Source organism: Abrus precatorius, unplaced genomic scaffold (genome assembly GCF_003935025.1).
Source record: "Abrus precatorius isolate BTA unplaced genomic scaffold, Abrus_2018 Scaffold2, whole genome shotgun sequence".
Taxonomy (NCBI): domain Eukaryota; kingdom Viridiplantae; phylum Streptophyta; class Magnoliopsida; order Fabales; family Fabaceae; genus Abrus; species Abrus precatorius.
Genome location: NW_020874362.1, coordinates 36,472,275 through 36,581,109, shown reverse-complemented (window position 1 = coordinate 36,581,109; position 108,835 = coordinate 36,472,275). Strand labels below are relative to the sequence as shown.

At 30.5% G+C, this 108,835-nt stretch overlaps 12 protein-coding genes across 19 annotated transcripts; 3 read left to right on the top strand and 9 right to left on the bottom strand.

Moving 5' to 3' along the window:
* Positions 1–472: 472 nt before the first annotated feature.
* LOC113859964 (polygalacturonase inhibitor 2-like) lies at positions 473–1,495 on the bottom strand. Its single transcript, XM_027492611.1, has one exon. It carries the CDS (start codon positions 1,493–1,495, stop codon positions 473–475), a length of 1,023 nt encoding a protein of 340 aa, XP_027348412.1.
* Positions 1,496–4,427: 2,932 nt separating this feature from the next.
* LOC113859963 (probable WRKY transcription factor 35) lies at positions 4,428–7,744 on the bottom strand. Its single transcript, XM_027492610.1, has 3 exons — positions 7,191–7,744; positions 6,342–6,482; positions 4,428–5,324 (listed from the first exon to the last, which is right to left on the bottom strand). Exons 1-3 carry the CDS (start codon positions 7,742–7,744, stop codon positions 4,820–4,822), a joined length of 1,200 nt encoding a protein of 399 aa, XP_027348411.1. The 3' UTR covers positions 4,428–4,819.
* A 17,225-nt stretch (positions 7,745–24,969) lies between these two features.
* On the top strand, positions 24,970–31,924 carry LOC113857542 (cell division control protein 2 homolog). The gene is made up of 9 exons (XM_027489542.1): positions 24,970–25,079; positions 25,176–25,208; positions 25,309–25,493; positions 26,387–26,507; positions 27,371–27,544; positions 28,373–28,536; positions 30,468–30,555; positions 30,644–30,697; positions 31,518–31,924. Exons 2-9 carry the CDS (start codon positions 25,200–25,202, stop codon positions 31,605–31,607), a joined length of 885 nt encoding a protein of 294 aa, XP_027345343.1. The 5' UTR covers positions 24,970–25,079; positions 25,176–25,199; the 3' UTR covers positions 31,608–31,924.
* A 3,947-nt stretch (positions 31,925–35,871) lies between these two features.
* Positions 35,872–37,169, bottom strand: LOC113857543 (protein G1-like5). Its single transcript, XM_027489543.1, has 2 exons — positions 36,590–37,169; positions 35,872–36,487 (listed from the first exon to the last, which is right to left on the bottom strand). Exons 1-2 carry the CDS (start codon positions 36,643–36,645, stop codon positions 35,929–35,931), a joined length of 615 nt encoding a protein of 204 aa, XP_027345344.1. The 5' UTR covers positions 36,646–37,169; the 3' UTR covers positions 35,872–35,928.
* Positions 37,170–43,287: 6,118 nt separating this feature from the next.
* On the bottom strand, positions 43,288–47,764 carry LOC113857728. 5 transcript variants are annotated; one of them, XM_027489888.1, is made up of 3 exons: positions 47,541–47,764; positions 46,936–46,991; positions 43,288–44,671 (listed from the first exon to the last, which is right to left on the bottom strand). In XM_027489888.1, exon 3 carries the CDS (start codon positions 44,637–44,639, stop codon positions 43,563–43,565), a length of 1,077 nt encoding a protein of 358 aa, XP_027345689.1. In that variant the 5' UTR covers positions 44,640–44,671; positions 46,936–46,991; positions 47,541–47,764; the 3' UTR covers positions 43,288–43,562. The 5 variants fall into 5 exon arrangements, with proteins under 5 accessions (XP_027345689.1, XP_027345688.1, XP_027345691.1 ...); XM_027489887.1 differs by having other exon boundaries at positions 43,288–44,659; XM_027489890.1 differs by having other exon boundaries at positions 43,288–44,659; positions 46,936–47,764.
* A 504-nt stretch (positions 47,765–48,268) lies between these two features.
* On the bottom strand, positions 48,269–55,443 carry LOC113857573 (mitogen-activated protein kinase kinase kinase 1-like). Its single transcript, XM_027489607.1, has 8 exons — positions 54,523–55,443; positions 53,263–53,347; positions 53,103–53,165; positions 52,205–52,362; positions 50,603–50,675; positions 50,429–50,488; positions 49,974–50,084; positions 48,269–49,714 (listed from the first exon to the last, which is right to left on the bottom strand). The coding sequence occupies exons 1-8, from the start codon at positions 55,317–55,319 to the stop codon at positions 49,502–49,504; spliced, it is 1,560 nt and encodes a 519-aa protein (XP_027345408.1). The 5' UTR covers positions 55,320–55,443; the 3' UTR covers positions 48,269–49,501.
* Positions 55,444–61,479: 6,036 nt separating this feature from the next.
* Positions 61,480–63,880, bottom strand: LOC113859983 (probable WRKY transcription factor 9). The gene is made up of 5 exons (XM_027492624.1): positions 63,656–63,880; positions 63,243–63,380; positions 62,803–63,156; positions 62,559–62,672; positions 61,480–62,082 (listed from the first exon to the last, which is right to left on the bottom strand). Exons 1-5 carry the CDS (start codon positions 63,878–63,880, stop codon positions 61,480–61,482), a joined length of 1,434 nt encoding a protein of 477 aa, XP_027348425.1.
* Positions 63,881–75,807: 11,927 nt separating this feature from the next.
* Positions 75,808–78,051, top strand: LOC113859962. Its single transcript, XM_027492609.1, has 2 exons — positions 75,808–76,398; positions 77,388–78,051. The coding sequence occupies exons 1-2, from the start codon at positions 75,808–75,810 to the stop codon at positions 77,472–77,474; spliced, it is 678 nt and encodes a 225-aa protein (XP_027348410.1). The 3' UTR covers positions 77,475–78,051.
* A 1,463-nt stretch (positions 78,052–79,514) lies between these two features.
* Positions 79,515–83,235, top strand: LOC113857925 (SEC1 family transport protein SLY1). The gene is made up of 2 exons (XM_027490236.1): positions 79,515–79,677; positions 79,756–83,235. Exons 1-2 carry the CDS (start codon positions 79,515–79,517, stop codon positions 81,585–81,587), a joined length of 1,995 nt encoding a protein of 664 aa, XP_027346037.1. The 3' UTR covers positions 81,588–83,235.
* A 752-nt stretch (positions 83,236–83,987) lies between these two features.
* LOC113858371 (pentatricopeptide repeat-containing protein At1g62260, mitochondrial) lies at positions 83,988–88,356 on the bottom strand. Of its 2 annotated transcripts, XM_027490996.1 has the most exons (6): positions 88,295–88,332; positions 85,846–88,078; positions 85,664–85,750; positions 85,300–85,396; positions 84,770–84,968; positions 84,123–84,479 (listed from the first exon to the last, which is right to left on the bottom strand). In XM_027490996.1, the coding sequence occupies exon 2, from the start codon at positions 88,024–88,026 to the stop codon at positions 86,065–86,067; it is 1,962 nt and encodes a 653-aa protein (XP_027346797.1). In that variant the 5' UTR covers positions 88,027–88,078; positions 88,295–88,332; the 3' UTR covers positions 84,123–84,479; positions 84,770–84,968; positions 85,300–85,396; positions 85,664–85,750; positions 85,846–86,064. The 2 variants fall into 2 exon arrangements, with proteins under 2 accessions (XP_027346796.1, XP_027346797.1); XM_027490995.1 differs by having other exon boundaries at positions 83,988–84,479; positions 84,657–84,968; positions 85,846–88,356.
* LOC113859961 (60S ribosomal protein L3-1-like) lies at positions 84,171–85,888 on the bottom strand. The gene is made up of 5 exons (XM_027492608.1): positions 85,838–85,888; positions 85,664–85,750; positions 85,422–85,496; positions 84,657–84,968; positions 84,171–84,479 (listed from the first exon to the last, which is right to left on the bottom strand). Exons 1-5 carry the CDS (start codon positions 85,886–85,888, stop codon positions 84,171–84,173), a joined length of 834 nt encoding a protein of 277 aa, XP_027348409.1.
* Positions 88,357–89,866: 1,510 nt separating the features above from the next.
* LOC113857534 (60S ribosomal protein L3) lies at positions 89,867–94,097 on the bottom strand. Of its 3 annotated transcripts, none has more exons than XM_027489533.1 (6): positions 94,066–94,097; positions 93,813–93,902; positions 92,071–92,181; positions 91,249–91,553; positions 90,672–91,081; positions 89,867–90,457 (listed from the first exon to the last, which is right to left on the bottom strand). In XM_027489533.1, exons 2-6 carry the CDS (start codon positions 93,895–93,897, stop codon positions 90,199–90,201), a joined length of 1,170 nt encoding a protein of 389 aa, XP_027345334.1. In that variant the 5' UTR covers positions 93,898–93,902; positions 94,066–94,097; the 3' UTR covers positions 89,867–90,198. The 3 variants fall into 3 exon arrangements, with proteins under 3 accessions (XP_027345334.1, XP_027345333.1, XP_027345335.1); XM_027489532.1 differs by having other exon boundaries at positions 89,929–90,457; positions 93,813–93,906; positions 94,066–94,093; XM_027489534.1 differs by having other exon boundaries at positions 89,930–90,457; positions 93,813–94,076.
* Between the last annotated feature and the right edge of the window lie 14,738 nt (positions 94,098–108,835).

Below are 108,835 nucleotides of genomic sequence, written 5' to 3'. Positions count from 1 at the left end.
ATAAAAATAGTTTGTGATTAGATGATGATATAAAAAATATTTGATCCTATCAAATAAAATTTAATTAAATTTATCAGTTAAAGATTTTTTTTTACAAATTATTTGCAATAACATTTATATTTTTATAAATAAAATTAAAACTAGTTATTATTATTTATTTAATTGTGCCCTTAGTCTTTTAGTTTAAATTATCTATAATTTTAGTTTTTCATGTGTTTTTTAATTAATTAAGTCTCAAAAATTGAAAACAGAAAAAGTGAAACAACGTGTATATAAAAAGACATAAAAATTAATAAAACGAAACATTTATAAAGATACAAACCCAACTTCCAATTGAAATTGAACAGTTATAATAATAAGCATTGAAATCAAACGGAACCGAAACACAGATCAAAAGGCAATAATTGCCAATAAAACCATGCAAGTGGGACTTGGTTCTTGCATGGTTTTACACAGAAGCGTAAATTAGATATTAGGTTCCCTTCTTGCAGCTAGGAAGCGGAGAGCCACACAAGCCCTTGTTATGAGCATAGCAAGACACATCAAATCCCTGCAAAGTGCCACCCTGTGGAATCTCACCATAAAGACTATTGTGACTCACATTAAGCTTCGTCAAAAACTGGAGCGCCGTTAATCCTCGAGGAAGCCTCCCAAAGATGCGATTGTTGTTTATATCCAGCGTCCACAAGTTCGAAGGCAATCCCACTTTTCCAATATCAAAAGACAGCGAATTGCTCGACAGCGTTATCTCATTAGTCCTTTTGTTAGACCCGAAAAGCATGGAAGCATCGCCTTGTAGCATATTCCAAGAGAAGTCAACACCGAGAAGGTTCAGTCTCCCCAAGGACGCAGGGATTGTCCCAGAGAGTTGGTTACGCGAGAGAGTGAGATATCTCATTTGGTAGGAGAAGTAACCAAAGGAGGGAGGGATTGAGCCGGTGAGGGTGTTGCCGTCTAAGCTGATTCCCTCGAGCTTGCTAAGGCGTGAGAGAGAGGAAGGGATTTGGCCAGAAAGTTTGTTGTAGGAGAGGTCGATGTTGAAAAGGTTCTTTAACTGGGACAAAAACTCTGGAATTTCGCCGTAGACGTTGGTTTGGGAGATGGTGAGGAACTGAAGTTTTGTGAGCTTGGAGAGGGCTTGAGGGATTGGACCAGTGAGGTTGGGGACTTGGTTTATTTGAAGCATGTCGAGGTAAGGAAGGTCACCTATTGCGGAAGGAATGGGATAGGGTTTGGACAGGTTGAGCTCGGTGAAGAAAAGGTAGTCCACACGGTGGTTGTTTTTGGGATCGCACGCCACGCCGTACCAGATGCCGCAGCAGTCCGTGTTTGGGTCCCATGTATCGTACGTGTTTGGGTCGCCCAACTCTTTCTTGATTTGGAGGAGTGCTTTTTTGTCTTGTGGGTTGCATTTTTCTGAGAGTGAAGAGGCTAAAATGGTTGTGCAGAGGACTACAACTAGGAAGCATGTGCGGGAAATGGTCACCGATGTCATTGGTGAAAGATGATGATGGTATTGGCGGGGGTGAAATTTGATTTGATTTGAGTCTGTTGTTGTTGAGGAGGTGCGGAGAATGAAAGGATAGTTAAGGGGTTGTCTTTATAGGAATGGGATATGTCGCATGGTTACTGAATTTTAGTTTCAATAGTACAATACCATGTCTATTGCCGGAAAGCTGCTAGTTGTTATATATTACGGTGGATTCACCTGGTCTTAGTTCAGTACTACAATACCATGTCTAATGTCTATTGGCTGAATACTAAATTCATATTTTAATCTACATATATTATGTACTACTTTCTCGTCGTGAAACTTGAGTCCAACATGCCCACAAAAGTTACAAATAAAGATGAGACATGTCGTGCTACGAAAGTTGACTTAGCATGTCACCAGAGTTTATCTTTAACACCGCTACTTTTTTTGGTTTATTTTATTTTATTTTCTTTGTCGGAAAAATAAATTATACAAAAATGCCATAAAAGTATAGTTTTTAAATAATTTATTAGAGTAAGCAAAAGTGTCACTATGGCTGAAGAGGTGCCACATGAGAGAAGTGTATCTTACGTAAAAATTAAGTAGAGGAAATTTATTATTATATATAGACATAGATACTTTTCTACAATTATGATTAGCCTTTTATATTATAAAACGGTGCAATTTTTTAATGACTTAAATAAATGTAAATCGTGTTTTCTCTTCTCTTACAGTTTCCTTTTTCTTCTTCTCATTCTTTTGCATTTTTTTTTTCATTTTTCTTCTATTACTTAAAAGTCAGTCAACATTCTCATCCTTTACCTCCAATGGTTTAGGACTATCTCCAATGTTTTTAATGATCTTTTTGGCTATTCAGCTAATGCAAGGTCATAATATTGATAAAACCAGTCACACCAGCATAGAGTAGAAAAGGAAAACATATAGCAAAAGAAGAATAAGTAAAAGAAGGAGTTTTGTCTAGCTAAAGCTCTACTCTGGTGATAACAAACAAGTGGAAAATATTTGATTTGCTTGAAGTTGACAAAGTCCTTTGTGTTTTTATTTCTATGCATTTTGAGTGAATATGGTACGTATTTTGATGATCATGTTTTAAATTATTGTTATATCACTCTTGCTAGAGATTACTATTTCCCATGTCCCAGGTAAGTTTCAATTTCCAATACTTGATTTAAGTATTTGTTGCCCTAATATTTCGAAACTTTAATCTTATTATTATTTTAAAAAAAGTTATGAAAATTTTGCACAATTTTTTTTGTTTCATAATTTTTTATATTATTTTTTAATATATAATTTTGGAATATATTAAAAATTATTTTAAAATTCAATTTTCAAAAGTGATCATCGTGTTTGAAAACTAATTTTTAAGTAATTTATAAATCATCTTTCAAAAATAAAGTTTTGAAAGAATGGTTTATATACTCTGCAATTAAAACTCTGGAAGGATTTTTAAACACTTCTATAATTATAATTTTAGAATATATTAAGTATTATTTTAAAATTCAATATCTTAAAAGTGATGAAAAAAATAGTGTGACTAATATAAGAAATTACAAAAAGTAATTTGGCAAAGTTACCTGTGACAGCGTAGGCCTTGGACTTCAGTCCATTTACTAAATGGGCCTTTTGGATCCTTTCCATTCAGGTTCAAGAGCTAAACGACGGACTAGATTTCAAAGCGGGCCGTGGTGTTATTATCACTAAAAAACCATTGCTCTGATGGTATACATGTTTATTTTGCCAAAGATTATTATAAGTTATTCTTGAATTTAGTGTTGCAAAGTGCAAGTTTCACATAACACATCATTAAGTCCACTAAAAAAAGTGTCAGTTTGGATCATTCATTTATAAATAAATTCATATTATATCTATAAATAGACAAGGAAGGTGCAATTAGCAATTTAGATTCTTAGCCGTCACAATATATTTAGCTCTACATTTTACTTCCTTGGAAATGTTGCCAAGCCCAAAATATATATAGTTATTTGAGTTTTGTCATATATTTTTTTATAATCTTCTTAATAGTTATTTTACTATTTTATTAAATATTCTCTTCAATATTTTTATATAAAAATTAACAATAAATATTTTTTAGTTGTAATTTAAAAAATATAAACATATTGATTATTAAATTCATTGTATACCTTATGAAATTTGAGTTAACGAGACATTCATTTAGTACTTATATAAGTAAATAATTTAATTACTTAATTTATCAGTCATTAATTTGACTATTTAATATCATACATATTTTTAGAATATAATATAAAATTATAACATGTAATCATTTTTTATTCATCTTGATGATTTTCTTAAAACTTTTTGTAAAAAGGATTGAACATAATAAATATTAAATAACAAAGTGTATATATTATTATTTTAAAAATATTTAATATTTACAAAATTTATAAATGTAAAAAGTAAGAAGATTTAAATTATTTTTATGTTTTATATGTTACCTATTCAACCGATAGATGTAATATAAATAGAAAGCTACATGCATAGGTTGTGGAGCGCATGGAAAAATGTACGCAATACTGTCATTTTATTTGCGGAGTAAAAAAAAACAGCACTAAATTGTCACACAGACACATAAAGAACACAAGGTAGCGGATAATAAGAGAAACATAAGCAACAAAGCTTGCATTGCATTGCATTGCGTTTTCCCCTCATGTTATATAAGTAAGAGAACAAGAACCAATCTTTATATTGTTCTACCCTATTTATTCTTCATCATCTAACGTCAATTTCATATCGGCGAGGGAAATCTCAAATCTCGGAACCTTTCTTTTTTCATTCTAAGAATAATCCAACACGGCAAGGAGAGGCTTAAAATAACTTTACAATTCCCACTTGAAAAGACGAATGGGCTAGCCTCATCCTTTTATTATCAATCTACTCACTGAGGGTTTGAATATCATGTGTCTCTAGGAATTAATTGTTCTAACTGTTGAAATCTTCTGTTCCTTAGCTTTCTGTCCCATCCACCAATATTCCAAAAGGAGTGTGAGACTCATTGGGTGTGCTTCCAATCAAGCAGCACTGCCATAGAGCCCCATTTTTATTCCACTAATCTATCTCCCAGACTGTTGTGGTGCTAAATGACATGGAATAAAAAAAAAAGTAGAAACAATTAAGAAAAGTGGTTTTTTGATCTCAAATTAATCTCCCCCACAAGACATATTTTAAATCAAATCCCATGATGACCATCAACTTCAAAAGAAAAAAGGTTTTTGTGAGGGAGGTGTTGCTTTTCATTCAAGGTCTTATATTACATGACGTTCTTCTTCAAATGAGGTGGCACTTAATTAGTTGGTGCTGTTAACATTAGGTCCAATCAAAGAGATTGTATGAATCTAAAGCTTTGGATTCCCTTTGCTGATCATCAAATAGGTTCAGCGAGTGTGCTTCAATTTCTCCCAATTCTGCAAACAGGTCCTGATCAAGTTGGTTGCACTTCACCTTAGATATTGGCTTGTAAGAGAGTGCTCCTTTACTGAATTCTCCATCTTCCATCTCAAGGTGTTTCTCTTCCTTCACACATGCACTGTTATTTGGTGGAGACACATTGCTGTCACTGTTGCTCTCCTCTTGTTGATCTTCCTCATTTCGGGGCTGAGAAATAGTTGTTCGTGAAATCTTTGAAGCGGGAACGTTATTGTTCTTGGAAAGTTGTGAACGGGTTGAACCAGCAAGAGAATTTCTGTGAGTTGGCCATGGATGGTTGTGCTCTGAAGTGTAAGTAATGACCAACATGTTTGGGTCAGTTCTACTCCTCTCTACTTGTTTCCTTGCAGGGCAACCTTTTGAGCTGCTGCATCTATAATAACCCCTACATGTGGTGGTAACAAGATAGAAAGATGAGAAAAGATATAACAATACCCAAATCATAACGAGAAAGAAAAGAAATTTTATCACCTGCAGCAATGACATAAATGTTACGGACCAAAATAATTGCATGACGTGAGAACAGTAAATTTATTTGTACACGAAAATGAGAAATTGTAAATGTTCAATTACTCATAATTTTTTTTAACAATAAAAAGAGAAGAAAAAGAGGATATACATGATAACATAATTGATGTGATTACAAAATGATGTTATATATAAGAAAGATTATACAAATAATACAATTCTTTAAAAATTGGTCAAAGAAAACTTCATGAGGACATATATGCTAACATAGTCGTACTTTAGCTAGATGTTTTTTAAACTTCAATGTACGAGACCACATATTAGGTGCGAAGAAATAATGGAGGAATACAAATATGAATAGCAATCTCTAGAGATATGATATAACTTTTTCCCCTTTTCTTATAGTTACTGGTCTTCAGACATCGGATTAGAGTTAGGTGTAACAATTATGAGCAGTAAAATTCTCTTTACTAGACTAAAATTTCTCTTTGTTAGTTATTTTGTGTTTGGTGGAAATAACTCAAAGTTGAAAATTTCTGTTTTTTTTTTTGTTGAAGTATTTTTTTATTGAAAAATAGAAAAGAAAACACGTATAATGGATGAATATTTTAGATTTTACTAAGAAGGTTACACTATTTACTTGTAATATTGCCCATAGTTTTTTCTAAAATGATTTGGCTAATTGTTATCATGTATTGCACTTAAAACTTGTTTTTTCTTGAATTCTTATACATTAACTTATCTAAAGTGCAAAAAAAAAAAAAAGATAAAGATTATTCATCTTTGATTTAAAATGAATTACTTCAATTTAAATCATGAATATGTATACAATATCATTAGTTTTTTCGTTTTACATACTTTATTTCCCTAATTAAATTAGTTTGACAGTATAACTATGATATTTCCTAGAAAGATCACCCTATACCAAACTTACCTTGGATAAGGAGAACCTTTAATGGGTTTCTGACCATATTTTCTCCAAGCCCACAGATCAGAAGGAACTACCTCTCCACTTTGTTTGCTGTTTGGAGCCGCTGGTGCAGGAACACAAATGGACTTCTTTGCCTGGCTCTTCCTGCAAGTAGAGAAGAGTATCGGTTACACAGTTCACTCTTCAACTTTTAACTAAGCAACGCATATTACACACGCGCGCATAATTTATAAGATATAGAATGTTTAAAAGTAACTCCATATACCATATTAACCCAGGGTGTTTAAACATTTTGGTTTGGTTTAATTCCACTGAAATAACTAGTGGAAGTTTTGTGGCCAACATAGGGGATACGGTTTTATTTGATGATCCAAAGAATAGGACTCATCAGGTGGGTTTGCAAGAAAAGTAGTTTACCATAAACTTTCTTGAAAGCTCAGTATGTGACTGTTATGGTGACACCTATATAGCTAGCTCTACTTTTCAGGTGGATTAAACCTATAAAGGCTTCGTGCACCATGTTTAGTCCTAATCACAATGAACTGTTTTCAACCATGATACTAATTACAATCACCTTAGTTCTAAGGACCAGAGGCAGTTAACCAACATATTTGGAAAGCAAAAACAAAAGAATTATCTCACTCATGCCAAACCCTACTCACCATGATTTCATGAAAATTCAAGTTCCCAAGGATGCATGTGATTAATTCCATCTGCCAATTTATTTATGATGCCTATGTAAAATTAATCAAAAAATGTGAATTCAACTCTTAATTTAATTAACTCAAATCTTGGAACCTGTTCTCCATTTAATTCAGTAATTAATTAAATATTAATTAATTAATATCTCACCTTCGCTTAAAACCTGGATACCGTGGAGATGAGATCTGCACTTGTGTGTTGTCCCCCAAGCAATGATCTTTAGAGGTCTTTGCACTGTTCATCTTACCTGAAGCCACAGTAGAAGGCTTGACTACCCTTGACAAAGTATCCATCACTGGCGAGATGGGTAACTCAGCATTGGAAGAGATCTGAATCATATCATCCTTCATAATCTTTTGTGCCAAGACACAAGTATTACCACTACCAACACCACCAAAACAAGCTACTTCTTCCAATCCCCCAGAACTGCTAATTTCCACAGAACTTGCGCTGTTAAAGTGGGCAGAGCCAAGCATGTCATCAAACTCATATAGAAAGGGATCTCTCATGTTTGAGAATGGATCACCGAAGTTACCACAAGGGTCTTCCAAAATGGAAGAGAAATTCATGGAATCAGAAGAAAACTGCCAGTGATCAATAGAAAAAGGAGCAGCTTCAGATGAAGAAGTGCCTGTGCTGCAGCTGCGATATGATGCACCACTGGCACGGATTATGTCAGTTAAATCACCTTGATAGCTATCCATAATTGAGACAAAGATATTGCACATGCTTTTCCTCAGTGAAAAAGATTTATGTTGGAGGAAAGCAGTGTCATGTTTTGAAACATAGATTGCTTGGAGAGTCTAATTTACAGACTTTAACAGACGTACAAGAGACATGCAAATCTAGAAATTTAGTTGTATGCGTATATATATGGGTTGTAAGTTTGGTTACGTCTTATGAGAATGAAAACTTTGTCATGAGGAAATGGGATTTATTCTGGTTTACTGAGAGGCAAGAAAAAGCAAGTGAACAGGTTTTTGGAGGTTGAAAACTGACTGTTACTTTTTCCAAGTACACACACAGAAGAGAATTGAGAGACACGGACGCTGACTTTTAACACAAAAGGGCTCCATTGCTTCATTTCATACGCAACAATTTTAAATAACATAAAAACAAAACATGGTAGGACTAATGAAACAATCGACGATGTGGGATATGGCAAAAAAAAAAGGATTATTTCTACATCTCTTTTTTTTTTGTACGGGTGAAAAGAAAAAAAGAAACGAATTAAAGAGAGGTAAAATGAAAGATGAAATTAATATATAATGTGACATAACATAAAAATAGAAATAAAAATGAGATAAAAGAGAAGTGAAAATATTATATATGTAGATGTATAGTAAATATCATCGTTGTATAATGCCACTCGTATATCAAATTTACATAGTTTTATAATTTAGAAGAAAAATAAGAAGAGAAAAGAGTAAAGTGTTGAATAAGTTGTTATATAAGGATAACAATTGGACTCGTGTATCCATAAAAATGAGTAGGGTATTTACCTATCGAATGAGTCAAGATCGAAGTACAGTAATTAGTCAAAAATTTATTAACATCTATTTTTATTTATCTATTTAAAGAGAAAAATTATTCATATTTATTTATTTAGGCAGAAGTTTAAGATAATATTAATTATTATTTTTTATTAATGTTATGTGTTTCATATAGAGTATTTATAATATTTAAGCAGTTCAATAATAAAAAAATCTTAATAAACAATAAATTTATAATTAAGTTTAAAAAATAATTTTAACAAAATTATTAGATTTCTTAACATGCGTATTTGTTTTTGTTTTTGTTTTTGAACAGATAAATAATAACGACAGTATTTTGTAACTATAAAATTCAAACTTTTAAAATTTTTTAATTAATTTAATGAATTTTATTTATAAAACCCTAGGCCTTGTAAGTGTATAGAAATATGGATTGAATTAAAAGCATCCAACGACTTGCATTTGTTCTGGATTTGAAAATGTAATGGATGGCTCAGATTGTTGTTTGAGAGAAATGGAGACAACTCTTGCCGGAGAGGATCCGATCCCTAGAAGAGATTCAATGCTTTGAAGGGTTAATCAAAACCTCAATACTAATTGATTTTCCTTTAATAAGGTGGCAGTATATGTGGAATCATATAGTTTGGTCATTAACGAGCAATTTGGATATGTTATAATAATAAAAGATTGGTTCCATACATGACAAAATTTGTCATAATAAGGATTAGAGGACGGGTGGTGTTCCAAATTATTATGCTGTTTTACTTAAAGATAAAAAAAAAAAGGTAATTAGTGCTAAAATCATTTCATATGCTTAATTATATAATGGAGAGGAGTAGGGAGGGCGCTACTTAAAATTCATTGTAGAGTAATGGATGAATATAAAGATTGATAAAAGGGTAACTGTAATTAAAAATTTGGAATCGGAATCACTTATATATTTTTGATGAGAATCAAGGAAGACCCATTGAAGACAAAGACTTGAAGGCATTAGAAGAGTTTCAAGGACCAATTACAAGGGTAAGGACAAAAAGAATAAATAAAAACTTAGAAAAGATTATTGCTATCTTATTTGAAAGAGAGCTCAATTTAGAGTTAGAAAAGCCCAAGATAATCAACTATATATGCTTGGAAGATTTGAACTCTAACGAGTTTTATTAGGATTTAATTATTATGTTTAGTTTATTTATTTTAATATTAGTCATTACTTATTTTGAGTTATTATTTAGGATAAAATCTTATTATTTTATTTAGTTTATTTAAATTTAGGCTTGTTGGTACAAGAAGCCCATTAGGGTTTAGGTTAGTATTAGTTTACAAGCATTAGACATATATAAGCTCTTTTAAACACACTTTTAATTAGTTTTGAATACAATTTGAGATTGAATACTCTTGTGAGAGCGTGTGACTCTAGGTTCTTAAGTGAGCCAATTTTATTTGATTTTATCAAGAAGTTAAGACTCTTGTGGCGATCGTTCCTTGGCTTATCAATCTTGCGATTGTGGCGCCATTTTTCATCTCTATTCTATTTTTACTTTTTATTAATTTTCTTCTTATTTCAATTCTTATTTGTGCCTTAATAATTTCGTTTTTATTGTGTGAAATCTAATTCAAGATCGTTTAATTCGGTGATACTGTGGTTGTCATCAATTTTAAACTTTTTTTTTTGTCATTGTGTAGTTTGGATTTGAAGATTACAGAAGCAAATAAAGAAGCATTAGAAATGGGGCTTAAAGGGGGAAAAATGGACCATTATCAATATATAAAGAGGAGAAAGGGTGATAATCAATAACTTAAGTTTGGTTACATCCAAGGATAGTCTTTTATTGCCAAAGTCGAGACTGACATGGTTGAGGGATGGAGCTCCAATTTAAAAAAATTTTCATTGTTGTGTTAATTATTAAAAGGAAAAAGGCGAATGAAATACTAGCTTTAAAACTTGAAGGAAGAAGATTAGAGTTGAAATGATTCATATAATGGTGCAATCAAAGGGTAATGTGAAAAACACTTTGAGAATCAAGAATGGGAAGACCATTTTTTGGAGAATATGGAGTTCAAGAAGTTAGATGAAGTAGAAATAATATACTAACAAAACCTTTCACGGAGAAGAAGATTATGACAGCAATTTAGGAATGCGAGAGTTCAGAGAGTTTAAGTTCAAATTGATAGTGTGAAGTTCAATTTCATTTTTAAAAAAAAATTGGAAGATAGAAAGGGAAGATTTCACTAATTTCTTAAAGGAGTTACATGTCAATGAAAAGCTTGTTGAAGGGTCTTATAGTTCTTTCATTGTTTTGATTTATAAAATAGACACCCTTCAAAACAACTAATGATAGACCTATTTCTTTAATTGGTTATATTTATAAGTAGATCGCTAGATTGCTATCAAATAAGTTGAGAAAAATTATGGATTGGTTCAAGATTTGAAATTTTTTTGTTAACTCAATCTCACTCAAAGTTAATTTTAACAGGTTTGTGTTTTAAAGTTTTGATTAAACATATTTTAATAAATTTAACTTATATTTCGGGTTGATCCAATTTAATCGGATGTCTAATATTTTAACAAATAATATAAAATAAACAACTTAAAAAAATAAGATATTTATTTGATAATAATTTGAATATTTAAATTTTTTGATATTAAATAAATTCTTCAACGACATTAAAAGAGTCATTGTGTTAAGTGATATATTAAATAAAAATATTTAAATATATCACATATTATATTTTTTATAAATTTAGTATTATATAAAAATTAAATTAATTTAAGGTAAATATTTTTATATTATTATTTTTTTATTAATAAAATTTAAAATTTTAATTGAATAAAACATTTTATCATAACTAATTTTTTTATATTCACTTATCACTATTATTTAACTCATAAAATAGTCATTTTATTATTGAAATATAAAAAATTAAATTATACAAATTTTTTAATATTATTTTTAATAGAATTTATTAAAAAAATATCAAAGTAAAAATATTCGATAGGTATTATGATTAATATATTATTCTTCCATAATAATATATTATATAAAAAAATAATTTGATTAGTAGAAGTATTATTATATACTATCAAATCATCAAATGTTAGTGTAATACATTATTTATTAATACAAATCAGTATAATTTATACTAACAATTTATTTTTGACAAAAATTATATTAATAAAGACTATAATTTGAACACTTAGCTGTTCTTGTTGGTATATTCTTACGTGCTCCTGTTCAATTTTATAAGTAAAAATTTTAATAAAGTAATGATTTTTAATAAATAAATATAGTTAATTGTCAATGATTAATCTAATTTTATATTAAATGAATGATTAAGATTTAATAATTTTAAAGTAAATATTTTGAATAATAAATTAATAATAAGTTGATGAAGAGCAAACCAGTAAATTGCTGCTTCTATTATTTTTATTTTTATTTTTCAATTTCTCTACAACTTCTCTTTTTTTTTTTTATCTCTCCTCTTAACTTCTATTTCCAACTAGTTTGTTTTCAAAACAAGTAAAGTTGAATAATTATTATTTGTTACCTATATCTATGTTTGACCCACTCCAACTAAAGAAAAGTATTTATTATTACTTGGTCAGAACTCCATTTAGGTTGGATAAAATTCTAATTTGTTGATGTCATCGAGGACAAGTTGGAGTTTTGCAATGAATGAGTTGATTCAGGCGAGTTGAACATGACAAGAGATTGCAATGAATGAGTTGACTCAGGCGAGTCGAACATGACAAGAGATTGACTATTTTCTACCCCATTTTTTTAAATAAACTGATGTAGTAAGTGTTACTTTCTACATTGGTTGCTTTGAAGAACTGATGTAGAAAGTAATGAAAAATTTTATATTTTATTGCTTTTGATATTGTAAACTTTGAAGTAGGATAATTTTTAGTATAAAACTTCTATCTATAGGAATTATATACTTATTTCATATGACTTTTTGAAGTGGGTTTAGACAAACTTTTATTTTTTAAAATTCTAATATTTTCTACTTTTTAGTGTGTACATATATAGTAGAAAAAGTTTTGCCATTTGCAAATTTTCAATAGTATGAATCTAATTTATAGTCATAGAGCAAAATGAAAAGTGACAGTGATTAACTTGTAGTCGCTGGTAAAAGGTAGAGAATAAACAAATTTATGTTTTGTGAATAAGAATAAAAGAAGAGAAGAAAACTAAATGCATCAAATTATCAATATGTCATTCAATAAATTTAATACTTATTACCAATTTCTGTCTTGTATTTTTAAACATTTAGTCTCAATCAATGATGCACAATGCTTGCAAAACTTTTCTAAAAGATATTTTATCTTATTTTTTTTAAATTTATAGGAAGACATAAGAATTCATCATTCTTATTTTCTAGTAATTGACATTTTTTAAATTTTTTTTGCATTATCTATCTTACAAAGTTAGAAATGAAGACCGCTAACTTCTATAAAAGATTATTTTACAAGTTCCATGAATAAGAAGAGAAAAAAAAGAGTTTAGATAAATTTTGATTGATTTAATCATTTGAAAGTGAAATATATAATGGTTAAAAGAAAATAAAAAGTACATTTATTGTTGATTATAGTAAAAGAAGTTCTAATAATTATTTCAAAAATACTTTCTTTAGTTTTTTCTATAAAAATAAAAATAATATTTTTTATTCTAATTATAAAAAATATATGATATATTTGAAATATATTAATTATTAAATTTCTTTTATATTTTTTTATTAAATATATGTTTACGAGACAATAATTATACCAACTATATCATTTAATGTTATAAGTATTTTTAAAATAAAAAATATATAAATTAATTGTTTTTCTTATCTGGTAATTTAGTTTTTTTTCTTATAAATAAAAACCAATGGAATAATATTTACATTGATTCTTAATTGGTTGTACGGAAGAGAAATGTGGACAAGGAAAACTTGGTCCACCTTTCGGCATGACATTATTCAGCGCTCACCAAACACTTTTCTATAGCTCTCTGTAAAGATTTTAGATACATTATCTATATGAATGGTTATATATTAAGCAAATCTTGTAGCAACAACTAGCTAGTATATCTCCATTATTACTAAATGACTATGGAATGATGCAACTAATATTAATTGAAGACAAATTAGTGTATTATTATTCTTATTACGAAAGAAAATTGTGCGTGGTTGAGAACAACCCGGTCCACTTACTCAATTTGAAAGTCAAAATGAATCGACCTCACCAGCCAAATGGTATATATGCATTTTCTCGTGGTTGAGAGTAGTTCTTTATTTGCATATCAACTATTTCAGAAGCCACTTTTAATGGGAATCAGGCTCATTTTCATCATTTTCAGAGGTCATAATTCAGAACTATAAAGTATGAAAGATCTAACTAGACGGGTTTATTAGGAACATAATTAAGAGCCAAAGAATGCTTGAGATGCCTAAGACGGCTTTCTCACTTTTAAGGATAGTTGAACTTCTAAAAGTAATTATGATTAGATTGCGGGATGCAATAAACTGGGCACTAATATAGTATATTTGTCGGAATTATAAAGGACAATGATAAAAGAAAATAGAAAACCTAATCTACCCTTTCATAAATATAATGAACTGGCTTCAATTTTTATATATATCTTCCTTAAAGGGTAATCTCTGCCAGTTATTTGGGCTAGTCTACTGAAGACGTTCGAAGTTGATACTTAAATTATCTTGTTAAATAATATAGGGACACATGCACAAGAAGACACTTTTCAGGGCTTTGATTGTTATTTCACAATGAGATTTTGAAACGTTTTCCTCCCTTTGTTTTACCTTTACTTTGGGGGGATATGTGGCTTTAATCTTGTTTACAATTAGAAAAATTCAAGCTTAATTTTCTAGGACCAATGATCAGGAAGAGAAATCACCGACCAATATTATGTTCGATGAGACATTTTGAGAATCTATTATATGCATAGTTAACACAACACGATCACCCCTAACTTTCTTTCTCTTATCAAAACCTTCTGTCATGCTGGATTTTGATTTTGACATCATATGCTCCAAAAGAACTACTATTTGACCAACTACAACTGTTACTGTTTATTTCCTATTCAAATTATATATTATAGGCTACAAATCAAGCTGTGTACTGCTGATCAAGTCCACGTGATAATCGTATGATATATAGTCATTCACTCCCCGTTAACATTTGTTATAGTAAACTAATCATGGCTTGTGAATTTGAACAGTATTTCTACCCATTTGGCTTTATTTTATTGCTTCGATCATATTATATGTTTTAACACATCTCATATTTCATAAGATTAATTGGACGATTTCAAATGGTTGTCTTTGCAGCAATGTTGCCGAATGATAGGATTGGATATTTTTCGTTATCTTCTTTACATCCAGATCGTATATCCAAGTTCAAATCCGTGTAGGTCAAGCTTTTATCACCTCGATCTCAGTCTTCCAACACCACAGTTTATGCTAGGTTTGTAAACTTTTAAAATTAAATTTCCCCTTTGTTGGCTGCTACTTGCCAGATATATAACCTAACTGGAACAAGCTTCAAATTATATTAAATTAAATTTTCCCATGTTGCCATTCAATTAAATTTATGACTTGTCTGTGCAGTATCCCTTTAATAAATACCTGCTACTAGAGCCTCAAGTTGTCCGATTAGAAATGTACGTTTAATAAGTATGTGAAATAGTATAAAATTTTAAGCAAGATATAGTAATTGTGTTGTTTATTTTGTTTTATGTTTTGTGAGCATGAATTATCTATAATGTGGTTGTTCATCTCTCAAAATAAGGCGAATATTTGATGAGAAAGATGAGATACCTGGTCTAGTTGATACCATATTTTAGATATAAAACTATATGAAACAAGATTTTTTAAATATAAATTAAATGAAGAACTCAGATCAAATATTTTTAAATTTATTTTATATGAGGCAAAAATTTGAATCTAATATCTTTCTATTTCACGGCATGTAGACCTGCATATGTTATGATCAAATGATATAGATGTTAAATTTAATAAAATAATTTTTAAAATAATTTTTTTATTAAAATAGATGTTATTATTTAATTAGAATCCTGATATTTTGCAAGTAAAATAAAATAAAATAATAATTGTTGTTGTTTTTACCGTGAATATTATTCAGTATCAAAAAGTTCGGATATGATACTGTTACATGATTATAAGGCTCAAATATAACACGGACCTTAGCTATTAATTGATGATATTGTTAGTTTATTTCATTTATTATTTGTCAAAATGGTTGGCTTTCAACTTATTTTTAGCGGGCGGATCGGAATATAAAAAGGAGTTGCTTCTAGCTAGAAAATCTTCAGGTTTCATACTTTTTTTTTTGTTTACAAAAACTAATTTATAATTTTAATATTAATTTATGAAATATTTAAAATATAAAATATAAAAATCATAGTTAACATAAATAAAAATATAAGCAATTAGCTTCGATTTAGGTAAATTTTTTAAAATATAAATAATTGAGATTTAAAATGAAACTAAAAAAAATTGAAGTTTTTTAAATGATAAAGAATAATAAAATCACATTTATAAAGAAAGATAATATGATAAGAACGTAAAGTGCACTAAATGAATTAATGAAATAGGAACTCATGAATCTTTATTTTAAAGGTCACCTCAATTAAAATCAAATAAAGGCTCATGTTAATAAAATTGAAAATCTAACATTCAACCTCAGTAACTTGTGTGTGAAGTACCTTTTCTATGGGGATTCTGAAGATCAGGACCCAGTTAGCGTGGTATAGAAACACTTGCTTCACGTTTGGGCACGACATGCCCATCACAAACGAACAAATTTGAACTGGGATTCTTCTCCTTCTAGTCCCACAAATACTCTATCTAACAAGGATTTTCTATTCCCAATGAGAATCCTCAGCAAACTAACATGTGAAGCAAGCCCTCTGATTTAGTCATACTCTTATACAATAACTATATCATACAAATATATATTAAATTGTGACTAATTGTAGCAGTTCTTAATTTGTAATTCAAATGCCAACTGTTAAACAGTTGCTGAGCACTGCCAGTTTTGATTAAATTAACTAATCAAACATATAAACTAAAATAATCTTTCAAGGACATAACGTGTGGAGATGTCATCGTTTCACCGCCAGCTTCACCGTTACACCCAAACTTTATTTCCTTTAATCATAATAATAACATTTCATGGTATTATATAAAACTAAGCTTAAAAACGTTTTGGTTAAAAAAGAAAATACTCATCTAATAATAGAAGTGGATAGTATATGAGATAGATTGAACGGCTATGATAATAATATATGCGACCTGTTAATTTGTTGTCTTTTTCACGAAATGATTAACGCACTCTGATGACCCAATTAACATAAGGCAGGTGAACATAAACTAATTAAGTGATAGATCATCCAAAATTGCACTCCAGATTCCAGAATCGGTAAGTTGCATTATTTTTAAAGGAAATAAAGCAATTGCAACTTGCAACCTGATAAGGTGATTTTGTGTGTATCATTAATTAGTTTGCTTGGTTTGCGGTTTTCTTGAGTCCGTTCATGGGTGTTGACGTGAGGTATGTATATATGGGTATAATTATTGATAGTAATTCCAACAACAATTGAAATCATTAAGTAAAATGTGATCAGAAGAACTGTCACAGTAGTAATATTATGACAATAAATATTACTATAGCTTTTCAAAACTATTGTTCTATTTGCATGTCACGAGATGGAGGATATGCATTTGATACGCATAGTTAAGAAATATCTTGTGGCATGTAAGTGAAAGTCCAGACCCACCATAAAATTCTACAGCTAAGCCTACTGGGTAGCAACTGTATCTGGCTGTCGGAAATAAGAACCCCACCACTTCCCTTAGAGATCATCCAGATATAACTTCTAATGGATAAATCTAGCAAATACAATAAAATAAAAATTAAAAGTTAAAAATGTATAATTAAAGCAAAAATTAATATGTTAGGTTATAAATTCACACAATATATAAAATAATGTTTTTAAAAACATTATATACTATTACCATAATTTTTTAAACCAAACATATTTAATTTAGTCAAAACAAATTTAAAAACTAATTAAAAAAAGTTAGAAATTAATTTACCAAACACATTCATTCAGAGTGTGTTTTTTTTAATATTTATTCAAAATTTAATTTATTAAGTATATAAAAAAAAGTATGCAATGTTCATTAATACCATGTACTAATTAGTTAATAAAAAAATATAAAATAAAGTAAGATAAAATTATTGATATACTTAGTAAAAATATTCGTCAACTGCATAACTAACAATGCTATTTTTGAGAATATAAATAAAAATTTACATTTATCAGTGATATAATAAAAAATACTAATATAATTTTGAGCAGGTAAATAAAATTTTATGTTCATTATTTTTAAATTATGTTAACGTGCACCTCTAAAATATTATATTTTGAATTTATTTATTTTTATTTTAATTAAAAAAATTAATCTAAAAAGTGACATTTTACATCAATTTTAGAAACAATCTATGTAAAAAATTATATTTAAATTGTGTTTTATATTAATTTTAAAAATAACCAATGTACAAATTACTTATTTATATTAATTATTTAGAAATCGGTCTAAAATGTTTTGTAAATTTTTATTTTTATAATTATAAACTCTAATGGAATATAACTTTTAGTACAAATTTTAATTTATGTAATTTATTTATTTATTTTTCAATTCAACTAAATTTTAAAAAAAAATTTCTAAAATTTCAATCTTTTTCTTATTTTTTTTATTTTTTACTTGTTTGCTTCATTATTTTTTAGAAAGTTTAAAGATATTTTTTACATTATTTATTTTAACAATCGGTACCAAAAAATTTGTTATTTTAAAAATGTTATTGCACTTTTATTATATCAATTAATTAATTATAACTAATGTAAAAACACAACATAAAAAACTTTTTTGTAAGCGTGTGGGAGCTGTAAATTAAGATATGTTGAAGGTGGGTTAGTGTGTCTATATTTAAGCAGTCAAAAATATCAGAAGAAGAGTTAAAATAAAACATGTGACATACAAGTGACCTGATAAAAAGATGAGGTGAACGGAAATTAAAAAAATATTATGCAAATATTAAATACCATGATTCTGAATATACATGTCGTCTTTGCTGGAACTTCTTAGGTAAATTAACTGAATAAATGTAGTAAGCCCTTGGATTTGGGATGTGTGGTCCTTTCCCATGCTGTAAACGACTTTATTACTTTATTTCCAAGGGCTAGAAGATTTTAGAGAATGGGAGGATTATTTATGGATCCTATGCAAATAACCTTTAAGTGCATTTCAAGTTCAAGAAAAGCCATATATCAGTGTGTTCATATTCCTTTTTGGCATTTGTCTTTTTCATTTTCACACTCTACATGAAAGAAATAAAGATTTCAGACGTAATCATATATAGTTAAACTCATATCTTATCATTCAAACACATTTCAAAAAGACACTTGCCATAACTTCTCTGCAATTTTTTGAAAGTCCATTTAGTCGATTTAAATATAAAATAAAAGTTATATCTTATCAGTTAATATATTGTATTTTGATATAAAATTTGTTTAAAACTTATTAAGATAAATTATAAATTATTTATTAAATAAGTTATACTAATAAACTTATTAAAATAAAGTAAAAAAATCTGAGATTTAGAAGTTATTTTTCATAAATTATTCATAATTTTTAAAAAATAAAGCTTATGATTTTTTAAAAAAGGACTTATGATTTATATCATAATTTTCTGCTTAATTTTTTATTTAATAAATTAATTTTAAAATAATAATTTATTTAATAATTAAAAATATTAAAAATAATTAATTTTTAAATAATTATACTTAAAAAATATTAAAATAAACTATTGGAATTAGGTTAATTTATATATATATATAAGGACAAGATCTTTGTCTAAGTCTAAAAACTCTTACTTGATTTGAGACTTTCATTTAACTTACATACAATATATTATAATAAATTACTTTATTAACCATTAGATATAAATTAAATAAAAGGCTCAGTTGTATAAGAAGTTTTAAATTTATACCAATATAAAAAGATTATTTCTCATATATATATATATATATATTTATAGATTGATATATTAACAAAAATTATTTATTATTATAATAATTAATATAAAAACTATATCTATAGTATATTAATTGGTTAACTGTTTAAAAATGTTGTTAGTCAAAAAATACTTTAGATACAATATAATAATTAAAAGCTTTTAGAGGTTTAAAAAAACTCTCAAAATCTTCTGTTTCTAATTAAACAACTCTCAAAATTAAACTTCTTCTTTTCTCTTCCTTTTTCTTCTAAACTTAACCCCTAAATATAGTCTAAAATTAATTTTTTTTATAATTCTCTAATTAAAACCAAGCATAATACGATTAAGCAATATTTGTTACCTACTCAGTTGGTCCTTACAAAAACTTCATGATTATGCCATTCTCTTTCTTTGTCTTTCGCTTTTTATTTGCTTGATACCTTGACCCAGGGCCAACTTTCATTTATTATGTGATGTGTGTTAAGAGTTTTCGCAAACCTACCAAATAAAAAATAAACTGCAAAAACACAAACAAAAAGTTAAAATTGAATTAATTAAAAACTGCATAAATTGATTTTTTTTATTGAAAAGGATCAATTTTGGATTTCACTTCTAAAATTGATCCAATCTAATTTAAATGAAACTTTATGTACATAATTTTATTTATAAAATTAACATCTCATTCATCCATATATATATATATATATATATATATATATATAATTCTAATGTATTTATATGTATGTCTGATTTATATTAATTTAAAATTATTTTTATGTATCATATTTTTATATAAATGTTATGTTAATTTTTTTAATTAAAAAAAAAAACCAAATCATCAAATCAAGTCGAAACCAGTTTTAATTGGATATAGACTTAAATTTAAATTAATTCAAACTAAACGGTAATATATTTTTCTGATGATATATATATATATCTTCTTAGATGTCCTCAGAAACTTTTTTTTTGGGTCAGCAATGTCTTAATTAATTTTGAAATAATTGGAAACCACATGAACTGTATACATACCAAATACTCACTTAGCCCAACCTGGTGCAGTTTGGATAATCATGCCAGTCCAGTTATGGGAATATTTAAAATACTTCACCAGTTGCACAATAAATCGCTACTGGTTATTATAATCTATGCTATTCTAACTCTTTCATATTAGGATTATACGCTTAAATTATATTTTGGAGACCACTCTATCAATCATCTACCAGTTCCTAATGGATGCAGTTCCATCTAATTCACTAACAAATAGTTTTCTAAAGTGACACTCCAGCATAATTGTGACTATGTTCATGCATCTTCTACATTTTGCATTTGCTCCATGTTGTAGACTCTAATACCCCTACAAGTTAGAGACCATAGATTGTAGGCACCCATATCAACTTGGGATGAAGTGATGCTTGTAATGGGATCTTCGCTTTGCTTTACAGTAGCAGTAGCATGAAAATGACTACCAATAGTAATTGAACCGAAGTTTGAAGACCACTCTATCAATACATGTATCTGTCACAAAACAATGAGAACCAATTCAAATTGGCCACTTGTTTCTTCAACCACTTCCTTTGCAAATTGCATTTTCCCTTCATCACCTTCTACAGCAAGAAAAATTTGAAAGCATTACACATGTATGCAAGCATAAATATTATAGGAATAAATCCTTAAATTAATCATGTATATTAGTTATTTATTTGTTTAATTTGTCTTATTAATTCCTTCTATATCAGTTCATTTAAATCTTTGTTATTAACGAAAATTGAAAATTATTAAATTTTACCATTAAATGATATGTGAAAGTTAAAAGACATCATTTCACACTTCTACTCATATTCATGTAGTTTACGTCTGCTGCCACCTCTCTTTATACTCTCTTCTTGTCCATTTAAGAATTATATCTAATATAGTTCGGTGACAATTTAGTTACTGGGGTGACAATTTAAACAAAGGAAATATTTTAGTTACTAATCATCTATCAACTATACTATAGGTATCCATCTTCCTAATATAATCGTAATTACACATGTTTTCTTCAATGGCAAGTTAGTATTTTTTGTGATAAACAAAAACATAATGCCCAGATGGGGGTATTACTCTTGGAAGCATGCCTCCATTTTTTAAGTCCATATTGAAAGAAGGAGGTAACATCTAGGCATTTAAGCTTGTTGGAAAAGATGTCTTTCAAGAAAAAGGTATCATTAAACTTCTTTAATTCCTTAGCTCTTCTAGTCTACTTTCCTTGGTGTACGGTGCTATAAAGTTTTCATTTATTTTTGAGATGATATCAGCAAATAACTCTTACTACTCACTTAACTAAATTTGGAAGTGCATGGTGTAACTCCAAAGAGAAGGAGAGAGAAAGAAAAGTGGTGGTAGAACACCGTGAATAATGTGGATATAAGGAAGAAGAAGAGAGAAAATAGATGAGAGATGTGAAATTATATTATTTTAACTTTTACATGTCATTTAACCGTAAAAGTGAATATTTTTAAAATGTCTTAACGGCAAAAACTTAAATTCATAACAAATTAATATGTAAGAGATACAAGATAATTTAAAATTAATATATACAATTGTTACTAATTTGAAATTTTATTTAATATTATAAAGATAAAAGTCAAAAAGAGGGTTCATATAAATATTCATTATTTTTTGAATAAAATGAGTATGAAGTAATAAAAAAGCTTCTTTTTTTTTTTTGGTATAAGAGAGAACATGTTAGAAGAATCTAACATTCACTAACAGGCAATAGCTCCTAATTAAGAGAGTTCAACCCAATTCACTAGAAAAAAAAACAATTATCAACTAATCTAAAGTGACAACTCTCTTTGTCGTTCTGCATTTTGCATATGCTCCATGATGTGATTCTAATAATTTTTTTTTCTTTCATTCTTTACCAAAATAATTATTAAAATTTGAGGTGTCAAAATTATAATAAAACAATGTGATCTGGTTTGTTAGTCAAACTAAGGTAACCATCTATATATATTTGAAATTACCACAGAAGTGAAGTCAATTAATCACGTTAAAAGCCTTACAAAAATTTCACCGTAAGATAGTTCAATTGTTACAAATGTATATCATATTTTGATATTTCTGACAAATATCAATTTTTTCAGACACACTACAACCATTTTTACAACAAGGAACACAATTTTATACTAAACAATTACAAAGCCACGTATACAGACTAACAAAATCAACCAACATTGATATGATAGAAGAATTTTCATAGTTCAAGTATGTATCATATACACTGTCATATACTCACCTTCACCAAATTTCTCCAACCCCAAACCATAGATTTATCTTGTAGAAACACTTCTCTTTGGAGCAAAAATAGGACAAAAACACTAAACTATCAATCACTACCTTAAATTCTTTATGCCGAAAGAGTTTCCATCATGCCTATCCGGAACGTTTCACAATGCAATAGGCCTATGACCTGAACAACTTCCGGAACAGCTAGACATCCTCCTCCTTTAATTTCAAAGCTATGTCAACATGTTTTTTTAGGCTTCACGTCTGAAAAACATTAGGCATAACATTTTTGCATTTTGGCTTTGTTTATTTTAACGTAATTTTAGTAATTTACGTGTGTGCTGCTGCATCTTGCAGTGAATGCACACATATTCAGCTGAGACCATAAACAAATGGGGCATTATATTTGCATAGGCCCCGCATGAAGTACAAAAACTTGGATGAGTGGACAGAAAAATGTTAAAATGTAACAAAAGCGATCATTCATTGAATCAAAAGCTGCGACTTGCGCGTGTCTTGCTGGATAAGGGACCGAAAATATAAAGCCCAATTCGATTATTGGATGAATTTTGCATTGTTTCCTCTATCCACGTTGACTGAAAACACACTATCAACATTGACCAAAAACTAAAAACCTTTATCAACGAAAACGTAATGTCTTTTTGCATCTTAGCATTAAAATTATTTTCAAATTTACTTTTATATGATAGCATTAGTATCTGAAGTTTAATAAAATTTCATTTGATATTTCTTCTTTTCGAACTCGGCACAATATTTCTTCAATTTATATAACTATACAACATGACATTTTTTTCTACTGCATTAACTTTTTTATTTTTATGCAGTTAAACGAATCAATAAAATTTATTGATGTAATAAAAAAATATCATTTTTTTGGGGTTAAATTTTACAAATTGGAATATAATATATGACCGAGTATTTGGGGAAAAACTAAAGAAGACCACTGACTTGGATAGAGACAATTCTCTTGTGACTTTGCATCTAATTATGTGGGGACCCTTGTAAAATAATAAATAAATTTTATTAAATGATTAAAATTAGCTAGAAAATTCTTCACGCGTTCCTTTGTCCCCATGATATTTTGCTTTCTAGAAAATGTCACATTTTAAACTTATTTTGCATTTCAAAATCAATCATAAAATTTAAACATTTTTTTTGCGTGGAAAAAGCCTTAAACATTCTATTGCTTAATAACTATACTTCCGTGAATTCTTAATCAACTTTAGGCGGACACAAAATTGACCCCCAAAAAAAAAGCCAGACACAGAAAATTTAAGGAAAAGGCTTATTTCATCTTAAGAATATAATTTTTCCTACAAATTGACTCCATATTCAGTTCAATAATAATGTTTTTTATTGAATATTTACATATTTATTTAATTTTAGTTGAATTGGAAAATTAGTTAATTAGTAAGCAGCATAAGTTTTATATGAAAATAAACAATTTATTGAGACCCATATTTACATTTACATGGTTTAAAGAGTAAATATTCTGCTTCCTTTTCTGAAGATTTGAATTTAATTACATCACTTCTTTGATTTTTTTTTTGTAACAATTTCTTTTTAAATCGTGATATTACATTAATCTTTAGAAAAAATCACCATCATATCAATCATTTAACAATATGAAATAGTTACCAAATTGATTGTTTTTGCACCATCTCTATTTTTTTTAAAGAATTATTTTTAAAAAAAATATTTAAATGATTAATTTAATGACATTTTAACTTTTAAAGAGACTATTTTGATGATAAAAAAATTAGAATATAAACTTAATTTAAAACGGTAGAAAAATTATGTACCTTTAAATATAAACAGAAATAAATTAAAATTGATTTAATTTATGGCAGATTATTTTGTTATTGAAAGTAGTTCATATTAAAATATAAAAATGCATATATGATTAAAACTTTTAATTAAATATATACAGAGAAAAATGATTTTTTTTATCAATAATTTATAAATATTATTACTTAATGAAATTAAATTTCTAATTAAAAAATGAATAACAAAATTTTGAGAGAAAAGAAAAGAAATGTGAACACTTGAAATAGGTATGCAAGGTAGAGGTGAGAAAAATAGACTCAGTCAGTCTCACGCCAGAAAGGAGGCTGAGACTGATAGCGCCTCTGCGCGCAGTGTAATCTTCGCGCCAAACTCTCACCATTTGGTTTCGTACACTCCTAACTTCTCAGATCTTCTTCTTCCTCTTCAATCGTCTTTTCTCCCCTCTAATTCACCTCTTTTCTCTTCTCTGTTTTTATAACTTAGCTTTGAACTTAGAGACCAAGTTTCATGGAACAGGTCAGTGAAACGCACTGCGTCTTGAAGCTCCACTTTGAGATTTAAAAATACCTTTGATTCTTTCGCTCTACTGTTTTGTATGTTTTATGAATTTTTGCAGTACGAGAAGGTTGAGAAGATTGGTGAAGGAACCTACGGCGTCGTTTACAAGGCTCGTGACCGTGTTACCAACGAGACCATCGCGTTGAAGAAGATTCGGCTGGAGCAGGAAGATGAGGGGGTTCCCAGCACCGCCATTCGAGAGATTTCCCTCTTGAAAGAGATGCAGCACAGGAACATTGTTAGGTATATTTCATCTGCTATGTGTTTATGAGTAATGTGTGGTGTTTCAATAATGAAATTGATGTGCTGAGCGAGAATGTTATGCCGGTAGAAAAAAAAAATAGGAAGATTAATGCTCAGTGTGAGCCTCAGTGTCTCAACATGGTGGTCATTGTGTGGTGTTATTGGTGCATTGTTGTTTCTGATATTTGGATCTGCAGAGAACACCGATGTTTAAGCATTTAAATTATAATTGATTACAGAATGTGTATTAATTACTCTGATATGTCTTCATTGGGATAGGTGATTATTTTGGCATGGCTGAACTCATTTGGAATGATGTTGGTAGTTCATGCATCTATTAATAAATCTGTGTATTTTCCTGCATATAGACAATGCTTCCATTATCATGTTATCCATATTCTTCACTATTTTGTCCCCTGTCTTGTGACATAACCTGCTTTTGATTTTCTCTCTAATTCCATTTGATTAATGTTTGGTCAACTGGTAAAGCTAAATCTGTTGATATTGTCCGACAAGCTCTACAGCTGTGAATTGTTCATGTAGGTGGCATCTGGATGCATCATGATTTATGGACATTTTCATATCTGAGTCCTGTTGTTTATGTCTCTGAAAATCCATATTCAATTTCCCTATGGTTTTCTGTATCCCAGCATGATACCCCCAAGCAACAAAGATTGTGTTTGCACTGTTTTATAAGATCTACGAAAGACATGCTTGTGTGGTATTATGTGATGTATGCCTTCAAATTTAGATTGAATGGCCCAAGGAAGCCCGTTGACTAGTTTCTTTAATTATGTTGCTTTCTCTAGTTCATGCATTGATGTCTTATTGTTATTTGCCTCTTTACCCATTTCCTTATTATGATTGGGGGTTGTTTGGAATTTGGATGACAGATTGCAGGATGTAGTACACAGTGAGAAGCGATTGTATCTGGTTTTTGAGTACCTGGACTTAGATTTAAAGAAGTTCATGGACTCATCTCCAGAGTTTGCAAAAGATCTACGACAAATAAAAGTGTGTTGCTTCTCTTCTTTTATTTGGAGGTTTTTGAGCTTGTGTCTAAATTTGTAGGTATAAGAGTTAACAAGAAACACAACTTAACCATCAAATATATGTTTTTTTTTCCCTTGTCTTGTCTGTTTCTTTTCCATAAATTAAATGAAGCAAATATGAAATCCAGTGATGATTAATAACCTTATGGTTTCAACATAACTATAACTTGTCAAAATGCAGGTCCATACTTATTATGCATGTCTCATGAATTTTGTGATGAATTACAAGTTACGTGGATAGCAGTTGATTGGTATGACTTTGTCCGTAAAAGTTTCCTATTTCTCAAGACGAGTGATGCATTGATTAAATTTGGCCTTTAGCATTTTGATCTTGGCTGTTAAGTGCTTGTTAAAACTGAATGTGCGAAAGGGTAATTCTCTATTCTTAAGGAGTAAAAAAAAAAAACTAGGTCAATAAGTTAATTGTATCTTATTTATTTTCAGAATTGGTAGCATGTTATTCAAATATTATCTGAAGTAGTTGATTAGAAAAAAGCTTTACTTTGTTGGTTCAAGTCATTGAATTATGGCTGGCAATCATGATGCTGTAGGGACATGCATCTTTTTTTATTTCATTAGATTTTGGCTCTTCTCATTTCCTGTGTCCTCAGTATTGAAGTATCTGAGCATGGGCAAAATAGTATTACTTTCCTGTTAACTTCTTTTCTGATTGTTTTTATGTTTGATCATGATTAAATATTTCCACCTTATCGGGCCATCATTAATCAAATATATTTTATTGTGGTTTCAAAAACAGATGGGCTAATTTGGGCACGCAGGATTTGTTAATTTGGAATTTGAATTTTTTTAACTATGCTTCTGCAGATGTTCCTTTACCAAATTCTCTGTGGCATTGCTTACTGTCATTCACACAGAGTTCTTCATCGAGACTTAAAACCTCAGAATTTGTTGATAGATCGCAGCACTAATGCACTAAAGCTTGCAGATTTTGGATTGGCTAGGGCATTTGGAATTCCTGTTAGGACATTTACACATGAGGTTTGTGTGCTATCTTATTGTGGCTTCTGGTCATTCATGGAGATTACCAAAATGTGAAATTAAGGGGCCTGAGTGTACTAGAAAAGAAATGTCTTATGCCATGCTTCATTTTAAGGTTGAATGGTTTTGAACTCCAAACTTTAGTTGAAAACCTTACTTCCCTATATTGCTAAAGCAATACAATAGATCTTGGAGACAGGATTTGGGAGTTTATTATTTCTTCTCCTGATCTAAAATTTATTAACATGGACTTGCAGCTGGCCTTCTCCTTCTATATGTCCTCTTTTCTTTCTTTCATTCTTTCTTCTTTTATTTATTTATTATTAAACTGAAGAGAAGATGAAAGAAACTTGTGTAAGGTGGTTTGTTCATGCAAGAAGAAGACCAATAGAGCCTTGATTGTTGTTGCTTTAGTGTTTGTCTCTCTAATGGGTTGCCACACTGTGTATTGTGAAAAATTAGTCTGTTTAATATTATCTGTCTAACTCATCCTCATGCTATTGCCTTTTCTTGTTAATTTTAAATTTTAAATTTGTGAAACATAATAGTTGGTACTTAGTTGTATGAGTTCCATAAGTAAATATGGGAAGCAAGAATTGTAGGTGCATTGTTCGTTTTTCTATTTCTATACAATATTAGCCATATTATTTAGCCATTTTTTTAAATTTAAAAAGCTACATTACTAAATTTTTATTAAATTAATAGATTCTTACAAGTAAATTCTTTAAGAAACACATGATTGTTGCGAAGAAAAGGTATAATGGTTGATGTTCTTTAAAAGCTTCATACTATTCCTGTCTCTGAATTAATGTTGGCGGTTGCTTGTAGGTGGTGACACTGTGGTACAGAGCTCCAGAAATATTGCTTGGATCCCGTCATTACTCTACCCCGGTCGATGTTTGGTCTGTGGGATGTATATTTGCTGAGATGGTAAACCAACGACCTCTTTTCCCTGGGGACTCTGAGATTGATGAATTATTTAAAATATTCAGGTAAATAGCCTTTTTTCCCTAAGTTGTTTAGATATCTTTTGAAAACATGTTAAATTGTCAGCTAAATACTTGAAAAAAGAGTGGCCCCCTTAATTCCATAAACAGTCTCTAGACTTAAATGAAAGTGTGGAAGATAAGTACTGGGATCTTCCAACTAATGTGTATCTTAATGATGGGGAAGTTGCAATTTTTTTTTTTTTTTTTTGCAGTTTTTAATATTTTGGAATTTTATGTCCTGATGGGGATTCAGATGGAAAAATCTGAACACTAAATGTAACATTCTGATGGATCAATGCAAATAATGTGCATATGGTATGAAGTCTCAGATGCTTGATCTCAGAGCCTTGTGGCTCATTTGGATTCTGTTAGTAATTATCCTGAAGATTTGGACTTTATGCAATGTTTTATAATCCACTTTGGCGTTTTGTAGGCAAAATGGAAGAAATCCGTAAAGAGATTTGCCATTTACTTGAAGTGTGGTCTTTTGGATTAAAGTAGAATTATATCTAGAGTATTTTGTGGTCAAAGTGTATATTTTTAACAGATTCTCTTTCATGGCGTGAATTAGGTGTGTTAGATTGTCCATCAGCTAGTTATATTTTTTATTGGCTTTCTAGTATATTTGGTGAGTTGTGGGCATGCCATGAAGGGATTCTGTTGATTAAATACTGAGGTTTTGGCCATTCAAAGGAGGGTAAAGTGTTATTAGCATGTGCTAAGTATGATGTCCTTTGCTATCTTTTGTTTTGTGGAGCTCAATGCTCTGTTTTTTAAGTGCAAATACATGTTTGTAGACTTCTATGGAAAATGTGCCTTTCCATGGTCTTCATATTGTTCAGCATGTGGATTTCGATTTTCAGGGAATCACCTTGGTGGACATGCAGATGGATAGGAAAGTTCCCTTGTAAATTATAGGATGCATTTGTTATTATTTGCTCCTTTTTGTAGCTTTCTGCAAAATGGATTTGTAATTCTTTACTTTGCATTCCCTGTCTTACATATAAGTGCATTCATATATAAATATAAGATCATGTGGCCAATTCAATTTTGATGTGGAATTGAATTATTGAGCAATTAGCCTTTTTGCCCCCATATTTGTGCAGCCTCACTGTTTGACTTCTCTTTTTATCTCTTTATCTTAAAACTACCCCCAAAATGTGAATATGTTCAAACTATATAAGCCAATTAAAAAGGAGAGTCATGTTTCATTTGGATATTTAGGGAGCCTTTGGTTAAACAACTTAATTAAATACTTAGTCAATAAACTCTTACAAAATGAAAGCTTATTTATAAATTTGTTTGCAAAACTTAATAAACTAAAATGAGCTTATAGGAAGCTTTCATTGGCCCAAGTAAGCACTGTAGAGGTTTTTCCAACCCGAAATTTGTATCTCTCCATCTTTCGCTAAAGGAGTTTCAGCAAGAGCTGATTATTTCAGAGACCACCTGTGTTTTGAAAAACTGTTGCGAAGACTTTAGATGGTTCCATTTCTTTCAAAGGAAGGTTGTAATTTCAAGGATCTAGGGAACTAGACATTCCAAATATGAAAGTTGATTGTGAATACCATCTAGGTTTTAGTCACTGCTTGACTAGGTCTCTTGCCGGTGGCTGAAGGTAAATTGGGCGCAGGCCTAAAGCACCCATTTCAGTCCTTAAATAGAGTATTAGAAATTTCCTGTCTATATATATATATATATATTCTTTGATAGGATATCTCATTCATATAACAAGAGCTTCAGTTATGAAAAGTCACATCAATCAAGTATTCATGAGGTTTAAACTTCATATTATAGAGAACCTAATATCTTAGGTATTGCAATCCATATAATGCAACCAATATATTTTTGCTTCCAAACAGGCATGTAACAAATAAATAAACAAAGCTACACAATGTATGATTATGTTTTGACACACCGTTCCTTATATGAAGAATCTTGGGTACGCCAAGTGAAGATACATGGCCTGGAGTGACATCATTGCCTGATTTTAAATCAGCCTTTCCCAAGTGGCTGCCTAGGGTAATAAAATGAACTGTCTTTACCTTGCTTTTAATTAATGTTGAATTTTCATTGCTATATGAATTTAGCCTTATTTTGTACTATGCAGGACCAGAAAACTGTGGTTCCAAATCTTGACTCTACTGGTCTTGATCTTCTTTCTGTAAGTGGAACATCATGTATAATATTTTTACATAATAGAAGAAGTAAAATATTTATCTATTATGGTGATAAAATGAATAAAGTTATAATTTCATCATTAATGAAGAAAGTACTTTCTGCTCTGTTGAGAATCGGAATAAAACAAGAAAATGCATTTTGAAGCAGTAAAAAAAGCACAAGTATCAAATGGTAATCTTTCTCACAACACAAGGTTCCAGATGAGTACGACTTATATTTGGCACAATGATGACTGATTGTTTATAAATCTTTCATTATTTGGAATTTAGAAAGGTTAATTATGCAAACTGTTGATATTAGATCTCAAATATTCCCTTGTGATTGCTATTCTAAGCTAACCATTAGTAATGTTCAACTCTGTTAAGTTTTGAACTAAAAAGATTGGGAGTGGGAAGGTGATTATTCTTGGTTTGCCTCATTAATTTGATAGGGAGAGTTGACCTCACCTAGTGGGATAGCTTGCTTGTATTAATTTGAAAGGGAGATACTACTGAAGGACCCCGAATGGATAATTTTTACTTTTTTTAATAATGTTGTTCCCTTCAATGGTATCAAGCAGCTCTTTAATTGTCATCTGTACGGTGGGAGTATTCCAGTACTCGATTTTATCATATAATGAAAAATCTCGTAACATTTGATTTTACTTCATATTATTATTCAATTCTCTATATCAATCCATATTTTGCATTTTTTGAGTTTTCTTTGTTTTAGATAGTAATATGCCAAAGTTTTATGTCCTTCCTAAAAATTGTTTTCTTAGATTTTCTCTTGTGCTTATTTTCGAGATTTATGTTGTATTCCAGTGTATGCTTTGCTTGGATCCCACCAAAAGAATCACTGCCAGGAGCGCTCTTGAGCATGAATACTTCAAAGACATTAAATTTGTACCCTAATTTCTTACATTCACGGCAGTGGTGTCTATATTACTGTGTAGCATCTATGATTGACTCTCAGAACTGTGTGCTCCTTGCTATTTCCTTCAATGCTTTGGGACCGAATCATATTTCATTTATTTGTTTCTACAGAATCATTTTATATTCTGCTTGAGTGTGATCATATTGCCTATTACCCTTTTAATGTATTAGTCTCTACAACGCAACAAGCAAATTTTAAGTTTGCTTGATGTGTTACAGTTACAGATATAGTGCTGAATGCTGCTAGTAAAACAAATCATTACTCCCGGGAAGCATGTAAATTTGACTTCCGTTCTCGCCCCGGTGAAATGTTGATCTTTTTTTCTATTGTCACCATTATATCATCAAAATACATTTTTATTTATATATTAAAATATTAACAAAAATTAAACACTACAATTAAAAAGGATCAGACTGTATAAATTCATCATTATATATTAGAATTAGTTATGTTTTGATGTTGAAAATATTTTTAATGTAGTTTGTATTTATTACCTCTTCTAAATATGACTCTTTTTGGGATTTTATAATTGTCTTTTTTATAGGACCTTTTGCAAGTTTTATATTAATTAGTTTTTGCCAAGATATCTTAGGTAGAAACAATAATTAATTAGGCAGAAAAGAAGAAAATTAGTCAATAGTTTTAAGATTTTGAAAAAAAAAGTTATTGATAAATTTAATGTTATTAATAAGATTAGTTATATTTTTTAATCCTTATAAAGTACTTTTTTGGTCTCATTAATTGCTGTTTTATCACTTTATTTATCTCAAATTATTTATCACTTTTTAATTTTTTTTCCAATAATACATTTATTTATTGATGATAGTTTTTGTCAATTAATAATTACTAAAATAACTTTAAAATTAGTTATTGCTTAATTATTGTAATACTTTTAGCACTTTTAATAGGAATCTTTTAGTAAAATTAATTTTTCTCATCATAATAATTAGTCGATTTAATTATTTTTAATATGTGTATATTAATAGTAAGTGATGATTAATATGAGATGGATGAAGTAGTTAAAAAAAAGTATATTTTAGAAAGAAAGAAAAAACACTATCTTTTGTCTAGATCTGATGACATATACGCCTATGGTAAACTTTCCAATTGGTGAAGCTCAAATTATTTGAGGAAAGCAGACAGCGTAAAATGCGTACATGAATTACTAAAATTATCGACAAAAATAAAATTGATAGTCCCGATGTTTCCCACTGGAAGCATTACCATTTTATCTGGGAAGGATGGCATCACAGAAGCATCTGACAAGAAACCCACCCTGTTTGTTGTTTGTTCCATCCACAACATCATGGACTTGCTAAATGATTTATACATATCGCCTGAATCAACAAACCCTTGCAATCTTACTATTTTGAATTATATCTTAGATATCAAGTTCAGACGTAAAAATGAAATGAAATGAAATTAGTTTAACTTAGTTTTAACACACATTAAACTTAATTTTTTCAAAAACATTATTTTAATTTCTTTCCAATGATTTACATTCTATTATCGTTACCGTTATCATTATTATTATTGTTAATGAATCTAGATAGTCATTGTTACTATCGTAGTTATTATTATTATCATTAATCTGTTATTACTTTTGTTGGTGTCTTTTATTATTATTCTTACTTTTATCACTGTAACTGTTATTAATGTTAACCTTTCGATCATAAGCAAAGTGATTAATAAGCTAAGTAAATATATGTAGGGTAAAATAAAAATTTGGTACTAAGAAATATTTTTCTATCTTAATTACCTAATTGAACCTCTCGCAATTTAAGAACATGGTGTATATAAGAGTAATTAATAAGCGATGTTACACAGTGTGGAGTAGTGGCATAAGATGTGCTACAAGAGCATAAAGATAACTATAGTAATAAATTCTGGTGTGTCTCGCTACTGTGACGTAAATATGCCCCACCATTAACACTGTGTTGATGCAAAACTCTTTAGAACAGAATGGTCTTAACCAAGATTGGTTATCGATTAACATTGCCGCAAATAATCAGGAACATAATGCATATTCTGTGAAACAAGTTGAATGCGAAAGCATAAGGTAGCATGGTACAACGTTGCCCACATTTTTTACCCGCCTTAAGAGCTTCTTCATGAAGCAGTGGAATCTTTTCATTAGTGCGGGTCATTCAACTTCGATTCTGCTGCATGAATACCATAAATCAAAGGGACAAAAACAGTGAAACTAGATATACTCCCCACCATTCAACATATGGGACCAATTCTCAACACCACAAACTACGAACTCCCTGGAAATTAAATGTTATCCACTCGTAAATATAATAATGTAATAAGAGAAAATTTGCTCGAGATAACATGATCACTCGATGTTGAGCTCCAACGTAATTGTTACTTGAGTCATTTTTTGTGTAGCATTTTTATATACACACGTACTTATATTATGTATTCTTCAACACGCATTAAACAAATTATTTTATAGAAAAAAAATCATCATTAACTTAATCATTTTTAGTGATACTAAATGACTACTCAAATAAGCAGTATTTTCATTCTTATTTATCAATTTAGAGAGAAAAAAGATTACATAGATAAAAAAAATTCAATCATTTTGTTAAAATTCTTATATGAGCGAAGAAGTATTGGTGAAAAATAATAATTGATATTATCTTGAATTTTTATATAGACAAATAAATAAGAACAAATTAAAAATTCATAATTTTTTTGGATAGATAAATAAGAATGGATTAATAATAACCATACGTTGATTTCAAAACTTAAATATTTAATATCAATAAAGCTTGATACAATGGATAAATAATTGAGTTTATTATATTTGTTAATCATGTTCAATTCTTCATCAAGTGTATATGATTTAAAGACTCTGTTTAAAGATGAACTAAAAAATAATTAGTTTTAAACTGTTAGTTGAAAGATATCAATAGTGCATAAAAAATTAATATAAAAATTTATTCATAATTATTTGTTAGTTGACATAAAAATTAACTACTTAATTAATAAAAAAATTAATAGTTATTTACAAATGTATTTTCAAAACATTGGGTTAATATAAATTTTGTTTCCAACTATTAACTGGCAGTTAATACCAAATGATCATTAATGAAAAGGAAGTTTTGAATAAAATAGGTGTTTATAAACACATGATTTTATACTTAAAATTTATTTATATTTTAAAAATATATTATGAATTAAATTAAAGTTATTGGATGAAATGTCAACAAATTATTTAGTTATATGATTGTTTTTTGTTTTTTTTTTTTGCTATTAGTTATATGATTGTTTTAAACTTAACATACTTAATAAAAAAAATTAATTTAACTAATAAATTTGTGAAAGTTCAACTTTTATAAAGGATTATTCAATAGAATAATTTTGATATGAATTAATCTTTATTCTTGTGTATGCGCATAGAGCGCAAGTAAAATTAAAATTAAAATTTTAGATGAATAATTTTGTTGTAATTTCATTTTTATATTGGGTTGCAATTTATTAGTATCTTATATATATCATTGTGTTTGAATTTAGATAGATGATTTTTTATTTATTTTTGTACCTTATTTAATGTAATTTTTAATATTTTTATCTTATAATGATATTTATGTTTTATTAATTTATAAAAAATATAAAAAAAATCATATTTCAGTTAAGAAATTGTGAATAACGAGACATAAATGAAAACTTAGGTACCGTATAATATGAAAATGAAGAATAAAATTGGTATCCACTTGAATGTAAAGATGAGTAAGGATATTTTTTCAAAAACACAAATATAGGGATGGATGCTATGGTACTTTACCCAAATTTATCCATCCATGTTTCTTAAAGGTCCTTGCCACTAATTCTCTTCAACAAAAATCCAATTATTTTAATTAGTTTTTTTAAAAAAAATTGAAGGTATTAGTCTTCACGCTTTTCTATATAATCCTTTTATTTGTTTTAAGTAATTAAAAACTGAGCTAATAAAAAGTTTAGATCGAAGGATGAATGTGTAGCATATTGAAAAACAAATAAGCAAGAAGAGAATAAAAGTACCTGTATTAATCAAATTCATATTCATCCACAATAGTTTGCAAATTCCATAATGTATAGAATTTCTTAAAACTTTCCCATTCAGCTATATAAAGAGCAAAGCTTATTTAGAACGAAAATTCAGTATTAATTAGACATTAGACTGATAAGCAACTAATGATGACCACACTTGGTGCATCTGTAGCCCTACCACATCACTAATCATAGAACATATCCTATCATTTTACACCATTACCCAAACACATTAATCATAATAAACTAATTAAACACACACTATGATGAGAAATACGAAACCGCAGCAGCCATAGGAACTGTCCCATTTGAATTGGACAACTGATGATGATGAACAAAATCACCACCATACCCTGAATAATGCATATGATCTCTTGAACCCATCTCATCATGATCAAGCCCACTTTGTTGTTGTTGATGATGTTGAGGTTTCCTTCGTTTCTTCTTCTCATAAGCTATTCCTCTAGCCTTGGCTTGAGCATCCCTCACTTCCCTAAGGTAAAGTCTCACCGCACGTGCGCCAAAAGGGTTCATCTCCGGCGTGCCACCGTTCTCTTCAAACGCCGCACGCAACCGACCTATGAGCGCGTCGAGGCTACCCCATGCTTGCTTCAGTGGACACGGACATGGACCAGGTGGGTGCGAGTTACCAAAGTACGCGCAGGTTTCAGCGTGCACCTTGGTTTTCCCGAACTGATCCAAGTAGCGAAGGAACTCTAGCACGTGTGCACCGCTGCAACGTGAGAGAGTTAACGGTGGACGGTGGTTTTTGAGGTATTGCCCAAAGGTGTTCCAGTCTCGTCTCTTTTGTGATTCGTACCTGCTCAAAGGAGGAGGCACTACACACGCTTGTTGCACTCTTTGTGATGATGTTAATGGTAATTGATCATCTCTATGTTGGCTCTCCGAGGAGTTGTGGTACCCCGACATCGCCGCGGCGGCGGCGGCGGCGGCGGCGGCAGCCACGGCGGCGGACATGTTGAAGTGTTTTTATTTTGGTGATGAATATTTACTATGAAAGAAAAATAAAAATAAAAATTATTGTTTCGGTTCAAGGCAGAGAAAATGTGTAATATAATATATTGTATTGCACTTCCTTCTTTTTTCTGCGAGTTTAGGTTGGGAGTTTGGGATATGTGTGTGTGATTGTGGAGTGTTTAGTGCAATATGTGTTTTTATGTTTTGGAGGGTTTTGGTGGGATATTTATAAAGGTTAATTTGAGGTATGTGGTCTTTAGGCACTGTTGTTCAGGTGGGTTTGGTTGGGTTTGTCTAAAGCTAGCTAGCTGGCTTGGAGAAGGAAAATTGAAGTCGGTGATCTTCATCCCCCTATATGGTCAAAGGGAAAGAGATAAGTTTGGTGTGATTTTGATAACATGGATGGATCCAGGTGAGAGAAGATGACATAGGTTGAAATTCTTGCTCTTGTTAGCCAGGCCTTTACTCAATCTAGTGGAGAAGAAGGGAGAAGGGTGGGAGGTATATAGGGAGGTAGGGAAGTAGGGAAGAATGGTAAGGAATTTATAAAACTTAAGCAATACTAAGAAGGGAGGATTTAAGGCTGAGGATGAGGCATAGGCTGAGTAGGGGTAGGCAAGTTTCCTAGCTATAGGGAGACAAGAGAGGGGTCCATGCATTAGAGAGCAAGTGATGGCAGTTTGAATTTCACTTATAAACGTCTATCTCAATCATTGATCGCCCTTGTTTTCTTTTCCTTCCTCTATGGCTTTAAGGGGGAGAACAAAACAAAAGCTAGCGGGGAACTTGTATTGGCCTACCTCTTTTAAGTAAAGTAAGTACAACTTGTATTAGACCATTTTACTGGATTGGTAATTGTCAATTTGCACATGGAGCCTAGCTAGCTACACTTTTTAACAACTATACTAAATGGGTTATTACTTTGCACTTGCAGGCGCCACCAGCCAACATTTTCGTCCACCGTGCTTGAACCGATCGATTAAGTTCAGTTTGTATGTTATTTTCTTTAATCCAAAACTTAATAATCATACTAACATCTACCTAATCTAGCTTTCAAGACAATGACTTACGATCCACGCATGCATACATCACATGATTTTTTCACACTCTCCTTTAGAGCGTACATGTCTTGAGTGGGAAAAGAGGAAAAATGATAGATCTAATGAATGAGATGATGCGAAAGAATGGGGATAGAGAGACGTGTAAGGTGTCCAATATCCTAAAAATGTTTATATCGACCTTGAAATATATTACACTATCAAATATTAATATTATCTTAGTTAATATAATTTTTTCTTATAATTAAAGTTTTATCATAAATATTATGAATTTATATTAATAACAGGATGTATTATATTAACGAAAGTAATTACAATGTTTGCCAATAATAATTTATTTTTGTAGTGTGACAAAATAGGTACGATTGTCAGGTTTACCCACATAAGATTCATACATAAAAGTCACATGTCAATTTTTCACGTTTGAAACAAGTCCATGTCGCCATATTACATAGACCTGTGACATATAAAAACTTGTCGCATAACTTGTGTGTGTTAATTTTTAAAAAAAATGAACTTCATGTACAAATAGGCATCGCATTGGTATTGTCACATGATAAACACTCATTTGTTTTTTCTTTTTTGTGAGATAATGTCCGCAAAGTGCAACATATATATCCCAAAGAGTACATTATTGTTATATAACTTTGCTTGAATTTGCATTTTAATAATAATAAGGGGGTAACCAAAAAAAAAATAAAATGAAATCGTTTGATGCGTAGTAAACATTTATTATATCCTAAAGGAGTACATTATTTTTATGATTACATTTTTTAACAAATCGTTTATAAAATTAATTCTATTCAGGTAAATAAAATCTTATTAAGATTTTTCTCTTTCTCTAAGAGGATATATTAACAGTTCAGGCATTGGTTTCCCAAGTTTCACTCTCCTGATCTTGAGATGTTATCCTATCCCCCAACGATTGAAAGGGTATATAAATTATCAATTCGATTATAGAATGGAAGGAAAATTTAATCTTCACAACTTGAATAAGGTCATTATTGCGTTTTGGAGCAAGCCGTGTCATAATGACAACAAAGTAAAAAAGATGAACATAAAACATGATATAACTTTAATCCATGCTAATTTTTACTTGGGTAAAAGAAATAGAATTCTTGAAATTAACGAATTAGATTTAGGAATTTAATTTAATATATAGGTATAGCAGAGATAAAACATCAGAGTTACTTGCAACCTATAACATATGTGTAGATCCAAAAGAAAAACTATCTAGATGTTCACAAGATGTTAGGTCAAAATGTATTCTTTTATTTATTTGGCTGTTGGGAATAGAAAATGTTTGATTTATTCCTTAATAAAGACAAGCAAAAAAGGAATATAAAATAAAGAGATATGATTGCTCACGCGACATAAGAGATTAAACATGAAAGAATTAAAATTAGGTAGAAAGAATTAAAATTAAAATTCTTTTTAAAAATAAAAAACAAACATGCCCTAAGTTCTTTTCTTTTAGAAAGTTCCATGTATAAAGATATCATTTGATAGATTGAAAATGTCTTTTTAAACCTTTATTTTTTTTAAATATATTCACCGTTTTTTTCTTTAACTCTTTTTCGTTGCTTTCTTTTTCCTACTTTTCCCCCTCTCTTACGCTTTGATCATTAGTGTTCTTTGTGGTGATTTCTTATTTGAAACTGATTAGAACCATCATTGTCGTAAGTACTATTCCGACTATAACAAGACAATCGAGGTTTTTAGTATTGTTTTATAGTCTCTTAAACATTTTGATGAAAATCACTAACGATAATTGTAAAAATTGTTATATGGTCCATGGATGTAAACCAGTAAGAGAAGCACTCTCTTTCAGTCGCTAATATGCAGAACCTTTCTTGAGCAAAATAGGCATGTGAGAAAGCTGTCAGATCTGGAATATATAGCTCTTAAGGTTGATAAGGTGACTGCTACAAGAAAGACCCAAACCCAAAGTTTCTATATATACAACCAAGATATCGTACAACTGGATAGTACTTTCATTTATCTTCTGCCTCATTTTTTTTAAATAAAAATTTATATATAATCATTTTTATAAATAAAAAAAACCATAGAAATCTAATGTATTAATAGTATTAAATATTATAATTTTAATAAAATTTATTATTGATTTATTTCTTATTATATTACCTTGAATATATGTTAACAAATTATTTTTCCATCTCGATCTCTTCTTATCAATCGATCACTTCTCACATTTTTTTTCTCTATTTTTTTCCCCTTTTCTTTCTATTTCTTTCTTTCTTCCACCTCCTACTACCTAAAAATAGACTGTACAACAATATATTTTCCCTTCATCATAATACTATTTTAAAAGTTAAACAAATAATGGATCAAGATTCCATTTTTATACAAAACAGCGTGGGATAGAAATTTTGAATGAAATTTCTGCAAATCTATCTACAAGAAGAGCAAACGCTGCAGCAAGAACATTATTTATTCAAAGTGAAAAAAAAAAAAAACTCCTACTTTGTCAACTTAATTAACAAAGTAACAGGACATCATTAGAATAATCGATAGGCCTGTGACTGCCAGGTTGCACTTGTGTCAAGTCATAGCCTATGATTAAGATGGCCTTTGCCATTTAAACCAAGTAAGCAGTCATTAGTCGTCATTGAGATCATGTCATCAAACAAAGTCGTCGACTTGTCTTTTCAAAGTCTCTTTTAATCTTCTCTGCACCAAATCAATCAAAGCTGAAATTTCCTTTTACCCCATGTTCTGATCCTTGAGATGATGCTATATTTTTAGATCTATTTTATTATTTAAACTACTAAAAATTAATACTGCAATAATATTATGTAATTATTTTTATCTTTCAATTACTTTTTATCTTTTTTTATATATAAGCATTATAAAAAATTTACCCTAAAATACAATGGAACATCTAAAGATATTGCCGTGCGGATCTACCAAACAAGTTTCTATTTTTAGACCAAAAGCTACTTTTGATCCAATATATCAAAGAAAATTCTTGGGGAAATTGGTGGTATGCCTTGGCTGGTTGACAATCACAGGCACGGCAATCATAGACATTACAAGACCCATTCCAATTAGTCTAATTACCGGAGCACTCACAGAAGAGAAAATAAAAGAAAAACATACAACTTTAATGTTAAGAGATTTTGTCTTTATTCATCAACTCATAAACTAATTTTATTATTTTTTATGGATAGAATTACAAATTTATTATAATTTTTGTATAAATAAGATTACAGACCTTTCTAATATATAACTACCCAAGTTTCAAATATATTCAAAGGACAACACATTAAGGATAAAACACATATTAAACTCATATTTATAAAATTATACATTTTTCTTTTTCAATTTTTTTAACATGAAACTTCAATGAATATTATTCACCTTGCACAACACAACTTATCCAATTCCAAGACAAAAATATAGTTAAATAATTGAAACAATGTGTAAAAATATGCATTAAAGATTCAAATAAAGATTTTTAGTGAATTGGAAAACCACGACAAATAAATATTCTACCATACAAAGTTGATAAGAAATTGCCCTCATCGAAACGCCGCAAATAAGGTTAAAGTTACAGACAGCAATAATAGCAACGAAAGTGTCTTCAAACTATAGCCTTCCCAGAACAATGTAATTTTGCAATTACAATGAATATAACCATTGAGTAATGTAACATAGGCTTATAACATCCCTCCAGCACTTTTCTCTTTTTTGTCAGTGGCATATAGATCCGCATAAACTTAGCTTTATGATGGCCCATTTGATTTTTTATTCTGCAGATTTGATTGATTTTCGCCAGATTGATAATGAAAATTAACATCAGCAGCGAAATTAATGAGCTCGAAATTACAATGTAATTTCATTGGTTGTGCTTGGATCCAAGCCTTGTTCTCTGCTTTTTGGGATCCTAGGCAAGAAACTCAGCAGTAGCATCTGTAATAACTGAATAAAACTTGTAAGTTAAACCCTCTTCCAATTTTGTATAGATAGATCAAGGTCCACAGAGTTGGCTATTAATTGAAACACATCAATGAAACTTTGAGAACTTGGATATCGTTAACCCTGATTTTTTTTCTCCTATAATACAGATTCTTAGAAAGTTTGGTACATAATTCCAGTTGAGTTTTCCTATAATTTCTTTCTAACTAGCTACTTGTTAACCAGTTACCTGAATTGAATTGGAAGCAGCGTATCATCATCCAAGTTAGTGTTATGCACAAGCAAACTTATAATCGGTTTGAAACTACACATTTCAACTTGCTTTTATAGATGATTAACAATCCTGAGCAACGGTGATACTTATTAGAGGACAGTGAAATAAACGTAAATCATGAAAACTAAATTATAGCCCATATAATTTTAAAAATAATGCTGAAACCTAAAGAAAAAAAAAAGGATAAGTATAATATATTTAATTAGCAAAGCAGATCACACCTAAGAAGTATAATCACTCAAATTCTAAGGAGGGGAAAAGAAACACAAAATTAGCACAAGAAATTTTTGAGAATTCACACTATAATAGTCAATTATGTCATTACTACAACAATCCTTCTCTTTTCTCCACTTTTGTAGCCTCAAATTGCTGTGTCGAACCATCTTTTTGCCTTGCCACTGTTCATGTCAAAAAGGCTGGCTTTTGGTTCTTCCAACAAAGCAAGTTCTCTTTCCAACGTGTGGGAATGAAGTTGATCAGCATTTCAGAGCGATTCCTGAGGAGGTGCAAATGGAGTCTTCCTTTGTTACACCAAATTCACAGTAGCAACTACAGACGGCTCTAACAAATTAGCTTATCTAGTTTAGTTTTACCTGAAATCGACATTAGTCAAGGAAGGAAGTGAGTTATGCAAACAGTTAAATGGCTCAAATTTTTGTGAAAATAGGTGGTCTTATATTATATTCCATTAACTTGCCTCAATTCCCGTCATAATATAAGAAATCAGAAAAGATCTGTATGAATGAAAACATATACGATACTATGTTATATAAATCGAAGATAGTTTACATAAGATAAAAAAAGAAAGGCTTCAGAATGCAAATTTACTAAACATTGTCAGCACAATTCACTTTTTCTGTCTTTATTATTATTGGGTTTATAAAAATGAATATATTGTTTTAAGCTTATTGGTATACGAAAAATAAATCAGTGCACTCGTAATAATATGATCATTAGCCACCTTCATTCCTATCCAGTTTGGTTGCCGAAGAAACCGATAACGAATGAAGGCAGAGTGAGATTTTGGTGAAGTTTTTGTTTTCAGCGTTCGTGGTTTAGAGTTACATTTTCTTGACAACCTGTTATCTGTCGTCGTGAATCTAAAACTGCAAATGTGTTGTTCAATGTTTGAACAGTAGCATGACAAAAACAAAAGTTTGAATAGTGGTAAGGATTCTGCGGCCATTTAGGATCCTTGGACTTGAGTGCATGGAATTTCCCCCAGCAAAATTTGGGGTTTGAAAGAGCCACCAGTAGTGGTGATCCTCTCATAAGCTAGGAATGTACATGGTTTGCCGGAGTTCGTAGTCAATATAATAACTGAAACGGCCAGTTAGCAACTGTTCAATCCTGGGACCCTCTCGTGACAATCAACATTTTGTCAAAGATTTCATAAAATCAAATGTATACATGAGTGAATTCACATTGGAATGTGCAAATGTAATAGGAGGAAGGTAGGAATGTACATGTAAAAGAAAATACAACATGATTGAAAAATAAAAATGCCCAGCTTTTGATTTTCCTGTTTTGGGGGAAGAAAACCCTTCAAATGTTATTAAGCCACCACTGTATGGTGCTAAATTTTCTAATCTGATATATACCTAAGAAACTTGTCCTTTTCCAACCTCCTGTTTCATACACAATCTTCAACTATCTCCGATCCTTGCATGTGCTTCTCTACGTCTACGCCTCCTGCCAGATCGGCCCAATAATACTCTGCCACCACCATGGCGGTGGAGACGGCTAACCAAAGATACCCCATCATCATTACCTTCATTGTACCTGCTATTATCATCGTCTTCATCTGAGATATCCATCTCTCCAGCCACATTCTGACTTGCTACCCTGTTGGGAATCAGCTCTGGCCTCAGCCGCCTACCAAGGTTGTTAAGGTCATTCCCTTGTCGAACTGCATGCAACAGGAGGAAGAAATTCATCGCCTCTATACCCATCTGAAATCTTCCATTTCTTTCTGCATTATCGGCACCCTCCTCTTCATCTGTATCAAAGTCATTATTATGGTGACCTTCTATAACATAATCTCCAAAAACCACTGCCCCAGGCATTGTTGATGTTACTGTGCTGATAACATCTTCCCGTTCACGCTCCCACTCAAGCCATCTCCATTTTTGTTCATGAGCAGGATCTACCATCCGTGGGCGTGCCAAGGGATGCTCTGCTTTCACATGCTTCTTCAACTCTTTATAGTTGCCAACATACGAGCAGTCATCCTGCATGCAGCTTCTTTTCTTTGCATTCAGGTAGTCCCGAACAGGTTCCACAACAGTCCAACCTTTCACCTGACCCCTGCATAAGGGGCATGCAAGCTCTGTGACTTCACTCTTCTCAAGAGGCAAGTTCGAATCTTGTAGCACACCTGGAGTATTGATCGAGCCTTGCATGGGTTGTCTGCTAGATGAAATTACTTTAGTGTAAGCTTTCTTGTACTGATCAAGGCAGTTGGAATGTCGGAAGCTAGTTCCACACATGTAGGGACGACAACCCTTGTCATGAGAAGAACAAAGAAGAAGAACAGCATTGTGTGGATATTCCATGCACACAGAACACGTCACATCTTCCCACTCTTTCTTATCCAAACCTTTAGAACATTTCTTTTGGCACATATCCTCACAAATATCCCTCTTGCAAGAAGCCAGAGGGTACGGAGTCAATCTGTACTGACGAGAAGCAATCCTATGTCGTCCCCTGCTACCTTTTGCCATTTCCAATATTCCAACAGAACCTGGAATATGAACTGCCAAAATGTTAAAAGGAAACTCTGATTATAGGGATCCAGATTCCAGATATTAGGTTGTCAAAATTCAAATTTGTTCATATATTTTTCATGTAGACAGAAAGTAGTCATCAAACTTACAAATTATTTAAGATAAAAAATACATCTGTAATTACAAACAATGTGTAACTGTGTTTGGGTATAATGTAATGCCAATCAAGAATTCGTACACCAGGAAAAAATAAAAAACTGAAGGCAAGGTGCAGACAGAATAGAAATCCAATTTACCCTCATGCACAAATCAAGAATGAACAGAAAAATGTCATTTTTTACCACATTATGCAATCATGCTTTCATTTTCTGCAGTGAACCCCAACCCTTTGCAACATGTAGTAAGAAATCTTCAATTTTTCAATATACATATTTATTAGAAAGGGGAGAGTACAAAAAGATTGGAGGAGAATCTATCCTCCGAAGATCCTACAAATAAATTAGATACTTCACTACAAAAGTTCTGGCCTAGTTTTGACAGAAAATTCAATTCAATCATTCAATGGAAAAAGTGATCTGACCCTCCCAGATCCATTATGTGAAAACCACTAATAACCAAGTTTAGTGCATAAGTTTGTCACACCAGCACTCATTTATTTCTACTGCCAATTTGACCAGTGCCTAAGCAACATCAATTTAAGAAGAAAAAAAATGAACAAAAAATAACACCATGCACGACACACTAAATATTAAGTTTTAAGAAGAAAACTCAGACTTGCACAACGTGATTTTACAATTATGGTATGTCATTATGCGACAGCAAGATCAATGAATTTGACAGACATATGGGAACACAAAGGGCAGAGTCATAGCAACAATCAGCTCCAGTGTAAGTGATTTAACAAGCTAGCCCAACAATCCAATGGTCTTCTTGCAGAACCAAGTTGGTGTGCTATAGCCAGGACCAAAGATCCCACACAGAAGTGTAAGATCAAGTGAACCTATGAGGAAGATCACCATCGTAACAACCTCGTCCAATACAGAAAGAAGAAGAAAAAGACAGTTTTCTCCTTCAGGACCAAGGTTTCTTTTCATACATTACATGGGCATCTTTGTTAGCCAAACATTAAATGGATGACCAGCCCACAAAATGGTGGCAGCAGATGCATGTACTAAGGCTAGTGTGAAATATTATGCTCTCCAATACCAAGGCTAAAACTTTCACAAGTACCTTCCCACACTTAATGCCAAAAAGGTGAATGCCAAAAAGGTGGTAGATAATTAGTGAACTTCTAATGACTGTAGATCAATTTACACATAAACCAACACAAAATACTTCAATTCTTGACAACAAATTACATGAAAATATTTTTCTTTGGCCATGGCAAAATGCATCATCATGAACGTCTAAATTAATAGTACAATTACTTCTATTGATATTAAATCTAGAACAATCTACTATTTCTTTTGGATAAGAGAACTCATTATATAGGAGAAGGAATAAGGAAATAGCAGATGAGGCATCTTCTTAGAAGAAGCCAGCGAGAATGCCTTCTCATGTCTAAATCATAATAAATCAAAGATGCAATCATTCAAAATCATGGCAAACCATATTTTATTTGTCTATTTTGACATTATTATTGGACTTTGAAAACAGCTCAGAGAGGTACTAGCATGCCCAACCGTGACCATAATACCAAATTTATTTCTGCTAGGATAATAACCCAAAGATGAGCATATATCAATAATCCCGTATATTTTTGCAGTTGAAAATACGACATGTGGTCTTGTGCCACTAGACCATTAACATAAACCAGATAGTTAGCTCTAACAATGAAGTGACGTTATCATAGATTCAGTTAAAAAGTTGATTTGAGAAAACTTCTCTTCCAACAAAATTGAGGTCCGAGCATATAATAACCAGTCTCATGAAAGGGATTGTACGGATTCTAAATGAGAGGGAGAAAGGAAGAAACTAGCAGGGAATTAAACCAACTCCATAATGAGGCAAATTTTATAAACAAGTTAACACTTATACTGCTTCTGATTGAACTTAAAGAAACAATGTAGTAACTTATTTGCCTAAATCAAGCTGAATTTGAAACGAACACTTAGCTAACCTAGCAAGTTAACATACTGAAGATGAAGAAAACATATATACATGTGGACTACGCGCTCAATGCAATGCAATCACATACAAAAAGAAAGGCAATTGCTGGAAATAGCCCCATTCTGTCAACTTTATAGATTGCTGAAAAGAAAGTATGTAATGCATCAAAACCAGAAAAACTCACCAACTCGCAATTGGAGTAATGAATCCAACAATTTAGTTTGAGAGACCAAAGTGCATCTGGCAATAAATAATTGAACAGCAAGAAAGCAAACAAAGTAAGAGATTCATATAAGTCGGTCACAAGGAAGTAACGTGGTGAGAGGCAACAGCTAGCAAAGACAACTACCAAAGTAACATTAATATAATATTAATCAGAACATGGAGTTAAGATAAGAAGCACATGCAGCAAAACTATACGCATCCATCTTAGATCCAATCATCCCACCTAATCCATATATTTTTTTAATCCAAAAAAAATTAAGCAGTAAAAATAGGGATAAAACAAAAAATGCCCATCTGTTTGAAAGCCGAGAAAACTAACGAAAATGGGAGAAAGATTGAAACTTTCAACTTCGGAGCAACAAAGCACATCCAACGAGGTATCCTTTCCTCAATTGTCAGTTAAAAATAATTTTAAAAAAAACCCACGGGTTAGCAAATTTTAAGAATGATCGAATGCTACATACACGATTCGAAAATTGGGCAACAACAATAAAAAAAAAAAAAAGAAGCGGAAACTAAAATGAAAGACGAGAGAGAGAGAGGGTGAAGGAATAGTGTTCGTACCAGGCGGTTAGGAAGAAAATGAAATTGGAAATAAAAAACGAAGCGAATTTGAAGGGAAAAACAAAGAGAGAGGGAGAGAGGGAGAGAGGGAGAGAGAATAAGGTTCTCTAGCAAAGGATCGAAAGCAAAGGCGAAAGAATCGAGAGGGAAATGGAAGGGGAGAGAAGCTTCTCTCTCATAATCTACTGTTTAAGAGAGAGAAAGTTGAGAATCGCCAACTTGGAGTCATTTCTACGCTACAACCCCCCTCCTTTGCTTCCCTTCCTATCACTGTGTCACGCATTCTCACCCACACGCGCTCCTGAAGCGAGTGCCTCCACGCTCTTGCGTAACTGACCAACCCTGAACGTGACTTCGTACTACAAAGTGCGCCTTCACGTGCTTCCTTTCCCAAAAACCAGAAGGATCAAAGCATATTCCCATCATAACATTTATAAATTCCTTCCGCCTGGTACTTTTTTTCCAAAAAATATCAGAATTATAAATATTGCTAAACAAATTATAATATATTGTAAAAGATAAAATTTTAATAATAAGAATCTTACAATCCGTAAAGAATTATTAGATTGGCCTAACTTTACCCACCATAATTTTATTAATCTCACTTGTTTAGACTAATTTTAAATATTTAAAATAGTAATTTTTATCGAAAATATTTATTATATTACAGATACAAAGACATAATAAATGTTATTTTTAATTAAAAAAATTACTATTGTTAATTGTTTAAATTCAACCTTTTATATACCGATAATAATAAGAACAAAAAATACAGCTTTTGACGCTTAAATTTAGTAACTTTAAAAAGAAAATTTGATACAACAATCAATCAGTTAATCAATTCCGTACAAGAAAAGGGCTCCTCTTGGTCCATGGAACTCCAGCATTGTCGTCATCACGTCGTGACCATATTTTGCTGCTTGATTATTGAATCAATTTCAAAATGCATTATGGACTTGATGCTTCGTCATACATTGTAATTTTGAACTGAACTACTTGTTTGACAATTCAAGCACAAGTATGTTGTTAAGGAGTCGCATTAGCTTGTTTTGGTCTTTTCCTACCAACGATGAACAAGTTAGCGCAACCAAAAGTTATTATGAATTTGTAGCTACCATGGTTCTTAGGAGGACCACCCAGCAAACAGTACCTTATCACGTGCCACATACTGTGACTTTACCTCCTACAGCAAATAAGTCTCGGTGAAAATACAAAATGCATATTTGATTTCAATGTTTTTAGTTATAGCTGGTCTTGAGAGATTGTTGATGTAATGGCATGAGAGATTGTACAAAAAATATATATACAACATCATTCTCGTGACTAACTTTAATTGTTGCAGCCGCCCCTTTCTTGAGTAACTATTTACATGTTGAGTGGTCATACCTAAGAACAAGTTTCACGAACCAGCAGGCCATTCTCGTGTCAGTAGAACTTTTAAGGAAGAACAATGGCATGAATATAAGCTCCACATAAGATTGAGTAGAAGCAAAGTTACCAGAAGACCCCACAACTCAATCCCAAATGTCCAACAGCTGTAATTAGACATAGCAATCTCCAGGTGGGAGCATCTGTCTCGGAGTAAAGATCAATGATTTAGAAATGAAAAGATCCATCTCCTGAATTCTCCGTCCCTCCAGCCATAAGAATATTCACACTGTGAGATAAAGAGGCATTGCTTCTCTCACTCAGCATAAAAGGTGAAAGCTTATGTTAGTGGAACTCTTGATAAAACATTCTCCCCTTTCAATGAACCGGTCTTCACCGAGGGATCAACGTGGTGGCCTAAATAAGAGCAGGTGGGATAAATCAACCAGTTGATAGTTGCGAGGTCCAACTTCAGTAGATATCTGCATACCCATTAACTATGTCCCGGACATTCCACCAGCATAAACCCAAACTTCAGAAAATACAGGATGAATTTGAATTTCTCAGCGCCAATATGAGGTGATCGAGAGCTCTTATAACCGAAAGATATTACTATGTGGAGAATCAGAACTTAAGGGAGAGAGCAATGGTCTCCTTAGAAATGGATGATCCAGTAGCTCAGCTGCAGTTGGGCGTTTGTTTGAGTTAACTTGTAAGCATTTAAGAATGAAATCCCGGGCATCATTAGATAAAGATTCAGGAATAGGTGGAGGTTCACCCCTGCCAATCCGAAATAACGCTTGCATCTGTCGAGGTAGAAAAAAAATATTTGTATACATTATCACCAGTTATCCAATTTCAAAGAGAAGTCTAATTTATCTAGCTTGATAATTATAGAATCTTAGTAACCAACTCTAAAATCCTAAATATTTATAATTCAAAGGTGTGAAAAGCAAAAACAACAGAGGATAAAATTAATCGAGTCTCCATAATAAAGTAATCAAGGAAAAATAGGAAAGTAACAAACCAGATAAGAAAAAAACTGATATAAAAAATGTTACTTACTCCTTCCAAATCAGAGTAAGGAGGCTGCCTTTGCAACATCTCCAAAACTGTACACCCTAAGCTCCATATATCAGCTGCTAGCCCATAACCTTGGTTCTTTAAGTTAACAACCTATTATCCAACAATTCAAAGTTAAACTAGTCACACTCAAAAGCTCAGTAGTATTCATTTGTCAGTTTCTTGAAACATTTCCACTAAATCATAAATGAGTGGAAAAACTACGGATTCAACATTCTGAATCTTCACTCTAGCACTAGAAAATCAACAAAAGCATGTACTGAATTAGACTAATTTATGGGTGGTTGAAATTTATGGTCTTACAGCAGCATTTCACATTTGGGGTATGTACTACAGAGTACAGACAAACAACTGAATTAGACTGCCATACAATTTCATTGTAGTTCATCCCCTTGCAGGAATTATACCAAACAAATAACATGAGAGCAGAGGCAAACCTCAGGGGCCATCCAGTAGGGGGAGCCCTTGCTTGATTTAACATCATTAAATTTTGTTGCCTGAACAGGTGAAAGAACCAAGAACATGAATTATATAATTACATGCTGACAGCATTTGGACTTCATATAATAAGAAGATGAAAAGAGATACTCAGTTTTGTTGAAGAAGGTTACCTTTGCCAACCCAAAATCTGCAAGCTTGACTGACCCACTTACGTCAACCAGTATATTGGAACACTTGATATCCCTTTAAAATTGAATATTTGGGTTAAGACATATAGAATGTAGCAAATCAATGTTATTTCAGAAGTCAATTTCCCAGCACTGCATTCAACTTTCATCTATTGCAGTGATTCAAAGTTAAGCATTTTTCACTATCCAAATTTGTTAAAGCATACTCATCTTTCCAGGCAGGGAATCATATTCCATATATGGTTTCTTAACAACTTTCTTGGTATGCATATCTGTGCAAATAAATCTATAACATATCATCTAATATAAAGCAGAAACATTATAACTGTTGGCAACTCATGGCTAGATCACTGACTTGTTAAAGAAATTTCATTTGCAAAATATTCTCTTAGCCTTAGTCCTAAACAGAAAACTAGCCATTGATGGGTATTAATAGCTTCATTATGATTCTCCCATTCATAATTTGTTCTTGGATTGCCTCAATAATACAATTCAATTGAAAACTTACAAGAACATCAAGTTTCAAGTCACCAGATTATTTACATGACCAAAGTTCATAAGTTACTTCTTAAAGATACCCATTTCAAATTCTTAAATAAGGTTCAAATTAAGATTAAGTTCTTAAACTTCTCATTTAACAAAATCTAAGGTTACTTTTAAAGGAAACCACCATATCATTTTTTTTCTACATTTCCAATGCATGTGAGACTTTGATAACATATATACATACATACATACTCAGAACGGCCACAAAGAACAAACAATGTAAGAGCTAAGGTCCCAACCTCCACAACACATTAGGATTCAAAGATATTCAGAATCAGAATCAATAATTAATGGCGTAAAATCACAACATTTAACAGCAAATATTAAATTCAATCCATCCATAAAAAATCTACAACAAGCAGAAATGGAAAATGAATAAAATCCGTTGTTACCTCCAATATAGAACCTAAGGAAAAGAGCTGAAAAACTCTTTCTTTTCTATATCCAAGGATTCATGAATTAACAAGTCCCAAATGGCTTCTCAAATTCTCATAAAATAAACATCCTATCAGACCAAAGTTTATTTAAAAAACAAAAAGGTCAGTTATTTGGAAACTAGTGGGAAAAAGGTTTTGATGTTGTTTTTCTAATTGCAAAATGAAGTTAAGTACAAGACTATGAAGTCCACAACTGAATATATCTAGAAACTTGTTCATGAAAGACAAAAGGTTCAAAAAAATAGAGACGGAATTTCTAAATGTCATAGCCATACACTTTTGAAAGATATCTATTGTCATCCAGTTTCAACCTGGTATAAAATTCTATTAAGATACACAGATGCACAAACACACACATACACATCAACTTCGGTTGTGAAGAAGCCCTTTATTGTCTAAAACATTCAAGAACAATTTCCCTAATAACATTAAGAATGAAATAAAAATACCATGACCCCTAAGTCCCTAACCACAAAACACTGTAACATCATTAACAAAATCAAATCACCTAAATTTCTCATGGAACTCACCCAAATAAAATTGTTGTTATTATAGGCACAGTCATTGCCAAATATCATGATAGAAAATTCGTCCATGTTACCTGTGGACCACATCATGATCATGAAGATACTTCAAGCCATTTAAAATCTGCCTTGTGTATGCAGAAACTTGAGAATCGTTTAAACGATACTTTTGATAGAGACTTGCCAATGACCCTTTTGACATAAGCTCAAGGAAGATATAAAGTTTACTTTTGTCCTGGGAAATACAACATATAAATATCAATAACAAAGAAGGAAATAAAAACTAGAAACACAATTTCTGTTAAAGAAACATAACCAAACAAAAAATAATTGAGTTTTGAAACATCAATTTGGTCTTCAAAAGCTTAGTGACATACTGACATTAAACCAACCATCCAATGATTTGCGTGGCATCACTTTGGTCCACGTATTGGACTATATTCTAGGCCAAAAAATTATGGTTCAAGGACCAAATTCAGAATTTAAAGAATAGATAGCTAAACAACGATTCAAGTACTAAATAAGAACATTTCCAGAAAACAGGACAAAGAATGTAATCAGGTAGTGTATAGTGAGCCAATCATTATTAAAAGGAATGCATAGAGTCCGATGAACATTCAGTTACTACAACCAAGCAATTAAAAAAATGGAATAAACTGTGGCTACTGTGAAAACCTGAAAAAAATGTCTTTCATAAGTTCTATAAAGGATGCAGAATAGAGAAACAAAAAGAAAGATTTGCAACCCAAAAGGAGAAAAGATGAAGCAATCTTAAAGTGCATTTGCAGTTCAAAACTTAGATACAGACAGCTCAAACAGCACTAAGAAAGCATTGCAATACTCCCAAGTGAAATAAGCTTTCAAAATTGAAAAATGCTTATTTCAATTGCCTATGTCCTAAAAATGCAACTATTCTTCCTAAAATATCATATTCTGGCATAATAAAAGAGACTTTCCCCCTAGATAACAGCATACCTTGTCTGAGCCATAATATCGAACTATGTTTTTATGTTCAAACTGACTCAAAAGAGATATTTCCTGAAAGGTAGAGCACAAACATCACATATAAAAATGTTGTCAAATAAAATGAAATGGACAAATCATATGCTTAAATGAGAAAACTAAATCCTCCCACCTGCTGAAGTTGGGAAACACTCTGTTTTCCCTGGCTACCTTCATCCAGCAAAGACACCTCCTTTACTGCAAAAAAGAATCCATCACTGCAAGAAAAGAAAATGCATGTTAACCCTGTAAAAATAAGGTAAATTATGAAGCTAAAAAGCATGGACCTCCTTACAGTCTGTTTGAACCAAGCTTGACATTAAAATAATTGGACCCCTGTGTTTTATCAGCTATGGATACAGAGACTTCCATTATGGTAGCAGGCTAGCAGCCACAAATAAATTTTACAAACCAAAGCCTATGAGTGGCCAGTAAAAAAACAGCAGCTGACAGATTCCATTGACCAGGTAAACCAACTTTCAAATGTCTTCAACTCCTATGATATTTTCGAAATGGTATTCGCTGTCTTAATTTTGGCAACGACTACAAGTCATATTTAACTGGTTATCTTCTGCTCTCAGCTAAAAAAAAGAGATAAACTGAACAAAGAAGGATCACTAGCAGACCAATCTATAAAATCAAGCTATAAGTATTTCTAAAAGCTGGCCAACTGATTAAAAGAGGGTGAAGAAAATGCAAAGCTAAACCAAAGATGTCTTCCAGTTATTAATTACTATACACTTGACATATTGTTCTAGTACACAAATTCTCTGCCAAGGAGACTCTCCTAATCCACTTTTCCTATAGAGCACCTGCTGAAGCTGTCAACTTAAGTACATGCCATAGAATGAGCCAGTACGATAAACAGCTCTTACAAGCAATTAAGCACAAACATGCTTAAAAGTATTCATCAAAGGAGCAGACTTTTCCTTAGCACTTGAGTTTCCTATAAGCTACACAACCAGCGGTTATATTATAATAAGATAATATTACCTGACTGGTGCGCATTCACTGGAAATTGAATGCAATCCAAAAATGTTTTTTTTTTTTAAATCACATACAAAACACCAACTACGAAAATCATGATAGACTATATCTGGATATGCATTAAAATTCAGTGAACATGCGTCCAACTTGTCAGCACAGCTATGGACACGGTTAAATTAATGAGAATTTAAGGCGCACAATTGCAGAACCAAACACGCATTTAGTAAGCGTGACAAAAATAAGGTAACCAGTGTTTCTCTAAAAGTGCGAGCTAGTCCAAACAACACAGACTAACAACAACCCTAACCAGGTCAAATATGCACGACGTTTTAATTTCACCTAAACCATTAAATAAAGAACTAAAAAAGCAAAGAGTGAAGTAAAGAAGAAAATAGGAAACACTCACTCGGTGAAGCCTTCATAAACCGTTCCAAAGGACCCATTTCCCAAAATGTCACCCTTTTGCCAAGAGGAGAAAGTCCTTCTAAACCACCCATTGGAGGAAACATAATGAAGCAACTCATCAACGACCCCAGAACCAGAAACAGAGCAAGGCCTATCACCACCAACATCACTATCATCATCATGGGAAGTAGTAAATGAACCAGAATCAGTAAAAAGCACGCTCCTCTCCCCATGCCTGACTCTACCAACAACACCCCTAATATCATGTTCACCCGAAGACGAAGGAGAATTAACAACATCAACAGAAACAGCAACAGCAACAGAAACAGCGCCGACATCATCGAGAGGAGCAAAAGCACTAATCAAACCATCAACAGCTGGGGGTGGAGCGAGAAGGGGAGGCCTAACACCCTTGATCCCACCACCACCTCCTCCCAGCCGAACCTGGTGGTTGGAGTGCTGTTCCCCTGGAGAATCAGAGGTGCGATTTTCCAATTTAGGGTTGGAGGAAGCAACGCGAGCCTTTCGGGCTTCCCAGTCAGCGGTGGGGATGGAGAAGTCTTCGGGCCCAGAGAGGCCCAAGGATTGGAAGATGCGGTCGAATTCACCGTCGTCGAGGCCCATGAGGCGGAAGCTGGACTGGTGGAAGGAAGAGGAAGGGGTGGAAGAATGAGTGGTGGGTGGTTGGTAATGGAAGTCTTTCTTGGCGTTGAGGCGCTGCAGGCGAGGCTGTGGCTGTGGCTGTGGCTGTGGCTGAGAGTGCTTCTTGGAGTTTGATTTTCGCCTCCAATCCATCATTGTTTCTTTGGTTTGGCGTGTTTCAGTTTTGCTCTGTTTTGTTTGTTTCTCTGCTTCTTCGATGGCTGCTGGAAATTCAAGAGGAATTTGCTGCTAGTGCTTAGCACCTCAGCTCAGCTGTTCTTCTTTTCCATTCTTTTTTTTAGTATTTAATTCACTATTTTTTATGGCTCCTGTGCTTTTTTATTTTTATTTATCATAAGTAGTACTTTTTTGGCGTTTTATGATACCTGTCTTTCTTTTAGTTTTTCACTTTTTAAAAGAAAAGCAGGTATTATAATAATATCTTTAATAATTTTAATTTTTTACTTTTTAAAAAATAACTAATTTTTCACTTTTTAATTTATATATATATATATATATATATATATATATATAATCTTCAATAATAAATTTACTTATATACATGATTTAAATCGAAATTGATTTAAAATAAAATAGAAAAAAATATTTTTACTATAGAGTTGGACGCAGAGGATGGTTCCGCGTTGCAGGAAAAAGTGGGAGACAAAGCCTAGAAAACAACGATTGGGTGCGTACGAAAAGTCAATGATCAAATATTAGACCCATCTGTTTTATCGATCAAAATTTATTGTTTGCTGCCACTTGGACACTTCTAATCTGATTTCAAAATTTTTTGTAGAAATTTCACGTTTATTAACCTCTTTATTGCCTTATTTTGATATCAAATTCTATAAAGATGACATATTTTATAAATGTTTTTCAAAAAATATTAAAACTATTATCGTTAAGATTAAAATTTTATAAAATATGTTAACTTTAAAAAATTATACAAGAAAATTTAATATAAAAAATTAGTTCTTTTACCCAGAAAAAATATTTTAAAAGTACATCATATTAATTTTCTTTTTCAATATACATATATTAAATTAGTCTTAACATTTTTTTTATCATACGGGAGACTAGAGCTCACTTTGGAATAATTTTTTACTTTTATTTATCTATTTATTTAAAAATTTAAAATTATATTAATTATTAAATTTACAATCATATCTTTACTTCTACTTAATTTTTAAATGTCTTACATGCTTTATTATAAAAGAGATAAAAATAATAGTAGAAATCATATATAGTTATAAGAAGTTAACAGTATTTTTTATATAAATAAGATTATTAATTATATTTATGTTATTTTTTAATTGAATAGATAAATGAAATTATTAAAAATATAGAAGATTAATATTAAAACACGACTAAGCCAAGTAAAGTTACCATTTTAGAGGAGACTTTTTATCTATAATTTTAAAATAAAAAATTATGAAATAGTAAACCGAACACTTTAAAACTCCCAAATTATCAATAATGTACTTCTTATCGATTTTTTAATTTTAACTAGTTATTGTTTTACACAATATATGTATAATTAAATTAAAATAAAATTGTAAATAAGTAATTTAAAACATATTGTATGATTGTTTTACAACTTTATAATTTTTATAAAATTTCAAAAGAGTCAATATTATAATTATTGATAATAAATATTCTATTACATTTTAATATATATATATATATATATATCATTTTTAACGTATAAAAAATTTAAATAATATTTAATTAAAAAATAAATACTTAAAGTAAAAAAAATACTTGATATGATGAATAAAAAATGCTATTGTTTAAAATTTTGTACTATATATATAATTTGATTAAAATAAAATTTCTAAATAAACAATTAAAAATTTATGAATATTTAAAATGTTAATGAAATATTAATATTATTATATTAAATAAAAATAAAAATAGAAACTTGATATAAAAATTATTTAACGTGATAGAAAAAATCTTAAAAATACTTTCGTTAATAAATGTGTAGGGTGAATGCATTAAAGATACCTCATATTTGATCTCTATCTAAAAAGTAAAATTCCATATTAGAGTTCTATTCGACAGTTTTATAATAGTTTTTCCCAGCATTCTTGATGTTCAACCTTTTTTGGCTAACATTCTTGGGGTTCAACTGTAATTCATGTTTTTACGAGTTTTGAATTTATTTTATGATGTTTTATATATGAATAATTGTATGAATTTACAACAATGTTGTTTAAATAATTTCATACAAAGTTAAAAAAAGAAATTTAAATGTATCTTACTTTTATTTATTTAAAAAATTTATTTATTAAATTGATAGTAGCGAAGCAGCACATGTAAAAGCAATTGATTACCGACAATCTTGCAAAAGCTTCACCAGCTAATTAAAAAAAGGTCTAATCTAATCAATCTGTAGTTATCTGCTTGGCCATTGACTGCGAAATATTTCAATGCATAAAGTTGCATTTACAAATATAAGATATATACGATGAGAAATGTTGGGACTATTATCTTCTGTGTTAAGCGTGTGTTTGAATTAACAGATTTTTCTCCATTTTTTATATTTTTTTATATCACATTTATTATATTTTTTATTCTCTTTCTCCTATTTATGTTACACCCACTAAATGAAATGATTATTTTTCTATTTTATATCAACGAAATAGTTCAATTGATAAGTTGCAGTTAAAGATGAGAAAATAAATTTATTTGATTTAAATCTGTCTAATAAAATATAAGGTTTGGATTTTAAAATTGTGAGAATAAAATGTGTTTCCATTTGTTGACGAGAAATTGTGTTAAAAAGAAAAGTTGCTGCGTCATACATCTTACAGAAAAAACACTGGTAAAGCATGCACAAGACTATCAAGCCCAAACTCTTTTTGCATGAATTCACCTCCACTTAAATGCTTAATAAGCCTGGTTCAATGATTAGAATAAAGACAATAGAGCACGATGAGTATTTTAATGAATAAAAAATATAATAATTTTATATGTTGTTTATTATATTTAAAAGTTATTAAAAGGGATGGTTAATTTACTTTTATCCCTCCTATTTTCTTTTTTTATTTATTATATTCTTATACCAAACAAGTCAAATAGTTGATGACAATGAAGAGGCAAAAGAGCAACGTCTATCATACCCCTTTATATGCTATTAATTTTGATATCTAACAAATGAATAGCTTATGTTTAGGTCTCATTTTGTTAGCCACTCATTAGTCCTAAATATAAAAAGCCTTGGAGCGGCCTCTTTCGATCTCATACTAGAATTAAAGTAAAAAACATGTCTTTCTCACTTGTTTACTCTATTTACTTCTTCATCGTAAGCCACGTCACTTGATTTTGCCAAAACTTGTCTTTTTGTGATTTCATTAAAATCACCTATTAATTATGAAGATGATTTATTTAAATGTGTGTGTGTGTGGAGTTGAATTTTATTGATCATAAGAACTTGGAGGCAACTAGTCTCAGTTAGGCTTTGTTTGAATGAGATGATTTTGTGAAAAATAATTTTAGAGGCATAATCTTGGATTAAAAAAATTATTTTCTTCAAGTTTGGATGATTTATTTTTTGTGAGTAAAAAGAAAAGTGAGAGGTGAGGCCCACGACTTTTCTTCTTCTCATCTTTGTCATGAAAGAAACAGTAATAGGGGCTTGAATTTTGTTTTTTATTTTATTTTAATGGTAAATATTTCTTAAAATAATATAATAAGTAAAAAATAAGTATTCAGGAGAACTATTATATATTAAAAGCTATAATTTTTTAATGAAATAAATTTATTATTATTATAAAAAATTATATAATATGTATATTTGCTTGTCACTTTTTTTTTTACTAATTTAAATAACATTTTTATTCTATTTTTGTTTCATTTCTTATCTTCTCATTTCTTTCTATTTTCCTTTTAATGCATTGTTTGGATTCATTAAATACAAGATTAGAGAAATAATTTTGTAGAAAAAATATTATTTTCCTTTATGTGGGAGGAGAGAAAAAGTTAACTGAGTCCTACTAAAACAAAGAAGGATAATCGTTAGAGAGAATGGTGTGATATTTTTAATTTAAAAATTACATAATTAAAAAGTATTATATTAATACTTTTAATTTTTTGTTAAAATAAAATCTGTATTATTATTTTAAATATTTTTTCTTATAAATTACTCTCTTTGTTTTTTTATTCATTCATCTAAACAAATAAAGTAAAAATATTATTGTTTTCTCTCTTATATCTATTGATCCAAATAACATATCTTTTCAATTGCATTTCTCTGATATTTATTTCTTTATCTATTCTTTTCTACACACTTTCTTTCCTCCAAATATAGAATTAGACTCAAAAGAGAACCTATTGCCAGCGTCGTAGCTCCATTTGAGTTAGGCTTGGAGAATGATGCTTTCTTTTTGAGCAAAACAGAAATGATGATAACCAGCCATGGAGATGCAAAATGAAAAGCTATAAATTAAAAAGTTCCCATACATGTTATTGTAGAATTTTTCTTGAAGGCCTTGGTGACTGATTTAGATCTCAATGACCCATATGTCTTCAAAGCATATTAATGAAGTCATATATGGTTGTCTGTCATGAAGACACGACCATGTCATGGCATTTTTTTATATAAGAATGAGAAGAGAGTAGAGATGTTGGACAACCTTTAGAGTCACTCAAAGGCCTTTGATCTTAAGGTGTAAAATGAGACTTAAAAACTTATAAGTATATTTTGAGACTTCATCTAAGCCATCGATATGTTTAGAGAAATTATATCATTTTATACTATATATTTAGATAATTGTTTTTTGTACATTGATTAAAACAAAAAAGCAAAAGATAAGAAAAGAAAGAGGTATACGATGATTGATAGAATTAAAAAAATAATATCACTCATATGTTACATATAAAATGAATGACTCGTGTAGGAAATCATAACATGCATCGAGCACATTAGGCGTTGCTGATAAGGTATGCCCAGCCTTTTTCACTCATTCTTTTAAAAAAAATTCACTTATTTCACATATGTTTCTGCATGCTCTTTTTTAGTTAATTAAAATCTGTTTCCCGTTTTGAATAATCTTTTTTCCTTTTTTTCTCGAAAATAAAAAGAAAAAAAATAATATTTGATAATTATTGCATCATTAATTTAAAATTAGTTATATTTATAAAATAATTGAATTCAAATCAAGGGTAAATAAATCATCAGTTTCACATTTTACATATTTTTTCATTTTAGAAGAATTAAAATTCAATGGCAAAAATCTCCTCCTCTTTTTTTTTTTCTTGCATGTCGTCCCTATACCATTATTTGGTAATTTCTTAACGTTATTTCTTTAATTCCTCATTATTTATTTTTTGAGATTTTTCTTGCTCACCATATCTGTGTGTATTATTTTAGTTACAACCAAGAAAATTTTCACAAGGTTATTTTTGCTGATAAACAAAGTGATTTTTAAAAAATTTCATCAGAATTAACATGATTATAGTTAATTAGAAAAATAATATATTTTCTCCAATGGACTTAGATATAACGCCTCGGTTAAAAAGGTGTTTATTGCATTAATTGAAAAAGAGCAAATGTACTCTCTCTATTTGACTAAGATCGCAATGTCTCATGACTTACATTGTATTTGCAAATATTATGACAGGCACGTTCTAAATATGTTTATCTTCCAGATGTAACAAGATAGTTCATATACATATATAGTAACAGAGTATATGTGCTTTACGCAAGATTTTCTTTACGGATCCTTTTAGTCTTCCTTTAATTTTCCTCTTCTCATTCTAATATGGACTTGGGTAGTGCCAGATTTACTTGTTATACATGCATGTATCAACACATGCATATTAATGAACACATGCACTTGAACTTGACGTAGCAATTATGCGCAATATATTAATTAAATCAAGCACATTAATTGTCAAATTCTTTTTCTATGAAGACTTTTAAGAAAATCATTTTCTATTAGAAGACACAGTTGAAAGAGGCTTTGCAATACTTTTATAATTGAGCCTTGGTCTAGTTGTATTAGTTAAAAGTCCTTCACTTGTATGCCATCCAACTAATCACTCAAATTTTTCTTCACAACAATTAATCATTAACAAAAATCCAGATTACAAAGAAAAGAAGAAATCACGCACCGCCTGTAACATTATTTATATGAAGATAGATACATAAATGTAATGCCAGATAATTAGTCACTTGAACATTGGTAAACATTGTTGTATGGCACTAACTTTTTTGTCTTCAAACAAACCTATTATCATCAATGTGAAAAATCAAGTTGGCTTACCATTTATCGAGATATATTCTATGACCCAGTTGCTGCGAGAAAAGCTAGCTACCATTTTGCCCACTCCTATGACCAAAGGAAGTTCCTATAGGATGAGTAGGGTGGCTCTCTTTATTCATGAGTGATGTTATGGCCGCTGCAACAGCAACCCTAAACTTAGGATCTGAGGCAATTGCCGACACATTGTCCTCTAGTGGCTTGCTTTCTTCTCCTTTCCAAATTCTATCATGATCCAGTGGTATAGGCTTGTGAAAATTGTTCATTGCAATAGCACCACCTTGGTATTTGTTTGGCATCCAAGAAAAACGAGACTCGGTTGTGGTGTTGGACGAGCTGCCAGTAGAAAAACGTAGCGGTTCACTGAGATTATTGGTGAGATCAAGAACAATCCCTTTGGATGGATCATTGGGGTTTAAGCTTCTATAATTGGAAGCTGGGGTTAATGGGTGGAAGCTATTGTAAGGAATGGGTGTTTGGATGAAACTAGAGGTACCATCTGAAATAGGGTTGCTTGAGTCTAGCAACATGAAGGAAGCTGCTGCAGAAGCTGTAGAAGCCATAGCAGTTGCACCCACTGGGAGTGGATGGTTGTGTGTTCCTTCATAGGTTGTAATTAGAATGGACATGTCATCTATACACCTTTGAACCTATACATGTAAATTTAATAAGCATAAGAAATCAACACCATGAAAAATAAGAAAATTTTTCGATAGAATGAAATTTTTTTTTTTGACAAAAACAATATATGAAGAACATCGCTTGGTTTCTATCTAATTCCTTGATTTTCTTTTATTCTTTAATTTATTATATAACCGAAGAAATACATGCACAATCATATGTGATGAATTTATAGGAATTTTTGTGTACAATGCAGTGCTCAAAACATAAATATAAGCTCGTAACGAAATGGTTGTATTTGAAAAAAAAAAATAACTGTTAATTTTTTAAAAAATAACTTGATAAAAATATAAATTATTTTTTAAAAATTGAAATAAATGTTAAACTTCATAATTTCTAATGGAGGAATTTGATTGTCAAATTAAGTAATGTAATTTTTTTTTTTCAAAACTTATTAAATTCTATAGAAGCAAATAAAGAGTGAAAATGCATAGTTGAGAATTACCTGTTTCCTGACGGGGCAGCCAGGGGCTACGGTGCAACGATAATAGGCTCGTGGACATGGATTTCCTTTCGCAATTTTCTGCCCATATTTTCTCCATTGGCACCCATCATTCATCTATCTCAAGTGAAAAAAACTTGAGATTATTAGCTCTTAACGTTAATCAAATCATAATGCTAACTTTTATTTATCAGCCTAATACTAACTTGATGGATACATTATAAATATATATAGTTTTTGAACTCACTGTGGCAGCCTCGCATCTTGCTCTGACCGAAACCCTAGCCTTTCTGTTAGGAGGGGAAGCAGCATGGGTAGTAATACCAGGTAATTCATGTGTCCGCTGCAACTTGTTCTGCACTGATGCAAAACTTGCCAATTGTTCCTTTTTGTCTTCCTTATTTCCCTCATCAGTTTCTATTTGACTTGTGCTTGTTTGCAACCTTAGCGATAAACCCAATTCACCCTCGCTTATAATACCATCCGTGTTTGGTGGAGACGAAGCGCTTTGAATTTTTTTATTAAAGATCTCAAGAATTCTCGATGGTCCTTCGTCGCTGGTGGTTGCATTGTCTTGAAGTGAGAGAGAAATTTGATGATCCTATATAAATGGGATTTATTTATTATTATATAATTGAGATGACATATAGTTAATGAAAGCTATAAAAAATATATAATTGGATTTACCTTTCTTTTATTGTTTTCCTGGATTGCTGAAAATTTCATTTGCAGATCATAATAGTCTTTCATTGTTTGTTCTACAACTTTTCTCAGAATTTTGTTTTCCTCTTTCATGCTCTCCATCTCCATTTGTATTTCACTTAGCTGCAAGAAAACCAAACCTTTAACGACTTCTAAACAACTATATAACAATATATCATACACAAGCAATTAATTAGATGTTTTCAAGAGAGATGTGTTTCAACTTTCGAGAGTTGCCCATGCATAGAGAAAAATTTTATGATATAATACTATATATTTTAGCTATTAATTTACACAAATTACAGCAAAATCAACGGAGAGGTAGATATATGGGGTAATAAGAAAGAGAGGAATTAATGGTGACACTTTTCGATCTGTTGCTGTAAATGAAAAATTACCTCTTTTGTTTTTGTGTTATCTTGCAAAGATGTTTCTACCACTGATGCATCATCTTCTATTACACCTGATGTGGCTTCAGGGACTTCTTCCTTATTATCAGATAATATCTGTGCCATTTCTTCCTCGTCATCTTCTATTACTCGCTCATCTTCCTTTGCTGCTTCTGCTTTTTCTTCTTTTTGCTCATCATCAGTATCTATCTTCAAAGAGAGATCAATTTCCATCTTAGTGGGTTCTTCTCCTCTACCCATTGATTGAGGACAAGGTCGAGCTTTTGGAGAATCTCCTCCTTTGTCCTCTCTTATGATATAAAAGTACGCTACTTTTAAGGCACCAAAGTCAATTCCCTCGTCCCAAAGACGTTTCTTATCTTGGACACACTAGGACGCATCTATGATTTGACTTTAGTTGGCTTCTTAATGAACCTCCAATTAAATTAATTAGTCTATAAGCTTCTATTTTAAAATTTAACAAGCATAGGCCAGTGGGCACCCTCCTATATTTGATAATTGAGCTCGCCCATATACAAAAAGACGAAATTAACCATTAGTACCAGTGATGTTGATGATGGGTCATTGACCCCTTTAATTGCCCTTTGTGTAATTGAAAAACAATTCATGGTCATCGTAATAAACCTTCAGCCACTACACTGAAAATAAGTGAGGTAAAAGCATCACATCACGAGACTTCAATTTTATTAGCATAAAAATATATACATAGGCTTTTTTTATCCTTTTAGAGCACGTAATTAAGCCGTCTAACTTGTTTAATTGATGCTATCATGCTAATTCGCCCCCCAGACCCATGATAATAAAGCAAACGCTTCATTGCTAAATGCCAACACTAGGGCATACGCTTGGGTAGACCCATTGTGGCTCTTAGCATGAACTGCATGATTCTCACCTTATGTCTATTTCTACACATATGACTCGCATGAACTATATAATGTCTTTTTACAGTGGAAGAAGCCATTTGTTGAGAATTGAAGGGGCAATCGTGCTACATGTGCCTGCTAATGACGAACAATTTGACAAGATTCATTCGAGTTTTTTATAACTAGAAATAGGGGAAAAATATTCCAAAGCTTAACATGCAGCTGATTATAATATATGATTTAATGTGACATCATCTATACGATGGAATATGAGCCCCGTACGAAATCCCATATGAAGGAAAAAAAACCTTGGGATCAGATCTTGATTTTGTCAACTGTAAGACCATAAAAGCCATACATCTCTCAACTCCTACTTTATTTAGTTTAGTTGTATACTACCTCCCACGTTATAGTTTAATAATCAACAAAAACCTAAAGGAAAAAAAAAATATTTTTTCATAGGAAACTCTTTCTGTACGTAAACGAACTAGAAATTTCTCCCCTTTTTCTTGGCGAACTATCATTAGAGTTTTGAGCTTTAGATTTAATTTAATGCATGCTTTAATTCTAAATACATTAGATCTAAAACACCCGAAGCATTATTATATACCGCAGAAGTTACTCAAAATTATTAATTATAACTAATTTCAACTATATAAAATTAATAATGTAATTAATTAAAAGATTTTTTTATCTCGTGTAATATTAAGTTATATATAATAAATTTTATTAAAAATTATAGCATTTAATAATATTAATGCATTGAATTATCTAATATAATTTTAATAAAATTTTACTATATGTAACTTCTTATAGTATGCAAATTATACATGATGTTAAAAAAATAGTTGACCCAGTACGTGAATATGCGTTTTTGAAAAGCATGCTATATATTTATTGAAGTTAAACCGCAGAAAGGGAAATCCCCCTCTCCCTTCCTCTTGGCCAACTATCTACAATTAGAGTTTTGAGCTCCAGGTTTGGTTTATTTTATGCTCTAATTTTAGAAAAACATTATATCTTCAATACTTGAAGAATTATTATTGGCCGCAAAAGTTACACAAAATTATTATGTACTATTTAAATATTATATATATAAGGTATAATTAATTAATCCAATGCATGGGTGTATGTTTTGGAAATTACTATTTTTACATCATGCGTGTATGCATCTCCCAATAGGAAAAATAACAATATAATAAGATAAGTACGACAAAAAAATGTGATTAAAACAAAGAAAGAAAAAGATAATGTAAAAATAGCTAGTGTAGTAAAAAATTAAAATTGTCTTCTTTTACTTCCTATTTCTCCGAAACAAATCAGGCCACATATGCTTTTTATTAAATCAAATTTTCATTTAAATTAAATTGATGCTGTTTAAGCAAAAGAAAAAGGAGAAATTAAAATAAGACGAAAAATAGCACTTGTACAAACAAAATAGATATATAAATCTCAAAAAGCACATATGTGGATAGTGTTTTTTAAGAGGTTGATCGGAAAATATGATTTTAAAAAGAAGGGAGGAAAGAACAATTTTTTATTTTAAATAATATATTTAAAATTATTTTTTAAAATAAAAAGATATTGATATATTAACATAAATTTAATATATTAATCATGTATTTATTATCATAAATAATATATAATTCTCTTAATTTAAAATTAAAAAAAAATGTTATCGCCTCTCTTTTCCTTGAAAAAGAAATAAAAAATCTCTTCCAAATATGCCATAAAAAGTGAGAAAGAATAAGCGACAAAAAATTTGATGGTTCATTGTGATATCAAATCTCTTTAATTAGCACATGTAACTTCACTCAGAAAAGAGAGTCTAGAGAAGATATAAATGAATTTTCTTTGGGGTGGCATGGAGAATCCACGGAAGATAGCATTGGTGAGTTGAAAAGAAAGGTTACAAATCTATGTAAGAGGCTAGGGTGGTCTAGGCATAAAGGAGCTGAATGTTTTCAATTAATTTATCTCTTTTGGGGAAGCGAAGATGAACAACTTTCACAAAAAAATGAAGTGTCAAGAAATTAGCTTACAACTCCTTTCGTCGATGAAGTGATATTCAGGGGTTGGATCACAATATACATCTCCCTAGTTGGTTCAAAATAGGAATGTAGAAAGCAAGTGAATACTGGACTTCTAGTGTTATTAATGTTATTTATTAATTATTTTTTTGTAATATATAATGACATTAAATGTAAATTCTCTGTTCACATAAAACTCTAATTTTGATTGATAAACAATACCAATAACACTTAAAAAATAACACATAAATTTTCTCATTTAAATAACAAACATAGTTGGTGGAGAAAGATTAAGCTCAACATACTACAGCTTGTTTTCAATTTGTGAAAATAAAAAAAAGACTTGGAGTTAGAATATGTAAGCTAGTTAAATGTGAGATTTGAGGAGCAGTCTTTTGGCTTATGAAAATAGAATCTAATATGTTCTATGTTCTTTACTTACTTTTTTTAGTTCTGATTTTTTAACTTGTGTAACATTACTTAAGATAAAAAGATATATAGAATAATTTTTTGAATAAAATTATAAAATTTAATGTAATTAAATGCATTCATACAACGAACGTTGGTGTAAAATGATAAGGATACAATGGTGAAAATATGGTAACAATAGAAACTTGTTCTCTCCTTATTCAACATTATTTTACAATAGTTGTTTGCTTTTGGCAACAAATTCTATTTTTGAAATAATGTTGGCTTTGCATGTTGATGTTCTTAATAGAAATTGTTGGAGCTATATAAACTAAAACATCTTGTAATAAGTCACATATTACTTAGGTATGTAAAGGAAAAAAGAGATTAAGACTATATATTTGCTCTAATTAATCTTTCGTTTTAAGTTTGATTAATTAAAAATATTTTAAGCATATTTAAATTTTTTTTATACTTGTTCTTAAAAAGTTATAAAATCTTTAGATATTTACTTTAGGGAATAAAAGTATATTTAAACCTTGAAATAGTTAAAAGAAAAAATTTTGTATAGTGACATTTTTTAGTTGTCATTAGACAATAATTGTGATTTTTTTTTTATTTTAGAGTTTTCATAATAATTCTTATGTTACGGTTGTGTTATTGTTTTTTTATTTGCAAAACTTTTTTAAGGAAATATGTCATTTTTTTAAGTAGTAATTTAACAACTTCTAATTCAATCAAATATTACATTCTTATGATTACAATATTTTTTATATTAGAAAAGAAGTGTGATAATGTGGGAGTGTTATTTTGGGGAAAAAAAATTGGTTAAGAAAGACCTGATACATAAACAAAACCTTCTTTTATTTCTCGAAAACCCACCTAGTGCATGGTTTTCCGTAGTCTCTATGTAGTTATAATATCTAATTTTTCAAATGTTATAAAGTTTGAATGTAAATAAATTTAATGAAAGAATTAAATTTGAGTTGTACAAATACAAGTCAAGACTGTATTAATATAATTAGAATTACACATGGCATTATATTCTCTAAATAGAAAAAGAATAAGAAAAAAATTCTTAGTCATATTAGAAATGTCTTTATCTTTATGAAAAGATTTTTTTTTCTAAAAATAATAAATATATCCTCATAATATTATTGTATTATAATAAAAAAAACTATTAGTTATTGTTAACGAATCGTACACAAATATTAATTGATATTAATGTAAGATGCATAGTAATTAAATACAAACATTGGTTGGTATTAATACAAGACATATGATAATAATCTATAGATATTGACTAATATTGTTGTAAAGTGCACGTTATACCTTTTATCAAGAGAATTCAAAATTGAACTAAATTAGTTTTAAACAACAAACAAATTAAAAAAAAATAAATAATCAAACAAATAAATGCATTTGTATTGCAATTCAGTTTAGATTTCAGTTTCTATTATTAAAATTGAACCAAATCAAATTGAATTGCACTATAATATATTTATATTATTTTTCTATTATATTTTTATATAAAGAACTTTTATAATTTTATCATAATGTATAAATTTATGATACATTGTTTCTTCAAAATTTCTTTTTCTCTCAATTGAGTTTATTTATTCATTATCAATAAAGTTTTATCATCTTAATTAATAATTTTTTATTTTTGTTTTTATTTTTTAAAAAATTTGCTTATTCTTAGGTTACTTTTTAATCTAAAAAAATAAAATTAGTTATATAAAAATAAATATTTTTTAAAATAAGTCATAAATAAATAAATCAATCCAAATGAATTATAAAATATCAATTAGATTTAACTAGTTTTGATATTACATTTAAGTCTAATTAAATCATAACTATAATAAATAAAGGATGTGTTTATTTTAATTAAGATGGAGATATATCAAAGTTGGTTAAAATAAAATGTTTTAAAACAAATCTTATAATGTCTATATTTATGAAAAAAGATAGTGATTAAGACTATTGTTAAGAATATAGTTGTGTATAGTTTTTAGTTAATTTTAATCTCTTTTTTTTTCTTTAACTTCTTATTTTTTAATTTTTTTTTCAAATTTATTAGAATTTTAGTTTTTATAATTTTTCTTACCTTACTACTACTTTGGGTGAAAATTGCTGAAATTTGGATATTGATTGCAGGTTATTCAGCGTCAAGCCACAGACCTATGTGTGTCAAGGCGTCACGCAAGCGTGACAATGTGCTCTCGAGTTATCTTGTACCAAGGTGCAAGCTTGTGTATATTAAGGTGTTTATCACGTTTAGCTAATAAAGTCGCACGACTTTTAGCGCCAAAGCGCAAACGTTTGTGCACCAAGATGCAACCTTAATGACATAAAAAAAAATACATATTGTATAAGATAAAAGGGATTGTGAAGCACATTATAAAGGAAGAAGTTTTTTTTCAAGGAGGACCAAGTGGTAATTCTTTTAGAGCAGGAAAAACAGACCTATAATGAAGTCTTTGGAAAGAAAGATTGGAGAAGATTTTTAGATTTATTTTCTTCTCAATAACATAGTTAAGGGAACCTCTCCTTTTTTTTCTTGTGTTTTTCACTTTTGTAAAAGATTGCTAAATATTTTGTAGTTAGGGTTGATAGATTCTTTTGGAATTGTGATGTAATTAGATTCTTGATTCTAGTTTAAGCTTCTTTTGATATTAACTTGTAAATTCGTTCTTAATGTTTGGTATGAACTAGTTACTCATGCTTTATTTTGATGAACCTTCTTGATATTGGAAAATGGAATGAATGATTGAGCTTCTTGATTTACTTGCCTCCTCATTTAATTTTTTAGAAATAAAAATTATTAGGTGTGTGATCTCTTAGTTTTCTTGTGCTCTAAAACTTTAATTAAACTCATACTTTTGGAATTAAAGAATAAATCTTTGTGTATGGGTTCAAGAGAATTTGTATACCAAGGAATTGTATATAAATTAATTTAATGGAAATTTTTCTTAAAATCTTAAGAAGAGCTTGAACTAGTAAGGAGATTTACTTTATCAAATGAACAATAGGTGAAGTGTAATCCTAACTATCTTGTCATTAAATTTTCTCATCTTATTTTAGATTTTGTTGTTTATTTACTTACAAAATAAATTAAATCAATTTATATCTTAGAATTTTCTTCGATCATAACACATTTAATTAGTTCAATTTAGCAAATCAATACGTGTTTGCATCAATTTCTATGAAAATAATATTTTACTTTCATTATATATGTACGATTCATTAATTTGTTGTTATCTATATTATCAAAATTTATTATTTCAAGTTGCACTAATTATAAATCTTTTAAATTTGTATTTGACTTTATATATTATATTTAAATATTTACTTTAGAGTGTGCATGTAGATATTTGAGAGTGTAAGAGGTTAAGGAAAAAAGTCTATATGTTGTAAAATAATTTATTTGATATTAATTTTTTGTTTTATTAAATAATTATTATTTTTTTAAAATTTTCATATTAATTATTGTATTATCTTATTTTTTATTAAAATAAAATTCTAAAAAAAATATATGTTTTAGTTTTCTAGAGTTTCCGCTAGAAAGAACTTTACTGAAAGGAACGTGATAATGGGTCCTTAATCGCTGTGAGGTTTCTCCCATTCGAATAAGTTAAGTCTCCCATTAAGTAATATAAACTTGCCCTTTATAATTAAGTCTCCACTTTAAGTTATAAAAACTTGTCCTCAATCTCTGAGGTTTCTCCTATTTGAATAAGTTAAAGTATTAAAAACTTGTCCTCAATTTCTGTGAGCTTTCTCCCATTCGAATAAGTTAAGTATCCACTTTAAGTAATAAAAACTTGCCCTTCGTCATAATCTAGCTAGTGACTAATTACCCATTGGATACAGTTTTAGAGTGTGTGTATGCGTGCCTGCATGCTAAAATTTATTAATTAACGATGTATAAACTAAAATTTATTATTTGATCATGTGTAAACTAGTATATAAAATAGTACTGTTAACTTGTAGTAAAATATGACAGCAAATGGATGATTCATCATACTATATAATTGACGATGAATATATAGATTTTTCAAGGTTACAGATAAATCTTAGTTGCAACATAGATTCTCAAAATAAGAAATATATCCCAGCTAGTTATGAACATAGATTTTTAGCATAATAGATAAATGAGTTGGGAACATAAATTTTCATTTAAAAGTTTAGGTTTTAACTCCATGGCTGGAACCATCCACGAATTCCCAAAATCTGAGAAAACACCACCAAATTATCTTCACTTCGCTTATGGGTTTTAGTATTGTAAAATCTTTGTTTTTGACTGCATTACATAGCTCATATATATTGCGGGGAAAAAACTTCTTCATGACGCACACAATGTTGTGGGGGATGCAAATTAAGAACCATCAAATGACTCATAATATATCAAACAAGATAGAAGGTTGTAGTGTTTCTATCTAATACAACAAAAGAACATTCCGTGCAACATACAGGTTTCATGATTCGATCAAGTTAAGACTCTTAAGGATGTATACGAACTAATTGATTGTTTCACTGAGAATGGTTTGGACGCAGAAGCAAAGTAATATTTTCTAATGGTGAAGTATTAATCCATCTAGTCATAGAGCTCATTAAGGTTAGATCATGGATTTGGATTAAAGAAAAAGTAAACAATGGATTTGCTTCATGTTATGAGTGGAGAGTGAATCTTATCATCTCCATGTGGTATCTTTGTCTTTATTAAAAGTCCTGTGAATTGGTCACAAACTTAGACACTTGATGTAAATGGATATGAGTACTCTCCTTGTACTCTGAATAATACATTTTTCTCTTGGAAAAAATATATATATCGGAAAAGACTTTAAAACAATTGTAAAAGCTCCAAAACACTAATAGGCAATTTTCGTCGTAAACAACTTGGAACTTTTCCATTCTAATTAGCTTTTATATTTTTTTATAAGCCAAAATACAAGGGCTACTCAACTTTTTTTCTAGACATATATAGAAAAAGAAAAGTAACATAATTATCAATATTGTCAGACACTGTCTGCCGCCATTGCTTAATTAAGGTAGGTATCTTTTAGATGATTGATAAAAGATTGGACTTTACGGAAGTTGGAGAAGAGGTTGTTACATTACAATTTCAGAATGCATAAAACGGTACAAAAGATTTTACATACTTATTGAACGAATAACATAAGAAAATGTCCAAGATATGATATGTGTTCTTATCAACTAAAAGAATATGATAAGTTTATTTTATAATTTTTTATATTTTAAATATAAATTTTATTACATAAAAAAGTTGAATTAAAAATAAACTTGATAAGTTAATATAATATATTTAATCTATTATTTCGAAATGCTTCAATCTTTTCTTTACCAAATGAATAATCCCCACGAATCTTCTCATGTCGAATTTTAAGTTCCCTACCTACATCATATTTCCCGTCGACTACTGGTATTAAGCTATCAATTCCGGAAGAAAAGAATATTTTGTCTATATGAAACATTAGATTCATGTCCCTAAAAAATCTGTAGTCAAAATAAAACCATAAAATAAAATGTTAAAAAGATTGAAATAAGGCAATAAGCAATATATTTCGTTTTTTTTTTCACTGGTTTTATTTATATATTAGAACAAATGAGTAGGGTATGTATGAATAATATGGAAAGCAAGAGAAATGGCTGCGGCGCCGCTTGCTGCCTTATAAGTCCACTGATGCACGAGCTGGTGAGCTGTGGCGATGAATTATGATAAATGCCTCACATGTCACTGTAAACCGACCTACTTAAACAAATAAGCCCCGCAGTTTCCGCTTCCAATCGAGACTCTTCATTTAATTCGTGCTAGTTCATGAATTTATATCTTTAGCCACACTTATATAATCTTTATTCTTATTATTCTTACTGATATATAAGATTTGTGAAGTTACATGGACCACTAAATTGAAATCATTTTTTTGAAGCCTTCTCTCGTTCATTTTATTCAATATAATAAATTTTTCATTATTTATAATAAATACTTTTTTTCCTAAGATATATGGTTTCATCATTACCTTATTAAAAGGATTCTAAGTTTAAAAAAAATGATCATTGTGTGGTTCATGGATTGAACTAGATTAGGACCTTTAAGTACTATTTGATTGGCTATGTCCATGTTTTGGATGTTAGGATCTTCAAGTCAAAGACATTTGGGGTGGATGACACTTGCAATTTCAATATCCTGTCAAATATGATTTGTTAGTGTGTTTAAACATCAGACTGTTAAATTTTACTAAGACCTTCTAGGAATTCTCGAAATGATGCCTGGCTTGGCACAATCAAAGTAAGGATATATGTTTAGCGGTTTCTGGGTAAGGCTGGTTAATTTGCAGTTTGAGACAAAGAAATATGATGGAAGACTGTAATTGGATTTGAAACATTCCAATAACAGAGTAGGTCAAATTGTTCTTATGGCTAATCTTGCATGAAGCTCTTCCAACTAATGTTGTGAGGTATACTAAAGGGGTGTCTTATATTCCAACCTGCAATCATTGTTCTTAAGAATATACTTCATTATAATGCACTCTCTTAATGTACTTATTTATTTGTTAAAATTTATTAAAAAATATAAAAGTATCAGTTAGAATTATTAAATTAAGAGTAAATTTTATGTATTTTTTAATAAATTTTAACTGTGTTAGAGTATCATTAATTGCGCAAGAGATTGTCCTCATACCCAGGAGGTTTGGATAAGACATGATCTAGTTCAGCACCATCAATTTTTCAAGATAATAGAACATCTTGGATCATCAACATGGCTCGGAGTTTTGATAGCATAAGTTAATTAATGTTTATCTTGTGGTGGTTATGGAAGTGGTAGAATAAAATGAAATTTGACACTGACAAATGGAGTCTATTTTCTTTACTCTATGCATGATGGTGCTTGGCTTTCTGGTTTCTCTTGGCATTATGGAGATTTTCTGATGGAACCTCTCATTTTTATTGTGTAAAAATGAGATATAACATGCACTTATTTTCTTTTTCACAGTCACATTTTTTTTTCGTTTGAACCACAATTCTTTTGAAGCTTCTATATTAAATTAAACTAATATTTTTATTTTATTCAATAGAAAATTATAGTTCATAATTTGTTAATTATTACTCAGTTTTCTTTTGCAAAAAATCACACAGCAAGAGAGATAAAAGTCTTTTGTTCCCTTTTCTCCTCTTTCTGACTTCTCAATTAAAATTCCACGTGGATAGAAATCTTAATTTGACGTACATTCCTTATCAAATAATCGTCTTACTATTTTTTAACATGAAAACAATTGCAAAAACCACGACGATTTCACTGCCTCCCCTTCGTCCCTGCTGCAAATGAAGACCATGTTTTTGTGTATCATTGAGATAGTAACCTCAGTTTTTTTAATATAGTATTAGAGTTTATTTGATTTAAAAGTTGAACTGTTCACGTTCAATCTTAAACATAAAAATGTGCTGATATAAGCTGTATTAGTTAAAAAATATAATCAAAATATTCTTTGTAAAACTCAAATAATATTTCTCTTTTATCTCTTTTTAAAAACAAGTTAAGCTCAATTTTTCAATAATGATACAAAGAAAGAGATTTCCACACGAGAACAAGACGTGAGGGATTGAGGAATAACGGTGTTAGAAAATCCTTTAACTATTCAGAAATTTTATTTAAAGGAACACAGGGAAAGGAGACAGAAATTTAAACTTAATGATACATAATTAAATTTTGCACACAATGTTTGTAGGTGCCATTAACTTAGAATTGTAAAAAATGAAACATAAATACAAGAACTCTTGTTAATTAAATCACAATATAATGGAATCTTAGAGCTTGTTTGATTTAATTTTGCTTTTCAGTTTTTAAAAATTACACTTTAAAACAATTTTATAAAGCTATTTTTAAGAAGAGAATAAAAATAAAATTTGTTTGATAATTTAATTTTTAAAACTGTTTTTAAGATGAAAAAATAAGAGAACTTATTTAATAAATTTGTTTATAAAAATTAAAAAAAGAAAATGTCTTTGATTTTATTTATTTTTTATTTTTTATTTTAAATTATATATATATTTAATATTTAATTTTAATATTTTTTATTTAATTAAATATATTTTTTATATTTAAAAAGAAATATTGAATTTAAAAATTATTAAAATAAAGTCATAAGGTTACTAATGTGAGCAAAGAAGACATAAGATACTGAAAGGTTACTCATGTAGCGCGGGAAAATGTGAAATTACTATGAAATTCTAACCCATTCTATTTACATTATTTATTTAATTTATTTATTTATAAAAATACTATTAATAAAAAATGAGTTTTTCGCATCTTGCAAATTTTAGAAAAATAAAATAAAATTTAAAAATAAAAACAACTTAAAAGCTATTCTGTACTTTAATTTTAAAAATTGAAAATAAAAACTTGTTTATAAAAATAATTTTAAAATTTAAATTAATAAATAAGTTTTGAAATTTTGAAATTTTAAAAATTAGAAACTCTTCTTAAGAAAGGGAAAAAACAGCTCCTTATACTCTTGTTTCCCTTGATGTTTTTGTGACACATGCTTTTGTATTTCCCGTAAAAGATATTTGTTTGTTATCTTTACACTTCTTATGAAGTATCAATGACTAGACACACAAAAGGTGCAGAAAGAATATATGAAGATAAAAGTTGCGTCTAATTAGTCAGTGTAGAATAGAGTGTCTCATATTTTAAAGTGTGTTAGAGGGTGCCAAGGTTCTGCTTAATCCTAAACTGGATTGTGATTCCCCGTTGAATCGTTTATTATTGGACTTGTTAAAAACCTGAATTACAGAGTAGAAGAAGGAAGAAAGAATGATGACAACAAGAGGTAATAACTCACATTCAGTTTTAGAACAGCCTCAACCAACAACAACAGGGCTCTACCATGCAACGCCTCGTTCCTCTTCCACCTGCAAAGCATGCTGTTGCTGCATCTTCCTCTTCTTCTCCTTCATCGCTCTGTTAGCCCTAGCAGCACTGTTGGTTATTGTATTGGCCGTCAAGCCCAAGAAGCCATACTTGGACCTTCACCAAGTGGGCCTCCAATACATCGCCATGAGGCCCAACCCAAACGACCCAGCAAGCGCCAACCTGTACCTCATCATCCGCTTGGCGTTGGCTGTGGTGAACCCCAACAGGGTGAGGATCAGTTACGGGGACTGCAGGTTCAGGCTCATGTTCCGGGGAGTGCCGTTGGGGAGAGCCTCGCTGGCGGCGTTCTGGCAGCATGCTCACAGCGTCAGGGAAGTGGTGGCAACGGTCGCCGTCGATGGGGTCAACCTCTCTCAGCCTGATTCCGGTGACTTCACCAGAGACGCTTTGCTTAATGACAGGGTGGAGCTCAGGGTTTTCGCACATGTTCCCGCCAAAATTCGCCTCTTCAACCTCGATTCTCCTCCTCTTCACGTAATCCTCTCTTCTCTCCCTCACTCTTTTTTTTTTTTTTTTTTTCATGTTTAGTCATTTTTCACATTATTTCAATTAAGTCAAGTATTTGAATTAGATTAATTTCCATTAACTTCTATGAGATTATCTTCACATATTCTTTTGATTTCTTTAGAAGTAAGTTTATTCAAATCTAAACTAAACGAGCTTTTATTATATTGATTGTCATGTTATGTGCTTTAAAGATTATTAACTTCCTCCACCCATTTCATAACATAACCTTCACCAGTTACTTTCTTGCACATTTCTTCATTACACGTTCACATATTCTTAGATTCTTTGGTCGCCTCTCTTTCCACTTTTGTGTTTGTGGCTTGGTACTTTAATTTCTTGTGTTTATGATGCTCTTTAATTCACGTATGTGGGGCAGCGAGGGGTTTTGTGTCTTATTTACCGTTTCTTTATAGATTTGTTTTTTACTCAATCATATCGTGTATGCACATAATAAGTAGTTTTAAGTCATTATTTTTTTCTTTAATTTAAAGTTACTATGTTTTATCAAAACTGCACGGGAGATGGCACTACTTACACCACATTTTTTGTTTTCACTTTAACCATTAAGATATTATTAGCTTCCAGAATCAAATTCTATCAATTGCTTTCTTTTCACGCTCCTTTATGCGTTCCTCTATAATGTACCGTGGTTAAATATTCCAAATTTCTAAAAGCCTCACCTTTATGCATTAGATTTTTTTTATTTTATTATTTACCCTACTTTGAATACTCCTTTTCGGTTTGATCATTTCTATTTTCTTTTGTGAAATCCTCAATTTTAATTTTCAATTACTAACGTGTTGTTTTAAGCAAAAATAATGTAATAATTTAACAAGCGGTGGGATGCAACAAAGACTTGACTACTCTAAGTTCGTGTGGTTTATGCAGTAACCAAATTTTCCCATTAACCTTTCTGTTATGGCAAAAGATTAATGATAATGAACTCAACTTTACAGGTATCAGTAAATTGTGTTATAGTGGTAAGTCCAAGAAAGCAATCTCTAACTTACAAGCAGTGTGGATTCGAGGGATTGAATGTTTAACGAGGGGAAGTCATCGCATCCCTTTAGACTTTGACATCATCGATTTAAATTCCTTATTTATTTTTTTTACTCATTTTCTCAATTGTCTCTCATTTCTTCGAGCAACTTTGAGGAAGAAATTTGAAGGGCAAAGGAGAAATTCAAAAATTGGATGGGGGTATTAGAAGTGAGTCACAAAATTGATTAATTGGAAAGCTGAGGAGGCAGATTTCAGAAGGGATATCAAAGTAACATGTTCAACAGTTTGCCAAAGAATTTTGCAGATTTTTTTCAGTTTGTTGCTTCACTTTGAAGAAAGACAAAAAGGCAGCTATAATATATGGTAAAATCCAACAAGTAGCTGAGGTATTGTGAACTCGAATCTTATTCTCTGTCGCCTTTCAACTTATTGTGATAAGGGAAGTTTAGGACTTTTGTCCGAGGCATTCTTGGAAGTGTAAATGTAGGCCAAAAAAATGAGATTATATGAAATAAGAACATAGGTGTTAGGCTTATTTGTTGAAGATGTGGTTCCAGATGTTAAAATAATTACTGTTCTTCATTCTGTAATGCTTGAAATATTAGGATTGCTGCTATCCACACTTCCTATTCGCAACTTTGGATAAGTCAAACTAAATAATGTAACATGAGTACAGAGGATATACCCAGAAAAAAAAAAAAGAATATAGAGGAAACATAACTGAAACATGTTAACTTCATCATGTTATACTCTGTTGTTGACAAAAAAAAAAATGTGATACTTTGTTTTTTTATCATATTTTATTGTGAACTCTTTTATATGTATACACACTTCATCATTATAAAATATGGTCTGGATAGATAACTTTGTAAGTTGATTGTTGAATCTAATCTTAATGAACATATCTACACTCACTTCATTACTTTAAATGAGTCAGTATATTTGAAAAAAAAATCCTTACTTTTCCAACCATTTTAATATATGTGCTTTTATATTTTTATTTCAAAAAATATAAGGAGGAAAGAAAGCAAGGCAATGTTAGAACGTAAAAAACAGAGAAAAAAGAATATGCACCGAAAGAAATAGGAGAGAAGAAAAAATTAGTAAATTCATGTATATGGTGTTTAAGTCAAGAGAAGTAAAAGGAAAAAGAAAAGAAAAGAAAAACTGAATTCTCTCTATAAAGGCAATTTTTAATCTTATAATGAATAAAATATAATTTTTGTTTTATTTTGCATGAGTAATATATATATTACATTTCTCTCTTTCTTTCCATTTTTCCTTGTTTGTCAAACCACTTCTCCTTTTAAATCATTTTAAATAAACAAAATATGAATTTTAGAAGCCTAAACAGTTAGGAAAGAGGAAGAATATTTTTGTTTTTTTGTCAAATATGCTCTCAACCTGACATTTCTACTTTTATTAGCTTTCAATAATACGTAACATGTAGACAAATTTTGTCAGTGAATGCAGAGTTTGGGAGTAACTTCTATCTTTTGAAATTTAAGGACTTGTTTATTTGATGTTTTGTTTTATTTTTTCATTTAATTTTAAAAATATCACTCTATTTTTATTTATTTCCATTTTTATAGATAAATATAAACAAAAAATATTATTTATATAATTATTTGGAAATAAAAATAATGTTATTTTTAATTAAAAATATTTTTCAAAGTAAATAGGTTTTAATATATTTAATTCATTTTTAGACTAATTTAACGATTGATTAATTGAAATTTAATAAAAAAAAATATGATAAACACTTTGTCAAAGGATGACTTCTTATAATAATAATTAGAGTTTAAAAACCAAATAAGAAAAAATTAAAATCGAATGCGTTGATTTAATAAAATATTAATTTAAAGTTGATTGTCTTAACAACTGTTTCCTCAAGTTTAAATTTAAATACTTCTCCATACAATTTTTAGGCAAATAATTATCAATATTTTCCTTACAAAGTTTTTTCTAACAAAAAAAAATTCTGTCCGTAATGATATTTTAAAACAAAATAAAAAAAAAAGACATGAAATTTCCAACGAAAATGGAATTACAATTTCAGTTAAGTAAAATTAAAAAAAAAAATGACTACAATAGATGCACACAAGGTGCAATGTGTAGATCTGAAACAGAAACCCTATTTGGATCTACCTCAACCAAACTCATTCAGCAGCATTACCCCATTCCCAATTCTCCATCCCTTGCACTACACAACCATGTCTCTCAATCTTCGTCAGAAACAAACAGGTAACTCTCTATCTCTTGCAATTTCATAAACGAAACATCGTTTTGGTTTATATTAACGATCTTCGTTTACTGATTCAGAATGCATCGCTCGAATGCTGAACCTGAACCAACCCATCAACTCGACGGGAACGGCGAACGAAGAAGTGTACAAGATACTGATATACGACAAGTTCTGCCAGAACATTCTCTCCCCATTGATCCACGTCAAGGACCTTCGCAAACACGGTGTCACTCTCTACTTCCTCATCGACAAGGATCGCAAACCCGTTCACGACGTTCCCGCCGTTTACTTCGTTCAACCTAACCAGTCCAACGTCCAACGAATCGTTTCCGATGCTTCTCGATCGCTGTACCAGAGTTTACATCTCAATTTCTCAACCTCTATCCCTCGCCCCCTCCTTGAAGATCTCGCCACTGGAACCTTAAATTCTGATTCAATTAGCCGCATTTCCAAGGTCCATGATCAGTACCTAGAGTTTGTGACTCTCGAAGATAACCTCTTTTCCTTGGCCCACAATTCTTGTTATGTTCAGCTTAATGATCCTTCTGCTGGGGACCGTGAAATTGAGGAGCTTGTTGAGAAGATCGTTGGTGGGTTGTTTTGTGTTTTGGCTACTCTTGCTGTTGTGCCTGTTATTAGGTGTCCCCGTGGTGGCCCTGCTGAGATGGTTGCTTCTGCGTTGGATCAACGAATTCGTGATCATTTGTTGTCTAAGAACAATTTGTTTACTGAGGGTGGAAACTTTGTGAGCTCGTTTCAGCGCCCGGTGTTGTGTATATTTGATAGGAATTTCGAGTTGCCGGTTGCCATTCAGCATGATTTTCGGTACCGGCCGCTTGTCCATGATGTGCTTGGTTTGAAGCTGAATAGGTTGAGTGTGCAGGGGGAGAAAGGTGGGATGAGATCTTATGAGTTGGATAGTTCTGACTCGTTTTGGCTTGCGAATGGATCGCTGGAATTCCCAGAGGTTGCAGTGGAGATTGAGACGCAGCTGAATAAGTATAAGAAGGATGTGGATGAGGTGAATAAGAGGACTGGTGGAACTCACGGCGCAGAGTTTGATGGAACAGATTTGATTGGTAACACGAAGCATTTGATGAATGCTGTGAACTCTCTGCCTGAGCTGACTGAGAGGAAGCAGGTGATTGATAAGCACACCAACATTGCTACTACATTGTTGGGTGAGATTAAGGAGAGATCACTTGATTCATATGCGAAGAAGGAGAATGACATGATGGTTAGAGGGGGCATTGAGAGGAATGAGCTCCTTGGTGTGCTCAGAGGGAAGGGAACAAAGATGGATAAGCTTCGCTTTGCCATCATTTATCTTATTTCTTCTGAAAGCATTAATCAGTCAGAAGTTGAAGCTGTGGAAGCGGCGCTGAGAGAGTCCGAGGTTGATACTGCTGCTTTTCAGTATGTGAAAAAGATCAAGTCATTGAATGTTTCATTGGCTTCGGCAAACTCTGCCAGCAGAAGTAATATTGTAGATTGGGCTGAGAAGCTCTATGGTCAGTCAATTAGTGCAGTGACAGCTGGTGTGAAAAATCTTTTATCCAATGATAGGCAGCTAGCATTGGCAAGGACAGTTGAAGCCTTGGTTGAAGGGAGGCCAAATCCTGAAACAGATTCATACCTCTCCTTTGATCCCCGTGCTCCCAAGTCTGGTTCAGGAGCTAGTAGCAGCCATTTGAAAGGGCCATTTAAAGAAGCAATTGTATTCATGATTGGTGGCGGTAATTATGTGGAATATTGCAGTCTGCAAGAGCTCGCCCAACATCAGCAGCCTGCCAAGCATATTATATATGGAACAACAGAAATTCTAACCGGAGTTGACTTTGTAGATCAGCTTACATTGTTGGGGCAGAAGATGGGTTTGGGTAACGTTGCTTCTACCTCAACTCAGTAGTTCAGATGTGGATGTAATACATTTCACATTTCAGTTTGCCAAATTATTCTTTAATATACAAAGGAAAACTTTCAGACATCGAGGTAACACAGGCAAATTCAATCTGCTTTTGATGTTCATTGTCTAGAAAAGATGAAGGATTTTGTGCCTTATAGTGCCTTCTTGATTATAAAGCAAGGGGACTGTTTCTTGCTTTGTAGCTTCCTGTAGTATAGTCGTATATGCTTTATCTTCATTGTAGTGAAAAGTTCTTTGAAAAGCATGATGTGCCTTATATGCTTTATTTTCATTCTATAGATGTTTCGGTCATCGAAAATCATCATGTATTAATCAGTGCACGTTTCTGCAATTGGATATATTCTGCTTGTCTTTCAACCATTCTTTAAGCGTCGGGTTTAGATTGAGTACTACCTAAATCCTAAATTATCAGTATGCAATTAACTCTGGTCATTAAGTTATGTTTATTATCAAGGCTTATTATTTTTATCTTGTTTATAATTTTCTAAATTCTGTTACCCGATGACTTCAATTCATCATCCTATTAACCATACGACTAGCTTTGGGGTACCGAAAGCATGAGATAAGATTATTCTATAAGGACCAGAGTTTTGCCTTTGAAATTGACTAGTACCAAGGTCGTATTCGGTATGTGTTTAGTGCATTGTGGTTAAATCATAACTTAATCTCAGTCCCACCCATAAAATTATAAATGAACTTTCTTTTTTATTTGAAGGTTATTGTCAGTTATGAACTGTTCCCTTTCTAGCAAGAGGCACTAAGCTAAGGAAAAAACTGAAAAGTTTGTAAACATTGAGTTTGTGTATGAAATGTTCAGCAGGAATGCTGTCATACGCCTTCATGATATTTATGAGTGGCTTGCATACAACAGTAGCTATAAGCACACTTAAGAGTCACATGGTCATGATACTGATCTAAAAATTTAGCTTAAATATCTATGAATCAATTTTTTGTACAATCTTAATAATAAAACTTTCTGAAAATTGATATGGGGTAGAAAGCCCCCTAACAATTACATCTAATTAAGAATTTGTTTCAGCATTCCGAGAAAAACCATAAACACCCGCCGTATCAAATGCAGCAATGCAAGATCAAATTTTGCCATCGGGTTTGCTTAAAAAAATATAACTTATCTAATAATACAGATTACATATAATCATAGGCCAATTTGCCTAAGAAGAGTGTGATGCTTTATTAATGAAAGGGTTTGATTTGACCGTAGAGAGTACGAAATCTGTTTTCTTGTCTTTGTTTCTATTGCATTTTATCTTATCCTATCCCATTCTATTTTGTGATATTTGAAAACTATCGTCAATACCTCGGCGCTAGTACTTACAATAGCAAGTGCATTTCTAATGCATTTATTAATTTTTCTCAGAGACCAGAATTACTACGAGCAAATTTATTTGCTCTGCTATTCTGCCCAAGCCTGGCTGAGGAAGAATTTCTAGGCCTTAAACAGAAAAATGCAGATTAAAAGATTAGGGCATACTGTATTTATATATATTCTTTGTATTTCCCATGAATATTTTTATCATTTCTTGCCTAAATCTTAGTGAACAAGATACAAGGTGAAGACAATGTAACATTTTTATAATTATTAGCGAGAAGATAAAATAAAAATAGAAAGCATTTCTATGAACCGAATGCATTAAGACTAATTCAAATCTGCAAGGAATTTCATGTATTACTGTTATTGCATCCAGATAATGTTTTCCCATGGCCATCATTCATGAATTCAAATGATTTTGCCAGCTCTACAACCACCTGTTTCAGGCGACTTTGCATCTGTAATTCTACATTAAGCTCGTCTATATGCTCTAGCGGCATCCAAATAGATGCGCAATCAAGTTTATAGGAATATTTTAGTATCCAACTTAAATTTTAGTTCACTAAGATTTTAATGCTCTTTAAATTAAATTGAGGGTAAACATTACATGCTTACTTTGGAGACAAGTTCACGTTGAATATTCTTGATTTATGTTCAGCTTCATAGAACTCTAAGCAAACTTGTAGTCCCTGTCAACTTGAGTAAGTTGCAAAGTCCTTAATTAAAATATTAACCAGTACCCTAAGTGCATTGTTTAAAGAATAAAAATATATTAAAAATGTCATTAATGCACATATACCGTATTTCCAATACATTCCTAATATAATTTTCAATAAAAAGTTTTTATATTTTGATTCCTTAAACTGTCTCTTAAACACTGGTTTAGCAAAACCCTTGATCCAAAAATAAAGTTGCATTGAGAGAATCAAAGTTGCCAATGACAAAACAGCTATTTCTGCACAGATATCTATGATCAGTTGGGTCTCCAATTTATACACAATGTAACAAATTAAGTGTGTTGGTTACTAACCTTAACAAGTTATAAATTTCACACACAAGGCTTTTTCAGTTATATATTAGTTGTTAAAGCAACTTCAAAGTTACCTCAGCTTCTAAATATTCGTCTATTGGTAGAAATAATTTCAGTAAAGGCTGCCTCTGACTAAATACAGGAAGAAATATTGAGTAAACTTAAGCTTTGTTGTACTGTCAAATGTTTTTGTTAATAATAAATCCTACTTATGATATCCATTCTGACCAGCTCTGGCATGATAAGCACCAATACAAGCAACCTTCCTTAAAGCTTTGTGGGTCTTGCGTTGAAGGCAAGTGACACCCCATCGAGTTACGACACCTTCATAACCCTTACCCTTGGTCACACCAATGATGTCTATCATCTCATCCTTTTGGAAAACTGCATCCACTGGGATATGCTTCTCAAAGAAGCCATATGCAAAGTTCACTTTCTGTGCTACTGTCCCAACATTGACTTGAATCTCCATCAAATGTGCCTTCCTCGGCTTTAGACCCTTCAACTTCCTTATCTTCAGAAAATAAAACAAGATGATAACATTACAAAATTGATCACAGCCGCTTGCATGTCCAGCAAGAATACTCATGGGGGAACAGCTCAAAAAATTAGTAAAGAATATAAATTGCTTAAAAATAGTTATGAAATTGAACTACAAACTAAATAAAATATAATGGGAACACGTATTTACATGAGTATGAGCCAGAACACGAATGTAAGTTGCATATTTCTTCAACTTCCCAAGTTGAGATTCAATGTCTTTCTTTCCTTCCTCAGTTTCTTTCTTTTTATTTTTTCGTATACCTGGGGAAAGCCTTTTCTTATATTTGCACCAGTTCTGGTAGAAACGTCTTTTAACTTCCTCTCTTAGATGCTGAGCCCAAACAGCATGCACAGTACAAAGGCCACAAGGAGTCTTCGCATATCCCACCACTCCAACAACAACCAAAGGACGAGTTTCAATGATAGTAACAGCTTCGCATATCTCTTTCTTGTGAAAGTTCTATAACAGCATAAAGTCACAAGTTACACAGTGACCAAGGACATATTAAACGGGAACACAGTGGGAAAAAAATTAGATCCAGACATTTAATTTGTAGAAGGAATCCAAAATATTTTAGATACGGATACATAAATTTGGAATCATTGACTACGCAAGAAAGATTAGCAATTTAAGTTGCTTTCCTAAATATTACAACTATGACTTATTAAACATGGATAACTGTTTACCATCTTCACATTCAAAACAGAAAATATAGAAGATACTAATGATAAAGCTTTATCAATTTGAATGTGGAATAAGACAAGAGATTGCAAAAATAACGCTGACATACGTCAAAGTGAAATATCCAAGAGAGGTCAGTGCACATAACAGCACCAATTCAGATGAATCAGCTCACAGACGGAAACCTTTACACAGATTTATCAATCCTGTTTTTCAAACACAACCACATACAACAACAATATCAATAACCAAACCTAATCCACAAGGTGGAATACTATATGGATAAACAGTAAGCATCAGGAAACACTATCACACATAAAAGATCTATTCATGCACAAAGAAAACATGCCATTTTCTGAGTGCAGGTGGCTCAGCTGCTGAATGTTTTGTTTTCAGAATTTGAAAGATTCCATGCATAAGTTCTCTCACACACACACACACAAATAGATGCTTATCTCAAAAAATATATTTACTTGAGGAGCAATTGACAAACCGCAAAAATACCAATCTTCCAGCCATCCAAGGTTGAATTCACGTAGTGTTGACACCAGCAAATTGATCTATTAAAGGAAGCATGAAATGAGTTACAAGATTTACGACAGTTGTCTAAATGCTACAACCATCCAAGAATAAGAAACAACAACTACTTTCTTACCTCCAAATGTTTGCCAGAACAGAAGAAAAACGATTTCTTCCATGTCAAACCAACATTTACAATGTTACCTTAACCAGTCAATATCATTTTTCCTATTTGTCAGTAATAGCATGGTTAAGTTGAATGTGAGCATCTCTAACAATGGCAAAATCTGATATCTATTGCCAATTGAAGTCATTCATTCTACAACAGCAAAATTCTCGTTGGCAATCAGAAGAATCAAGAATCCACCCAACTATACCCTGCTTGCTTCTTGACATTCTTTTCTTCCATCAACACTCTCACTCTCTCAGCATCATCCCATTGTTCCAAATTAGCATACATATTATATAACAACACATAAGGAGCTGAACTTGCTGGTTCAAGACTGATCAAAGCTTCAGCTGCTACTTGGGCCAATTCTACTTCATTATGAATTCTACAAGCACCTAGCAATGCACCCCACACAGCCTTATCTGGTTTAAATGGCATGGTTTTTATCAAATCCATAGCTTCCTGGAGCTGCCCCTGCCGTCCCAAGATGTCCACAAGGGAGGCAAAGTGCTCAACCCGTGGCTCAATACTATAGTCATTAATCATGGATTCAAATTGCCTTCTCCCTTCTTCAACTAATCCCACATGGGCACATGCATTCAAAACTGAAATAAAGGTTATATATGTAGGGTGAATTTTGAGCCTTTTCATAAGTTTGAAAAGCTCTAGGGCCTCTTCAGCTAAGCCATGAGATGCATAGCCTCCAATCATTGCATTCCAAGTGATCACATCCTTATAAAGCTTTATCTCATTAAATACAGTGCATGCATCAACTATTGCCCCACATCTCGAGTACATGGTAATAAGGGAATTATTTATTGGCGAATCTGGAAGAACAGTCTTAGTGACAAGCTGATGTATCTGCTTACCAAGGTAAAGATCCACCAACCCAGTACACACACTGAGAACTGAAGATAAAGTGTGTCTATCTGGCCTCTCTCCCTCAAGTTGCATCTGAGAAAATAGCTTAATAGCACCCTTATAGTCTTCATTTTTCTCATAGCCAGCTATTATCGAGTTCCATGAGATCAGATTTTTGTAGGGCATTCTCTCAAAGAAATCTTTTGCAAGTTTCAAATCACCAATCTGTGCAAACCCAGATATTATAGAATTCCATGAAAGTGCATCAGGACTTGGCATTTTCCTGAAAAGCTTTGAAGCCTCTTCCATGTCAGAGATTTGAATATAGCCACTGATCATGGTGTTCCAGGAACAAGTATCCCGCTCCATCATCCTATCAAAGAGTTCCCTTGCAGAAAGAATGTCTCCTGCTTTCACATAGCACATCATCATCGAATTCCATGAGACCACATTTCGTCTGAATCTCCTTCGACCCTCCTTACCATCACCTTGACCATTCGGTATTCCATCAAAAATACGCCGAGCTTCATCCACCTCTCCTCTCTGGCCATAACCCGCAATCAAGGTGTTATAAGCATACACCAAATCATCTTTCTCATCATCCTCATTCCCACATTCAAGCAGAATACTAGCAGCCATATCCAACTCACCATTTCTAACAAGCCCCGATATAAGAGCACTGAGAGAGGCGGAATCACGCTCAGGCATCATCTTGAAAAAACCAACCGCGGAGTCCACATCGCCATTCAACAAGAACCCAGAGATCACAGCATTGGAGGACACAACATTCGGTTGCGGCATGTCGTTGAAGAGCTTCAAAGCCTGGTCCATTTTACCATTCTTAGCGTACCCACTGATGACCGTGTTCCAAGAGACGCAATCTCTTTGGGGCATTTGATCAAACAGATTTCTTCCTTCCTCGACAAACCTTCTTCCACTGCACGAGAAGTATCCCGATACAATGAGGTTCCACGACACAATATCTTTTTGAGGCATTTGGTCAAACAGTTTGCGTGCCTTAGCAATCTCTCGGCGTTTCACGTAGCCACTAATCATGGAGTTCCAAGTTACGGTGTTTCGGTGCTTCATGGAATCGAAGAGTGCCCTCGCTTCGCTGAATCTACCATCTCGAATCAAAAGGGAAATCATTTTGTTGGATTGGAGCAGTATCTGTGACGAGTTATAGAGATCAGTTACAGAAGTTAAGCGACGACAACAGTGGATACGAGGTAATTGGAATGCGTTACTCATCCTCAGTTTCGTTAAAATGCCGTATAGAGTTCCCATACTGTCTCTCTGGTCCCTCAGCGTTAGCAAGTAAACGACCACCGTTTCAGCCCTGCGTTTAAACAAGTGTCTACGCGTGATCAAACCCAAGAGGTTCTGCTCTGCCTCCAAATTTGATTGGACCAATAGAAAGTTACAAAAGGAAAATCGTGTGTATCAAGCAACGACAAATTTCACGAAAAGATTAATAATGTGAACGCATTCAAGTGAAAAAAAACCCAGCAATTCAGCATCTCATACATAGCAACGACGATGAATTGAAAGAAACCTGCGCGCGAGAAACAAACGCCACACGTAGAATGCAATCCGTACAAATGAAGGTCGAAAAAAGTGACTCATTTTAGATGTTATTTTAATCATTTTTATTTTAATATATTAAAAAAGTATTTTTATTTTTTAATGATATTTTTATTTATTAAAAATAAATTTTAGCATCATCGTTGCTATAAAAGGTAAATTTATAATAATTTTAATGTAAATAAAATAAAATATGAATAAATAATAATTTTTATTACAAATTATAATATTTAATATTTTTAGTATATTAAATCGTGTGACTTTCAATAAAATATATTTTATATATTTTTATAACTTACTTTTAAAAATACATTAGAAAATCTATTAATAAAATTAGGATAAAAGTGATATTTTAGTCTTAATTTTATTTTTTATTTTAATTTAACCTTTTAACTTATTTACTATATTTTAATTTTTTAACTTTAAATTTTATTTTAATTAGATTCTTTTAAATTTTTTGTTCAAAATTTTTTAAATTTTAAATAAAACATTTTTCATTAATCACTGTTTCACTTCAATTAAAGAGAAAAAAAAAAATAGGAGCCTCTTGATGGGCCTACCTTATATTAAATATGAAAGAGTCACTATAAAAATATTCAAAGCTTATTTTATGTATTTGATTAATTTCAGCAGTGATAAATACGATTGACTTAAATCTTTTATTGATAAAATTATAATTTTTTTTCAAATTTTATAAATTTATTTGTTTTTCTTATACTTTTGAAGAGACTAATAAATGTAATTACATTTTTTTTTATCAAAATGATGATTATAATTTTTATTTAGTTCTCTTTCTTCAATTTCTTCATATAAATTTATATAAGTAATTAGTAATTTTTAATTTTATTGAGCTTTTAAATTTTAATAATTAAAAATAATAATAATGATGCTAAAGGAGACAATAATAGTGATTAAAGTGTTTGTATATATTACTTCATAGAATAAATAATTTAATTTTACATAAATTAATTGTATTTTATTTGTAAAAACATATATAATTTATAATATAATCTTTTAATTTTATTATTTTATTCAAGACAAAATTATATACAAATTCTAAATATAGTTAAAAGAAAACCTATTTAATCTAAAGTTAAATTAGAACCAAAATAAAGATAAAAAGAATTGCAAGAATAAATAAAAAATTAAAATTCCAAAGTATTAATTTTGACGAAAATTATTTATTTGCTTCAGTATAAACATAATATTGATTGACAATTAAACTGAACAGAATATGATGCTATTGTTTACGTAGCATATATTTTATTTAATTTTTTTATCTTATAAGTACGAAAAAAATGCTACCTACTTTTTATTTCATTTTAAGTAATCATATAAGCTCATGAAACAATTAAGAAAAAATTATTAACATGACATCTTTAATTATAAGAAATATTGCACAAAACTAATTTTTGACAAGGCACTTTCTTGTGTCTTTAATATTTACTTTCATAATTATAAAAATACTATATTATGTTATATCTTGATTGAAATGTAAGAACAAAGTAGAAACTGAATGTCGCATATTAAAAACCTCTGATTACTAAAATCAAGCGTGCATTCCAGTCAACTTCCAGTTTTTATGCATTCAAGACACAGCAAATAAAATAAAATCAGAATGTGAAAATTAAAAAGCATTAACTTTCGGCTATTCCTTTATCGTCCAGAAGTCCACAAGATTGAAATAAAAGACCGCAAATATCCACAACCATAAAAAACAGTAGAGAGGTTACAAGCACCTAGCATAAACAATAAATACAGTACTACTCTCGGTGAGAAATATCACCATAGATAAATCGAAAGAGAAGCCACTAAAAGACTTATTTTGCTGCAAAAATTTTTATTGCAAATGTTGCTGGCAAGCAAAATTAAAAATTACGCCTTCAACCGACCATAAAACTTCTGCTTTTCCTGCGTGGTCTGGAAGCGCCCATGTCCAAACTTAGACGAGGTGTCAATGAACTTTAGTTTGATCTCTTCAAGAGCTACTCGAGATGTCTGCTTGAGTAGGGACTGCCTAAGTGTGATAACTCGTTTCTTGGGTCCAACACAGCATCCTTTGACCATAATATAATCATCCTTTACAACTCCATAGTGAGGGAATCCACCCATAGGAGTGATATCCTTCTCCGTCCTATATTAATAGCAAAAGTTAGCATACATGATGAAAAAAATGTATAAAGAATTGCAACACAAAATACAAGACTTTTAATAGCCCTGCCAATATGTAACTTGGTGATTTCATTACATTTTAATTATCTACATGAACTAATGGCCAAGCAAAAAGCAAATGCTCAAGCCTAGAATATCCAACAATACCAGTCACAACAAAGGTAAGACTACTATACCTGTCAAATTCAGTGATGGCTGAATGTGACTCTAGACCTGACTTGCCAACCTTGTAAATCTTTTTATTCAACTCAGTTCGGTGATGATATCCATTCTGACCAGCTCTGGCAACAGTGAAAGAAACACGTGCAGGATGCCAAGCACCAATACAAGCAACCTTCCTTAAGCCTCTGTGGGTCTTGCGTGGAAGGCGAGTGACACCCCATCGAGTTACAACACCTTCATAACCTTTACCCTTGGTCACACCAATGATGTCTATCATCTCATCCTTCTGGAAAACTGCATCCACTGGGATTTGTTTCTCAAAGAAGCCATATGCAAAGTCCACTTTCTGTGCTATGGTCCCACCATTGACTTGAATCTCCATCAAATGTGCTTTCTTCTGTTTTAGACCCTTCAACTTCCTTATCTTCAGAAAATAAAACAAGATGATAACATTACAAAATTGATCACAGCCTCAAGCAACAAGACTTGTGGAGGAACAGCTCAAAAAATTAGTAGAGAATATAGATTGTTTAAAAATAGTTATGAAATTGTAAGACAACAAAATAAAATCTAATGGGAACACATAGTTACCTGAGTATGAACCAGAACACGAATGACAGTTGCATATTTCTTCAACTTCTCAAGTTGAGATTCAATGTCTTTCTTTCCTTCCTCAGTTTCATATTTCTTTGTGTACTTGGTGAAAGCCTTTTTCTTAGATTTGCTCCAATTCTTGTAGAAACGTCTTTTAACTTCCTCACTTAGATGCTGCGCCCAAACAGCATTCAGAGTGCGAAGGCCACGAGGTGTCTTCACATATCCCACCACTCCAACAACAACCAGTGGAGGAGTTTCAATGATAGTAACAGCTTCGCATGTCTCTTTCTTGTGAAGTTCTATAACAGCATAAAAGTCACAAGTTATACAGTGACCAAGGAAATATTAAATCAAGGCACAGTGGGAAACAAATTAGACCCAGAAATCAGCATGTCATTTGTAGAAGGAATCCAAAATATTTAGAAACAGACACATAAATTTAGAATCATTGACTAGGCAAGAATGAATGATTAGCAATTTAAGTTACTTTCCTAAATATGACAACTATGACTTGTTAAACATGGATACCTGTTTACCATCTTCACATTCAAAATAGAAAATAGAGGATACTAATAATAAATCTTTTTCCATTTGAATGTGGAATAAGGCCAAAGATTGCAAAAATATCACTTATGTCAAAGTGAAATATCCAAGAGAGGTAAGTGCAAATTACAGCATCAATTCAGATGAATCAGATCAAAATGGAGATCTTTAAACAGATTTATCAATCCTGTTTTTCCAGCATAACCACATTCAACTACATGCAAACCCTTTACTACCCAATGTTCAGAGTATTAACAAAAAAAGCATGCTTACTTGATCCAGGTTTCTCAACCTCTCTAACAATGTGGGTCATCCCAGACTTGTAACCCAAAAAGGCAGTCAATCTGCACGGTTTACTTGGATCATCTTTGGGGAAAGCTTTCACTGCAGTTTCAAATTACAATAGATGTCAAAGGAATTAGAACAGCACAACAATGTCAATAACCAAACCTAATCCACAAGGTGGAATACTATATGGATCAACAGTAAGCAGCAGCAACACATAAAAGATCTATTTATGTATAAAGAAAACATGCCATTTTCGGGTTACAGGTGTTTATGCTGCGGAATTAATAATATTTCAAAATTTGAAATTAGCCACCAGTCCCATGTTCGTAGTATATGGGTCACTGATAGAGGAGCAATTAAAAAGAACAATAACACAGAAACAAAATATTGTAGCAGGTAGCAATCAAGAAACAAGAGAAGATTGAAGTGGTTTGCTTACCCTTTTGCTGAAGTAAACAGTAAATAAGGGTGATCATTTATAATGTACAAGTCTTACTTGTTTATCAAGTCATTAACCATATTTCAGAGTGGGAGGGAGGGCTAATGAGAACCACAAAAATGCTTTACTGACAGTGGATAAAAAGTAGAAATTTTGCGTTTCATTATGTCATATTATTTGTCAAATTAGCAAATTTCACAAATTAATTAAAAGAAATAAAAACAACCCATTACTGGGAAAATCTAATTACATGGCAGTGAATATAAAATATACGGTACCTGCATTCCAAATACACAAAAACAGAATTAAAAAACAGAAACGATCATAAATTCCTCTTACACAATGGTATACAATCATAACAGCACGGAATTTCAATCCACTATGTCACTCAACACCACAATACTAGTCCTAACATCACTTTCTGCAGTGCGTTAAAAATATATTCATGTCATTGGTAAAATTTACAAAAAGCACTAGCATAAGGAACTTAGTTAAGAGAAAATTACGATAAACAATCACTTCTTCACAGTACTACCAACATATGTACACTCTTCAAACTCCAATCAAATACTAGAAGGTTGAATTAACAAGTAGTTATGCTTTATGACTGCCACAAAAGGTCGCACAGAAGTCCTCAACATTAGCATGAAAATTTTAAAAAGAGAAAACATAGGTCAGTACTTAGATTAAGGCCAAATTTCATCCAGTTTTATGTTGAGCATACTCCCAGAAACACACATTAATGAAATTACGCAATATACCCAAACTGTTACGCAACTTATTCCATAGTACATTGATACTCCTAAAAAATTAAATAAATTTGCAAATAGAAAAAGTTAGGCGCACAAAAGATTGCCTCCGATCTCACAATGAAAATATTTTACCAACACGTTGCGGTACATAAATCATGCATCACGAATTCCAGATAGTGATGAAGAAATGCTTCCAAACCAAAGGCCTATGGCGAAATCAATGCCAATTCTCGAGCTCATTTGTGTTCCTTCCCAAAAACCGTTTAATAGGATTTTGGCTAGAAGAGCCGTTTCTGAGACTCCAGCCTTGATTAATCAGTTCTTTCCAGAAGCAATTTCATTCACGACAAGGAAATGGCAATAACAAGATCATGCAACCACAAATGCATTTAAAAGTTCGGAAACACATAAAAGGAGTTCGAAACGCATTATAATTTAGTATCAAATCCTTTTCCTCAAAATCGTTTTCAACATATCAGTTAAATCCTGCAGCAAAATTGAAGTGAATTACGAAACAAAATAAATAACCGATTCACCTTTTCCGCGGTGACGAGAAGCTCGTTTCCTTGGGAGAAAGCCAAGGGAACCATGTCTAGGGTGCTCGAACTTTCGGTGAGACATCCTTTCTACCTTAGATGAAAAAACTAAAATCGTTAACATGATGAATCTTAAAAGATATAAGCATCGAGAATCAACCATATTAAAATGAAACCATGAAAACGACGAGTTATTGTAGATCCGTCGCAGGATCTAAACCGCAGAGAGAAGAGGCGAAGGGGGCGAACATACCTTCTTTGCCTGAACGACAGTGACAAGAAATGGTAAATGTATTGAACACTGCCACTGCCTTTATATAAAGGTCTCGCAGCGGCGCACTTGTTTTGCCCTAGACAAATGGATTTGGATAGCATAAATGTATATGGATCAAAATGTCCAACTAACAGGCCCAAAAACCATATATGATACTTTTTAAATTAAAAAAAAAAGTCTCTAACGACTCTAAAATATCTATTGCTTGCTTTGGGAAAAAAAAAACGTATGTATATATATGGCGTTATTTATAAATTTAAACTTTTATTTAAAATTGCTTTTTAATATGTAATTTCGTTTGGTTGAAATTTAAACACCCATTTGTCGTTTTGTATTAGCTTTAATAAGATCGTAACATGCATTATGACCTTGATTACTATTTTGGTATGAAAATTATATTATATGTTTATCTATCAAAAATCTCAAGAAAAAATGAAAATTAATTAATTGTATCTTATGAGAATTTTTTGTATTAATTTATATACAATTTTTTTAATTATAACTTTGAATTGTAATTTATTTTTGTTTTCTTTAATTCACTCACAACTTGTTTTGTTCTTATAATTATCTTATCATACTTTATTTTAAAAATAGTTAAAAAATTAACTTACCAACTTTATAGAAATAGTAAGTGAATGGCTTATTATATGTAATTTAATTCATAATGATATTTTGTTAAATATGTTAATTTTAATCTACTTTATTAAATCTATTTTTTATTGTCAATAATATTGTAATATTTTCAATGCTAGACCTCATATTTTTTTATTAATTTTTTATTTATCATTAAGTTGATTTTATGTTTGTGAACATCTCTAGTCATTAGTAATATTTTTAATATTTTTTTTTGTGATACAGTGTCAATGATATATCTTACATTTAAAAAAGTTTTATTAAATCATCTATCATAAGTAAAAATGGAGAAAATGTAATGGAGGGAAATCACAAAGTTGCACATGAGAATGACAAGGTAGTAAGTTAGTCGATAAATGATCTGCATGATATAGAAAAGTGTCTGAGAAAATCAAAATAATTAACTCATATGTGTGAAGCAAAAAATAGTATACATGCATTTTATAATTATAGGAATAGGCATGAAAAATATTGATCTTGCTTTTTCTCTTTCATTTTCTTTTTACCTCTTTACTTGTTATTTTGTTTTTTTTTTTTTTTTTGCTATATCTATTTGATATAGTAGTCTCTACCTCTTTGTAAGAAAACTCGTATAAAATAATAATACACAAAGATTTACTTTCATTCTTTATTTATCACGGTTTAATTGACTTACTGATGTCCTTGGCACATTTCAAAGTATTATGAATCAATAATTTTAAGGCTTATTTTGGTCCTCTTATTTGCATCATTTGAAAATAGTGATGTAGATCGTGTAGAAAAAATATGTTGTTTGCTAAATTATTTAAGTGCTTCATTGGTCTTCAATAAGTTTGTTATTTGGGATATATAATCTCAATTAATGTAGTGATTATGGACCACGCAAAAGTTTAAGTAATTTTGAATTGGCCTACTTTTATAAATTTGAAACAATTAAAAGGATTCCTTAACCTTATTGGATACTATAGAAAGTTCATTAAAAAATTATTCTTCTTTGACAACTTTATTGAAGAAGGACAAATTTTATTTGTGTTATATTCTTCTTGTTGTTTGTAACACTCCGAATTTAATAATAATATTTTTTATTGTTAATAAGATTATGTGTATTGTTAATTGGAAGTACATAGTGATTTGTGTGTGTGTGTGTGTATATATATATATATATATTGTATGTGAGTGTTGACTTGGATTGACTGAAGTTGGTTGGAAATATAAACTAAAGGTGAACTGTAGGAGGTTCTCGCTATAGTGAGAAGGCTCTGAATGAGAAGTATAAAACTGTGATGTTCTCGCTGTAGCGAGAAAATTCTCGCTATAGTGAGAAGACACTGGGAGAGAGGGGTGAAACTGTTACGTTCTCGCTGCAGCGAGAGGACGACAATGGAGGGTGCAATTTCGCTGTAGCAAAATTTTGCAGAAATTAGAATGCAATTTTCTTTGAGATTTTCACTGTATCGAGACCTCGCTGCAGCGAGAATGTCGCGACACCTTGTGTAATTAAGGAGTTTAGGGTTAGAAAAAATGTATTTTCATTTTCCTCTATTCTCTCTTTCGTCGGTTCTCTCAATCCCTAGTCTTTTTTCACCAATCAAATCGCTCATTGAGTCGTTTGTGCCCTAGATTGAAGATTAGAATCGTGTTTGAAACGTTTGGAGGTAAGTATTTTAAGTTAGGGTTTTCGGTTTTCACTCTTTCTTCATCTTTCTTAATTTCTCATGGATTATTCTATGTATTTAGGGCAAGAATTCGTGTAAGAAGTGTTTCTACCATTGATTTTGTGGTGGGTCTCCATTCCAAGGTAAGGGAGAGTTGATCCCAAACCCTAACCTCTCTTTGGTAGTTTAAAATGGAAAACCCTTACCTATTTTAATAACTATCTAAATGTAACTTGTAATAAAGGATTTAAATAAATCTGTCTTTGAGAAATACTACGATTTTATTAAGCAAACAATGTTTAGAAGTAGTTGGGATGTACCATTTGATGTTTTTGGAATGATAGATTTATTATTAACAACGAATGATGTCAAACCTTAGAATAGATGACATATTACTATTACCAAGAACATATGGATGATGGATTTTACGATTGGGTTAATTCCGTAAGTGTCCGACCTCTGGTACATTGTATTGATTGTGTGATGATTTTTTGTATTGGATGAATATTTATTGATGATTGAGGTATGTTGAGACTGGTTGAATTAAGTTGATGATATTTCCATGGTGAATGATATGATTGTATAGATGTTGTTTGAAAGTTGAAGTATGCCAAATGAATGAGACTATGTTATTGATGCAAGTGTTTGACTATCCTTGAATAAAAAAAAAGTTTTCTGTGTGACGTTACATGATGGTAGAATTGTGAGAAAAGTGATTATAATACAGGAGTCCGAATATATGAGTGGATGTCATTACAATACAGGTATTGTGGTACAATTAAAGAGTGTACTCATAATATATGTATTGTAATACATTGTGTTATGTGGTCAAGACTCATGTATTATGACACTTTGCCCTGTGAAAAAGAATGAAAAATGTTGGTGGTGAGTTTAGATAGCTACAGAGATACACTAAGGGTATAGAATCTGAAGAAGATTTAAGAAATCTTAGAAAAATGAGAATGGTGAATGTTCCGTGTGAACAAGTGCACAATGATTTGCTGAAAGTGAAAGCATTCACAAGTCACACACTTATTTACTGACGGGTCTCCTAACTATACCTTTATTAAAAAGGGCTAAGACAACACATGTGTATCCGTGTTGCTGGGGCTAACCAGCGGTTATCTAAGTTATGAAGTCCCCAAGGGATCCCTGGGGCATTGAATATGAAAGTGAAATTGATGTGAAAGTGCAATATATATGAAGTAGTGTAGAAGTTGTATGACTATAATATATGTATTGTAACATATCGATTGATGTTGTTATGATATATGTGTTGTAATACATCGACGGGTCAGATTAGGATATATTTATTTGACATATTGATCGACGTGGGGAATACATATATTATAATGTATGGATTAGTAGAAAGATGCATGTTATGAAATTTGCAAATATGATCGTTGTCTGTCTTGTGTGTACTCTTTTATGATAGTGAATTGTATTACTTGAGCGTCAGTGTTAATTCAATCCATGTTAGAAAGTGTTTTTAGTATTGTGTATATATATATATATATACACGATTATTTTGCTTATGTTAAATAAGAGATTTAGTGGGCGCGAGAGATACTTACCCTTACTAATATTTTCAGGTAATGAAAGTGAAGAGATAAAGATATTTGACCTGTCTTAGGATTATAATCCAAGGGTATTACAAGGAAGACTGCTCTATAGGAACTGAGATAGTTTGAGAAAATGTGTTGTTTATCTAATTATATTTCATGTTGACTAAAGTTTGTAAATGATTTCAATGTCAGATTTTAGAGCTTAAATACTTGAGTAAATTTTAGTTGTAAGGAATATTTTAGAAATGTTCTTAGTGGAAACTCTAAATTTGTATGCATTCAGTGTAAACCAAATAAGTTACTAGATGTAAATTTAAGTTTTATGTATTATCTTTAAAGTTTCAAAATCATTCCCTTGGAAATCCTAAATGTTTTGGAATTTTATGCAACTTTGATGAGAAGAAAGTGTAAGTTTTGTTTTTATGAAATTCTCAAATTCATAAATAAGAATAAAACATTTTTTATCTATTTTTATTTATTCGCTATAAATTTACTTATTTTGAATAAAGAAATTGAGGATGTTACATTGTTACTTTTAGTCATTGAAAGAGGCTATTACTCAAGCATCAATTTTGGCCCTACGCGGTATTTTTAAACCAAATATTAGAAACTAATGCACCATGTATGGGTGTAGGGGCTATCCTTATTCAAAATTATCATCTTATTGCCTTTTTGTTTTCAAACAACTTACTTATAAATTGTAGAAACAATTAATCTATAGTAGAGATTTGTATACTATCATTGAATTCATTGCTAAATCCATACATTACTTGCTTTGACACATCCAAATTGGTCAGAAAAGCTTGAACAACTTAACTAAGTAGGCTATCCAAACACCTAAACAATAGGCATGGTTACATAAGCTTCTAAGATATAATTTTACTATTGAATATAAACATGACAAGGAAAATATTGCAGTTAAATCTTTATCTAAATCTTTTTTCATGGCCTGATCCTAGTTTAAACTAGAAATATTTATATTATTAGAGATGTTATCCTCAATGATGAGAATTTGAAGACTATTATGGAGTCATGCAGCAATAACCAACCACCACATCCTAATTATGCAGTCTACAATGACTTGTACTGGAAAGGGATATTGGTCGTTCCATCAAATGTATATATTGCAAAAATTTAAGCACATGTTGGTTTTACTATAATTTTATCTTGAATATCTGCCAATTCTTATTAGCAAGGCATGCACAAATATATTATGAAATTTGTTTAGAATTCTCAATTTTACTACAAGTTAAATCAATTACCACATTGCCTACGAGATTATTGCAACTATTTCCTATTTTGAATAGATTTGAAAGGATTTGGCAATGGACTTCATCACATGACTTTTTCCATCGAGTAGTGATCCCAGTGGTCATTAACAAACTCTTTAAATATGCTTATTTCTTTCATATGAAATATGATTATTCAAGTAAACAACTAGTTGAAATTTTCATGAAAAATGGTGGCTAAGTTACATGGTTTCCCTAGATCCGTTGTCTAGGGATAAGGTTTTCACTAGTAACTTTTGGCACCACTTTTTCAAGCTGAGTAACACAACCTTGAATATGAGCACTACTTATTTTCAACAGACAAATGATCAATCATGTGTTTAGAAATATATTTAAAATACTTTACTCCTGATTATCCTCAAAATTGGGTAAAGTTACTTGCACAGGTTGAGTATTAGTACAATAGTTATTTTCACAGTAGCATTGAAAAGACACAGTATAAGGTTGTGTATGGTCATTATCTTCCTTCCTTAACAAAATATGTACCTAATATAAGAGATTCTACTTCCATTCAAGGGTTATTAATAGAGAGATATGATTCCCAGGAAATTGAAGACTAGTTTATAGAAGACACAAGTGAGTATGAAAAAAACATGCCAATAGTAACGATCTAATGTTAAATTCAAGGTGGGAGATTAATTCTTAGTTAAACTACAACCATACTAACAACATTCAGTGATATTAAGAAATAATCAAAAATCAAACTTGAAGTGTTATTTCTATTGTTGAAAGGATTGACCAAGTTACTTATACGCTACTAATACCTCCATTCAGTCAGATTTATTGAGTATTTCATATTTTGCAATTAAAATTATGTGAAGAAATCATTCTTAGTCTTACGTGCTTTAACTTATTTATCAAACTAAGTATAATCATATCATTCAGCCTGACATTATGTGACTTTAATGGAAAAATTAATTATATTTCTTTTCTCTCATTTTTTGACCTTTTTTTAAATTTCTATTATTTTTATTTTCTTTGCATAATTATTTGATATAGTAGCCCTTACCTCATTGTGAGAAACCTCTTACAAAATAACAATACAATATAGAAATTTACTTCAATTTTTTATTTAATTGATTTTCACATAACATTATGTGTGTGTTTTCTTGTGTTGTGAAGGAAATAATATTGTATGAAAAACCTCTTGATTAAGGTATAATTAGAAACAACGTATTAATATAACATTTAATCTAATATGCAAGATGCAACCACATCATTTGATTTTTTTTATAACGTATAAAAAATATCCTATTTTGTTTCATATAAATTATGTATTTCGCGTAGATGTCAGCTACCTTTTCTGATGTTTTTGTAAACATTTTTTTTATTATAACTATATATATATATATATATTAAAAATGTAGCAATTTTAATCTATCTAATTGTTTACAGTTTATCAGTAAACACATGATATATTATATTATACCTCATAAAATGTCACACCATACTGTCAAGCCTTATATTATTAAACCTCATCCTACCATCTTATCATGCATACTAATAATAGAGCAGTGCGCATATTTCGAACTTTGTAAAATGTTATTGCCTCAATCTTTTTTAGTATACAAGGATAATAAGAAAGCAACGTAATAAAATTTAAAATAAATTACACTTTTTAAGTCAACGATTACAGTAAAAAATTTATAAAGTTAAACTTAAAACTATAGTAACGAGGATTGATGGTGCAAATTCGCCAGTTATAAACAGCACGCTATCAACAAATTGCATCTTCCACTAGCGTAGGATTGCTTTGGCCGGCTTCGAAATTCTTTCGTTAAGGACACATTTTCGCTCAAAAATAATATATCATGGCATTTTCGGATGTTGTTCAACATATTAAGAAATGTGATACAGCAAGGTTGGACCAGGAGCCTTGACTAGTCAAGATTACAGTGAAAACCAAAAAAAAACCTCGATCCTAGTAAATTGCAACACTTGACAAAATATGTGTTCATGGAAGCTTTTTAGTTTTGCGAAGAAGATTGAAGATATTAGACGTCTTGTTATTGTGATATTCATATTTGCGTTAAGCTATATACGAACGCTGACTACATGACACGTACTAAATTTCCACCTCGTTTCCTATGTAATTAATTGAATTGAAGCCTTTCTCTTGCATAGTGATGATGCATCGGTGATAAATCCGCATACATCATACGTGCTTTTAAAGATAATCTTTATAGTCTGTTTTAAAATAGATGCAAATTTCATTTACAGTCTTAATACTTCGTGAGAAGCGTGAAATTTTTTAGGAAACGGAATTATTGATCATAAACAAACGGGCTCTTAATATTTTTATGTGGGTGTGTTTAAGATTTTATCATTAGTATGTCTTCTTTCTAATATATTAGTACGAGTCCTTTTGTTGTATGCGCTTATGCATAATATAATAAACTATGCGTATTACCATTATAGTTGGATTTATGATTCCATGAGCATCAGAATATGGAACAGAAAGGAATTCCTGGGTTGAACAGTGCAAATTCAATGCTCAAAACCGACCCATTTCCATTACCACAAAAAAGAAAGGTAACACTCTACTTTCTGGTATTAAATGAGTAACTGTCATGTCGTTCTCGTACAGAACCGAAAACATTGTGATTTGGTAAATGTTAGTTGTCAGCTAACATTAATCAAGTAAACGATGGCGCGTTTAGCGTGTGAAATTCGGAGTGAAGGTGTAGATTGCTTGTATGACAACGATTGTAACTAGAATATCGACCAATAAAATCAACTCTAGCAAATTTCATTAGCAAGCTTACGAACACACATTGGTTGGTATCCCAATCGCTACCTTGGAGTGTTCAAAACTCAAATTATTAACTTCCACGTAATGTCTTACTCTGAAAATGAACTTGCCAAAGGATATACATACAATAATAATATTTTTATATTACTTTTCCTATACCATTCCCTATATTATTTTGTTTCAAATAACAAAATTAAAAATACATATTCTAACACTGTCTTTTTAATTTAACCAATGCTATAAAAAGGGTGCAGGCAATTCTTTTTCAGATCTGGGGCTGTATTTTAAAAATTAGACCCTCTACTCATCATTTCCCAATTTCACTGCAGAATTATTATACAAACACAATTTTATTCGCTATTTAAAAAAACTCTCAAAAAATGAATAAAAATAAGTGTTTTTTAAAAAATAAACTGAATCAAACGCATACTTAAATTCTTAATTGCGTCCTCCCGTGCCGTATTCATTCAGTAATCATTACTAGTGGGAATCTTCTTCCATAGTTCGCTGCCATGCCAACATATATGAATACTAAATATGAAGAAGTAGCTAAAACACTGCCTAAAATAAATCAGTCTTCTATTGCTTAGAAAAAAAGAGTTCAAAAACAAATTAAATTTTTGCCTCTATATATATATATTCAAATTGCCAGAACTTTCCCATTACCAAAACAAGGATGTAACCAGTGTAAGTGTTTTTCAAAGTTCTTACGATAGTTTATCAAAAAACTTATTTTTAATTTATCTTAATAAATTTTATTATGGCATAACTAATCGTTTATATAATAAAAAAGCATTTAAACAAACCTAAAGCGGTGAAAGATCAATATATACAATGGAAGTTGCAAACTTTGGTAGTTTATTTTATAAAACTACTGAACATAATGTCACTTTCTGCACTTTCTTCCTCTTCGATTTAACAGCAGGTACAGGAGCTGTAACGCTATACAAATCGTTAATGTAACGGTACCTCTTATTTGTTCTTGCGAAGCTTTCATCTTCAGACTCTACAGTAGTAGCGGCAAGGGATGATACATCGCCACTGGAATCAACCTTGCTATGATGCGTTTTCCCTTGCACAACGCTGTAGCTGCAACTGTTGTTGCTGCTATGGTGATCTTCTTCAGAATCTCCGCTACTGAGTTGGATGAGTTGCGTTGCTGCTTCGATCTCCGATTGGGAAAACGTAATTGGCTTCTGGGTGTTCTTGTTTTGGTATGAAGATATTGATGTAGCCATGAATCTGTGGAGAATAGAGAAAGATGAACAATAAGTACTGATGCAGAGAGATCGTCTTTTATATAATGTTAAACACAGTAGGTCGGTTGCTATGGATATTTGTTTTTTATTTTGATTTTATAATTCTTTTCGATTCCATTTTTTGTAGCAGTTATTGATTTGCCTTATTTGTATTTTTTATTTTGAAGGTAGGAGGTTAAATTATACATTTTTGGGTAGACAATGGGGAAATTTTTAAAAGGAAAATGGAATTTTATTATAAGTGTTTTTTTATTCAAATTTAAAGCCAGAATAAAATTCATTTGTTTTAAAATAGAATAAAATTAATTCTAATAGAATTATTTTAATTTATTAAATATAATTAAATATACATTAAAATTAATTTATTTATCGTAATTTTTTATTAAAAAGCATGAAAATTAATTTAAAAAAAAAACAAACAAACAAACATTTAACGTGTTAGAGTTTTAAATATCGTTTAGCAAGTTATCCTCTCTTTTTGTTATGTTTAGCAAGATAACTGAACTGGTCCTTATTTATAAGGGATCTTGAATATTTATTCTTCAATTTCCTCGTCAAAGTCTGCGTTCGATTTCTTCAACAAGAATTAGACTTTTACAAAATGGTTATTACTTGTTTTTCAAATCAGTGATGAATAAAAAAATATTTTTCCTTCTCATCTTCTTAAAAATAATTAATAAGATACACGTACCGTTTATAATTAAATAAACGTGATGTTTTTATTTTTATGTTGTTTATAAAAGTATTACTAAATTTGATTATCAATAACAAATTTCATCTTACATATAAATATTAAAAGGAGTCTTTTTAATTTTCTTTTAAAAGAATAAAGTTTAAAAAAACTTGCATAATTCATTGATAAACACATATCAAAACTTGATAAAACAACGTGATTCACTTGCTCTTATTCCATACAAATTCAACATTCATGTGGACATAATTTATAATTGATATTTATTTAAATTTTTAAAAATATATATGATTAAAAGAAAACTATTTAATTATGTATAAAACATTTTATAAAATTTTATATATTTAATATATTTACTGTGAACTCTTAATTCAATATTAAATATTTATAAAAAAATTAAATTAATATATTTGTTTTAAATTTTATATATTTATTTTGTTTTGATTTTTTTATTTATTTTAGTCCTTTAATTTTTAAACATGTTTTAACGAAACCATTTTCTATAAAAGATGATAAACTGAGTTAACTTGTTTTTTTTTTTTTTTATAATAATTGTTCATGCTTATACATGTATACTTCTTACTCTGTTACTTCATCATCATTTCCTTCCTCCTTCTCATTTTTTTTTCTTTTGGCAAAGGTGGTCAAGTGATGCAAACTTGGGTGTGTGGTGATGTGGGTAACTTAGTTGTTTATGGTAGCTTCACATGTGCTCAAACATGTTTTATTTGGGAGTTAAGGTGTTTTTCTATTGAGTCACATTTAATAATTAATAACATTATAATTATTAAAGTTAAAAGGAAAAAAAGAAAAAGAAAAAGACAAGTATGAAGTAACAGAAGAAGAAAAAAAATGTGTATGAAAAATGTTCTACAAAAATTAACAGAGCTTAACGTTCTTAAAAAAATTAACTTATTGAAAACGTATTTAAAAGTTAAAAGATTAAAGCAAAATAAAATATAAAGTTAGATATTAATTTTATCATAATTAAAAAGAGTAAGTTAATAAAAAAAATTCCTTAGAGTAAATGAATCTCTATCTTTGAATAAAGAGGGAGAAAAGTATACAATGAACGCCAAAAAATTTACCAGATTTAAGAAGTAATTCATCTAAGATTAAAAACCTAAATTAGCGACAATGATATATAAGATAAAAACAATATCTACGATAACAAAAAGAAATTAAGTTCAATTGATTTTATAAGAAAAATACAAATAATTTAATAATGAACAATTGACAAAATAATAATATGGTTTTTTTTAACTTTTTTTTAGTTTGAAACTTGTTCTTTAATTATTTTTTATTCAATCTAGTTCTCTAATTTTTTTTTATCTTAAATTAATCTTTGTTAAAATACTATTAAATCTCGTTGAAATATTATTAATTTTTTTTAATAATTTTTAAGATTAATTAAGTGAATTATTTAAATATTGTATTATAATAAATAATATAATCCAATTTTTTACATGAAAATTTGCTCGGAACTTTGTGATTTTCAAGGTCACAAACATACTAATAATGTAGAACCATTAAACTAACTTGCAAAGTTAGAGAATGGAAGATAAGAGATGTAAATTTGAAGTTTATTATTGGGGAGAGAGGTGTGAAATAAGAAAATGGGAATATTAAAGGAAGACATTATAAAATAAAATAAGAAAAAAACATTATAAAAGAATTTTGTGAATATTCATAGAGTTTGAAATATACATTTTTAAGGATGAGTAAAGAGTCGTGATTAGACAAAAAGAGAGAAAAATGATACTAAAGGGGAGAAAGATAAATAATAAAAAGAAAAAAAAGTTTTTAACAAAGAGTTTGCGGGTCTTCATATGATTTAAAATATAAAATTTAATGATGAGAAAAGATTATAAAAGACAAAGTGAAAAAAAAAAAGCATTCAAATAAACACTTGTAAAAAATATAATGAGATAAATGAACGTTTTTGTTTGAAGGATAAAATATAATTTATGAAAAGATAACACATTAACGGAAGTGTATTAATTTTTTTAGTATTAAATAAACTAATTTGAGATGTTTGTTTTTTCTCTATAATTTATACAACAGAACTAATAATTTTTTTAAAATATTTTTTTATGTATTTATTCTTATTGTCAGTTTGTGGATATGCAGTAAAACTATTTTTTAATAAAAATCACAGAATAAAATAAAACTAAAATTACAAAAGCAAACTGAAAGTAAAATTATGTTGAAACATTATTGAATATTTTTCCATATAATAATGACAAATGTTACTTCGATTGAATTTTGAGATTTTTTTATTTTTTTTTTATGAATGTACCGAGTAATTTATGAAAAATATCGTCTATAAATTGAGGGGAAAAAAACATGTAAAATAGTAATTGGTGAAGATTCACATTTGATTTAAATCTAAGTATTTTATAAATGTTATTAACTTCAACTTAACAATTAAAAGATCTGTAATATATTAGCAAAAAAAAAGAAAGAAAGATCTGTAATATTTTTTTTTATTTTACACTTTTTTTAGAGAAGTTAAATTTGATTAATCTTCATGTTGAAAATTTATTTAATAATTAGTATTTGCTTAAGAAAAATTAACTCATACAGTATTCTGGGTGTATTAAATTAAGTTAATTAAATCTTTGTATTTTTTAAGTAAAGTCTTTTTAACATTTTTAACTTCAACTTGTAATATTTTTCGCTGAGTGGAAGTGTTTTTGTTATTACAATCGAAAGAAACAACGAGTAAGGCCGAAGAGAAAAACCACCAACGTAGACCGCAGCATTTAGTCAAAATATCTTAAAATTGACTCATACATCATTTAATAACACGTATAACAACAATCACAAATTATGTTACAAAATCTATTACATTACCATATACATGAAATGTTTGCACTTTCTGATATTTACATTTTCTAATATAATAATAAAAATATATATTATAAGTGATAAAATTTTTATTAGTGTATTATATTTTATTAGTTTTATAATCGTATAAAATTATCAATTTTTATGTCTTTTGTTTTTTATAATGTAATATATTTCATAGTTATAGAATTTTATTTTTTAATTATTAATTATTTATATTTATTTAACAGTTATTTAATACGTGAAATTTTTTTGTATTTTTATTCTCTATTTTTACTTTTAATTACATAATTGTTACTTTTTTTTTCATTCTATTTCATTTTGAGATTTGTACAAATAAACGTGAAAGTAAAAGAAATTATTTTCAATATTCCATGAATAAATGTTTGAAATCAAGAAAAAAATAAAACAGAAAACATTTTATGAAACTAAACGGCCCTGAAGTGGTAGGGAAAAAAATGAGAATTTAACATAAAAATAATACCAAAATACTATTGATTTTAAAGTATTCAAAAATATAAAATTAATTGTTAAATAATAATAAAATTACATAAAAGCATTTAAATATATACATATATATAGCACTTTAATTACATTTTAGTCGTTTATTTTATTTTAATTCCTCAATTTTTCATTTTATGATTTTACTTATCATTTTTTTTAATTAAGTAAATTTCTTGTCACCCAACTTTTGTACATGTTTTATTTTACTGCCTCAAATTTTAATTACATATTTTTATTCCTCTTATTTTTTGAATTATACGAATACTTTGAGTTAATACCCAAGCTTTTAACCACTGTTTCATAAGTTGTAGTTAGTTAAGATAAGCACATTTTAATATATTTTACATTAAATTTTTAAACATAATAAAAACTTAATTTAATATAAAAAATATTTTATATAATAAATATAAAACTCTTATGTTTATTATTAAATATGATATAAATTAATTAACATAAAATTAAAATTATTTTATTGTATTAATTTATAATATAATATTTTATATAAAATAAAAAGTATATATTTAACTATCACGGTCTGAGATTCAGTGCAATTTTATAAACCTTGCTCGTAGTTGACCAAAGCCATTAAATTACATTTTTATTTAATTATTATTCTTGATTTTTTGGTAATTTTGCTAAAACTACAGTTTTTCCTTTTAATTCTTTTATTTTTCATTATTGTACTAAAAATATATATTTTTTAAATATAAAAAGTTTGCATTGACACTATTTTCAATATTTGAGAAAAATAATGAATAAAATAAACAAATTCTCCTAATTTAAATATATTATTTTTAATAGCACAGTTTTATACAATTAACTAATACATAAATTCAATTATCAGCAATTAAAAGTAAAAAATTAGTTAGAAGGAAGATATATTACGTATATTATGATCAATGCTTTTTTAATCTTAATTAACAGTATACATTTAAAACTCAGAACATATTTTTACTTTAAAATTTTGAGATTCTACAGCAAAACATTGCAATCATATTTTTTTGCGTGAGGTTAAAGTGGTCAATATCACAATCACAATTAACACTTGTCACTAACAATACAAAAAATATTACATTACATTCCTTACAAAATTCAATTATTTAATAAAAGAAATGGTCATTTATATAATTTTATAATTTTACACCATAGTTAAGAAGGACAGAAAAATCAGATGAGAAAAAAACTTTAGACCTTTGATTTCTAAAATATCCCTAAGCATTATTGTTTAGGAATGCCAATCAGAAAAGGACGTGTACTTAGGCTTTTTTTGTTAGGGTTAGAGTAAGAGGACAAGTAGTGGACCATTTGGTCACATATGTTGCATAGAAGTGACTCAGTGAATGAGTTGTGGAAGCCATGTTCCTTTCAACAAAACCATAACTGAGGTTGGAGCCTTTGGGTGTTAGTTTGGGAGCATAGGTCAGTTTTTTATTGAATGCCACCGAAGAAATTGAAAAAAAATGGAAAAGAAAAATAAGTGGATGCAGTTTAGAGAATAAATGCAGATATAATCATTATTTTTTAATAAAATATTATTATTTACAATAAAATACATGTACATTTGTGGTAGGT

Bases quoted from the DNA above. Each gene is read 5' to 3' on its own strand.
- LOC113859964 (XM_027492611.1), bottom strand. From the start codon at position 1,495: ATGACATCGGTGACCATTTCCCGCACATGCTTCCTAGTTGTAGTCCTC.
- LOC113859963 (XM_027492610.1), bottom strand. From the start codon at position 7,744: ATGGATAGCTATCAAGGTGATTTAACTGACATAATCCGTGCCAGTGGT. The intron at 6,483-7,190 runs GTGAGATATTAA...CTCTACTTGCAG, and splicing joins TATCCAGGTTTTAAGCGAAG to GAAGAGCCAGGCAAAGAAGT. The intron at 5,325-6,341 runs GTAAGTTTGGTA...CACCACATGTAG, and splicing joins AAAGGTTCTCCTTATCCAAG to GGGTTATTATAGATGCAGCA.
- LOC113857542 (XM_027489542.1), top strand. The intron at 26,508-27,370 runs GTGTGTTGCTTC...ATGCTTCTGCAG, and splicing joins AAGATCTACGACAAATAAAA to ATGTTCCTTTACCAAATTCT. The intron at 30,698-31,517 runs GTAAGTGGAACA...GTTGTATTCCAG, and splicing joins CTGGTCTTGATCTTCTTTCT to TGTATGCTTTGCTTGGATCC.
- LOC113857543 (XM_027489543.1), bottom strand. From the start codon at position 36,645: ATGTCCGCCGCCGTGGCTGCCGCCGCCGCCGCCGCCGCCGCCGCGGCG. The intron at 36,488-36,589 runs GTACCACAACTC...TCCTTTGAGCAG, and splicing joins GCCGCCGCGGCGATGTCGGG to GTACGAATCACAAAAGAGAC.
- LOC113857728 (XM_027489890.1), bottom strand. From the start codon at position 44,639: ATGGCAAAAGGTAGCAGGGGACGACATAGGATTGCTTCTCGTCAGTAC.
- LOC113857573 (XM_027489607.1), bottom strand. From the start codon at position 55,319: ATGATGGATTGGAGGCGAAAATCAAACTCCAAGAAGCACTCTCAGCCA. The intron at 50,676-52,204 runs GTAACATGGACG...TCAATTTTAAAG, and splicing joins GATCATGATGTGGTCCACAG to GGATATCAAGTGTTCCAATA. The intron at 49,715-49,973 runs GTAAGTAACATT...CTACCTCGACAG, and splicing joins CTTACTCTGATTTGGAAGGA to ATGCAAGCGTTATTTCGGAT.
- LOC113859983 (XM_027492624.1), bottom strand. From the start codon at position 63,880: ATGGAAATTGATCTCTCTTTGAAGATAGATACTGATGATGAGCAAAAA. The intron at 63,157-63,242 runs GTAAATCCAATT...CCATTTATATAG, and splicing joins AGGAAAACAATAAAAGAAAG to GATCATCAAATTTCTCTCTC. The intron at 62,673-62,802 runs GTGAGTTCAAAA...CACTTGAGATAG, and splicing joins CAAGATGCGAGGCTGCCACA to ATGAATGATGGGTGCCAATG.
- LOC113859962 (XM_027492609.1), top strand. From the start codon at position 75,808: ATGACAACAAGAGGTAATAACTCACATTCAGTTTTAGAACAGCCTCAA. The intron at 76,399-77,387 runs GTAATCCTCTCT...TCAACTTTACAG, and splicing joins TCGATTCTCCTCCTCTTCAC to GTATCAGTAAATTGTGTTAT.
- LOC113857925 (XM_027490236.1), top strand. From the start codon at position 79,515: ATGACTACAATAGATGCACACAAGGTGCAATGTGTAGATCTGAAACAG. The intron at 79,678-79,755 runs GTAACTCTCTAT...TTACTGATTCAG, and splicing joins TCTTCGTCAGAAACAAACAG to AATGCATCGCTCGAATGCTG.
- LOC113859961 (XM_027492608.1), bottom strand. From the start codon at position 85,888: ATGGAAGAAATCGTTTTTCTTCTGTTCTGGCAAACATTTGGAGGTAAG. The intron at 85,497-85,663 runs GTAAATATATTT...TATGTGTGATAG, and splicing joins GTTTGTCAATTGCTCCTCAA to TGTTTCCTGATGCTTACTGT. The intron at 84,969-85,421 runs GTATGTGGTTGT...ATGCTGTTATAG, and splicing joins TGGTTATTGATATTGTTGTT to AACTTTCACAAGAAAGAGAT.
- LOC113858371 (XM_027490995.1), bottom strand. From the start codon at position 88,026: ATGGGAACTCTATACGGCATTTTAACGAAACTGAGGATGAGTAACGCA.
- LOC113857534 (XM_027489534.1), bottom strand. From the start codon at position 93,975: ATGGTTGATTCTCGATGCTTATATCTTTTAAGATTCATCATGTTAACG. The intron at 92,182-93,812 runs GTGAATCGGTTA...TTGAAACTGCAG, and splicing joins TTCTCGTCACCGCGGAAAAG to TGAAAGCTTTCCCCAAAGAT. The intron at 91,554-92,070 runs GTAAGCATGCTT...ATGCTGTTATAG, and splicing joins GGTTGAGAAACCTGGATCAA to AACTTCACAAGAAAGAGACA.